Source organism: Glycine soja, chromosome 6, assembly GCF_004193775.1.
Source record: "Glycine soja cultivar W05 chromosome 6, ASM419377v2, whole genome shotgun sequence".
In the NCBI taxonomy this organism is placed as follows: Eukaryota; Viridiplantae; Streptophyta; class Magnoliopsida; order Fabales; family Fabaceae; genus Glycine; species Glycine soja.
In genome coordinates this window covers 14879880-15001775 of record NC_041007.1, presented here as the reverse complement: position 1 = coordinate 15001775, position 121896 = coordinate 14879880, and the positions used below count along the sequence as shown (strand labels likewise).

Here is a 121896-nt window from a genome sequence, read left to right as displayed (position 1 = left end):
TCGCAACTACGGGTGACCAAAGTTTTTACGACCGACATCAACATAAGTTGTTTTTCACTAACGTTAGCCGAAGTTTTTTTGATCAAAATTTTTTTGTATGATGTCAACCAAAGCTATTTTTTGTCGTTATCGGTTAAGATTTTTTTTAGATGATGTTGGTTAGGGTTATTTTCTCACTGACGTCAGTCATGTAAATTTTTTCCTAACGTTGGCCAAGGATTTTTTTGCCGTTGTCATCCAGGTTTTTTCAGTTGATGTTGACCAATAATTTTTTTGACTGACATTGACTAGATTTTTTCTACTGACATCGGTCATGACTAACTTTTGAGTAGACACCTGCTAGGGATTTTCAGCCGACGTTAGCTAGGTTTTTCCAGCCAACATCAGCCGACATCAGCTATGGTTATTTTTCAGTCGATGTTAGCTAGGGTGTTTTGGCTGATGCCAACTAGATTTTCTTAGCCGACGTCGGTTAGGATTTTTTTTGCTGACATCGACTAGGATTTTCTGGCTTACATCAACCATAGCTATTTCTTAACCACATTAGCTAGGTTTTTTGGTTGATGTTGGCTAGGGTTTTTTCTACCAACACCATCTAGGTATTTTTGACCAACATCGAGCATGACTATTTTTAGTCGACATCGACTAGGTTCTTACAGTCGACATCCACTAGGTTCTTATAGTCAACATCAGCCAAGGCTATTTTATAGCCGATGTTGGGTGTTTTTTGTCTGACATTGGTTAGGACTATTTTTTAGCCAACTTTGACTAGGGACTTTTCGGCCAACATTGACTAATGATGTTTTTCGTCCGACATCGGGTAGGTTCTATTGATCAGCATCGACCAAGTTATTTTTTAGCTGATATTGGGTAGATTTTTTTGTCAACGCTTGCTAGGATTTTTTAGGCTGACGTTGGCTAAAAATAGCCTTGATCAATGTCATTCGAAAAGATCCTAGCCGGTGTTGGCCAAAGAAACCCTAGCAGACGGTAAAAAACCTAGCCAGCATCGGCTGAAAAATAGACTCAATCAATATTAACCAAAAAATAGCCCCAGTTGACGTCAACTGACAAATATTCTCGGCATACTTTGACAAAAAAACCCTATTTGATGTCGACCGAAAAATAGTCTGGGTTGATGTCGATTTAAAAACATCATTGGTTGTGGTTAAACAAAACAACCCTAGTTAAAATTATCAATATTTTATATTTTTAAATTATTAAAAATTGAAAAATATTTTTTAATTAATATTTCAAAATTAGATTGTGTTTTTTTTTATAAAGTTTAATATTAAAATTTCATCTATTTAAAATATAAAATTAAAATTTTACATATGGAGGAAATTGAATTGCCCTATCCAAACAAAAAATTTAAAATTGAGGAAATTTAAATTGATTTATCCAAACAAAACATTTAAAAAATGAAAGAAATTAAAATAAAAAATTTCAAATTCCCTGAAATTCCTATAATAAATTTGTAATTGAATTGAATTGAAATTGACCAAGTCTTAAACAATAAGTGCAATAATGACGTCAAGGGTTCGACCTTTCACTAGATCCACCTCTCCCCCTCTCCTACCCATGCGTGTACCTTTAATAAAGGATATGCAATATAGACACATTGGCTAGTTAAAAAAAAAAAAAAAAGATAAGTTTTTTTCCACCTCACCCCCTCCCTTCCCCAATACTTACATCCTATGATACTAATATCCCATCCCCCTAGCTAGACTTTTACAGTTTCATGATGTTACATGTCAAATATGCATTCCTTCATTATTATTCCTTAATTTAAGTTTTCAGTCATTACATATTTCTATTTTTAAAGACATTAGAAGAATAGAAGGCTAAAGCAAAACACGTTAAGCAAACATGCAGTTTTAGTACCAAAAAGTAATTGAGTGGCAAACTGTAAAAAGCTAAGTCACTTGTTATGAATTTAATTGAAAGTTAAAATAGATTGCAGTCAAACATGCAACAGTTTTAGTACCAAAAAGTAATAAGTAAAAATAACAGTAATAATATGTAAGAGCCATCTCCCATGGTCACGATCACTGAAAAGGTTTTCAAGGAATATTTGTCAAGCAATGAAGCAAAGTTGTGTAACAATTTTACTAGATCAATCACAATCCAGACGCAAAACAAGTATAAGTAGTGCTGCATGTTGCATCGTTGCCTCTCTCAAAACGAAGAGGAAGGAACATGTTAAGCACAAATTGGTTGATTCATGAACAGTACCAACTCAATTTAAGTTATTCCAACTTTAAATACAAACTTCCCTGTAGGTAGGACTAGAACAAGATGATAGGTACTATTTCAAACATTAGTGAAAAAATAATAGGTAATTTTACAAACGTGAAGACATCCTGTCATACAAATTAACTTGGGGGAGTAAAATCCATCTCTGTACTTTTCATTCTGTCAGTTCCAACAAGTGATATCCTGTCATCATAGACATCAATGTATCCAAATGCATCCGTACCAGGAGGGCATTCCAAAGCAGCTTCAAAAACTCTATGGTGTATCCCATGAGAATCAATAGAGTATCCGCCTTTATGATCATGCCCTGCAAGACAGACCTTAACGCAATTGTATCTGTGTATCAAATTCATTACTTCATCGTAATTCCACAACAGTGTCTCTTCAGTTGCCGCACCAGGATGTAGAGGCAGATGGCAGCAGACAACCACCTTCTGTTTCAAGTTTGTTGACTCCAAGAGAACACCATCTAACCATTCGACCTGTTCCTTTCCAACAGCTCCATTAAACATTACAAACCTTCGTTCAGGACCCTCCAAATTTGTTGGACTGTTCTTATCTTCATTTGGATTCTTCTCCCTTAGGATTTTCAAGGCCTCCAGTGTTTTTGGATGATCTTGAGGCCAACCAATGGCACTGATGTCATAGGCATCCAGAACAACAAATCTATATTCAGGCACTGGCGAGAAATCATAGTATGCGCGGCCATCAAGAGTATGGATCTTCAGTAATGAAAGTAACTTGCTGCGAGGAAGATTGTATAGGCAGTGATTGCCAATCATATGATACACAGGTCCTCCTGTGAACATCTCAAATTCATCAACAACTTTCTTTACAGTATCAAGAGATTGATCTTTGGGACAAAACCCATCAACAATATCTCCAAAATTAATCACAAACTTGTGCCTCTGATGAGAGTTCCATTCTTTAACTGCTCTCTGCAATATGAGAAGACTGTGTCTATAATACCGTGGAACACCAAGGAATGAACGGCCATCAGGAATGTCAGCATATTGGACATCAGAAATCAATCCAAAAGAAAAAAGTGGCTGACTCGTAGCTAGTCCATTAGAAGAGACCATGATGTCTCTCTCTCTCTATGTGCCCCTATCATACATTCAACATTTATAAAGTCATCAAAGTAATACTTTCCAAGAGCAATCTGAGGTAAAATTACACAATCAAGAAACAGTCATCGCATTCTCAAATCCCAACCTCAGAAACAATTCAGAGAATCTGATAGCAGAGGCTACTACTAATTCTAATGCAGGAATAAAAGTAAAGCTAATTTTGGATAGAAATTGTCTGCCTCATTTCATTCCATGATTCATATTTATAGTGGATACAAGAATGGTAATCTGTTCTTATCCAGCTACGGGCTCATAAATACAAAATAACAGAATTGGTGAATAGGTTATAACAGAATTTGTTAGCAGGATCTGTAGAATATTCTGGTTCTTGGCCTTTTCTGACACTGTCCCCTTATGCATAGTCACTGAGGTATGTTGGTCTCCTTGTGGTCTTTCGTGGTCTGGTATCAGACATAGCAGTATTGCTATCATAATCAGGAGGGAGAGAAACCACCCATTAAATACATTTTATGTGCTTTCTATTCAAGTTCATTCGAAGTATATTTAAGTGGCAAATTGAACTTTTGAACTCTGATTATTAGGAACTCAACTGTGGCTAAGTCTTATACTCTGGAGTATTAAAAAGAACCTCAATTTATTGGGCATCATATCAAAGACAAGTGAGTACTTTATAATTGGAAGAACATAACCTATTGGACTAGGCTTGTTTAGAAAACCTTTCTGATCCTATCAAATTCAACTCGTGTCAGGGTTCTGGGCAGAGTTGTAAAATGCGAATGTTACCATATGACAGTATCTATCTTAATTAGAACCTCAATTTATTTGGCATCACATCACAAATTCAGTTTTCCAAAAAACCAAAATTGGATAGAACCCTGAATTGTATTTTAAAAAAAAATTGTGGCTTTCTTGCTGAAACGTGAAATCATCTCAAAGGCATATATAGATACTAAAAAGGTAGGCAAAATCAGAAACCCGTTGACCTTGCAATGGCGAAAAGGAAAGAGAATAGAAGCATCAAGAAACAAATGGTTTCAGTTCAGAATAGCATAAAGAGAATCATCTTTGAAAAAAGGGGAGAGAGAGGTTAGAAGGACGTACCGGTGTTAAGTAGTGATTTGAAACGGCGAAATGTGTTGTTGTGAACGTTTGTTGAAAACAGAGACACATCAAAATGAATGGAATTGGCCTCGTCAAGGTTAGGACTTAGGAAGAAGCCAAAGAAGGTACTCCCTTCCATCTCATAATCATATTCATTGACCTTTTAACATTAAAAATAAAAAAATAAAAATTTCTCTGGTGCCTGTATATTTTAAAGGATATTGATATTTTTTTTAAGTAAATCAATAAAGATTTGCCCATTCTTAGTTCTTTTTTTATCAGTCAGAAAGGAAACAAAAACAGCTAACTCCCATGGCATCACCAAAACAAGGGCAAGAATCCCAAAGAAATACAGAATCAGAGATCGATGACCTTATACTCCTTTAAAGATTTAAAAAATCAATAATAATTCAATTACTTTTTTTTTATCAATAAATATTAATTTATTAATTTTATTAAAAATATGAATAAAAAGAGGACCTCTCTCCCCTTTTCTCCTTTCTCCTTTGCTTAACCATTAAATCTAACTTATATATCTCATAAATTTAATTATATTCATGATGATATAAATTTTATTTTTAATCCTTATAATTAAAAAACATCAATTTTAATTTTTACACATACTATTTTAATGTCTTGTAGTCGCTATATAAATATATAGTATAACATTTTTAATCATTTTTAGTCCCTTTTGTTAAAACTCATAAAAACTAAAGAGAATTAAAAATAATATATAAAGAATAAAATAGATAATTTATATAACCATAAGGGAACATTTGGCAACGGCGGAAGTTTTATTTTTCCATGAAGAAGATACTCAATTTGACACTTTTTTAAGACATTTTCTCTATCTGATTAGATAAAATATATTAGCAAATTACTAATTTTTTTAGAATAGGATAAGAAAAAAAATAGTTTTTCTTGTGATAGGAATAAGAAAAAAAATAGTAAATAAATAAAAAAATTAATTGGATAAAATGGGGAAATAAAGAAAATATAATTATAATAAATGAAATTTTTATTATAGTGTAATAAAAAAATTGATAATCCAAATTGTTAAATTATAATTTTTTTAAAATTAAATAAATTTATAGCTAATTATTTATAAATTTTTACCACATTTTTTTGATAAATTTAAGTTATAAGACAATATTATTTTGGGCTAACATTTGAGGGATTCTCCAAATATATATATCCATAAAACAATTCAGTTGTCAAATAAGAATCAAATTATATGCCCATAAAACACTAAATAGAGACTAAAAAAATATCAAATAACGACCTCACAAAATCATGGAGAGCAAGAAAGGACATACAATGTGGTTCCAACAAAAATGACAATAGTAGTGTTGGAGAAGCATGATATACAAGGGTAAAACACAAATGCAATAAGGTATGCTTTCATTCTCTATTTTCTACACTTCTCAACTCTTTGACTCTTTCTCATATTGTCTTTAGTGTCAAAATTTTTGTAGGTGACACAACACTTATTAAGATCCAAAGTCAGGTAAGAGTATCTTTAACGGAGGTTCTTATGAGAGTTCAATCTAAGAACCCGTTTATGCGCTCAATTTTTCCATTGGAGATGAGTGCGCTGGTTGCCACAGTGGAGAACTGTTTCTTACCGAAGAACCTACAAGAACTAGGCGTGCATGCTGTGACAGAGACAAGAAAAAGAAAAAGTAAAGGAGAAAGAAAAACTAAGAACCTTAAATTGAGATTTAACAGTGGGCACCTCATATTTCTTTGTCTCTCCTGTTAGTTAGAGATTAGCATATGAGGTGTCCTTGAAATATTTTCCATTCTTGAATGGTTGAATATCAAATAATGTGTGGGGAAATTTATTAAAAAAACAGATCTGTAATTTGACCGTTGATACTTATTAATTATAGCATTTAATTTCCATTCCGTTGTGCTTGATAGTTCAACTTACAGATATGTTTTATACCTTTTGTTTAAACCATTCAAGGCCGATTATATCTATGGGATGAATTCAAGAACATAAAAAGAGTTGAGCCACTTCAGATGAATTAAGTTGAAAGTTGAAGTAGAATGCAGTCAAACATTTGTCAAACAATGAAGCAAAGCTACGTAAAGATCAATCATTATCCACATGCAAATCACGTTTAAGTAATGCTGCATGTTGCATCATTCCCTCTCTCAAAAGGAAGGAACATGTTGAGCACAAACTGGTTTATTCCTGCAAATTACCAGTACAAACTCAAGTTCTTCCAACTTTAAATAGAAACTTCCCAGTAGGTAGACTAGATCAATATCATAGGTACTCAATCAACGATTAATTAAAAAATAGCACTAGTTGGTACCCCTTGGTTATAGGTACTCTATCAATGATTAATTAAAAAATATTACTATTAGGTATTCTTCTAATAGTAATGTTTATTTTCCTACAAATCATACTACTAAAATAAATGCATTTGACGTCTTGAAAATATTAAATACATTCGATACTTACCATATAAAAAAGTAGGAAGACGAGTATGAGGATATTGGATAAGGATTTAGAAATATTCTTCTTCCAAACATCAACACATCCAGTCATACAAATTAACTTGGGGGAGTAAAATGCATCTCTGTACTTTTCATTCTGTCAGTTCCAACAAGTGATATCCTGTCATCATAGACATCAATGTATCCAAATGCATCCGTACCAGGAGGACATTCCAAAGCAGCTTCAAGAACTCTATGGTGTATCCCATGAGAATCAATGGAGTATCCACCTCTATGATAATGTCCAGCAAGACATACCTTAACACAATTATATTTGTGTATCAAATTCATTACTTCATCATAATTCCACAACAGTCCCTTCTCACTTGCCGCGCCAGGATCTAGAGGCAGATGGCAACAAATAACCACTTTCTGTTTCAATTTTGTTGCCTCCAGGAGAACATCATCCAACCATTTCATCTGTTCCTTTCCAATGGCTCCATTAAACATGAGAAACCTTCTTTCAAGCCCCTCCATATTTATTGGACTGTTCTTATTTTCATTTGGATTCTTCTCCCTTAAGATTTTCAAGGCCTCCAATGTTTTTGGATGATCTTTTGGCCAACCAATGGCACTGATATCATAGCCATCAAGAACTACGAATCTATATTCAGGCACTGGTGAGAAATCATAGTAAGCACGGCCATCAAGTGTTTTGATCTTCAATAATGGAAGTAACTCGCTGCGAGGAAGATTGTATAGGCAATGATTGCCAATAATATGATGCACAGGTCCTCCCCTGAACATCTCAAATTCGTCCACTAGTTTCTTTATAGTACCAAGAGATTGATCTTTGGGACAAAACCCATCAACAATATCTCCAAAATTAATAGCAAACTTATGCTTCTGATGAGTGTTCCATTCTTTAACCGCTCTCCGCAACACAAGAATACTATGCTTATAATACCGTGGAACACCAAGGAATGAGCGACCATCAGGAATGTCAGCATATTGAACATCAGAAATCAATCCAAAAGAAAAAAGAGGTTGTGTAGTAGCTAGTCCATTAGAAGAAACCATGATGTCTCCCTCTCTTTGTGCCTCTGTCATACATTCAATTTTTATTAAGTCATCAAAGTAGTACATTCCAAGAACAATCTTATCTAAAATAACACATACAGGAACCAGTTATCTCATTCTCGAGCTCAGCAATTATGCAGAGAATTAGAAGGGAGAAAATACACAGCACAAACAAAAAACAAGCATATTGTTGGGTTGCTAACTTGGCCCGTTTCAAATTATCTGACTCCTAACTAACATTTTCTTATTAAAAGTAGTACGAGTATCCCCTCCCCCATGCATAGGGCAATCTGGAGCTCAGAGATATTCAAATAAAAGACTTAAATGAATAAAGGCCAAAGCAGTAGCTATTAGAGATGAGCAAGCTCTCTTCTCTTTCTTTTCAACTTGGAAAATAACATTGTTTGCGTTGCTGCAAAGTTGAGGATGAATAGAAGGGGAGTTTCAGAAATTTGCATTTTGGGAGGCTGAAAGAAGGTTAATGGCTAGAGAATACGATGAAGAAAACATACATATGTTTCAATTCAAAGAATTAGGCTTCATCGCCATATAATTCATGAGAAAGTGCCGTAGAAAGACAGTAACTTGGATTCTGCATCTTCTGTTTCATCATAACATTTTTGTTCTAAGAACCGTTGATGTCTAAATCTGATATATACTTTCATAAGTTTAGAATTTTAATAGTAATTATAAATATAATAACTACCTGACATTTAGACATTGTTAATAGATTAGAGTAACTCAGTTAATTTAAATTATATTATTTTTATCCTCTAAGGCTCTAACTAAAACTTGTAAATTCTCTACATCAAAAGATCACAGCTACACAATTTAAAATAGAGAAAAATAGTTATACATTGATAATGTAAAAAGTTTTACAGAGTCATTCAATCACAATCCATCATGTATGGTAAGTTTGTTGATTTTTAAAATAATTATCTTAAAGTAATCTAATTAATGATATGTGATAGGACAACTCTGTAAAATTGTTTTACATTGCATAACCATTAAACTCTTTAAAATATGTCATCAGTCACAACCACAATTTTGTCTTATTTGCAGCTTCGTAACTCTTGAAAGCATTTTTAAAATAATTAAATGTTAAGCACAATTCACTTAGGACAAAAAACCAGCTGATGAGCAAACCAGAATTTATTGGTAAAGACTGTAAAGTAGAAGCCTAGAAGGACTTCAAGTTCAAGTACCTATAATATATTGCCTTAAGCATAAGGACCTATCACCAAAAAAAAAAAAAAAGTAAAAAGGGACCTATAAGGTTTTTGCTTTTGACATAATGTTAGATACATTTTTGTGCTTTCTATTCAAATTTATTAGAATTATGTTTATGTTGAAATTTGGACTCCTGAACTCTGATTGTCTCTGGGTTATGCTCCGCTTGGGACAGATTATTAGCAATTCACATGTGGGTAAGGTAAGTCTTAAAAAAAAGGTGAATGCTTTTATAGTTGAAAGAACATAACGTATTGGACTGGATTTGTTTAGAAAAACCGTTCTGGTCCCATGGCATTCAGCTTATGTCAGATTTCTGGGATTAGTCGTGAATGTTGCCATATGACTATATATCAATCTCAATTAGATCCTAAATTTATTTGGCATCACATCACAAATTCAGTTTTCCAAAAGGCCCAAATTGGATAGAACCCTGAGATTAGAGAGACGTACCGGGGATAAATAGTGATTTGAAACGGCAATGTAGGTTGTTGTCGTTTGTTGAAAACAGAGAAGCGGCAAAATGAAAGTGCGCTAGTACTAGGCAGCGAGTCCGGTTTGCGACCTGCGTATTGCGAGACGCTAATGCTAATGAAATTGAGTCGTTAAGGCTTAGTTGTGTTGTCGGAGACACAGGACTGTCGGTAATAATAGAACCAAAAGTCAAAATCACTAGTAAAGAGATCTAATTTTGAGGTCATGGAGACCGTAAGTGCAGACAAATGAATATTTTTCTGATAAGATTTATTCAATACCAAGGATCAATTAAGATTTAGATCCTGGATTTACTTAGTCAAGGAACACATACTCTTAATGTTAACCGTTGTTGGTTGTTGAATTGTATATGATATCAATGAACATGTGTATGCTTGCTTTGATGTCCAAACCTTAGTTGCACAGGCACGAGGCACCTAAACGGATAAGTTTCTAAGGAGATACTTTGGTTAACCTAGGTTGGGTATATCTCTAACATTATCTTCAAATATGTTGTTTCTTCTGCATAAAGTCATAAGATAATAAAGAGAGAATTGTGCAAAATAGTTGAGATACGATGGTAGTTGGATCCATACATTTTTACATTAAAAATATTAAAAAATTAAATGTTGGCATTTATCTCTTAGTTTAAAATTATTGAAAAGATTTGAAAGATTGGCTACACTCAATTTATAATGTCTATTCTTAAATGTTTATTTCTTTCAATCTAGTACTATTTTTATCTCTATCTCTAAATTAAAATTTAATATTTTTTTTCTTGTCATAAATAGAGCTAGAGTCCCAAAAAATGGCATTATTAAAAGTCTCGAGGAAATGAAATAGAAGTAGAAGCTACATCAGCTAACACAACTAAAGAAATGAAATCTAACATACGATTAAAATTTTTGTCCTCCCTTTGCATTGTGAGGCCAAACTTGACAAGTGCATTAGTCACCTAATTGCCTTCTGTGTACATATGTCTCCAAGAATAAATTCCTCCCAAGACAATAAAATCTTTTATTGCCTTGACTAATTGGAAGTAATTTTTGGTCTTCGATCCTTTAAAGCGCTTAATAAAGCTTCCATCTTGTCTCTTACACGGAAATTTGCATTTTCGTCAAATCATTGGGCTGAGATGCTTTGAGCTAGAGTCCTTTAAGATGGAGGGCATGTTCGAAATTACGTAAAGTCATCTTTGTGGTAAGAAATGAAACACTTCTAGGGCACCATGAGTTCTGACACCATGTGGGTGATTGGCAATGGGCAAAATATTGATTTCTGGTCCCATAGGAGAACTTCACAAACTTTGGTTTTGGCGGTGCAAATTCCTTCTCATTTTCAGGTGAATCTAAAGGCTAAGGTTGCATATTTTATTCATCTTGGTCATTGAAGGCTCCCTGATTGATTTCAACAGTTAGCTCCTAACATTGCCAACGAGATTGAAAACAGAATCATTCCTTTATTTGAGGAAGAAGACCGTTCAGTGTGGCAAGGTACATCCACAAGAACCTTTTATCTGAAGGAGGCGTATTCTTTCTTGAATGGACCATCTCATGACATCTCTTGGCCAAGATGATTTAGAGGAATTGCATTCCGTTGGCTAAAACATTAGTGCTTTGGAAATTTATGCAAAAGAAATTGCCTACGAATGATATGTTGCAATCAAGGGGCTACTACATTGTTTCTCGATGTGATCTTTGCTATTGCTTTATTGAAAATGTTGATCACCTTATGCTTCAATGTAGTTTTGCTTCGAAAGTTTGGGACTACTTAAAGATCTAATTGCAGCACAAGTTGGACAAAAGTTCTATGTTAAGCATATTGGTTTTTTTTATAAAAAAAAAAAATTGAGTGTTCTCCTCAATTGCATGATGTGAGATTGATGACCATTACCTGTGCAGTTTGGAGTATATGGGATTATTGCAATAAGAGCAAATTCCAAAATCAAAAGCCTAATTTCTTAAGAGCATCAATGGCCATCGAAGCTAGCACAAGGCTAGTTTGGGATTTGACTTCAAGTTCAATGCCCCCTTCTATTTATGAATTTTCAAAGCTCAAAGCTTTTAATGTTTGTTGTCACCCGAGGAAATTGCAGGTCATCAAGCAAGTAAGGTGGCATCCCCCTTTAGCAGAATATATCAAATGTAATACGAACGAAGCTACTAAAGGATCCCTAGGTGTAGCAAGTTGTCCTGGTATCTTTCGGAATCACCACACAAGTATAGTGGGTTGTTTCACATCTTTTTTAGGCATTAAACATGCATTGTTTGGGGAAATTTCTACTGCGATTACAACAATAAAAATTGTTCATGAGAAGGGTTGGAGAAATCTGTGGTTGGAATGTGATTTGCTGATGGTGGTGCAAGCTTTTAAAAAGGTGAATCTTGTGCCATGGTCCTTGAGAAATAGATGGAGGAATGCTGTAATTAGGACTAGAGATATGAACTTCATTGTTGGGCACATATACCGGGAGGGTAATACTTGTGTAGATAAGTTAGTCTCTTATAGGACGGATATACAAGATTTTTGTTGGTGGGACTTTGTTCCTACCTTTATATTTGAGATTTTTTTAAAAGGACAAACAAGGTTTTCCTTGCTACAGTTTTAGATAGTCCTTGTTTTGATCTGCCTGTGTTAGGCTTTTGATGTACCCTTATGGCTTCCTATTTTATTTTATTTGTTTATTTAAAGAATCAAGTATTGCTATTAAAAGGCAATTGATTGTAGAGGTCTTAACCTACTTGAGATCATAACAACCATCCCTTAGCATTCCCCTCATTTTATATAAAAAAAAAGTTACAAGTAATTATGAGTGTTATTGCAAGCTCCATCAATAAGACAAATAGCACACCTCAAATAAGAAAAACTTTAATGTTTTTTTGAAAGGGAATACTAATAATTAAATCAGCAGTTATTTATATTTTGAATAAAATAAGCAATTATTTATTTATTTTGGTGTGTTTATTTAAATTATTTATGCTTTAAAAAGTATTTTTTTTGTTTATTTTCAAATTTTATCTACTTTTTAAAAATACTTATTTTAAAAAGTTTCATAATTTTTTTAAGTTTAAACAAAGTGATCCATAATTTTATATCATAAATCGTTAAACTATTCATTATAAATCTAAAATCTAATTTATATATTGAAATATACTTATTTATTATACAAACTAAAATACTAATATATATATATATATATATATATATATATATTAATTGCTCTTTTTTTTTATTTGTCACTCACTCATGCCTTTATTAAAAGTTAATGCTACACTTACGTATGCAACATTAAATAAATTCATAACTTGTGTAGCTCCTAGAACGTTTTCCTTTTTTATCTCCACGTGTCATCATATTATTATAAAAAAATTATATATAATTTTATTTTAATGGTAAAAAACTCAAAAAAAATTTCAAAAAATTCACCATTTTATATTTTTTTAATTTTTAAGAAACTCTTTCCGTTACAAAAATTTGTACTAATGAAAAATAAATTATAAGAAATAATTTATTCGCATAAAAAATTCTTCAATAAATCCCATTAGAAATACTCTAATAATATTACTTTTTTTTATTAAAAAAAGGTTAATAATGTGAATATACTTTTTTTAAAGGTAATAATGTGAATATACTAATCCAAAGGTATTGTATTTAATAATAAGAATTGAGAAAGGGTATTTATTTTTTCGATTTTATCTCCTCTATAGTAGATAATTAGGTATAAAGTTAATATTCACAATTATTGATAAAAACAGTAATTAATATTCTAACTCATTCTATAGTATATATACGTAATTAATATCAATGATTGAAACGACATCCTTTATACTTATCACTTAAAAGTTAAAACATTTTATAAGACCTCTATAATCTGTTTGGCGGCCAAGTGTTTATCATTAAGACTTAAGACCAGCTTAATTTTAAGTGACTGTTTAAGATAGATATGGGTGAAATGCAATTTTGGCATACTGTATACAATAATCATTAATGTTACTTAAGTTATACGACACTTGAGTTGATAATATAAAAAAATTATAAACAAAACAAATTTGATTAAGAAAATTATACATTTCAAGTAATATTATTAAAATTTAATGTGACGTAGACAAAAATGATAGTAGCACTTTTCTACTTAAGGAATAAAAATAAAATGAATAGATTTGTGATTGAAAAACCATAACTTGCAGTGATAGTGATAGGGTGATGAATAATAAAAGAAGACGCAGTGAGATACGAGAGAGCGCGAATGAAAGCTGGACTTGTGCAATAAACGAACAACAAACAGAGACACTGGTTCTCACTTTACGCGCAAGCGAATCAATCACGCCACGCCAAGCCAAGCCAAAGCCACAATTTCACCTATCCAATTATTCACGACATGTAACAAAACGACAATCACTTTCTTCTCCACTTTCGTCGTTCGCCAAATTCGATTTCAGAGTTCGGCCATGGCGCTCCGAAACGACGGCAGAAAAATTTCCTTCGAGGTTCTCAGCGTCGAGGGCCAATCGGATCCAACGGAACGCAATCACAAGAAGCGCAGGCACCGCGCTTCGAAGAAGAAGAAGAAACTTCTCGATCGCGCCGGCGATTCCTTTGATCCGCATTCGGTGCCGTTGGAGAACGGAGGAGCATGTAACGGATTCGAGCTCGACGCTAGCAGGTACTGCTGCGGCGGCGGCGGAGGAAGCTTCGTCGTGTGCGAGGAGGTGCGCGAGGCGGAGAGTGTGTGCGCGGTTGCGGAGGCGCGTGAGGCGGAGAGTGAGGAAGCGACCGCCGTGCGCGGTGGCATGGAGGGGTTTAATTTTGGGGAATTGAGGCAGAGGAACGTGAATTGTGGGAGTTCGGAGGATATAGCGGCTTACGTGGTGGTGCGCGATGAGAAGGAGGATGGCGGTGTGAATGCGAGTCCGGTGGAGAAGCCGACGAACGAGCCTGATAGGAATGTGGTTAAGAAATTGGAGACTGTGGAATCGTTGGACTGGAAGCGTATCATGGCGGAAGATCCGAACTGTGAGTGCTACAATGGTCCTTTCCTTGCTCTGCATGCATCCATCACATTGCATCTCATAGTTATTTTTTGTAATCATAATGATTATTCAGAAACTATTACAATTCAATGGATGCCACTCTGTTTAGTGGCAGGGGTTTGAATGGTTTGCATGCTGCCCTAGATTCAATTTCCATTACTTCTATTGTATACCAATTTTTTTTATAATTAAATAGATGTTCAAAATGCAACTAAATATTTACAGCAAAATTATGCATCGGCTTCTATGGGGAAATGGCTGGAAAAATGGTCCTTGGGTTGGTTCTGTGTCCCCACGTGTGATGGGATTGGTGGCATGGCAAATTGGCTTCTACAAACAATTGACTGAATAATGCATGGCATCAAGGTTTTGAATTACAGTTTTGTTGTAAAACTTGATATTGCAGAAAATTGCGGACAAATGCGGCCGCGATTATAGTTGCAGAGACCTTAAAAACTTCAATAATACAGAGAATTGCAGACAAATGTGGCTGCAATTACAGTTGCAGAGATCCTAAATCATTAATGTAGCAGCTGAAATTGCAGTGATGAACTGTTTCCTAAAACCTTGCATGATAGTGAAAAATGATGGGCGTTTTAGACAGGAATGAAAGTTTTTTGCCTGCTTTCTTATTATGCTTCAGCTGCTCATTTATGAATGGAAACTAGTTAAATGGTCCGTGTGTGGTCCTCTTTGCCCAAAGTGATTTGTTGCCTGATTTTCTTACCCTGTTATATTTATTTAACCAGGGGCATTTATTCTTCTTTTCTGCCGAATTTACCTTATGTTGGTGTGTTTTGATGTCAGTTGTGTATTCAGTGGAGAAGTCCCCTGTATCATACTTTTTGGAGGAAATGCACAATGGAAATTCTTTACGCAGCACAACAACTCTTGGGAATGAGAAAGAACGAGAGAGAGTTTACGACACTATCTTCCGCCTGCCATGGAGATGTGAATTGGTATACTTCCTCTTCTTGATTTAAAAGGAAAAAGAAATAGAAAAGAACTCTTGTTATAGTTTTGTGATGTTAAGGCATTCTACATTTTATGTTATATCTTAAACGTGAAATGCAATTGCAGCTTATAGATGTTGGCTTCTTTGTCTGCTTCGATTCATTTCTTTCGTTGTTAACTGTTATGCCAGCGAGGATCATGATGACTATTTGGAGGCTTCTAAAGACAAGGTTTGCCACTTTTCCTGAATCCCCCTCCCCCTTGTAATAAATTGTTAGTTAGGCATGCATGTGAGGAATAAGGTGATAGATTAAGCCTACAATATCTGTTTCCTTAATTTCAATGTGACATAAGCAGTGTCCATCTAGTACTACAATCTTAAAGTGCTTCAGGTATCGTCATAAATATTTGAATGAGAATGACAGAAGAAAGTGTTTTTTCATGAACCAAATAATTCCAATTTAGCAGTATGTTCAATTAGACATTCTCTCTTATGATATAGGTCTTAGTGTTTCTATCTGGATTCTATTAGTCTTTGATTCTTGGTTAGCTAAATAAATTAGACCAATCTCTCCCTAATACAGAATCTACATGTTCTTGAGCTTTGACTTTGTATTCTCTATTTTAGTTCAACCCATGTTCTGCTTTTAATTTGTGCTAGTCTATCACGGTTTCCAGTATTACTATATAGCCTAATTATGCTCATGACAGGCAGTTCAAGAGGCTGTCTACAATGGAAGTTTCAGATTTTGGCTGTTTTCTTATTTTGAGTAGTGGAGTTGTTCTTTTGCAGCAAACAGGTAAAGTGGTTCTCTGCTTCCATGAGTATATGCTATATCATTTTTTTTTTTTGCTTTGTTCAAGTTTAATATTATGCTAATTTTATTTTATTTATCCTTTCAAATGTGCTGCGACAGATATCAGCTTAATATATCATATGATCCGTGGTCAAGGAACAATAAAATTATATGTGGTATACAATGTTTTAGAGGTGAGCATAAATTTATTAGTCTGGATTATGGTGAATAATTAGCTCTCCACACTGCCAAATATCAATCAAAGTGAATATTTATGAGTTATTTGAGTTAAGTTTTGATACATTGTTTGGATAGATTTTTACACTATCAACTAATTAAAAATACCCTAGATATGACTTTTAAAGTAATTATTACAAAAATCAACAATCTTACCAAGTATAGCAATCCTTCAATCGATGAAAGTGTAAAAATCTCAGTGCATTCTAATTAAGTTCTATTTATAGTATATTATATTGGGTTTATGCAAGCGAGATCTTGTGGTGATAAAGTAAGGGAATTTCACAGAATATGGAATAATAAAATTTTTCTTTGTAATTAATTTGTAAACCATGAAACTCTGACATCAGATGAGATAAAATGTTTCTGTATTTGGAAATAATCAATATGCTATCTCCTTTAAATAGCAGAGTTGTATTGGCCTACGTGAGATTTGGGACAGCCCAAAATGAAAATATGAAAAAGGAGCAGAATGGATTTTGTTGTGTAAATGATTTTGAATACTTGTTTGAAACATCATATGGGGTATTCAGTGGCCTTCTGGCATTTAAATGGTTCAGTTCATAAGTACTGAAAATTTTAATCCCAGCGGTTATTGCTTTTACTCTTTAGTTGCCTCTTTGATTGCATAGGTGTTGTGAATCATAATGCTCCAAAATGTAACTTATACTGTAATTTGTAATGGATCTTTCTACTTCTTGCAGATATTTGATAAATTATGTCAAAATTTTAATGGGGATGTGTTGCAAACATTATTTCTTTCTGCTGAAGGACTTGCAAATTGCCCCCCAGAAAGCATGAGATTCTGGATTTGGAGATTTGCTTCTGACCAAGCTTTAGCGGTGGCTGCTTCAAATATCCTTCATCTTTGTTTTTTTTTTCAGTTGTTTGGTTAACTATTTTTTTTTTGTGAAGAAATAACAGTCATTGGTTTGGTTCCTTGACTAATCGTACTTGTTCATTCTTTTATCTTATTAGCTCAGGCAATCACTTTATCAACCTGTATAGTTGCTCACAACAACGCATTGTTGGCTTTGCTGGTGTCAAATAATTTTGCTGAGATCAAAAGCAATGTGTTTAAGCGATACAGCGAGGATAATGTTCACAGTTTAGTTTACTTTGGTAAGTTATCTTGCTTACAATGGTTTCTTTCTTGAGATCAGCTTATTTGGTACACTGTTCTGTTACTTCTGTACTTCTCCTTTCAAACATTGAAGCCCTAATATAATTGACTAAATTACATGGACGCCCCCCCCTCTCCTGAGGTTTTCTCTTATTACACTCAATATCCCTCCATTTTTTTACATTACTTTGAGCCCTCCTAAGAGGGATCGGTGTAACAAAAGCCCAAAAATTAAGGGGGGTTTTGTAGGATTAAAAAACGGAGGGATATCAGATGTAATAAGGGCAAACCTCAGGGGAGGTCCTTGTAATTTACTCTATAATTTTTTGTGCCCTCATTTTAAGAATATCATTTAAGCTAGTTTTGTCAATAGTTGATTTGTTTAGGGTTGTTGAAAATCAGATTCAAATATTTTGTATTTATTTTATATTTGATTTATAGGCAACTCATATTTGATTTAAAGGAGCAAAATCTCCTCTAATTATGTGTATTTATTGTAATAAGCCTATATAAATCAAACTCTGTGTGTCTTTCAAACACACAGTTTCAGCATCTCTTGCATCTATCCTAGCATTTGGGCTTAAGGCCTAACTCAACTCCACAAAACCGACTTATAGCGCTTGGGTAGTCCTCACCTTATAAGCCGATCTCCTAAGCCCAAATGTTAAGATTGATTGTTGGCTGAATGCACCATTGCTGTTAAGTTAACTAATCCAATTCGCATCACAACTTTTAGCAATATTATTGAAAAGGAAAATGTTGGAGAAGGTCAAACATGTAGCATAGGTAATGGCATATACATTGACCCAAACTATTGCTCATAGCATTTGTGTTTGGTCCATATTTCTCAGGGTGCCAACTGTGTGTGTGTGTGTGTGTCTTCATATGAACTTGTTAGGCAAGATTGCATTGAAGCAAGGAGTACATATTGCTCTATAATCAAAATAATAAGATGAAGGCCATCTCTGTAGTTCCATTCCTTCTACTTGTTCTTTCCATTGGGATTGACAATGAAGGGTCAATGAAAGTGACAAGCAAAATTTTGAGAGAATTGTATGACTACTGTGAAAGTGATAACTACATTGATTTCCCTAAGAAATATGGATCAAATGCAAATACTATGTGCAACATTTTGGGTCAGTGGATATGCTATTGCCCATGCTAAGTGTTTGATCTTCTCCAATGTTGTCCTTATGAATAATATTGCTAAAATAAAATTCTGTAGTGAATTAGGTTAGTTTATGTAACAACAATGGTGGATTCAGCCAAAAAAAAAAACTTAGCATTTGGGCTTAGGGCCTAACTCAAGCCTACAAAACTGACATGTATGGTAAGGATTGCTTAAGCTTTATAATCTCTATTTAAGCCACATCTCTAGTCAATCTAGGACTAAACAACCATCCTTGAGGCTGCAATTAAGACAACCCCCAAAGAGGCCATAACTAAAGCGGGCTAGGGGTGAGTGCAATTAACGTTACTTTCCAACACTCTCCCTCACTTATAGGGCTACCGGTCTGGAGTGTGGCAAACGTAGGTGGCCAAACAATGGATCTAAGATAGGCTTTGATACCATCTTAGTATTTGGGCTTAGAGCTTAACTCAATTCCACAAAACCTGCTTGTAAGGTAAGGACTGTCCAAGCTTTATAAGCTCTATTTAAGTCATATCTCTAGTTGATGTGGGACTAAACTCCCACCCTTGAGGCTGCAGTTAAGTTAGCTGCCAAAGAGGTTGCAATAAAGGTGGGCTAGGAGTGACCCAATTAAAGAAGCTTTCCAACAAGGGTTATATCATATATGCCTCACTTTATAATGTCAACCATGTAAAATGGTTGTAATGTTTGAACTTTAATGCAAGGGTGTTTGTTATTTTGAATGCTCTTATTTCAATCTAGAATAAAGGGCGTAACATTTTTAGCCTCTTTGGCACCTTATCCCTGTGCCACATAAATATGATCAGTAGAAAGCTTTAGCTTTTAATTGTTTGACTCAACAGATATGAATATTTTAATACACAAAACGAGAATGCAATGTCTTTGAATTAAAATGAAAAAATTGTACACGTAGGAATGAAATTTTATTTTGCTCCATATAATTTATAAATGTGGTACATGGAAACATTAGTTAATTCCTGGCTGCTAGAGAATTATGGACATGTCTTTTAAGTCTTTTGCACAATCAAGAGTTGAAATAGAGTTTGTCATTCCCCTGCACCATACATGGTGTGTGTATAAACTTGGTTGTCTTATGAATTCTTTTTAGTTTGAATTTAGACATGGATTAAAATGTGATGTGATGTGATGTGATATAATATTAAAATTCATAACTTTAAGGCATCCTAGTGGTTACTTAAAATTCTAAGCTATAGTTATAAAAAATCTTGTCCCTGTAATTGCTGCTTGTCAGCCTCAATTTTTATTTCTGGTCATGTTTTTCTTCACAATTTTATGCGAAAGCAATGACAATGATTTGGATTTTTTTTTGTTATTTTCTGGGGGATATGCTCAAGTTTATATTAAAAGTAAAATGCATTTTCTTGATCCCATATTCATATTATTTGCATGTAGGTTTTGCAATTTATTTTATTGTTGGACTGGGAGAGGAGGGGAAAGTGATTTTGATGAAAACCTGTGTTTGGTACTTGGATTCAGAAGTTTGGAGCGAGGGGAATTTAAAATGAAAGGGAAAATTCATCTCCACCGTATTGTTTTTGCCTCCCAATGTCAGGAGGATTTTATTTTCCCACACTTCCCCATCCCCTTTTGAACCAAATAGCTCATTAGTAAAATAATTTTGCAAAAGTTTTTTGGTGTAAACTTCTATACAATGCATGCATATCTATCTTTTTTCTCATTTTTTCTTCTAACCTTTTTAATATATTTTATTTCTCCCCCTTTACTTTTGGTGACAAGCAGATTCTGTAGAGAGATTCCACATTTCATCTTTTATCTTATTCGTTTTGGCTCAAAATATTCTAGAGGCAGAGGGTCCCTGGTTTGAAAGTTTTCTCATTGTAAGATTTGGAAATATTTTAGCTCTTAATATTAATGAAAGAAAATTTGTTTATCCTGTTCCTGACACATTTTGGATGGTGCAGAATATCCTCTTGGTTTATGTATCTGAAATGATTATTGATATTATCAAGCATTCATTCATTGCTAAATTCAATAACATTAAGCCCATCGCATACTCCGAGTTCCTTGAAGATCTATGCAAACAGGTATTATCATCTGATTTCATGTTTGTGGGTTTTATTTATACAGTATTATTTACTACTAAAAAGGTGTAGACGGATAACTGGAACCCACTTAAACAAGAAATTGTTATGTTTTCATTCAAATCTCAACTTAAAGTTGAAAATCCGAGTGAATTTTTGAGCTACACACCTAAATGCACCAAAACTTTCCATGATTCAAAACCACAAGTACCTTTTGAAATCCTTTCCTGGAATATGCTTTAACGGGAAAAGGGTTATACGCTATTTTGTTACAGTAATATAGTTCAATTTCTCTTCAAAACAAATTTGGTCATTTTTCTTTTCAATTCTTTAATTGATTTCATTTTTTAATGTTATTTGTTTGCCTTTATAGTTTGATTCCAAAGTGAATTCATTTTAAGTATGATTCAGTTTCTTCTGCATTTGAGCATGGTAGTGTAGTTTGTGTCAGAAAGCATATCGTATTTAACTGATACTTGAGAAAGCTTATTATTACTTTGAAAAGAATGATGTATAATTCTGAATCTTAATATTATGACAATCAATCGCATTAACATTTTGTTCCATTTCTTTGATGGAACTTTCTAAAAAAAATATACGCCTAACATTTGACTGTTCCATTCTGTAGACTCTAAATATGCAAACTAAGAGTGCAAAGAAAAACCTGACTTTTGTCCCCCTTGCTCCAGCATGTGTGGTGAGCATATAAGATTTTACATGTCCATTTGGTTTTTCTGTTTTTTTTTTTTTATTGCCGATTGAACACGTGCTCCTTTTCCTTTTATAACTCGTTCTTAGGTTATTCGAGTTTTCACTCCAGTATATGCTGCAAACCTTCCTCCCAATCCCCTTCCATGGAGGCTTTTCTGGATTCTGCTTTTTTCAGCAATGACCTATGTCATGCTCACAAGCCTCAAGGTTCTCATTGGCATGGGACTACAGAAGCATGCCACATGGTATGTCAATCGTTGCAAAAAGAGGAAACATCATTTTCATGAAGATTAGTTTGGAAGGGCAAAATACTGCTTTCTTGACATAATATAATCTGTTTGCCCAAGGATTCCTCCACTCGATAATTCAGGAACACTTGACTCCTGAATTACCATCGGTGCCTGGCACATGCGGGAACAACTTTTGGTTTATAACTTGAAGGTGAACCTATAGATGGCTTCCCCTTCCAATTTTGACAGCAATATATAATTTGATTATTACAGAATAATAATAGAATGTTGTAGGCCTCCATAATTGCAAAGAATTGCAATCACGTCTCTTCCCCTTCCCCTCTACTCAAATATGGTCAACTCTATAAAAACAATAACACATTTTTGACATCTTTTGAAGTTTAATATCTGAACTAGTAACAAAAACATGAGTAAACTATCATTTTGGATCCAGAAAATGTGTATAATGGGGACAAAAAAATAGTTCATAATGTTTTCATAGAAAAAAGTGTTGTAAGTTTTTACAAAATACATAATCTTATCATAAAAAAGAATTAAAATTCCTAGATTTTTATAAATTACAACTACCTTTTACACATCAATGAATTTTTTCTTTTATCTTTTATAACTTTTTACCTTCATTTTAAAAAAATAATTGTCTTGTGGGGCAACACTTAATTTTTTTTTTTTTTTATTACAGATGTCTAAGTAAAAAAAAATTTGCTTGTAGAGGCAATTGTCCTCATACAGTTGTGCGTACATCCGTCAGTGCTTCTTGAAAGTGTATAATGTCACATTAGTTATTGAAACTAAAGAAACTTGAATAAGTCCGTGAAAGGGCAATTTGTCAATCATATTATTAGTCCAGTGATAATATTAACACATGTTTAGTGATTTAAATAATAGTAAGTGATTAAGTTTAGAAGCTTAGATGAAATAATTAAAAATTACTTTAGATACAAGTTTTATAGTAATTATTATAAAATTCAATAATTTTATCACATATAACAATATAATTAAATAACAGTATAAAATATTTATAATATATATTTCATTCAGGAACGGATCAGAAGTTAATCATAAGGGACTGAAAAAAATATTAATTAAATTTTAAAAATACTTAAAACATGTTTAAATTAAATACCATATAAACAAGCACTAACTAATTTTCAAACTAAGGTTTGCAAGTTTAAACACTAAACAAAATCATCTACAAGAGCACAAGATCGTATAACAAAAAATCATCAATATATTATTCTGAATATAAAACAAATCTATAATAATTTATAAACTAATATCATCTTAATAAATGTAATTAGTCTCTAAAAAGATACTGGAGAAATAAAATTACAGTATCTTGTTATTCTCTGGATAAAGATAAACGCACATAGATTACAACAAATAGTAATGAATAATGGTAGATACCAGAAATTAAATGGCCATCGGATACTACTAAGCTTGGACAGATTAAGCCAAAATCTAACTATATATCTAAGAATGATTTTTATTTTTTTTTGATAAATGTAATGTGAAATCTAAAACGGGGAAAAAAAAGTTTCAAAGCTTTGAAATGTTACGGTAAAGAAACAACAAAGCAAGGAGGAGCAAACAAAAGTAACATATCATGTGTTAGTTTCTCTTGCATTATACAATATTTTAATAGATATATATATATATATATATATATATATATATTATTTTGAGAAAGAGGAGTCACAAATCTGCACGTTAAGTACTGTCCGGTGAGTCCCTGTACATGCTACTATAATAGATATTACACTTAATTATACTGCATATTATATTGTAATATTAATATAAATTATATAATACTATATTTATTGGTTTTGGAAGCAGGGAGGGGGGCTGAAGTCTATGTTTGCCCCCCTTAAATTCGTTCCTCATTTCAATTAAATTCATAAAATAATATCGTGGGATGTAGTTGGTTGAATAACATGTATGAATTGTAACTTGCTAAATTGTAAATATTTAATTTTTTATACGTGAATTCATTTCTTACAATAAAAAAATTAAATAATTAATAAATTCAATGACTCATTTAAAATTTTCTTAGTTTCAGACATTAATGTAACAACCTGTAAGAGACCAAATTGTGGTTTATTCAATATACACATATCGGCACTTCTCCACATTCTTTCTCAAGTTGTGTTGGTTCTGAGTAACATTGCTAGTGCTCAACGGGTTCCAATGAAGAAAGAGAATTGCAGGAAAAATGAATAATAGAATTGGAAAGTGGTTTGATTTTCTATACGCTGATAACAGTGCAGTGGGGATGGGAGAGAAGACGACTTGTCTTTCCACTATGATCGAGGAGGCAAAGAATGAGTCTAGAAAAAATGTCTCAGTTTCAAAATTTGTTGCCGCCGTTATAAGAGAGAAAAAAAACAACAACAACAACAAAAAACACTGAAGGTTGAATATTAGACTTTTGCTTGCAACTTAGACTTGTGTGTACATTTCCTTTTCCCCATTAAGTGATTAGAAAGGAGGTTGTTAATTAAAGTATTTCGAGGGGCCAACTTATTTAGCTTGTAATAAACACGGATTAGGTTTAATTTTGATAAAGTCAACTCAGTTTAAAAATTTGGTTGCCAACATCCCTTTTTATTGTAATAAGGCTATAATATATCGTTGTGTCAACAATCAAGACTTATCCTTAGTTGATAATGATACAGAAAAATATCACGATGCTAGAGCCTAGTCATGACTTCGGGCACTCCGATAACCAAATCAATTGCCGACACTCCAATAACTAAATAAGGCAATACTATATCTTTGTCTTGGAGCATTGGTTATTATAGGCATAACACATTGGTTTTATAGATGGAGATTATTTACTTTCCCTATGCATTATTCGTCATTTTGTGTATCTTTTCTTATTTGGTGATTAGTGACAAATTCGTTCTTTCGTAGCAAACTATTGGCACGAAATAGCACAACTCAAGTAAATATGTATCACCAAACTAATGACTAATCCATTATTAGTAGGTTAATATCATTTATTTTTTTGTTGGAGCATAGAGAGACTATTATGTATTATATATATATATATATATATATAAGAAGCAAGCAAGAAAGATTAATATATGCATATATGGACAAGCAATAAAGCTATGTTCGGGGATATGGCAAAATCATTTTAATAATGGAACTACTAAGAGGCACAGGGCATCATCTTCATGGAAGGAAAAACAAGCCAAAACTCAGTGGAGCACTTTGAAAGGTTTGAAAAATTAGTATAGTGAAGATCCAGAGTGAAAAACAATTAAAATTAATGGATCCATGACTTAAAGCATTCATTCATTGAGTGGCAATGGTCTCTAAACCCCCTTCACATTGAATTAATTTGCTCATGCGGTAGGAGATAAATCTCAATTATAGAGAAATTGTTTGGGATGTCGACCTATATGGTCTTATCTCTATGATTTTGGGAAGCAATCACAAGTTGGAGGAATTGGCCAAATAATTATAAATAAAAAAACAAAGATTTCAATTGTTAATTTCTAAATTGTCAAGGATTTTTGAATGTGATACTGATCAGGATGGAGCCTCCCAAACGTGTGAATTCGGGAAGTGTAACTTGGCAGTTCTTCTTACATGATTTTGGATTACCATATATGGACCCTATGCCTTATTAATTACTACTTAATACAGTACTAGTATATTATGTTGATGGGATTTTATTATTATGTCACTAACAAATCATGCTTTGGTTCCATCAATCCGTGTTATTATCGGGGATTCAAAAGTCCACTTGATGTGCATCGGTTTCACCACTAGCTGACTCTCTAGCACTTGTGCCATGCATTAAGGACAAACGTTCCTATGATGCTATAATAATCGACCTCTCTAAGGGCCCACCTCAATGCAAATCATAAAATCTCTCGCTATCTTTCTCACTCTATTCCTCTCATATTTCCATAATTTGGGGCAGGGGGGAGCCATTCTGTTTTTATTGTATGATTACACTTGCTTGTATATACAATTGCTAAAGAGCTATAATCTTGACTAGAAAGACAAACAAAAAAATAATAATAAAAAAGCAAAAAGAGAGAGCTTTATTTAATGCGCAGATAATTAATTTGATAAAAAAAGGTCAGTCTTTTTTTAGATTATATATTTTTATGAAACCAGACAATAAAATCGTCAAGTTAAATAGGATATCACTATGCATTCAGTAGTATAAACAGTACGTCAGTCTTGTGAGTGACTTGAAATTAAGTTTTATTTTAATTATGTGAGTGGAATTACCATGCTCTAACGGCCAACTTCTTTCATACTACATCAGATGACCTCTCTTCCAGCCCTACAAGTAGAAGTTGCGGCTCAGTGATAAAATAAAATGGCTACCTACAATAGGAACATGGACAGAAGGCTCATTATTGTAATCGAATGGAGTGGTGATAATGTGTTCATAGGCAATATTCATGCGCTGCTCTGCTCTATTAATAATGTTTAGTCACTGGTACTACACAGTTACTCTATTGTTGGTCAAATTTGAATTTTCCACTGATGTTGTTCAAATAATTATAGATATTCTACTCTCGTGAGCATGGCTGCATGAGCTCCTAGCTAGCTAACAACCTATCACCAAAGAGAAGCTACCTATCTTACAATTAATACAACTCTCTTTTCCTTATGCAATTAATTTGTTTTCCCAAAAGTAACAAAAGCTTAGGCTTGATACAATTACTTTTAGTAAACATAGGAGAACCAGGTAGCTGAGGAGGGAGGTTTATTACAATCTTAATGGAAAGGAATATCATAAAATGTTGATAATTAGCAATGCTTCAATCTATACATAAGGTGCACCATCATGACAGCCTCAGCAGCATGCATGTAGGTTTAGCTTTTTAATTATTTCCATGGAAAATCCAGCAATTTTTTGTTTCATGTCATGGGCCTGGCTATTTTTTAATTATTTTCTTTGTTAGCATTGGTTATTATAGGCATAACACATTGGGTTTATAGATGGAGAAATCCTAGTTGCAATGGCAAACTCCCTCCAGGTTCAATGGGCCGGCGGGTTTCCCCCTTGTGGGTGAGACCCTTCAATTTTTCTCCCCTAACACCAATTCTGGAATTCCTCCTTTCATCAAGCAGAGAATGAAAAGGTATATATAAGTATTTTTTTATTCTCAACTTAATTAGAAACATTCCTCTAGCGATGTAAACTTACATATGATCAAACTACATATTCAAATATTTAACAATGTTCGATGTTCTTTTTTTGCTAAGTGATTCATTTGTCACTGACTTATGTAATACAAATACACTAACTTTTCAAGGTGGCTCCACTTCCTTTATTGCTCCTAAAACAAAGCCATAGCAACCCTTGAGCCCTAACTATTAAGTGGAACCACCTTCTACAAGACATACACAACCCCTAAGCCCTAACTATTAAGTGGAACCAACCCACCAATCGAAGTTAATTTCTAGATTCAAAGCAAAAACACTTAACATTTCATCATAGCATGTTACAGGCTAGGAGATTCATAAACTTACCGGTACAATGACCTAAGGCGCAAAGACCACGGGCAAACGAGTCACAGCAACTACACTTCTTGGAGATGCCACACAGGTCACGGCACGGGCGACCTCACTATGCATACTCACGGCACGAGCTCCACTGCACACAATGGACGTTGTCGAGAGAGCGAGGTTTCGAGGGAGTTTCAGGTGTATGGTGTTTAAGATAGGGAGAGATGGGTTTGAGGGAGAGCGAGGTTTGAGGGAGACCTAGGGAGAGACCTCGATGTTTGACGCAACAGAGCTTCAGGGAGAGAGGGGTTAGACCTAGGGCACAACAATGGTGGAGCTACATAAGTGTTTGGTTCAAGAGTTTAATTCCAAAGGTCTCGAAGCGTGTATGGGCCAAGCCGGTGAGGAACAAAGACTGGTTTATCGTATGATCGTCGTTGTCTTACATTAAGGTAACATTTTAAGACGGTTATTTGTAACCGCCTTAGAATGTGCGACTTAAAAAACAGAATTTCTCCCCCTAATTACAAAAATATCACCGTGCCTTATACTAAAATGGTTCTTCAGAACTGTCGTAGATGTCGCGTCTTAAAAAACTACTTTTGTAGTAGTGAAGGAGCTAGAAAAAAATTAATAAAGAAGCACGATAAAGGCAAAAGGACTCTTTACAAATCCAGAAGAAGGTATCAAAGGGCAATAATTATCATTTATATGGGAAATCTGGACACTTCCATAAGGATTACCCAAAGCGTAAGTCTTGGTTTGAAAAGAAAGGTGAGTTTAATGCTCATGTATGTTTTGAATCAAACTTAACTGAAGTTCCTTATAATACATGGTGGATTGATTATGGATGTATGACTCATGTTTCTAATATTATGCAGAGATTCCTTACAATCCAAACTATAAGTCCAAATGAGAAGTTCATCTTCATGGAGAATAGAGTGAAAGCTCCAGTGAAAGCAGTCAGAACTTATCATTTAAAACTCGACAATAGAAATCATTTAGATTTACTAGAAACTCTTTATGTACCTAATTTATCTAAAAATTTAGTTTCATTATCTAAACCCGATATTACTAGATACTCTTTTAATTTTGGTAATGAATGTTTCAGTTTATTTAAGCATAATCATTTCATTGGTATCGGTGTTCTTTGCGATGGTTTATATAAATTGAAATTAGATGGTTGGTATGTTGAAATTGTTTTAACTATGCATCATAATGCTGACACTAAATATAGTTTAGTGAATAAACGATCTGTTTTCTTGTGGCATAAATGTTTAGGTCACATTTTTAGAGAAAAGATTAATAAAGAATGAAATTCTTCCTGATCTAGATTTTAGGGATCTAAATATTTGTATGGATTATATTAAGGGAAAATAAACAAAACATACAAAAAAAATGAGTTACAAGAAATACTCAGCTTCTTAAAATTGTGTATAATTGCAACCACACAATGATGCTTTTCTAGAATTTGAGAACACGCTTCAAAATTTTATTAATATCTGCCACAGCTCAACAAATTATACACAAAAATGAAAGTGAAACAGCATATTCAAAAGACAAACTAATTACAAGAGAACGAAAATAACAATATATTGAGACGAATAATTAACTTGTTTGGAACCTCACTCATTACTCCATAAACACACATCCTAGCTTGTTAACACTCCAGGTTGTATAGCTTTTACGTACATCCAATACTAAATTGAAGTACTTATATACTTTTTAGAGGTATTTCAAAACATGCAAATTGTGACATGATCAGGGTATATGTGGTTCTGGTTCAAGATGAAGTGGTATTTTTTTGGAGACAGTGAGTCCATTGGTCTCATTCATGTCAATGTTGTGCATCAACATACCAGACTCGGACATATTCCAATTGAACCAATACAAAAGATTAGCAAGAACATACTCAGTTGAAGCAAGCCCAAATGACATAGCAGGACATCCCCTTCTCCCACTACCAAATGGAATTAATTGAAAATCTTGTCCATTAAGATCAATTTGGCTAGTTTCAAATCTTTCAGGAATAAATTCTTCAGGATCATCCCATAATTCAGGATCCCTCTGGATTGCCCATGCATTGATAAATACCATTGTTTTGGCGGGAATATCGTACCCTCTTAGTTTTACACTTGATGATGTCTCTCGAGCAACCAAAAGAGGAACAGGTGAATGTAATCTCAAAGTTTCTTTGACTACACATTTCAAGTAGTTCATTTGATTCACACAATTTTCATCTAATACTACTCTAGAATTGATTCCCACCACTCTTCTTATCTCTTCTTGAGCTTTCTTCATAGTATTTGGCTTCCTAAGGAGCTCTGCAAAAGCCCATTCTAGAGTTGTTGAAGTGGTGTCGCTCCCACCTATTATCATGTCCTGAAATTAATATACTAGTTAAAGTTAGGTATCCATGCACCTTTAGTTTATAAATTAATTCTATACACGTGATTGATATGCAACTAACTTATTATTTGTGTTGAATAATAGACTTATTAAATAATATATCATATACCACATAATACACGATGATACCCAATTATTTACGTTGTTGACTTGTGTAAAAAAAGTCCGAATTTTAAGTTATCATTTTTTGCCATATAAATAAATTTTGATTTCTTTTTAATAGAATTTTCAATACCTTAATCATTAATTAAAAAATTTAAACAAATAGATTATGTATTTATATTATAAATGATTTTACAAAATCATCTAATTACAATTTATCATATATAATTAATCTATTGATTTTTATAATAATAACTTCAAAAATTATATTAATAACTTATATTGTCAGCATATCATTATTAAACTCTTTAAATTTATTAAAAATAACAAAATAGTGAATACATCATTAAATACTTTTTTACCAATTTTAATTTATGGGGGAGAACCTAATTGGGTTTGATTTTTATAGAATATATTCTTGAAAAGGGTGATAAACTTCAAATATAATTAAATTTCAAATGAACAATTAGTCTTATAATTAATTTAAAGAACTAAAATTTTATAAAAATATCTCAAGATCTCACGGAAAAGGTGAAGGCTGTAATTATAGTGGTTAAAAATTTAAAAAAAAATTATGTTATTAGTATTTATTTCCGGTGCATAATATAGATAGGTAGATAGATAAAGAGGAAAACCATTAGGATTGCTTTGAGGTTATCTCGGCTGAGCTGAAAGTCAAGCCTCCCACACTCTTGAAGTTGAAGGAGAATTCCCATGAAAGAGTGATCATTCTTCCTGTTACTGCTCTCGCGTTCTGCAATTACCTCGTCAAGGAAAGCATCAACTGCAAGAAACGTGGCCTTCATTTCCGGAATAAGGCCAGTCAGATAGTCAACCCAACCCAACGAAGGGAAGAAATCACCGACGCAGAAAGCCGAGAATAGTCTCATAATCTTTCTTCCCAGTTCTCCAAAGCTGCAATTCACGCTATCACCCACTGTAGCATCACACTTCCGTCCAATTACACATCTTGAAACAATGTTGTTGGAAGCTGCAATCAGCATCTCACTCAGATTCACACATGGTCGATTTTCTCTTTCACTACCACCACATGCTTCACGTACAGCTTCAACCAACTCCGAAACAACCTCTTCTCGGATAGAACGAAACGACCGCACCTTTCTCTGGCTCAGAAGCTCAACCACACATGTCTTCTTCGTCTGTCTCCACTCTTCGCCGTAGGGCGCAAAACCAACATCCTTGCAATTATAGAGAAAGATTTTAGCAGCCGTAGGTTGTGGTCGGTTGGAGAAAACAACATCATGCGTCTTGATTATTTCTCTGGCCACGTCAGCTGATGAGACCACTAGGGTTGGAGTTTGGCCTAATTGCAGCATCATTAGAGGGCCATACTTGCGAGAGAGTGCTTGGAAGGAGCGGTGTGGCAGTGTGCCTAGCTGATGAAGATTGCCAATTATTGGTAACTTTGGTGGTGATGGAGGAAAATTGGACTTGTTTCTTCTTGTTAGCTTAAGCATAAGCAGGAGGCTTACGAAGCAGAAGAAAGCTGTAAGGTAATGGGTTGAACTTGGTTCATACGCCAATTGCTTAAGAACTGATGATAGAAAAGCCATTTTTACTTTGGAGTGGTTAGTACTCTTGTCTTATATTTATGTAACAATTTGTTTTTCTCAAGTTAATTATTTTAATTCCTTTTCATGGCCAGCTTTTGGGCATCATGTGCTAATTAAGTTTGACTATTAAAAATTACATGTTTCACATATTATTTAATTAGTCTTTTATAATTTTTAATAAATTCTAATTAATAGTAAAGTGTGTTAAGAAGAGCATGAATGTTACTAACACTCTCCTTTGTTATTGTTAATAATTTGTGTTCCTTATAAAAGAGAGTTAGTTATTTTGTTATATATTTTTTTGTTCTTTTTTTTTAATGGGTGTTGATGAGTTAGATTGATTCTCATTCAGAGTAAAATTAAAATCGAATCAATAATATCTTGTTTGATTGGTTTTGTTTAGGTTTTTTAAAAAAGATTTCGGTCAATCTGAATCAAAATCAGTCTGATTAGTTTATTGCTTCGGTCATTTGGGTCATCGGATTGTGATACCAAAATATTCTATTTTTTCAAGTTTTTGTCTCCACTCATTGTGCATTATTATAAAGATTTAATTTAATATTATTGTATGAAAAGATATTATTCTTTAATAACTAATTATTGTTTTGTTTAAGTGGAAAACTGTTTTACAGAGAAAAATCAATCACATTTTTTTAGCTATTTTATCACATCACGTAAATTGTTTTAATTAAATAAAAAAACTTAACCGCAACTTCTGTTATGTTGCACCACGTTCATGGACGTTCCTGCGTTGTACCTTCTCGAATTACGCTGTTGCCTCTTCTATTATGAATAAAATAGCGGGTTGTTGAAGGTGTAGGTGAGAGAATGGATATTGCACCAAGCACGTGTGGAAAGGAGCAAAAGGAAAGATGAACAATTGTAATGGTCTCAGAATGAAGATCGTGCGAGATAAAGATCGAGTCTGTGGAAGAAATATATAATGAAGTGGTGGAGGCAATTACATCTTCACGGCCGCATGCTCAACTCCGGCACGGCGTCGCCACTTTGCTGTCGGTCAACCTTGAAATAAATTAATCGAATTAATGCCACGATGGTGGATTAATTGTAACCACGGCACACAAACATTTACATAAAAAAATATGAATTAATATAAAATTTCTATTTTATTTTAAATTTAGAATCTTTTAAAATACTTATTGTTTTAATAGTTTCAATATGAGTTTTTTTTTTAATTCATTTTTGGCTTAAGTTCTTTAGAATTCTTTCACTTTTTTCGTTTCTATTTTTTTTTTATATTTTTCAATATAAAATCCCCATATAGTACAAATAATTTACATATCCCTGCATTACACACGTGTCAAATAAAATGTAATGATTGTTGTATTGTTTTTTCTTTCAATCTTTTGTTTATTTGACTAAATTGCAAGTTGTAGTTGTTGCTTACAAGAATTGACAATTACATTATATATTCTTTATTTCATTTTTCCGCATTCTTGGCACGTAGACATGACCCCACTTGTACTATTTAAGCTCAGCAACGGAAAGTGACCCCTGATCTAAAATATATAATTAGATAGGTGAATTTTTCATATATATATTCTTGTGATTATAATATTTTTTTGTTAAAAAATAGGTTAATATTATGATTTATTTGATGATATTTTAAATCAATTAATAATGTAATTAATTGTATACGAGTCATGACTTTAGACACCTAATTCTTATTAGTGAGTCTAACCACGGATCTATGATCCATAATGGAAGGTATTTAGAGTTAATAAATAACAAGGCTAAGTCTCTTTTGTTGTCATGTTATCAATTATTCTATAAAATTTATTCCATTAAAAGTTCTACAATAAAAAGAGTGTAGTCAAACAAATAAAAACTTAGACTTCTAAATTTTACATATCCCACTACTCAAACAATTCTTTCCTTGATCATATCTTTAATAAATGTTATATTGATATTTTAAACTCATATAAATTCATTCTTGATAAATTTATTTATCTTACAAAACAATCAAGTTGATAATAAATAATTATAACTGAAATATATTATTTCCAAATCATAATAAGATATCTTCGAAAATAAATGAGAGATGAAAAGTAGACATGACAATGCGATCGGACGGGGACGGGTATTGTCTTCCCGATTCCGACTCTTCAACATGTCCCCATACCTGTACCCGATATCGGACAAATTAAAATTTATTATCTCATCCTCATACTCGTCAGGTATCGGGTATCACCGGCCCGTCTCGTACCTGATTCAAATTAGAAAAATATTTTTTTAAAAGAAAATATTAAAAATTTGATTTTAGAAAAAATAAATTGATTGTTAAACATTTATTTTTAACTACTTATATGTCAATAAATTTATTATAGCGCATGTGTCTACAAAAATCGTTAAGAAAATAATATTAAATTATGTAAAAATTCTAAAATAAGGTTAACATGTAATAAAAATTCTAGGCTTTTTGATTAAATTATGCAAAAATTCTAAAAAATTTAAGTGGTGCGGCAAGTCCGGGTTCGGGGTCGAGACGGATATAGTAATCTGATACTTGTACCCGTACCCGACTTTTGGTTATCGGGAAAAACCCGAACCCGAACCTGTACCCGATCAACTCAGGTATTATCTGTCAAAGTCGAGATGGATTCGGACGGATACCCACAAGTACAGATTTTTTTGTCATGTCTAATGAAAAGAAAAACAGTTTAGGCATCCCTATCTCCAAGGGTGGTGGGGGGACAAAAAGAAAGATCTTTTTGAAGGGGTAAAAGATTCAAAGTTCATGGAATAATCTTTGTATATATAATCAGTGTTTTTTTTTTAATTACAAAATCAGAATTTTGTCATACATGAGATGATTTTAGGAGATTCAAGTCCTCTCAATTTATTTTTTCTAAAATAAAATTTTTCTTCCAATTGCAATCACACAATGATATGATTTTCTAGAATATACGTATGCACCACTAGATTTTATTAATATATTCCACAAGACAACAAATTATAAGAAAATGAAAATGCACAACAAATTTATGAGACAAACAAATTAATTTTAATGGAATAAAAATTAATGAAAATATTCAAACCCTTTTAAAAATATGGCAATATTCAAGAGATGCACACCATCATGTTATATATGATTCTTATTTAAAATGAAATGGTACTTTTTAACTGACAGAGAATCCATTCATTTCACTCGATCATGTTAATGTTGTGCATCATTACGCAAGACTTGGGCATCTTCCAATTGAACCGATAAAAAGATTTGCAAGAACACATTTAGTTGAAGCAAGCTCAAATGAAATTATGCAATTTCAAAGATGGTGCTTACAAAAGCACCGTCTTTGATTTACGTAAGCACCGTCTTTGTTTGCGTAATTTCAAAAACGGTGCTTACGTAAACATCGTCTTTGAAAGTATATCCCTTTCTAAGACGTTGGATTTTGATTCGTCATTGAAAAGTTTTACTTTCCACAACGTTGGATATAACGACGGTCGTCCACCGTTGTTGTATCCTGTTTTCCACCGTCTTAGAAACGCTTTTTTATAGTAGTTTGCGGGACATGCCCTTCTCCCGCCACCAAACAGGATTAATTGAAAATCTTATCCATTAAGATCAACTTGACTAATTTCAAATCTTTCAAGAATAAACTCTTCAGGTTGCCCCATAATTTAGGATAGCCCATGCATTGATAAATATCCTTGTTTTGGCAGGAATATCATAATCTTAGTTTCACATTGGATGTTGTCTCTCGAGCAATCAAAAGAGGAATAAGTGTATGTAATCTCATTGTTTCTTTGATTACACATTTTAAGTAGTTCATTTGATTCACACATTTTTCATCCACTAATCTTGAATTGATTCCCATGGCTTTTCTTACCTCTTCTTAAGCTTTGTTCATGGTATTTGGTTTCCTAAAGAGGTCCACAAAAGCCCATTCTAGATTCGTTGAAGTAGTGTCACTTCCGCCTACTATCATGTCCTGAAATTAATACACAAATTAGCTTGTTATTCACTATTCACACACCATTTTCCTATGAATCAATTTTAATACACAAACAGTTTTCCTGTAGCATATATAGACTGAGAGAGAATGAAAGAGAGAGACCATTAAGATTCCTTTGAGGTTATCTCGGGTGAGTTTGAAATCAAGTCTTCTACACTCTTGAAGGTGAAGCAGTATCCCCAAGAAATCCTTAACATCGGAGTGGTCATTTTTCATGTTTTTGCTCTCATGTTCTACAATGACTTCCTCGTCAAAGAAGCATCTATTGCAACAGAAGTGGACTTCATTTAGGGAATTAGGCCAGTCAGAGAATCAACCCAACATAACGAAGGGAAGAAATCACCCACGCAGAAAGCGGATAATAATCTCATAACCTTTCTTCCCAGAACTCCAAAGCTGCAACTACTACTACGAGCACAACCCATTTTATCATCATACTTCCGTCCAAGAACACATCTAGACACAATGTTGTTGGAAGCCGCAATCAGCATCTCACTCAGATTCACACATGGTCTTTCTCTTTGACTAGCACATGCTTCACCAAGCTCGGTCCAACATATTTAAAGACCTATAACAAATTTTAAGAAAGGTTTTTTTAATCTAATAATTTTTTTTAACAAAAATTAATATTTTTATTAAAAAATTATTTTTCATTAGTTACATTGTTAACTTGCTCATTAATTAATATTTATTTTTTTATTTTTATTTTCATCAATTTCTATATTATTTATTTAACAAGAAATTACTTATATTTTCAAATTTATTTTTATCTGTTTTGATAAATCTATTTGGAGTTCCTTTTTAGTGATCCCGCAATACTGGAAAAAACAAAGAACTCACACGTCGGCACGCTGGGATTCTCCGTGGCCACCACCCGAACCCACGACGCGATCAGCTTCCGGCATCGGCGTCCACGGAGTCACGATTCTCAGCGGCGAGAACCCGCGGGTTAACGCATAGATTCTTCCTAGACGAGAGGCCGAGGGCGAGGATCTTGGCAGCGGGGCCGAGGTGGCGAAGCTGGTAATCATGGAGAAGATGGATCGAAGCTCGACGAGCGTCTTCTCCATCTCGTGGACGGTGCGGGTGCAGTAGAGGAGCTTGAGCGGGGAATGGGGCTTCGAAAGGACGTAGCTTATGATCAATGAGAGGAGTGCGATGGTTTTCCCTGTTCCGGTGGACATTTCCAGGAGAAGGTGAAGAGAGGACAACAAGAAGACAGTGAGTGAGAGAAGTGAGGAACAACCGCACATTCCAATTTAAAATTGTCCAAATATACAAACATTGCCTTAAAAGTTATAAAAAGGAGTTTTTTTTATTAGTGTCGACATAATAATCTGTAGATAATTTTTCAAATTATTCATGGAAAAATTCATGGAAAGTTACCCATGGAATAATTCATCTATACTTGCCCACAAGATAATCTGTCTGTACATATAATTACTAACTAACAGATTATTTTATGGATAATTTCCCATGAATTTGGTATTTTGGTGGTAAATTTTTCAGACTAGGTTACTTTTAGAAACTAATTCTCAAAAAGGGGTTGTTTTGAAACTTTTTCTAGGGGTGGTCCGTTTTTGAAGGGGACTCGCCAGTGGGGCTGACGAGTTGGACACGTGGCGGCGCCTGGGGGACTCACCAGTGGAGTTGGCGAGTTGTTGTCCACGTGGCGGATCCCGCCACTCGTACTGGCAAAATGCTTTTTTACGGGAAAAAAATTTTTAACTTCAAACGGGTATAACTTTTGATAGGAATGTCCGTTTGAGGCACATAATATGTCAAAATGCTCGAAATTGAATGAAGAATCCCTTGGCAAATACCCATAGGGGATTTGGTCAACTCATTTTCCCAAAAAATGGATTTAAGATTCAACCACCCATTTTTTTAATCTTAAATCCTATTTTTAAGCTACTTAGAGGCATTTTTTGGGAAAATGAGTTGACCAGATCCACTATGGGTATTTGCCAAGGGATTCTTCATTCAATTTCGAGCATTTTGACATATTATGGGCCTCAAACGGACATTCTTATCAAAAGTTATACCCGTTTGAAGTTAAAAAAAAAATTTCCGTAAAAAAGCATTTCGCCAGTACGAGTGGCGAGACCTGCCACGTGGACAACAACTCGCCAACTCCACTGGCGAGTCCACCAGGCGCCGCCACGTGTCCAACTCGCCAGCCCCACTGGCGAGTCCCCTTCAAAAACGGACCCCCCCGAAAAAAGTTTCAAAACAACCCATTTTTGAGAATTAGTTTCTAAAAGTAACCTAGTTTGAGAAATTTGCCTAATATTTGTTGATAAAATTACCTATCGGCATATTTTCATTGGGTTTTCTTCTGTGATAAATCCACTGGTAAAATTGAATTACCTATATATGGATTTTTGGTGTTAATCACCGATTTTATCGGTTGGTAATAACAAAAAATTCTAATTTCAATGCTTTATTAGCAAATTTCGATACTTGTCAAAACTAACAGTAAGGATTGCTATTTGATTTGGTTTCATAAATCGAATCTAACACCTTGTACTCTAATTAAAGTATTGATTATATTCCTCTTAGGAAAAAATAAAGATGTCTCCTATGTATCTTATGGAAGTTGCAAGGTAATTTCAAATTGAACATGAGGTCTTAACTTGTCTCTGTACCTTAAGTTGAAAACAAAGGTTGCTAGTTCAAATGAAAAAAATTCACAAGTAATATGTTTTGTCTTGCATATATAAAATATATTTGTTGATTAGAATTAATGTCAAGAATCACTCATTTAAGATACTTTAATTTTTAAATAAATTTTTACCATCAACACCTGTCAATGAAAATGAATTACAATATACCATTCACTCTGTTTAGAGGTGGATTGACAAGTTAACCCTCAAAAAAACATAATATCATGTTCGTAGGTTATGAAATGGTGGGTTTAACTGTCAAAATCCAAACAATATAATATAAAATAGTAAAATATGGTAAAAGAAATATCAATTGGTTTATTTTTAATGTCATTAATTAGATTCAATTGCAATCACACAATTTGGCTTTCTAGAATTTAAGAACACACCACAAATTTTTACTAACGCCTTCCACAACATACCAACAAACCATACAAAAATAAATGTGAAACAACTATTCAAAAGATTAACAAACTGCAAGAAAACAAATATAACAATGTTCAAGAGACGAGTAATTAGACTCTTTGGAACCTCACTCGTTACTCCATAAATGCTCATATCCTAGCTTGTTAGCACTTCTTATTGTATAGCTTTTACATCCATTACTAAATTGAAGTACTTCCAGATCTATACTCTTTATAGGTGTTGCCAAACATGCATAATGTGAAATGATCATGTTTTATATGGTTCTGGTTCAAGATGAAGTGGTACTTTCTTACTGACAGTGAGTCCATTTGTCTCACTCATGTCAATGTTGTGCATCAATATACGTCCAGACTCGGACATATTCCAATTGAACCAATACAAAAGATTAGCAAGAACATACTCAGTTGAAGCAAGTCCAAATGACATTGCAGGGCATCCCCTTCTCCCAATACCGAACGGAATTAATTGAAAATCTTGTCCATTAAGATCAACTTGGCTAGTTTCAAATCTTTCGGGAATAAATTCTTCAGGATCATCCCATAATTCAGGATCCCTCTGGATCGCCCATGCATTGATAAATACCATTGTTTTTGCGGGAATATCGTACCCTCTTAGTTTTACACTTGATGATGTCTCTCGAGCAATCAAAAGAGGAAGGGGTGGATGTAATCTCAAAGTTTCTTTGACTACACATTTCAAGTAGTTCATTTGATTCACACAATTTTCATCCAGTACTGCTTTGGAATTGATTCCCACCACTCTTCTTACCTCTTCTTGAGCTTTCTTCATGGTATTTGGATTTCTAAGGAACTCCGCAAAAGTCCATTCTAGAGTTGTTGAAGTAGTGTCACTCCCACCTATTATCATGTCCTGAAATCAATATACAAAAGTTGAAAATAGGTAATCATGCATCTTCTCAATTAGGTAATCATGTCCGGATATGCAATGGATTTATTATCTATGTTGTATGATAGATTAATTAATTAATGAGTGAATTACACTAATACCCCCATGTGCTTTACTCATTGCATTCTCATTCCTCCTATTTTAGACTTTAGCTTGACCTTTACCTCCCTTGGGTTAATTAATGAGTGAATTACACTAATACCCCCATGTGCTTTACTCATATTGCATTCTCAATTAGTGCTTTACACTAATGCCTCTATTGCTTTCGGTCAAGCGTTTGGGTTGTGATACATTGGTATCCAGTTGTTCCTACTGTTCATGGAGGTGGGGGCGGTGCAAAACAGATGTATTGTTTGCCTCTTTTAAGCCAATTTGCACAACTTGTGTCAAATTGTATTATAAATAATATATATTTTTCTTATAATTAAAAAATGAATATTTCATCAGGCAAAACAATGTATCCATGCGTAAAAGACGGTCAGGATGTTTGATTTTGGTGCAAATGGAATTTTTACTCGTACTTGCTATTGCAAATTACGTCAAAATGCAAACAATGAAATTGATGCTGCATAATTTTTCATGACTTTATGGTCATTGATTTGACTATCAAAACGTGTTTCTTTTTCTAAAGATATTGTGTGGAATGTTCTAGCTATGAGTTAGTTAATATGAATTTATCTAATACAATAATATATTGGTGGCTTGAACGAAAATTTTACCCTGTTGCTGCAAAAAAATAAAACTCAACATCTTTTTTGAGTTGAGAGGAAGGAGATGAGGAGGATATTTTGGAGAGATAATTTTATTAAAAGTCATGTATTTGGTCTCTGTTAATGAAATTTAGGGTATTTAGGAGAAAGGGAGTACTAGTGTACAAAAGCTTAAAATTTAGGGGGATTTAATTATGTAGGGAGAGAAAAATGAAGGAGGGTCAAGGTAATTAAGAAAAATCACATGGAGTATAGTGTAAGTAACTCTTAATTAATTATACTGTCACACATAACACAACACATGGTGTATATATATAATATAAACATATAGAGATAAGATAAAGATAAATATATAAATAAAAAAATTGATGGATATGGATGGATAGATAAAGAGGGAAACCACTAGGATTGCTTTGAGGTTATCTCGGTCGAGCTGAAAGTCAAGCCTCCCACATTCTTGAAGTTGAAGAAGTATCCCCAAGAAGTCATCATTCTTCTTGTTACTGCTCTCGTGTTCTGCAATTACCTCATCAAGGAAAGCATCTACTGCGAGAAACGTGGTTTTCATCTCTGGAATTAAGCCAGTCAGATAGTCAACCCAACCCAACGAAGGGAAGAAATCACCCACGCTGAAAGCCGATAATAGTCTCATAATCTTTCTTCCCAACGCTGCAAAGCTGCTACTGCCACTACCACCACATGCATCATCACACTTCCGTCCAAGAACACATCTAGACACAATGTCGTTCGATGCTGCCATCAGCATCTCAGTCAGATTCACACATGGTCTTTCACTACCACACGCTTCACCTATAGCTTCAACCAACTCTGTAACAACTTCTTGTCTAATGGAATGAAACAACCGCACCTTCTTCAGACTCATAAGCTCAACCTTACATGTCTTTATCTTTTGTCTCCACTCTTCGCCGTAGTACACGAAAGCCACATCCTTGCATCCATAACCAAAGATTTTAGCAGCTGTAGGTTGTCGGCGGTTGGAGAAAACAACATCATGCGTTTTGATTATTTCTCTGGCCACGTCAGCTGATGAGACCACTAGGGTTGGAATTTGACCCAATTGCAACATCATGAGAGGGCCATATTTGTGTGAGAGTGCATGAAAGGAGCGGTGTGGCAGTGTGCCTAGCTGGTGAAGATTGCCGATTATGGGTATCTTTGGTGGGGATGGTGGCAGATTGTATTTGTTTCTTCTTATTAGCTGAAGAAGTATAAGGAAGATGCAGAAGAAAACTGTTAGGTAATGGGTTGAACTTAGCTCATGCGGCAATTGCTTTAGGACTGATGATAGTAGAGCCATTTTTTCCTTTGGCCACCGCTTAGAATTTACGTGACTGTAGAATATTATTGTTATCTATCTATAGATCGGACAAAACAGAAATAAAATATAATGGAAAGTTTCACAGTGTCATACTGTCATGAAACCCACAACCACACAAAAGCTATCCGGTGCTTTCTATATTTATCCACCAAATATGCTTTAATCAAGAAATTAAAATCACACATCCATTAGTTAATATTATTATTTAACCTCTGATTTTTAAAATAATAACAGAAAAATTAAAAAAAATTAACTAGTTAAAATATAAATTATGAACTAAAATAATATAAACGACAATTCCCCTACAAGGAAAATGATGTGTACTTAAAAAAAAAACTATCACTAGAATTCCAAAATTCCTAAATAGATATATATAGAACTTTGTCATAGGCGTGTTTTAGGTATCAATTTTAAGGAGATATACAACTAATAATTTATTATCATAGGCTTTACCTATGGATATATTTTTATCTATCGTTAAATTTTACTATCACTATAGGTAACACTTACAAGTTTAAATGTGTAGGTAAAAGATAATAATATATATCTATAATTTCTAACTGTAGGCAAAAGTCATTTACTTGTACCTACGATTTTCTATAGGTAAATGTCATATAATAATAATAAAAAAGTTTCTAATTACTCTCTTTGTTGATTATAATTTTTAATTAAATATATTTTATTTTTTCTTTTAAAAAATATAATTGAAAGAAAGATTATTGAAATTTGAAATAGAAGGAACCACCAACAATTTATACACTTAAAAGTTGAAACTTAAAATATTACTTCCTATATCTTTTGTTTAAATTTCTTGTGTACTTGAATTTCACAAATCAATGGGTAAAGACAATCATATGTACAATTTAGAATTTAATTAACCTCCACTCAAGAGATCTAGAATATCAATGTCTTTCCCATCAAAGCATTCTTACATCTTTATCACCATCTAAATCATTTTCCTGATATAACAATATCACTTATTAAGAATAACATCACTAATATCATAAACCAATGCTCAACAAAATATAAGAGTATATAAATGTGACAAAATGTTCAATACATATATACTAAAATATAACCAAATATTTAAATAGAACAAATAAAAATAAATCAAAGGAAGTTTGCATCACTCTCATCATCATCTATATAATTATCATCCTTATCATGTGATAAAATGTTCTCCATAGTTATTGTAACACAAACCAAAAGGAAAAAAGCACCAGAATAGGTATTTATCCGTAATGAAATTGTTCGTAGATACAGCAACACAAGACGCCAAACAGCAAAGGGGAATGGATATTTATCCGTAGTGGTGGATACAGCAACACAAGACACCAAACAGAAGGAACAAGAAATGACAGTTGGTGATACTAGAAACTAGCAAAGCACAACCCATGTCACTTTCTCCACTTCCATACACTTTTTCCAAATCAAGAAAGCTATTTCACAGTAGCTCCAGTCACCAACTTGCAACCTCTCTTTCTATCTCTTTGCGTTATGTTATCTTCATCCAATAACGCTCACGTTGGCATTAGGAAGTCTGCATCACTCTCATCATCATCTATATAATTATCATCCTTATCATGTGATAAAATGTTCTCCATAGGTATTGTAACACAAACCAAAGGGAAAATAGCACCAGAATAGGTATTTATCCGTAGTGGAATTGTCCGCAGATACATCAACACAAGACACCAAACAGCAAAGGGGAATGGATATTTATCCGTAGTGGTGGATACAGCAACACAAGACACCAGAACAAGAAATGACAGTTGGTGATGCTAGAAACTAGCAAAGCACAACCCATGTCACTTTCTCCACTTCCATACACTTTTTCCAAATCAAGAAAGCTATTCCACAGTAGCTCCAGTCACCAACTTGCAACCTCTCTTTCTATCTCTTTGCGTTATGTTATCTTCATCCAATAACGCTCACGTTGGCACTAGGAAGTCTGCATCACTCTCATCATCATCTATATAATTATCATCCTTATCATGTGATAAAATGTTCTCCATAGGTATTGTAACACAAACCAAAGGGAAAAAAGCACAAGAATAGGTATTTATCCGTAGTGGAATTGTCCATAGATACAGCAACACAAGACACCAAACAGAAAAGGGGAATGAATATTTATCCGTAGTGGTGGATACAGCAACACAAGACACCAAACAGAAGGAACAAGAAATGACAGCTGGTGATGCTAGAAACTAGCAAAGCATAACTCATGCCACTTTCTCCACTTCCATACACTTTTTCCAAATCAAGAAAGCTATTCCACATTAGCTCCAATCACTAACTTGCAACCTCTCTTTCTATCTCTTTGTGTTATGTTACAGATATTCCAGTAGTCTTAGTCTTCAATGCAAACAAATACCATTATCCCATAATAACTTTCCAATACTTACCACTATGCAAATTGTAGCCTCTTGTCTAAAACCAAAACAACAACTTTTCTACTAAGCCAAATGTGGTCCATATAAACCAGAAAGTTCTATTCTGGACGATTTCACGTAATAGTATATAAAAATTTGCTTAATTATTTGAATAACTTTTTCGTATCTTCTTCAAAGTAATATTTTAAGCACAAAATAAACTAATCACATGATGCACATAAACCAAGTAAACCCCACTTTATAGGATACCTTAATTTCCTATATTTTAACCTCTTAATTTCAAATAAAAAAATAAAATAAAAACCACATGTAATCTGAACAAAAAATAATTCAAAACTCATAAAAATCAATAATTAGACAATTTAAAATTCAAAGTTAAGATAATTAATTAAACTAAATTAACGCAGCTTAAATAATAAAACTTAAATAAATAAAGTCATTTAATTCATCATTGAGTAATAATAAGACTAAAATAACAAGAAAAGGAATGAATGAAAGTTTATTAAACTCAGGATCAAGCAAGTTTTACGTGAGTGAAGTCATAACAAGTATAACTAAATCATATAAAAAGAATAAGTATAAAAAGAAACCAACGAATAACGCACTAAGCATGACACACCAAAAATATAAATCATTGTTTTTCCATTTAGAACTAGAGTTAAATAAGCTAACAGCAGCATTACAACTAAAATAACTCAATAACTGAACAAAAATCCCCATAATTAATACTGAAAATCATTTAATTAATGTCTCGATACTAATACGTTTTATACATTGATTTTCAGCAGACAAGCCTAAGCTGATTCATTTAATTGGTGGGAATTCCCAAGCAATGCGAAGGAAAGTGCTTTGTGGTGGGGTCTTCCCAATTCCTGATCCCAATATATAAAAATTGTACTACATTTTGCACTGGCCCATTCCATTGTATGATTCCACCCATTTAACTGTTGGGTGCTTTTAGGGTTCTGCTCTCTCTGCCCTATAATAGGATATACTAGTGGACACTATTACGTGTGTAGCGTGTACACTTACCATGACCCACTCACTCAGCCTTTAAACTTTCATATAAATATATGTACCTAGTTATTCTATGAGCTTCTAAATATTTTTTCCCTCATGCCAATGACAAACACATGGCTCACACAAAGTGTGAAATTATCCTAAAAATAACAACCAAATTAGTAGTTCTAAAGAGAATTGTGATATTTAGGTTTTTGTACCAAGTAAAGTAAATTATGAAATACCCTCTTTCTATTTTATTTTCATTTTCTTTAGCCTGAAAGCCTCAAATAAAATTAACAGGAAGTAAAGTGCATAAGGAGCTTGTCACTACTAGCCAACAGGAAATTCAGGACTATCAAAGCAAAATAACTAAGAGGCCGGATTAGATTGCATTTATTGAATATAAAGTAAAATCTGTTATAATTTTGGAAGTTTGGTGAGTCGATCTGAACGGAATCAACATTAAAAAAACCCTCTATACATAATCTCAGAATAATAAAATAATGACAGATCTTGCTCTTCCAAAACAGCCTAAGACAACACCATTAAACGTGAATTCCAAAAGAAAGCAGAGATCCTACAGTAACGAAAGAAGAAGCACGAAATCAAACTAAATAAGATTACGCCAAACTAAGATGTTGCAAAGAAGGAAACGCAAATACAAAATTAAGGCTTCACCGACACAACATGAGAGCGCGTAAAGCACGAAATTCGGATTTGAGGAAGCAAAGACAAACCTAAATCGAGTCCAGAAAGAGCATTCACGATATTACCAACACCAATTAATGCTAGATATATGTTTTTTAAATTTTACCAACACTGAATTCTAAGTTTTACATACATCAAATAAGAGTAAATACAAATCTTTGAATTTTATCTATGATAAATAATTATAGGTATAAATATTTTTTTTACTTTTACCTACAATAATTTATGTTTGTGGACAAAAGTCTCCCTAGAAATATATCATTTTGCTTATAGTATTTGATCAAGTTGATATCAATTAGATTTACAAACTAAATGTCTAAATCAAATAAATATTTTGTATATAAGTATTTAAACTTGTTCAAGATAACAAATTTAAATTTAGCTTTTTATTCTTGATAATCAAGATCTTAATATAAGTAGTCGACTAAGAATACCAACATCATCCTCAGCATCATATTTACTTCCGAATGTAAACCTACACACTATGTTGTTTGCGGGTTTGTTTATTTAAAAAGTTAATTATTAATATTGTTAATTTTTGTTAAAAGAGGAAATTGAACTCATGATTTTTTTTATTTTTTTAATCTTTAATCATCCAATAATTTTATATCAGCACGAAGTTCTCGAGGCTGTTACTAGCATCTCACTAAGGTTGATCACAGAGCAAGCTTTACGTATGTAACTAACCAATGCCTCCACTTCCTCTTCTCTAATGAACTGAACCGATCTTACCCTTTTCATGCTCAGCAATTCATTCACACAGAGTTTCCTTTTCTCTCTCCATGTCTCGCCGTTGGATGAATGCCCAACGTCCTTGCATTCGTAGAGTAAGATTTCTGTGGCTGGGAGATGTGGCCTACTCGCCAAAACTGGGTCGTGGGTTTGCATAACTTCTCTGGCTAAGTTTGCTGAGGAAACCACCCAAACGGGAAGCTGACCCAACTGCAACATCAATAGAGGATTGTGTTTTTGTGAGAGGGTTTGAAAAAGAACGATGGGGAAGTTTTCTTAACTGATGGTAGTTGCCTATTATTTGTAGTCTTGGTGGGGATGAAGGTAGATTCAATTTGCTTCTTCTTCTTCTTCTTGTGAGCTTAAAAGCCACCAGCATGCTGATGAAGGAAAGTAGCAAGAAAAGGGTTGCATAATTTAGGTCAAATATTTGTACTTGCTTCATAAATGATGGTAGATGTAGAGCCATTCTTCCATTCATTTGATGCAGCACTATTGCACTGTACCTACACGCTATATATGTTTATACTTAATTAGGCGGTTAAAACCTTGATTAATGATTTATAATACACGAGAATTAACATTCTATTTTTATGTGTTTTTTTTTGTGTGTCGGCAATGTCGTGTTTGTTTATGTTGTTGCTTCCTCTTGCGTACTTAATTGAGCACACAGAACGCAGCGGCAGGAATGAACAGTTATATACGATAAAAAAAAAAAAAAAAAAAAAAAGCTAATTTGTACAATGTTTTATAATAAAGCAGTTGCTAGAGCTAAGACAATGGATATGGGGAATGTACACATGTTGGGAGGTTTAATTTGCGTTTCCCACTGTAGTTAGCAACATGTTTATATTAACTTTTTAACCGGTTTGTTTTTGCTTTAAATTGGGCTATTTATCCCAGTGAAGTATTTTTTTGGTATATATAGATGGTCATCGTGTAATTGTATCAAATTAACATATTTGCTGTTGCTGGACACATGGTGATAAAATACAGTCTTTTATCAGTGAATGGGGTCTAACCTAACCGACAATAAAAGGCAGGATGTTAGTTCATAATAAGAGGAGAGAGAGATAAAAATAAATGAGAAATATTGATAGAATGATTAAGATAAAAGATATTTTATATATCATTAAGTTGAATGAATAAGAAAAGAAAGATACAATCATGACTATTAAATAATAATAATTATAATCCACACAATTATTAGCCGAAAATCCACTAATTCCTCCACTCTTTTTTAATTTTCAAAATTTTGAAATGTTTTATGTAATTTTTAAAATTTAAGATAATATTAATTACTTTCATTAATTATATTATTAATTTTCAATTAATCTTAATTATTTATACATATATATTTATTGTAAAGTAAAAAAAAAATCATCATTATTTTATTAAGATCAAAAATATTTTTTCATTTCTTATATTTAAATAAAAGTATCCTTTCAAAAAAAAATCTTATAAGACATATAAATGAAAAACGGAGGGACTATATATAGAGTGTATGATCTAAGCTCGTTAACTTTCAAAAGAATTTGACTTTTGAAATGTGATTGTTGTAACTTGTAAGTTTTCCCTAAGAATTTATTATCAGAAATACGCATGATAATGATCGATTTCTAATTTGTCTTGTATGGTCCCTTAATTAAGGCGTTTCATAAATTTTTACTTATTGATCATGTAAAAATAAATAATTATTATTGAAATTATATTATTATTTATTTTAAAATCATTAAATTTTGAACTAAAAAGTAATTCAAATAGCCTATTCATTAATTTTAAAAGGTTTAATTTAATTATATTTTTAATCCCTATCTGTTGCAATAACCTTTTTAGACTTTATAGCTTAAAAAATTCCATTCTGACTATATAGTAACAATTTTTTAACCTTTTTCATTATCGTTGTCTAAACTCATTTATTGTTATTACATCTAAATCCTTTAACTATCAATTTTTTTAAAAAACAAAAAACAAAGTTTATTTATTCTTATTATTTTTTTCCTTCTTCTCCTTGTCACCAAGGATTTTCATTTCCTTTTATATAGCTTCAAAATTTTGGTTGTTCCAGACGCCCTTCGTGCTTGTGAAGATCGCAACCTCCTTCGACTGCGTAAGCCTAAGTGCAACATTGTTGATGTGTTTGTTCGTGGTGGGAGGCACTTCGGCCACTGCAAGCTAGAGACTATGGTGTTGCTCCGATGGGGGAAGCGCTTCAAGCACAGTCATCACAAGGTTTGTTCCAACACGAATAAGGCTCTCGACTCGTTTATGAAAGTCATCGAGAGTGGCTTTGCCCTAAACATGGTAGACGCTGGCCTCATTTACTGGAAAATGGAAAGAAGGTGGAAAATGATGATAAAATTTTATAAAATCCTAAAACCAAGAAATAAGATAAAAAATGATATTTTTATAGTTATTAATAACAATGTAGTAAAAAAAATAACAATATATAAGTTTAAACCGAAAATATAAAATAAATCAAACAACATAAAATTTGCTTTTAAAAAGAACCGAAGAAAGGAGGGAGTAGTAATGGTTATTTTCAATAAATTAATATTTATGGGATCACCAAAAAATATAGATAAGGTCACCAAATAAAAACCCACGTTGTTTATTCATTGCCAAAAGAGAAGCTGCCACATGTAGCCTCTCCTTGGCTGCACACTTTAAGTAACCTACTTACACAATACATTTAAATAGTTGCTGATTCTTACTATAGTTCAAACGAATTTTAACAATTTAATCAATCGTAAGTAGTTGATGTTTGATGTTTAAAGCGAAGAAATTCATTAACCCAACTCATTAGACAGCAACGTTCAAAGCATGGGTATTCGTAGTGTTGTTTCAAGTGTTTTCCTTACTGAATTTGAAATAATGTAAATAGGATTAATCTTGAACGAGGAGCCCATGCTGCATATTTGTAGATAATTCCACCAATTTCGACTTAAAATTCCTACATTAATTCTGCACGAGTTGTAATATCGGGGTTTGTTTCCACCGGACATCAGATTAGTAAAAGAACATCTACAATTATTTTATTTTTTTTAAGAAAACGTTTGAGATACAGGCTTTGAGGTGTAACTGCTGCTGAATAACCATCCTCACTTGCTTTAGTTTAGCCCAAGATATTCAAATATTTATTTACATGGCACATAGGCTTCCTTACAGCCATATTTGCCCTCGAATGATCTTTAAACTTAAAAACAGACCAATCGTTTACAAATACATGAAAATCATCTCCTAAGTTGATCTCTAGTAAAGAAGGAATGCCTCAAAGCATCCCTAGCTGTAAGTCTTTCAAAGGGGTCATATCTAAGTAGCCCCTGCAAAAGATGTATAAGATCTCCAGCTGAATGATCAACATGCTGCATTATAATGTTCTGCAATTATTAAAGAAAAATTACGTTAAGTGAAGTCAACATTGCTTCATTTAGTAAAATCAGAAAGCATTCAAAATCATAATAAATATTTTCCATGACAGATTTGAGAACAAACCTGTAGTCGGGGAAGCTTCATTACAGCTTTAATACTCTCTCGTGAGGCTGCACCCTCTGGCCAGTCCAATCTACCCCTTCGGACATACTTCTCTGCATGTCGGCTACATGAGCAGGGTAAAAGATACACTCGGTTATGTTCAAGTTCAATCAATTGATAATATGATAATGGTAGAAAGTTAAAACAAGGTAAATCACTTACTCAACTCTCTTTAACATCTGCTGTGGTATAGGACCAAGCACCCTCTCCATCATGGCCAGATGCTCTAAATTTTCATGAGTCTGAAACAAAGCTTCACCCTGCAATAGAAACTCATAAGCTGATTTAAACAACAAAAACTGGATAATATTAACCTCAAAAGTATCCAGAGAGCCAAACTTACAGTGCATAATTCAACCAGTATACAACCCACACTCCATATATCACATGGATAGCTCCACCCAAGTCCTACAAAACCATTGCCAATATCAAGTATTCAGTTGGCATCATAAACACCATGTTTTGGAAGTATAACAGCATATGTACCCAATTAAAAACTCGTAGCATTTTTACTGAATATTTATGTACCGAGGATAACTTCAGGTGCCCTATAATGACGTGTTGACACAATGTATGTCTGATCTTCTCGTTCATATGTAGTGCTGCCAAAATCAATAACTTTTATAGCACTTGACTTGGGCACTCTCTTGAAAAAGGAACTTGGTGATCTGGTTGTACTCTGTTAAATATAAACAATCAGCAATGGATGTCAGTGATCTCATTTCTGTATCTGACCTAATAGCATAGCAATTTCAGCCACTTGGTGTTCTTACTTTCCTTAAAAGCCCATTTCTTTGTTTAAAATTCAGTCTAAACAAAAGCCAAAGTGATCAATTTAAAAGTAATCATTCCTCATATATTTACAAAGAAAAACTTCTGTATAAAATAATTTTTTTCTCTTCCACACCAGCATTTTTTTCTCTTCCACACCAGCATTGCAGATGCCTCATATAGTGCGATCAACTCTGAAGTAGCTAAGGCAGTATCATAAAAAATATAGTCACATAAACAACAAGAGTACCTTGTAATCTGGAATTTTAAGATACTCTGGTGAAACTAGAAGTATGTTTTCCGGCTTCAGGTCAGTATGGATCATGTGTAAGTCATGCATAACTGCAATTTTATAACACACAAAAAAACATTAGAAAGCCAACCTCAATGACAAAAAAAAGTAGAATGATAATGACAATATTTTACATGTACAACTATACAAATAATATGAATTTCTACAATGATCTGTTAAAAACAGTATTGTACATAATGATATGCACAAAATAGGAATGGAAATAGATGAAATAAATCAAAAAGAAACTTGTTCAAGTAAATACTACACACATGCTACACATTCCAATAGTTGCCAGCCAATCTCACGGACAAGATCAATGGGAAATGAACGATAACTGTTTTTCCGAAGAAAATCGTATAAGCTTGGTCCAAGTTTCTCAAACACCTGTTGCAACCATTTGAATTCACCCTTAACCCCCATTATGTATATTGGGGAAATCAATCCATCACAAATCAATCAAATACTTACAATACAGATATGATTACGATAGTCAAACCAGTTCCGTATTTGCACACAACTGCAAGGAATAAACCCATTTAACCAATGCACTGGAATCAAAGATGGTATGTCGTACTGGCATGTATAACAAGAAAAGTTTCAGGTAAAAATACTTACCGATTGCTACCTTTATCGTGTTTCCCAAGCTGTTGCAGTACCTCAATTTCTACCATGGCTGCCTCTCGATATTTCTTTATCCCACGAACAATTTTTATGGCGACCATTTCCTTCCTTTCTCTGTCCCAGCACTCCAAGACCTGCCCAAAAGTTCCTTCGCCCATTTTGCCATGAATCTTATCTGTAATCACATCAACGGAGTGTAAATAATGCAAGCCTAGCCAATGAAACCAACCACAAGATCCATTTTAGAGCATCCAATCCCCAAAATGATTCTACATCAAATAACATGTACAACATCATTACTAAATTGCTTGCTGAAGCTGAAACAGTATTATTTAAGGTGTTTGCAAATGGACAATACTTAAAATTAAGTCCTTGTTTGAAAGTAAAGGTTGAGGTAATGCATATTGTGTAGGAATTCAAATGGTGAAATTTTCAAATAAATCACAATTTCAACTAAAAGAAAAATTAAACTACAACTTGGCCATGACATATGAATGTAAACTTCTTAATGATGGTAAAGTGTATTTACAGCGAGAAGTTAAATTATCTCCAAGCTCAAACATGTAATGGCCATCTTTGTCATCGTCTCGCCATGGGGGAGAACCATTTCGAGCAACTCCCTTAAACAGAGAACTAGGGGGATGTTCTGAAGGAGCAAAGCTTGAAATATTCTCAACCTCTTGTCCACAAAACAATCCTACCTGAGCCTACACACAGTCACCCATACATGCACCACTTAAAGTTAAAAGGAAAATAACCTATGCACTTGCCCCAATCATAAATCATCACAGAAAAATAACAAGGGCTAAGATAAGAAGAATTCTAGTACACTAAACCAAACATCAAATCATCACACCAGGCATAAAATATAAAATATAACCATAATATAACAGCAAAATCTTTATCGGGATAAACAGGTATTATTAATTATTAATTATAAAAAAATCTGCACCAGGAACAAAAATTACAGAAAAATCGTTAGAAAAAAAACGGATAAAAAATTAACAAAAAAAAAAATCAATAACCTAACAGATCAATTAATTAAACAAAAATTGATTAGAAAAAACCTGAAACCTGTATCTGCATAAGAGACAAAAAAGAAGCAAGGTTACCTGAACCAAACAAACCTAAAATACACAAAATCCACCAGATCTACAACAAGAGACATAAAACAACCTCAAAAAAACACGAGATCTGACATTTTAGGATGGAGATTGTTTACCTTGGGGACCTCAGCGATGTCCCAGCCCAAACGCGCTCTCTTTCTCGGGGGTCGATCCATGTATGTGTGAGGGAATTCAACGATGCGCTCCATCTCCATGATTTTGCAGAATCAGAACGAAAACCGAAAGCAATTTGAGAAAATTGGGAACAAAAGCAAGTTTCAGGTGAAAAGATAAGGTTTGCTTTGCAGATAGAGAACCCTAATTCTAACCACCCTTCAATCTGATGAGAGGAAATATGGCCGTACACGTGTCCTCTTAGCGTCGCTCCTTGTTTGATATGATTGTTGTGTTAACCGTGGGATATGGTTAGGGATGGTCCAACCTCTAACCATGGTTTGAATATGATAGGTTGAGGAATTGGTGGGATAGACTTAAAATAATTCGAATATTCCATATGCTGTTGTTTATAAAGCCATTGCTTCCTGCAGCTCATGCATTTATAGCTGCACCTCCCTACTTTTAATTTTTAATATCTCCAAATTACCCTTTCTCACTTACCTTTCTTCTTTCTCTACGGAGGAAGCACTATAGTTGCCTCCTATGTGTTCATCATTTTAGCTCCTATGTGTTCATCACTTTAATTTTTAACTTCATAAAAACCTCATTTTAGTACTTGATACTTTCGCCTTGCTTAATTGTATTGGAAATTGAGATTTTTCTGGTTGTCATATTAAATGTTTTCTCCATTTGCTTGTAAGCTTGGTTGTGTGATGCTTATATTTAGAAAAAGCTAGTTGTATGTGATGCTTATTTTTGTAGCTCAGTGATGATTATCTTTTGCTTTATCGAATGAGAAACTTTCAAAGCTTGTGTATTTAAACGCTTGTTGTAACACTTAAAAGTTGTTAGTAAATATTTGTTTTATAATTAAAAATTTATAAATATATATTATTTATATTAATTCTATTTTATGAAATAAAATATTTATTTTAGAATCTGTTACGTAAAATTAAATTTTTTATTTTTTCTTAGATTTTGTTTTAATGGGTCAATGTAATTTGGTATATTCGTTTTGATACCTGTAACTTAGTTTTCAACTGTCATATTTGGTTTCCAATAGTTATATTTTTGTTGTTGCATAAGAGGATCTATGCTTATATCTCTCTTCTCCTCTCTAGCAAATACAAGCAGAACAACAATCTGGTTCCTTTCTTCCTAACATTTTCTCTTCCTTCTCTTATAAAAATTTATTTTTGAAAGCAAAAGCATTGGTGTTCTCAAGGTTCAGGGATCCTTTCACCGCATATGATCGAAACCAACAGGTTGTCGTATCTTGGGAGCGCAATCAAATTTTTCGATCGGAACCAACAAGTTGTCGTATCTTGAGAGAGGAGCGCAATCAAATTTTCCTACCAGTGCAATGAGGGTTTTTCTTTCTAAGGATAGCGTTTGTGCGCTTCAACTCAGACTAACAAAATTTCTCCCTTGAATTATTTTCTTTGTGTTTATTGTATGATATAGTGCATTGTTGATTCATGTTCTGTCAATTAAAGTTATTTTGCTACTGTTATTTTGATATTTAATTCAAGGCTTTGCATTTTCTTCTCATTTATTTCTTTTATTTTATTTTAATTCTCTAACCGTCTTAGAGAGAAAAATCACTTTCTTCTTGCATAGTCTTTTCTATAGTACCATTCTATTTTATAAAAAAAATGTGTGTCATGAATATGATTGAGTTCCTTTCTAGTAAGCATGAAAAATTAATGGATGAAAACACAATGTATTATGCTCTATTAAAAATATTTTTATTATATTATTTTATTTCTTTAAATTTTAAATTAGTGGGTGATTGTTGAAAAATATTTTTTTATAATTTAAAATTAAAGTATATTTTCTTTATCAATTATGTTTTGTAAAGATAAAATATTTTTAGAATTAGTCTATGTGAAAAACTGAAAGCATCCCGCTACTTCCATTCTTATCTTAGGAAGTTATCTTTTACCTGGTCAAATTCTATTGTGAACGTTACAAGTATTTAAAATTAGGAAATTTGTTGTTTGGTTTTTATTTTATGTTGTTTAACATTATTGCTGCAAGTATTTTGTTGCTACACGTTGGTGACTGGTTGTCTCTATATATGTAGCCTCTTGCTAAAAAAAATAAAAATAAACATGTGAAAATACAACACACAAAGTAATAAAATGAACATTTGGATGAAGCTTTATATTCTGCATGTCGTATTTTTAATATGATACCTTATAGAAATTTTGAAAAAATCCCTTAAGAGCTATGGAGAAAAATAGAACCAAATCTAAAATATTTTAAAGTGTGGGGGTGTCTAGCAAAGGTTAACATCCCTATTAATAAGAAAAGGAAAATTGGACCAAAAACTGTTAATTATGTTTTTGTTGGATATTCTTTGCATAGTACTACTTATAGATTATTGGTTGTTAAATCTTGATATGGTTTGAAACAAGCTCTAAAGCAATGGTACAAAAAGTTTGATCAAGTTGTTCTTTCGTATGATTTTCAAATCAATAATAGTGATAAATGTGTGTATGTGAAACAATTTGATGATAGTGGGTGTGTCATTTTATGTTTGTATGTGGATAACATATTGATATTTGGTAGTAATATGCATTTCATAAATGATGTGAAGTCTTTCTTGTCTAATAATTTTGATATGAAGGACTTTGGTCTTATAGATGTGATTTTGGATATTAAGCTTATAAAGAAAAATGATAGCATTCATTATACATGTTTTCCTACAGTAATTGAGGGGTTTAGTGATGCAAATTGAATTTCTGATTCTGATGAAACAAAATCGACAAGTGTTTATATCTTTACTTTAGCTAGTGGTGCAGTATCATAAAAATCTGCTAAACAAACTATTATTTCACATTTTACCATGAAAACAGAAATTATTGATTTAGATACTACTTCTAAGTTTCTTAAAAATTTGTTATGTGATTTGCCATTGTTGAATAAGCATATACTTCGAATCCCAATTCATTGTGATAGTCAAGTTGTTATATCTAAAGTTACTAGCAAAAATTTTAATGAAAAAAGAAGACACTTAAGAGTGAGACATGAGTCTATTAGAAATTTGATTTCTCATGGTGTCGTTTCTCTTGACTTTGTCAGGTCAAAAAATAATATTATGGGTCTGCTTACTTGACGCGTCAACAAGTACTTGAGTCGTCGAGGGGAATAGGACTAGAGCCCATTATTTAATTACAACAATGGACACATATCTTTGTGTGATTGGTGATTCCATTAATGGAGTTCAACGGGTAACAACGAAATTGCTTGTTGACCAAAGTATCCCAAAAAAATATTTTGCGGAGTTGTTTCGTTTCTCATTCCTATGACGAGGTGTATTATAAATTGTGACTATATTAAGGTTGAGGTATTTATATATGTGTATTTTTTGGTTAAAAAAATACCTCTTAATGAATCCGATGACAATTATTATAGGGGTGGGGTCACAAATCACTTTTTGAGGATTCACCTAGTAAGTGTGGTGGTGGGGGCGCCACTGTGAGATATGGGCTAATCTCTAAGTAATATTCACGAAACAAGATACATGCACAAGGTCATGTAACGCGCTACCACTGATTAGAACCTAATTGAATGCCAATATTGTAGGGGTTGTGTACTAAAGTCCGATTAAAGGATGTGTAGTTCAAGACAATTAAGTTGCTACATTTTTCTTGAGTGAAAGTTCATATCAAACCCGGAAGATTCCTTATATCGAAATACAATATCACATGCTCTTTCTCTTACGTTTCTATGCAAATTATTTTAAAAAAATAGTTTAAAATTTTAAATTACTTGGGGGAATGTTAGTAAATATTTGTTTTATAATTTAAAAATTATAAATATATATTACTTATATTAATTCTATTTTATAAAATAAAATATCTATTTTAGAATCTGTTAAGTAAAATTAGATTTTCTATCTTTTTAAGATTTTGTTTTAATGTGTCAATGCAATTTTTTACGTTTGTTTTGATACATTGATTTCCAACCGTCATATTTTTTTGTTGTTGTATAAGGGAATCTAGGCCTATATATATATATATCTTTCCTCCTCTCTAGCAAATACAAGAACAACAATTTGATTTCTTTCTCCCTAAAATTTTTTTTTCCTTCTCTTATAAAAAAAAAACTTATTTTTGAGAGTAAGAGCATTGGTGTTTAGAAGGTTCAGGGATCATTTCGTTGTACACGATCAGAACCAACGGATTGTCGTATCTTGGGAGAGGAGCGTAATTAAATTTTCCTACCAGTGCAGTGGGAGCGTTTTCTCTCTAAGGATAGCGTTTGCGCGCTTCAGCCCAAACTAACAAAACTTCTCCCTTAGATTATTTTTTTATGTTTATTGTATGATATAGTGCATTGTTGATTCATGTTATGTCAATTAAAATTATTTTGCTATTGTTATTTTATTATTTAATTCAAGGCTTTGTATTTTCTTCTCATTTATTTTATTTTATTTTTCTAATAAAAATGTGTATGGAAACACTGAAATAAAACATATCATTTTTTTCTCCTCCCCTTCCGATTGTGCTTGCTCGGTTTAGTAATACGATTTTTTTGTTCTGTTTTCTAACAAATTGACTAATGACAACCCTTTTGTGTTAGTGCAGGACACTGCAGGAACTGATACAACCTTCATAACTCTAGACTGGACAATGACAGAGCTACTAATGAATCCACAGGTTATGGAAAAAGCACAAAAGGAAGTACGAAGCATCTTGGGAGAAAGAAGAATTGTCACAGAGAGTGATCTACATCAATTGGAGTACATGAGAGCTGTTATCAAAGAGATATTTTGGTTGCATCCTCCTGTTCCAGTATTAGTCCCAAGAGAATCCATGGAAGATGTTGTGATAGAGGGGTATAGAGCTCCAGCTAAAACAAGAGTTTTTGTCAATGCTTGGGCAATAGGTAGGGACCCAGAAAGTTGGGAAGATCCGAATGCATTTAACCCAGAAAGTTGGGAAGATCCAAAATTTATAATTGATTTTTTTTTTTTATAATTGATCATATCAATTTTTTCAATGGTTTATACGATACATTCTCACTAAACTGAAAAGCAAGAATACATCCTGTAGTGCTTAGAGAATCTTACTTCACTACTACTTAAGCTTTAACGTTTATCTCTTGTTGCAAATATCTTCTTTTCAGAATTGATCATCTAACTTTAAAGACAACATAAATTTCAAAAGAATGAATGAAGAAATGCTAAATGGATACAAACGTACACAAACACACAGTACATTAATAAACAGTCACTGTGGCCAGAAGGCTTCTGCAGCAATGTAACCAGGATTCAGAATTAATCTAGTTAGTATATCATACAATGCATGGCCAGTTACAATACATACACATAACCATAACAGTAACATTAATGGAGCAGTAATATGACACTATTGAATTTTTTGTTATGGAAACTTCAAAGAAAAAACACAAGCATTTTGGCCAAACAAGGTATTAGTACATAGCTACATGGAAGAAACCTACATTAAAATGGCTGCCTAACTATTTGCAATTATAATCCAGTAGTGAAATAAGATGGGGCAATTATGACAATCTCGGAAAGCCTCTGCCAAGGGTCAGCTTCCAAAATTGAGTTCCTTAGCCTGCTGTCTGTATATGCTTATCCGCAAGGAATATTGTCTCCATGAGGATTAACCGAAAACTTACCTCAATGGGTCCTGATATCCTGAAGATAGCGCCCAATTTGCTGAGCACCAATATATAGTGCATCAACAACGAGAATGAGTCCAATCTACGCCACAAATGTCAAACTTGTGAATGTCAAGGTTAAGAAATAAGGTTTACAATTGAAGGGCTACAGCAGATAGATTACCAGGCGTGCAGAAAACACTAATCTATATCCCCAACCTTCCTTGGCTGCAGCTGCTCTTTGTTGATCAGTCCAACTGGAAATAATTATGAAGTCAGAAATTTGCAACCATGTCCTAAATTTTTAGAATTTATAAAATCGCATTTGAAGGCTGCAAATTGTTGTCAATATGATATAAAATTATCAAGCAATTATGCCCATGTAATTGATTATGTACAACAGACAACGAACATTCTGCTACATATAAGTTGTCATCAACTAGAGAATACATCATAATCAAATCTGTATATACTCTTGATGTTAAAATATTTATTTTGTGATGAAACCAGGAAATTAGGTTATCCAAATTTGTTTTACCATTGCCAGCAAACATAGACAGAATCGTTTATCATGAATTCTTGGCAATCTGGAAATACAAAACACATTTCCCCTTATCTCTTTAGTTTTCTGCACCAACGATGAAGGGAAGTTATTAAACTTGTGAGAAAATGTTTTCAATTTTAGCTTAAAGTTTTTTTTTTATATTAAAAATGATTATCATCAGAGAGAATTTGTTAGTTTCATCTTACAGTGTTGCTCAGTTTTTGCAAAGATTATACATTATCTGTTTTTCATTGTGTTTGAAAAAGATTTTGAAAACGCAATTCAACCCCCTTCTTGTGCTTTCTCTGTCTTTACACATATATTGACACCCAATTTGCAAACTGATAGGGTGATTTTGAACAAAGATTTTGTGCTATTATTTCCAACCAATCATAAATGTGTAAGAAGTATAACATTTTAATGTGGCATGAATTCATTGTAAAAACATGGCAAAAGTATAGATTATAAAATAACTTATCTTATCCAATAGAGATAACTTCAAATTGACAAGACCAAATAGATTTCATCAACGATATTATATAGAATGCATTAGAAGGACAGAAAAAGGTGAGGTTAAATAGTCACCCAAGGAATTCTGAAACGCCACCAATTCCAGCAAACTTGAGAGGCATTGGGCCCTCTACAATGAGATCCTGAAAAAGGAATGAGCTCACCAGATAAGCCAATTTTCTTTTCCCACATTTGATCAAAGTAATTCAGAATAGAAATTCCTGAAAATTTAATTTGGAAAACACGCCTCTTCTTCAGCAGCTTCATATCCTCCTTGAACCCAAAACAGATTTTTATAGCCAGCATTATACAGCAGTTCACAGGCAGCAAGTGATCTAGCCAGAAAATGAGGTTAAAAAAATTACACAAGAACTACATTGTTTATTTGACACTAGTGAAATGATCAGATGATTTCTTTCCTCCACCAGAATTTGATGAATCAATGATTGAAAAACTGAAATATTGTTTAAAAAGGCAGAGGAAGTATCAAATGCATTTTAAGTTACAGAAAATTAGAATCAGAAACAACTCCATTGAGTGTGCAATCAACCAACTGAATGCATAAATCTCACCTCAGTCCCTTCTGGCATACAACAATTAATTCAGCATCTTTGGGGAACTTCTCCTCAACTTTGGCTAAGAACTGACTGTTGAAGAAAGGAAAGAAAGGAATAATAAAATTCATGCACACAGAGAACAAATCAAAAGAGCAAATGATAGTTTGTGATACCTGTCATAAGACAGTGTAGGCATGCCACTCCACCAACCTCCTGTTCAACACAACATCAAGTCATACGTTGTAGATTTCTAATGAAATGTATCAGTTTATTTTATAAATTTAGAAAGACTATCATGAGAATTAATGATGAAAGAGTCAGCAAGAATATTTTTAATACCCATAACAAAGCTTGTGACTTTTCTGGGAATGGTTCCAAAATCTAGCTTATTATCAACATCAAATATTGGAATCCAGGTTGAAGCTCTCACCCATGCCTTCAAAACACATAAAAAGAGCGAGCAAAGATCACAACAATGAAGCGAAAGTAAAGGCAAAAGAGTCAGATTACTTATTGGCAATAAGAAATGGAATAGTATTCCAAAAGTTGGATAAAATAAAATTCACAGGAAAATGCATCTGATGCTTTCTTTACAGCTACCAAGATCAATTAGCATCATGATAACTAACTGCATTAATGTCTGACCACAACAATAGCATGTTTATATTGTCAAATTGCTTTACTCAAATCCTCCAACTACATGGTAAGAAACTAAATTATGTGCACAATGTAGGTAAAGTGGTAAACAAAAGCGACAGCTCCATCGAAGAGAAACCTTTTTGTGTTCATTTGAGGGACGGACATCAAGAAGGGGCTTGTTTGAAAGCTGAACTGCATACCCAGCTTCCCTAGGAGTAAGAACTTTAATTTTTCCATCTCTTATCTACAAAATAAGCAAGCACAGCAGCATGAAAAATCCTTATGTCCACTGTCCGCATGTGAATCAACATCATGGTCTAAAAGGGGGTTAATCATACAAGAAGAGGATATCTTATCATACTGTTACCTATTGAGAAATCCCAAACAATGTATACCACTAATAAATACCTCAATTCATTAGAAGAAGGAAAGAAAATTATGAAAATTCAATTCAACTGTAAACTCCTCATTGGTCACTAGGCATTTTGCTTATAAGGCCTTAAATACTGCTGCTACTATTGAAAAATACTGCTACTAAAGGAGTAAATTGATGGAAATTCAATACTTATAGGAACTATTTATATAATTTCATTACTTCAAGGGCTATTATTTTTAAGAGAGATAGTAATGCTTGAGGGTCCAAAATGATGGTTCACTTTGCAGCTGCAATTGCAGAGAACCAAAAATCTTGACTTCAGCCACAATTGAGGTGTCAAGAATGTTACTTTATAAAAAAAAATGAAATGAAATTGAAAATATACCAGAGCTTCCCATCTCTTTCTGGCAGCAGCCATGTCCCTCATTTGCTTCAATTCAAAATCCTCATTCTCGGCTTGGACTCGAACCGCGCTTTTCCTCTGCAAAAAAAAAAAAAAAAAAGCTATCATCTTTCCTTTTGCTCAAACGCAAGACCCAGATAAGAAAGAAGGCAGAAAACAAAACCCATTAATAATAAGGGGAAGAAAGATTGAATACCAGAGTGAGGGGTCTGGTTGGGAGAGAAGGATTGAGTTGTAAGGAAGAAGAGAGTGAGGCATAATTGGAAGAAGCACTCAGATAAATGTGTTGTTTGGCAGAGGAATTGGTGAGAGTGTTTATGGGAAGGGATAGTGCTTCCATTAGAGCTCAGAACAGAACGAGGAAACAAGCAAGCTCGGATTGTTGTTCAAATTCAAAATTCCCAATCCTCTGCAATCTGCACCCTACCCTACCTTCTCGTTACACACTCACCTCATCATCATCCAAAGTACAAGCGGTGAACGAGATGTTAGTTCTTACTTTCGTTTAACGGTAATTTCTTTCTTTAGTTTGCAGGTCTCTGATTTTAACACTTTCATAAAGTTTTCTTCTAAGACTTTTCTTAAAAATCAAAGTCTTTTTTAATTATTACTTGGAGCTTGATAGTGATTTGGGTGTTGTTTGAAATTGAAATAATCATATTTATACCACCTCTCATAGGGACGGATGGGTATAAAAATAGCTAATTAGTTTTAATCTCCTCCATTTAAACGTGGATCAACAAGTCAACAAACTAAATAAACATATATTCTCACTTATTTATATAGTCATTAAGTGTACTAAGTCACTTAATATCATACATATTCACCTCACTTTTGTTATCATTAGGGGATGAGAAGAGGTTGGACTACCATAAAGACCTATGGCTCGGTCTGTTTAAAGTATGATCTTTTTAATAAAAAGATTATATTTTGACTTTTTAAAAATAGACTATGCTTGAACTTATAAAAAAACTTATTAAGCTTGATAATTAGATTTGTTTATTCATTTAAATATTATATTTTTTTGTGAATGATTATACTTTTATATTTAATATCCTAATAAATTAATGATTTTACATCATAAATAAAATAAATATTTGAGATAAAAAAGACTTTTAAATAAGTTAATAAATCAAGCCAGACTTTGAAAAAAGTCAAGTCAAGCCTAAAAAGAATACCTCTATAGGCTAAAAGGTCAAGTTAGACTTTAATTTTTTTCTTTTTTATAACAAATCAGATCTATTTAAGCAAAATTGACTTGACTTATTTCCATCCATGACTATCATTTTCTACCTACAATCCAACAAAATCACCTCTCTTTTTCACCATCTTCTTCAGTGGCTATTGCAAAGCCAATGAAGTCTTAGATGTGGTGTTGTGGGAGCTAAAGCATCATGGTTCAAAATAAAACCACACAAACATTACACATTACACAATTTCACTTATGAAATAGGAGAATAAGTTAAACTCACCTCAATCCACTCGACACACTTGTCACTTGTCAAACCCCAAAAATTGCCAATAGGATTGTTCTATGGCCAAGAATATCCTATAAATAATCATGTTTGATTTTGGTCATGTTGGGTCATTTGTGCCTAGATTTGACTATTAATTGATGTCTTTTTTACTCCATTTTTAAAATTCAGTGACGAGTGCACAAAATGAAAATTAGTGTAGAATGATGTCTCTTAAGACTTTATTATTATTTTGCATAATTTCAAACTTCTCTTTATTCTCTTCCACCCCATTCAATTTAAGACTTTCCAGGGAATATTTGTTATACAAAATCTTTTCTCATCTCTAAAAAATGGAAACCATGTTTCCTAATAATGTCATAAATATGTTTGGTATGTCTAAGATATTTTCACAAATGAGAGATATAATTATAAGAAGTACATTTTCTCTTCATGGGAATCTTGAATTCTCACCCCTTCCATAGAAAAGTTTTAGTGAAAAACTTAATTAAAAAACTATGCCTATGAATGTTAGATTTCTGATAACAATTTTTAAAATATTCATATCAAGCACAAGAATTAAATATTCCCAACCTAAGATTTATTTTTCATTTGGAATTATTCACTACCTTTTTATTTTATTTTATTTTGAAAGTCATGTAGCATTTATTTTTATCATACATAAGAGCAATAAAGTATTTTGAATAAAACATGATTTAGTAGAGTAATCACTTGTTTATAGTGCCTAAGGAGAAAATTTACTATTGTTTAATGTTGTAGCTTGTGGATCATATACATATCTTGTAAGTCAAAGAGTTTTATTATATTATATATTAAATATTAAATATTATTTTGTTAATAAGTTGTTGGTCTGAGTGATATTAAATTTAGTCTTCTTAGACGAGGTCTTGGGTTGAAGTTTCATGAATTAAAAGAATATGATCGAGAGGGAAGAACCCCAAAGGTGATAAGCCAAGTTTCATGACGCAAATTAGTTATTGCCTTATTGCAAAGCTGATAAATATTTTGTACTAATAATATAATAACAAAAAATATTAAATATTATTTCAACATTGTTTCTTCATGAAAAGTTATTCCAATTCATTATTTCTTTTATTCTCTTATAAATTGACTTTTATAATAGACATTGTTTATTCCTTTGTTAAACATCATGATGAGTTACAAGTTAGATAAAATTGTACATTTGTTACATATTGATGAGCTTGGAATTTTTTTTTATCGGCAAATATTAATTTGTTAATTTTTGTTATAGATGCCAATGGTAGGATTTAAGTTTGTGATCTCTTATCCTTCATTTCTCTTTTCACTTTTAAGTCCTTTCTTTTCAATCACTAGGCCAATTTTATATCTTCTGATGAGCTTGAAATTATAAAAAGGACAAACCAAATTGATAATTTGCAACAAATTGGAGATACTCATTGAGGCTCACATTTCTTTTCTATTTATAGCTTAATAAATATAAATGGTGCAATTAGTTTTGATTTTAAAAAAAAATCATTTGTTGATGGATCAATTTATTCTTAATGTGGAGATTCTATAGTGCTTACACTAACTTGATCTTATTTGAGTTTAAATTGATCTTGCATTTGATGAAAAAGTCATGGTTGTTTTACATTCTTAAACCAAACTTCACTGTTACCTTTGATTTTATACATGACTTTGTATTTACATTCTAACTTAAATTTTAGATATGTTACCTCTGATTTTATATATAACTTTGTATTTACATTCTAACTTACATTTTAGATATACTATTGTAATATAATATTACATATTCAATTTATAAATTAAATCCTTAATTTCTTATTTTTGCGCGAAAATTTAAAGTTAATTGAAATATGTTTCATCTAATCTTGCTTTAACACAATCCCAAATGATGATGAAGCAATTTGTGCAAAAAAAAGGAGAATTTGGTTCTTGAGTATTATTAGTAAAGGTCGCTATAAATGATGGACGGTAAACAAAAGCAATAAATGTAAGGGGCCAGGTAAAGGAAATTTGTAAAGAAAAGTGATAAATTGAATGCTAGATGAAATATGTTTATGTTTTGGATTGATCAATTACCCTTTTCAAAATTAAGTTCAAGGCTCTTTATTGACTAAAAATTCAGATCCTCTAGTGAACTATGTTTTTTTTTTACTTGCTAACTGCATCGAACATAATATAAGAGTCATTAAGCTAATTTTACACTAATTGATCGAACTAACACTATAATTAACCAATTTTTATTTATTTATCTAACACTGAAAGTAGCCAAAGTGACTTTACTCACTTTCAACTAATCTTCATGTTTAACTAATACTAAAAAATAATTCGTTACACATTCGTGATTCAATCATATTATTTATTCTCATTTAGTTAACATTAAAATTAGTTATATTTTTGAATTCAACTAATAAAAGTAGCCAAATTAATTGTATCCACTTTGATGGAAGCTTGCTTGTGAAGCTTCTATGGAGGTTGGATCTTTGAGCTTCGATGAGGTCCTTCAATGGTGATTTTCCACCATGGAGATGCAACGAAAGATAAAGGAGAAGAGGTGAGAGGAGACGTCATTCACTAGGGAATAAGCCATGGAAGAAGGAGCTTCGCCACCAAGAATGTACCTAGGATAAGAAGCTTGAAGAGGATGCTTCTGTTAAACATGTGGCCTAAAAAATCTTAAGGGATGAATTAATTTCCTACTAACAAACTTTTAACCCTCTTCTAAAAGAAGAGATAGGCTCAGAATGCAAAAGAAGCAACAATCAATTTAATAATGTTCTTTAACACATGCAAGACAAAATTGATTGCAATAAAATGAATGAGATAAGGGAAGAGAGAATGCAAACACAGTTTTTATACTGGTTAGACAAAGTCTGTGCCTACGTTCAGTACTCAAGCAACCTACTTGAAATTTTTCACTCCCTTTGTAAAAATTTATTTACAAAGTATGAATCACACAAAGACAACTCATCCCTTGTGTTCAGGAATCCTTACAACTTAAGAGACTCTCAATCCCTTAATCAATCTCTTTGAATGAGAAGAAAGAAAGAAGAATTCTCTCTTGAAGATAAGAATATTACAATTGAAGTCTATGGAGAACCTCTTAATGGATTTGCAAGTGTTTGCCCAAGAGTTTCTTTTGAGAGAGCATTTGACAATGAAGTTCTCTTGGAATCTCTCTCATTTCCTTTTGAGAGGATAAAACATTTTGAACAAATAAAACTTTCTTACATTTGTGTCCCAAGTCACCTATTTATAGGCATTTGATGATCATTCAAAAAACTCTTGAATAGATGCGACTCTTAGGAGTTATTTTCTGAAGAGTTGTGACTCTTAGGAGTTATTTTCTGAATTCTTGACTTGGATCAAACTTGAGAAACGCTTATCTTTGACATCATCAAAATCATGTTCATTGGAGGAAAAGAAAGAGAGAGAAAGAGAGAGGGGGAACACGAAATTGAAGGAGGAAAAGGGGTAGAGAAGTTGAACTTTGAGTTGTGTCTCACAAGACTCTCATTCATCAAATTTACCACAAGTGTTACACATACTTTTATTTATAGCCTAGGTAGTTTCCTTGAGAAACTTTCTTGAGAAACTTCCTTGAGAAGTTAGAGCTTAGCTACACACATCCTCTAATAACTAAGCTCACCTCCTTGAGAAGATTCCTAGAGAAGCTAGAGCTTAGCTACACACACCTCTCTAATAGCTAAGCTCATATCTTTGAGAAACTTCCTTGAGAAGTTGAAGCTTAGTTACACACACCCCTATAATAACTAAGCCCACCTCCTTGAGAAACTTCATTGAGAAGAATCCTAGAGAAGCTAGAGCTTAGCTACGCACACTTCTCTAATAGCTAAGCTCACCTCCTTGAGATGAGAAACTAGAGTTTAGCTACACCCCCCTATAATAGCTAAGCTCATCCTATGACAAAATACATGAAAATATAAAAAAAGTCCCTAAACTACTCAAAATGCCATCAAATATAAGGCTAAAACCCTATATTACTAGAATGACCAAAATACAATGCCCAAAAGAAGGAAAAACCTATTCTAATATTTACAAAGAAGAGTGGATCCAACCTTAACCCATGAACTCAGAAATCTATCCTGAGGTTCATGAGAACCCCAGGACTTTCTTTAATAGCTCTAACCCAATTCTCTTGAAGTCTTCTATCCAATATCCTTGGGGGTAGAATTACATCATCTGCTAACTTTCTTGTTCAACTAAATAACAGATGCACGTTCAACTGAATTGATCTTATCCTCGTTCAATTGACACTAAAATTAGTCGAACTCCAAATTCTGGTGAGGATCTGTTGAATGCTGTGCACTTGAATTTAATCTATTGTAGCATAATTTGGGTGCCAACTGCCAACACTTATCCAATTTTTACGCCTAAACAACCCTCCTTCTTCGAAAGTTACTGATGATTAATAAAAAATAATCAGAACAAAAAATAAATATTAAAAAAAAGAAGATTGAAAAGCGACGAAAGAAAAAACTAAATATATGTATAGGTATAGGATATAGCATCACCACGGCAACAATAATATGTCAATGGATGAGCTGTTGGTGAACAGAATAACCATGCACTCAGACTTAGTGACACCGACCACAATGGCTCAATCATAGTTCCCATGATACTTAAACACGACAAATAAAAAACAATTAATCAATTTCGCCCATGGTATGCACTAGCCACCCATAAATAAATGAATAAAGTTTCACGATGTTACGGCTTTCTAATATAGTCAACTAATTTTGCATTCCAATCAACTCACGTGATCTCTTAATTTTTTTCTTCAGTTTATTTTTTACTTTTAAGGGAATTTTAACAAGTTCTCTTAAGAGAAAGAAGGGAGTTTTAACAAGTAATAATTTATAAAAAATAGTTCCACAAGTGCACGAAACGAATACAATATTTAACAAAAAAAATGAAGCTCATACAATAATCCATCGCATAAAGAAAGGCTGGTAAACTTTTCTGGGTATTGTTACCGTGGAAAACAAATGATATCATTAACACGAGATAACGTAAAGCAAATGGCATATATAGGAAGTGCTTTATAGTTTATATTTTGGATCAAATTTTGTGAATAACAAAATGTGATGACTTTTTTGTTTTTCTAAATTGGAAATTTTTTCTTCTTTCATTTTTAATCGTCAATTTTAGTCATTTTTTTAGACATTGGTCTCTATTTTAAGAATCCAATTTTTTTTAATTTAATCTTTAATTTTGCATATGTTAATTTTTTGATTAATTAAATTATTTTTTATGATATCTTAAGTGAATATGTTAAATATAGAATTCAATTGAACTAAAATAAAATAAATAAAATATATAAAGAATTAATAATTAGATCAAAATTGTAAACATTTTAAACTAAAAGACTAAAATTATGAATTAGGAATCAAACGGAGATCAAAATTAAAGTTTAATAGCTATACACTAAAATTAACTTGTTTTAAAGTATATTTTTTTACCATGAGTAAATAATTTATTCTCTCAATTTATAAAACTAAAATTAAATTTTAATAGACTAAAATTAAATTATATTTGTTAAGATAATTATTTTAAAAATTAAAAAATTTATCATATAATTTTTTATTAGAAATAAACTTGTTTTATACCATGAGTACATAATTTATTCTCTCAATTTATAAAACTAAATAAATAAAATTAGTTTTATATAATGCTGTATATATTGTTAATTTTTAATGTTAGACATAAATCATAATTGATACAATTTTTTAAGACAATTTTACAAAACTCAACTAACTTATGACAGTGCGAGTTCATAATCCTTTTCTTTAAAAGAGTATTAGCTATTTGAAAAAAAAAAACTTTCAGTTACTTATTTCTATGCTTTATTTTCTCTCACCAAATATTCTATAAATCTAACAGGGACATACCAATATACCATCAAGCACCGAGTCCTTGTGATCTATTATTTAAACCCAACACGAGAGATATAGTCTTCAAACAAATGATTCGCGAGTCCTTGTGAGGTCTTATTATTTAAATCCAACACCAGATAAAGTAACTGTTCTTTTAGAAGAACACAAGGATAACAAAGTTATCTTCTTTCAAAAAGTTGATTTTAATTTTAAGCAACTTATTCTCATATCTAAACTTTTCAATAATGTGACTTTTCAATAATATGATCATTAATGATAACTCAATTTCAAATTAATTAAAAATTAAACTGATAAACTCATTACCAACCACCTCATTAAGCAACGTCGTTTGTCACTTTGGAGAGGTAGGACAACCTTGCACCAAACAGTTTATGTTTTGCCTAAAGTGGGTGAATTGACAAGGAAAAGTGAAAGAGAGAGAAACTTCGAGGAAACGACCTTCACCGTTCATCAACCTCAATTGAACAACAACATCATCATCATCAAAACATCCAATTCTTATTCTTAGCATTTCTCAATCACTGCCACACTGATACTACTGACACGCCCACCTTCCATCTTATTGCTCTTCAACTCCCACTACTGCCTCTCTCTCTCTCTCTCTCAGCCCCTTCAAGGTATCATTTTTCTTTCCAATTTCTCATGTGGGGTGTTGTTAACTTTGCAAAGTAGGGATCTTTTTTGAAGTTAGCATGATTTAAAGAAACTTAAAACAGAAAGAATAATGGGTAAAGTAGCAGATTTGAAACCAATGTATGTGGATTAAGATGCAGATTAGAACTGTATATTAACTATTAATTATTATTGTCAAGAATTTGACTTTAACTTGGAAAAATATCAGTTCTTGAGATTTGGTTTGAATGCTGAATGGGTTTGCTGGGTTTCTTTAGGATAACGAATTTATGGGTGGATCAATTTCAAAACGGAGGCGTTCTAGGCAACGTTCGGCCTCAAATTTTCTTCCTCGGTATCAACAACCTCATTTCCCACAAAGCCAAGATAATGGGTCTGTGGGGCATTATGGGTATTCATCTCAGAGCTATAGTGGTGGTCGTGCTCCAGAACAAGTAAAGAGCTTGGATAGGAAGTATTTAAGGATAGGTGATGATTATAAGAGCTTGAAGCAGGTAACTTTTTTATGCCCCCTTATTCTCAATGTATGAAATGGCTTAAATGGAGAATGATTTGGGTCTTGTGCGTGCATGTTCTCTTTAGAGTCTGTTCCAGGGTTATACTGAATGCATGCAATGCAACTGTCCTTGTATTTTGAATCTAAGCTATTAGGTTTGAGAAACAAGAGCCTAATTTCAGTTTAGGTCTTGAATCATTTAGAACAAGTTGAAACTAGTTTTATAGTTGTTATCTTGACATTGTCGTTGTAAAGATGGTAATGAATTTGCTTGCTTAAATAAATGATTTCCTTTTTATTTTTGTCTATTTGCTGCCGGTTTTCTGTGTCTTTTGATCCATGAATCATCTATTTTAGCTAATGTTTGTATCTAGTTATTAGTTTCATACTTTCATGTCATTGCTCTATCTGGAGGATGTAAATGTTAGATTACTTTGCGAACATTTGGTACTACACCAGCAATCATTTTAAATTCTTGTGTTTATGTGACATTCTGAAGTAATTTTACATATTGGAAGGTAACTGATGCTCTGGCAAAAGCTGGCCTAGAGTCTTCAAATCTCATTGTTGGGTTTGATTTTACGAAGAGCAATGAGTGGACAGGTTTTGCTTTGTTTGACTGATCACCTTCATTTCTTCTCCTTTGTAATTGTGTTAACACGAATAACTTGCCTCTGTATTAGGTGCAAGGTCATTTCAAAGGAGGTGCCTGCATCACATTGGTCATGAACAAAATCCATATGAACAAGCTATATCTATCATTGGGAAAACATTGTCTTCCTTTGATGAGGATAACTTAATTCCCTGTTTTGGTTTTGGAGATGGTAACTGAGAAACATTTTTATGAATTACATTCATCAATCTAATCTATTGTCCTGGTAAATTATATTGTGTGTGGGTTTTCATATTGGCAGCATCAACACATGACCAGGAAGTTTTTTGTTTCTATCCTGATGAGAGATTTTGTCATGGATTTGAAGAAGTGTTGGAACGGTACAGGGAATTGGTCCCTCAATTAAAACTGGCAGGTATTTGGAACATTGGTCTAAGTTCATTTCCTTTTCTGTTCCTGTATTTGTTATCAGCTCTTTTCTTATGCTATTTTTACCTGACTCATGGCAGGACCAACATCATTTGCCCCAGTCATTGAGATGGCAATCACCATAGTTGAGCAAAGTGGAGGCCAATACCATGTGTTAGTGATTATAGCAGATGGGCAGGTTGAGGATTATTTGAATTGAATTTGGAAGTTATTTTTATTATTATTATTTAATGAGTGCATCTTGAGATCAAATAATCAAATTTTACACCAAATAGTGTGCACACTTGCACAGGAATTTTTTATGGGGGGGGGGGGGGGGGGGTAGGCTGTAGGGGATTGGGGTTGTCAGTGTCAAAAATCATGACCTTTCTTAAATACTACTCCCTCCGGTCTCGAATATAACTAATAAGCGACAAAAGCTCCTTATTTTTTGGTCTCAAATATAAGCAAATCTCAATTACTTATGTCTTATTTAATGAGACTCTTTTCAAAATACCCTTCATTTAATAAAGCCAAAGATTTTTTTTATGCTTGATATCAAGTTCCAATGAAGGATAGTTTAGGAAAAGTGTTCATTTTTAATTAAAAATAACACATTTAATGAAGTTAACTAATTTTCTTAATAAGTGTGAAGCATGTCCTTTTTTGCTTATAATCAAGACCGGAGGGAGTACAATACCTTGATACTTCTTTATATTCAAGTAACCAAGTGAATGCAACATCTGTTGTAGTCAATGGTGTAGCTAGAGAATTTTATTTTAGGGGGCTAAACAGAAACAATAATTTGTTAAGGGAACCAACAAAAGGAATTACACATAACTTTGTTTTTATCCAAAAAAGGAAATAACTAATATCCCAACAAGCAATATATATTTCGAAACAAGGTTAGATTATGGGCTAATTGGATGCTTTTATCTCTTAAGCCCTGTTTTATATTAACTCTTCAAGGTCTATGATTTAGTTGTCAAATTTGGTTGTTAATTGCTAAACAAAATTGAAATTAAAGTAAGAATCAGCTGTAGTTTTCATATTGAACTATTAAGAATCTTAGAGATAATATTTAGCTTATCAACATACTGGCATGGTGTGATCATGCTTGCCATTGGCTATCATCTAGTAGCAGGAGACTAGGTATGATAAATGAATTGATGTTGAATACTGTCAACTTGTCACAGGTGACGAGAAGTGTTGACACTGAGCATGGGCAGTTGAGTGCACAAGAAAAGAAAACTGTAGAAGCTATTGTGAAAGCTAGGTAATTAATTAATTATCTGTCTGTGTTGCTTTATTCCTTATCTTGGTTGTGTTTATTGTCATCATAAAAAATGTGTTTATTACCAGTGAGTATCCCTTATCAATCGTATTAGTTGGAGTTGGAGATGGACCATGGGATATGATGAAAAAATTTGATGATAACATCCCTGCCCGAGCATTTGATAATTTCCAGGCATGTATCTTCTGTTAAAAAATTGTCAGTTAGTTGTGCTGAGCATGGACTATATATGCTCCCAATAATGATAAACTTGACTTTTCTATTATTTTTTCGTCTTCTGTAGTTTGTGAATTTCACAGAAATAATGTCAAAGAACATGGATCAGTCCAGAAAGGAAACGGAGTTTGCACTTTCTGCCTTGATGGAAATACCCTCCCAGTACAAGGCAACACTAGAGCTTAATATATTGGGGTAACTAATGTTGAATTCTCTTCTTCACAGGCTTTGCTGCATTGAATACATTATCTGTTTATATATGAAGCCCTCTAATAAGGTATATACTTTTCAAACAGTGCCCGTAGAGGGAAAGATATAGACCGGACTCCTCTACCACCGCCTCTATATGGTGCTGCATCTTTCAATTCCCCCAAAACTTCCCGTCAAAACAGTTTTCGTCCCAGTGCACCATCTAGCAGACATGATGTTAGCACGAACCCTCCTGCAACTTCTGCTTCTGATAATCAGGTACATTTACTCTTTTTGATTTCTCTCGCTATTGGTTTTTCCTTCTTTAGTTTGTGGTCACTGCTGTAGCATGTTTACTTCTCCTTGGCATTACCCTCAATCCTCGTATTGGAAGTGTATTTTTGGTTGGCACTCAAAAGTAAATTTTCATATACTTGATTTAATGAAAATTCCAACCCTCTAAAATATAAACCATTTTGTTATGTAACCCTTGCAGGTTTGTCCCATTTGCCTCACGGATCCTAAGGATATGGCCTTTGGTTGCGGGCATCAGGTAAGGAATCTAGGCTTTACATTGTAGATGATTGAATGCCTATTAGTATTTGTTATTATATAAGCCATTTTTATTAATTTGCAGACATGCTGTGAGTGCGGACAAGATCTTGAGTTATGCCCCATTTGCAGGAGTACCATTGATACTAGAATAAAACTTTATTAGATGATCTCTTGAAACTTGTCCATGACTTTTCATGATGAGGTATGACACCGACGAATTTCTTTGTGATGAGGGAGGGACGAGAATGAAGGGTTGAAAAGAGTTTCGCATTGTACATATTTTTTATTTTTGATATTTATTTATTCAAGTCTATGCTTTGAGCGCATTTTATACTAGAGTTGGATTTGTGTTGTTATTATATTAATTTTGTGGCAAGTCATCAATATAATGTTCCATACTTCTAGATTCCGTGGCTTGTTTCATGGGTTATGTATCTCTTCATTCTCTTGTTTGTTCACATAGGTAGGACATACGAGTTAATTTCTCACACCGTTGAAATTTTCATGTTATTGTGTTAGTGTTGGGAACGTGAACGAAGGTACGGGATTAGTTAGACAAGTTGGTAGTCTTTTGGCACGTCTTTGTCCCTCTTAACTTTCTGCGCATTTAGTAAATAAAAAATGCCCTTGCTTTTGGGACTGATTATGTAAATATGTAAATTACAAAGTTCCCTTGCTTTGTGGGCCGATTGATTAAATAACTGCCTAATGAGGTGATTAGGCTTCAATAAATTTAATACCTCTCAATCAACCAACTAATCGCATCTTTCTTCAAGTATACTATTGTGGACACGTGTCAATGGTAGAGTAATACAACTATTTATTTAATTTTTTAAGTGAAATATATAGTAGACTCCACTATTTACCAAAGAAGTTTAGTTTAATTGGTTCAACATAATGAGTGAATTGTTATAAATTTTTAGTATTTATCTTTGATTTTTCAGATAAAAAACACACATCATTATCTATTTTGAAAGTGAAAAAATATGACATTCTTAAAAAAGTAAGAACTTTAGTTGTATAATATCCATCCTGAAAAATAAAATAAAACTTCGAAGCTACCCTTTCTTAAACATATATTTTATACTAAAAGAACGATTTTCTCTCAAAAATCAAAAAAGAGTATCACATTAAAAGATTGTGATGTGGAACAAAAGAAACACATAACTTGTATTATTATTATAAGCTGAATGCAATCTTGCATGAGTCCGATACAATTGGATCTCACACAACATTGAAATGTCATTCTATGATCCACCAAACTTTTGCCAAAATGATTGCACTGTTTCAAGTGCATGAGTGCTAGTAAGTAGGCTCCAAGCAAAATGTCGTGCTACAAAAAGGACTCTCCTTTGAATCAAATAACCATCACCCTCAACATGTTAATCTTCCTGTCTTGTAGTAAAATCATGATCACTATCCTATTTTTCTTGGTTTGTTTTGAATTCAGCAATGGTGTGAATGTGAGATCCTCTGAAGGGAGGAAAGGGCAGTGGCAACTGCTCCTCAACAACACTGGTGTGGTTGGCATGCATGTGGCTTTAACCTACAAAGACACAGTCATAATGTTTGATCAAACTGGAGCTGGCCAATCCGGTTACCGACTTCGCCGACGCTTCAACGGAAGTCGGTGCACAATAAACCACCATGATTTGTTGGACTCAACATGTTATGCTCATTCTGTGGAGTATGACATCAGTGCCAACAAAGTGAGACCTCTGAGGCTTGACACCGATCCTTGGTGCTCCTCTGCCTCATTCCTAAGCAATGGTACACTTTTGCAAACAGGTGGATTTGAAAAAGGTGCCAAAAGGGTCAGATTCTATAGGCCTTGTGGGAATCACCAATGTGATTGGATTCAATCAAAGAAAACACTATCTGATGAGAGGTGGTATGCTTCAAGTCAGATACTACCAGAGCATAACAGGGTGGTGGTTGTTGGTGGAAGAAGAGTTTTCACATATGAATTTGTACCAAAAACTAGTCCTGGTGAAAAATCCTTTGACCTTCCATTCTTGCACCAAACCAATGACAGGGATGGAGGAGGGAACAACCTCTATCCCTTCCTCCACCTCTCATCTGACGGAAACTTGTTCGTTTTCGCCAACCGTGATTCGATCTTACTCAACCTGAGAAGGAACAGAGTGATCAAGACCTTCCCTCGGATTCCGGGGGAAGGGTCAAGAAACTACCCAAGCTCAGGTTCATCTGTGATGCTCCCATTAGACCACAGAGATAACTTCCAAAAAGTGGAAGTTATGGTGTGTGGAGGCTCATCCATTGGAGCACTTGAAGCTGCTAGAAAAGGCCGATTCTTAGAAGGTTTAAGATCATGTGGAAGAATGGTGATCACAGGGAACAACAACAAGTGGGAAATGGAGTACATGCCTAAGCCGCGTCTTCTTCATGACATGTTGATTCTCCCTACTGGTAACATTCTTATCATAAATGGGGCTAAACATGGTTGTGCAGGGTATGAAAATGCTAGAAACGCTTCACTTGAGCCTTACCTTTATAGCCCCAACAAAAAGCTAGGAAAAAGGTTCACAATGCTTAAATCCACTAAGATAGCTAGAATGTATCACTCATCGGCAACTCTTCTTTCTGATGGGAGGGTTTTGGTTGCGGGTGGTAACCCTCATGGGAGGTACATTTTTCACAATGTGGCATACCCAACTGAATTGAGACTTCAAGCATTTGTTCCACACTACATGGAAAGTAGGTACCATAATTGGAGGCCAAGTAACATGACGATATATGGCGGTGGTGGAAGCCATGCAATTGGGTATGGGAAAGAGTTTAGAGTTGAGTTCTTCCTTGAGAAGAGGATGCAAAACAATGAGGTGGGGTTCAGCGCCTATGCGCCGCCGTTCACCACGCATTCGTTCGCCATGAATCAGAGGATGCTGAAGCTGAGGTGCAAGAGCTTGGATAGAAAAGGTGGTGGGTGGGTTGTTGCAGTGTTGGAAGCACCACCATCGCCCAATGTTGCACCTTCTGGTTATTACTTGCTCACTGTTGTGAATGGTGGGATTCCAAGCATGTCTCAATGGGTTCAGTTTGCACACGCCTAGGATTGTCTTTGTTCAATACTTCAGTTCCAACATACTAAATACTATCTTACTATAATTTGTTTCTTATAATAAGGAACATAGGAGGTAGTACTAGTTAATGAAGAAATTTTCTTATAGGAAGAAACATGACTGGAACGCTAATTTATGTAGGAGCAAAATGATATAGTTAATTCTGCATGAATTAGAAACTCAAATTGTAAGCCAACAAAATAATTTGAAGTGTATTCAGAGTGGGTATGGTAGTTTCTTTTTTTCACACATTGTTTGAGAAGGTTATACATAGATTTCTACTTGAATGAAACTTGTTTTAAATGAATGTTTTCTTTTGGTCTTTAACACAAAACTTCTTACTATATGCTATCACATATTCACTTATTAATATAAAGGATGTTTTTTTTTTGCTGTTTAATATAAAGGATGTTTAATTCAGTTGATTGAACAAGTATACTAGTTGTGATATTATCTTTGATTCTTATAGATAAAAAAAATATTCATAGACTGCGTATGTTGTTAATGCCAATAATAGTTACAAAATAGCTTGAGAATAGAAATTTAATTTTGAAACACTATTATTGTTAATCCTAACGATGTAAGACGAACACGTTTTTTGCCTCTCTCAGTTGAATAATGAATTGTGTGTCATCAACATCATATGAAAGGATCCAAAGGTTGGTTTTCTGGTTCCATGTTTTGTTAAGGTTCAATTTAGTTTTTTTGTTTTTTCAAGCTCAAAGATCTAACCTACGTCTGTTACTATAATGGTATGTTTGGTTAAGACAAAGAAGTGAAAGGAAAGAAGGTGAATGAAAACAAAGATAACTTTGTAAATTGTTTGATAGGAAAAATGAAAGAAAAGAAAGTTAAGAATGTAGATAATATATATCTAATAAAGAAAAAAGTATAAAAAAAAGTTTTTTTTTACACTTTCATCTTAAATTGGGTAGAAAGACTTTTTAGGTGAACTAAGTAACTTCCCTTCCATTCTTACATGAAGATGGTGGACATTTATTTCTCTTCATTTTCTTCACATTTTTTCTACTTCTTTTGTTTTGATTGATACCAAACATAACGGGAATTATTGTTTTTATGAAAATGTGGGAATGCCAATATAGAATGAACTCAACGACCACTAGAGATTTATGTAACCTCGTGTATATGATACATGTAGGCTTACTGCTTAAATACATTAAATAAAGGTGTGATTCTTATTTTTTGATCAGTAAGAAAATAAAGACAAACTAGCTACGGAGAAACGAAACATACGAAGCATCCGCAAGGAGGTTTAGAGACAACCCTACAGGAGCTAAGTCGTCCCAAGAAATAAAATCTACATAAGAAGATGAACCAAGCTTGGCCAGCCAAAACACAATGATTAGCTTCCCTAAGGACATGCTGCAATGTTAAATTTCATTGTCTCCCTTGAAGCTGATGGATCTTGTTCATGATAACTGTGTATAGATGACAATGGTTGAAGTTATCCTCTGAAGCTATGTGTGATGCTTATTTGTAAGCACGGTCGTGTAAGATGCAAGGCAAATTAGGCATCAGCCCAAGGTCCAAAAAAAAAATAATTTTTAGGTTCCTAAATTTTTTTTATTATTAATTATTAACAAATTTTAACTCATCAAAATAAAATAATTTAGAATCTCTCTCTTTCCTAAAAATTAGTCAATCAATATCATATTTTTAAAAATTAACCAATATCACAATTAATGTCATTTAAAGTATTTTATTTATCCAAAAAAAAAGTAAATCCTTATTAACTTTCCTTTAACCCATCCTAATTCCCTAACTAACGTATCTCACTCTCCAGACTTCTTCATTCTTTACGTTTTTTCATCTCCTCATATTTTGTTCATAAAAAAAATCTATTATTCTCCTTTCCTTGAATGAAACCTATTGTCTATTGATCAAATTTTGTCTCCGTGACTCAACCTCTCTGGATTTGACATCGTTTGAATTCTGAACGCCTATAAACCGCATACATCCTGGCGTCCCGCGTACGAAGCCTTCATCTCCATCCCGGTGGATTGGTGGAACGATTCATTTCACGGACATGACTCTGGGTACGCAGCAATACAACATGTATCACGTAGCACTCTTGCGTCTGACACAACATCAAAACAACAAAATCTCTGTCTGTTTCCAACTCCAGATTCTATTGTTCTGTTCATCGATCATCATTTTCTATATTTATTTTAGAGTTTAGTTTATTTAGATTTCTTTAATATTTAGTTAATTTTTTTATTTTGATTATTTACATAAGAAAATGTCAAATAGAAAGTATGAATCTGGTTATAAAAAATTGAAGAAAAAATGAAAAGTTGAAAAGCTAATTGAATCTCAACGTGGTGCCCTTGATAAATTTGTTATTATTCATAAAAATGACGCAGAAGCAAGTTCAATAGGTGAAAATGTGATAGAACAACCATTGATAGATCATACTGACAACGAGGAAAATGTTATAGAACAACCACCTATAAATAATACTGACAACGATGTAGAACAACCACCTAGAGATGATACTGACAATGGTGAAAACGTGATAGAACAACCACCTATAAATAATACTGACAACACAAATAGTCATAATTTCAATCAAGAACTAGAAGACAATATTTTAGAAATAGGAGTAGAAGGGAATGTTGAGCATAATAACACTTCTAGTGAAGACAATATAAAAATTGATATTTTATATAATATACTAAGTCTCTTTAAAATTCTTGTAAAAAAAGACTCCTTTAACATTTTCGCCTTAAGCCCCAAAATGTCTGTACACGGTCCTGTTTGTAAGCAAACCATGTATCCCTTCTAATAAAAACAAACCATGTATCCGATTATGGAACGTAAATAAATTATACATTTATACGCACGCATTCATGTGTGATCATGGGTAACCACTAAGGTTGCCCTAGTGGTGGGAATTGGAATAATATGCATGAGATCCTAGGTTTAAAGAAATGTGTGTGATCATGGATAGTGGTGAATTTTTTTTAGTGGGAACAAAGAAATACTTTATAATATTTTTTATAGACAAAAAATATTACAAGTTGTTACAAAATATATGATCTCATAACAAATGATAAATGTTATGCATACGTCATTTGTATACTGAAATCACATAACAATTATTTCATCTTCTTATCTTTTATTATTTTTTTGTGTTAAAACAACATGAACTTAGCTTCTGTTGAGTTTTTATCTAGAAGAAGCTAAAGTTAATTATTTTACGATAATTTTGGTTGTATTTTGTGTAGAGATATAATAGAGGCATGAAAGAGGATTGAAGAACTGAAATGCCGCGTTCAACGCGAAATCCTTGCTTAGCGAGCTCAGTCCAAGCAAGCATGCTTAACACAAGAAGCAACATTGGAAGACAACTGTCACGAGCAAGCGCACATTATGCAGCTTAGCGCACATCCTACAACTTAGCGTATGACCACTTGATCCAGCTAGACATGTGCACTCAGCGTGAGTGTCGTACTAAGCGCACAAGAAAGTTCTGATTGACCAATCAATTGGTGAAATATTTAAAAGGAAGAAAACTTTCAGAAACTTAACAACGAAGAAAGATAACAAAAACAAAGGAACAAAGAAGCAAGGAAACAAATAAGCCATTGGTGAAGGAAATGCGTTTCTAGTCTAACCTGTCTGTTTCCCTCCATTTCTCTTCCATTTTCTTTTGTTTCATCCCATCTTTTTTTAATTTGTAAGTCTCTTACGACAATATATGAGAGGCCAAAACCACTCGTTGTTATGAGTTCTGCAAACTAAACTCTCTTTGATGTAATGATTATAAACTATCTATTAATATGATGTTGATATTATTGTTCTTTCCTGTGCTCATTCACATTTTTGTGGTCTGATCATCCATTTTCATGAGCTGTTTTAGGATTTAAGAATTGAGAAATGTTTATATGCTAAGAACTTTTAAAGAACACCTAGGTAATCCATGTTTAGGGATAAAGTGATATTGTCTAGCCTATCTATGCATCTTTGCTTGTAATCCAAATTATTTAATATAACTCTTAAGGGATTAGGAGCGATATTAGGTGTTTTAGGCTTTCTCACTTGAGAGATCATGATTAAAGTATGTTAGAAGGTGCGGGTAATAATCATATTCATGTTAAAAAGAGAAAAATCTATTAAGATTACATCAAGAGTAGTTCTGACATGTGGAACCCCCAACTCATTCCTTAACTCATCACAACACCATCTCACAATTTCGAGCGTTTGTTTTCTTACCCTTTCATGTTCCTTGTTTTGTAGTTAATTCACTTTAGTTTATACTTGTATTTAATTAATGAACAAGATTCAATTTGAGTCACAAAATGCTTAAACATTACATATATATGTATATGACTCTGAGTACTTGTGAAATTGATACTCCATCTTATCGATTTATTACTACTTATACAATTTGATACACTTACTAATGAGTTAACAACAAACAAAAAACAAAAAGACCTAAGTTTCAATAAAATACAATTGTCCTCCACATTTTCATACTTTGAAAATGTTATACAATTTTTTTATTGTCAATACTATAAAAAAATCTCTTTATATATATATATATATATATAACAAAAACACTCATGATTGTGTATTTTATTTTTCACAAAATTTATTAAAAAATATTTTTAAAAAATATTTTTTAACTGTTGCATTTGTCACATACAACCAAAATGCTAATTAATGATCAAGCATTATGACCATTGTAAGTAACTTTTTCTTTATATTATGGCAAAACAAACTTCAGAAACCATTATCCACATCTATGATGTCAAAACACCATTGAGTTGCCATATTTTATGCAACATTTCCCTCGTAATAATTTTGTAACACACATTCTCCCCAGCAATCTGACAAAAGCATTCTACCATGACCTACACAACTCCGTGAAAGCATTTTCTTCATGATAGACTTTATTGTTACCATTCTCTTGTCCCACTTTCACAAGGTTCTACACAATTAAATCCATTTTTTCTCTCACAAAAAGAACTTATTTATTGCCTAATACTTTAACTCGAAAGGCTGTAATTTCCTTTTTTGTATTGTAACTTGAAGTAAAGCCTCCATCCGATGGTTTATTCGGTGTTAGTTGCATTGATGATACCCTAACGGAGAAAGCATAACAATCCATTTCAGTCGAAATCCTAAATGATGATAGGGGTGTAATCTAACATGTTTAGATGTATATCATATTATAATCATTATGGTGATAATAAATTCATGAAGAAAAAAATATATAATAAAAACTAAGACTAATCATATTTATAAAATATTTAATCATGTTTTTAGTTTTTGAAATTTGAGATAAATCCAATTTTATCCTCAAATTGAAAAAGAAATATCTGAATCCTTCAAATTAAAAAAAAAAATGTTTTTAACTCCTGAAGTCAAACGACGTTAACGGTACAAACTTTAAAGTGATACTCAAGTGCAGTAGAGCTACATCACCACCACTTTTGATTACTTTTGTTAATGTCAAATGACTTTAGAGATTAAAAACATTTTTTAAAGTTTAAGAGATTAAAATATTTTTTTAGTTAAGAAAAAAATAAATTTATTTCAAATTTCAATGTCATATAAAATAGGATGAATAAGTAATTAGTACCTCTGTTTATATTTTCAAGATTAAATTACTTAATTTATTAAAAAAATAATTAATTTAATTGATAACAATAAATTTATATATTTTTTCAAAAGACTATTGTCATTGATCGTTCTTTCTTTCCTAAATACATGTTAATATAATATCTCTCTTATTTAATTAAAAATATTTTTATTTTTTAGTCTAAAAATGATAATTAATGCATGATATAATATGAACTATAATCTTACATAAATAAACAAATAAATTTAAAAAATTGAAACTTATAAACGGATGTAGTGTTTTTTTAAAACAAGCTGATTGATGAGGCACCACGATGGTAAAGGCTGAGTTGTTCGTTTTTCGTGTTTAAGCAAATGTAACCAATTAAAATTACCAAACCACTTGCTGCTGGTGTGATTAGCTAGCATTACTCAATCAAGAGATCACATCATCAGCTAACATTTATTCTCCAATATATATGTGATTGATTAGCATTGATGAGTAGAAAATTATATTTCAAATAAGCCAAATATTTCTCATATTTTTTTTAGTATCAATTCCATAATTGTATTTGATTGTATACCTATATATATATTGGCTGCATCTTAATCAATAATATTCACTGCAATATTCAATCATATTCTCTGTTTTCTATAAAAAATTTGTGTCAAATTCCAACAGGGAAAAAAGGAAAACACTATTCAACATTCACAATCTGGTAATGCCTGTTGCTGTTCCTATCCGCAACAGAACATGCCTGTAATGGATAAAATTTCAACGCCCTTCCTATAAAAAAACACCATCACTGCGCAACTTGTTCTGTTTCACGTTCAGCAACTAACTATAAATTGTTACCAAAACCTTGCTACTTGAAACTCCTACCTGATTCTACCTCCACCCTTATCCACGTTCTGTTACTTCAGCTATATATCTTTTCTGTTCCATCTTCAACTCCACTTTAACCTTCAGCTTCAAGTATGACGATCACCGCGGCGCCGACGGTGAAGGACAGGTGCCTTGAGGTGAGGGGCAAGGTGATTTTGACCCATGTCACCGGAAACATTGTTGTTTCTCCGGTGGTTGGAACAGAGTCTGCTTTCTTGGGTGCAACTTCAACCGTTTCAAGTTCACGTCATGTTTTTGATCTTGGAATACTCCAGTGAGTCTATGATATCATTCTCCTTTCTCTACCACCTGTATATAAAAATAAAACGACTTTGAATATGTTGGCAGTATTCTTGGACCTTGTTAAGTGTTAACAAATTTTATACTTTTATAAACATCAAATTTAAGGGAAATCTATATTTTTTATCAAAAAAGAGGAACATATAACCTATCGTATTAAAATTTTGAAAATATGTTCATCAGTTCATATATCAAAATAAAATTTTGTTTACCAGTATGATATGGTATCAAGCAAATGGTCAGGAGTTCGATTCTGAATCCATAAGAATAATAAAAACATGGCTAGAGAAATTAGCCGATTAAATGAATCTCAGGTTGTAGTGTATGCTCTCGGCCAGATACCCGGGTTCATCCAAAAATTTAACTTTTTCTTTCATTTATTTAATTATTTTTGCTAATTCTGATTTATATTAATTAATTCGGATAGATTCTGACTGTGTATTAATTAATTTTGATAGATTCTGCTTGTATATTAATTAACTCTGATAGTTTCTGGTTGTATCTTTTGTATTTTAGCTTTATCTACTAGCAACATAAAACATCTGCAATCTGCGTGGAACTCAATGAGAATTGTTCACTGAAACTTATTTTGGAAAACAAAAATGCAGGGGATATAAGTTGCTATCTTTGTTCAGAGTCAAAATCTGGTGGATGATACCACCTGTAGGGAGATCTGCAAGTGATGTTCCAATGGAAACTCAATTGCTGCTCCTGAAGAAAGAGAAGAGTCTGCGCTTGAGGATGAGTTTTCTTCTGACTCTGAAGAGCCAACTACAGAGAACACTTGCTACATTCTCCTTTTGCCTGTTTTGGATGGACAGTTTCGCACAACTTTGCAGGGAACTCAATCAAATGAGCTCCAGCTCTGCATTGAAAGTGGGTAGTTAGTTCACTCTTTCACTTTTTGTTTTGCTTGTTGTGCAAAAGAAAAAAAAAGATAACTCATTATTATCATTCTCAGCTCACCTGTTTGATTTTTATTTTTTTTATAGTTATATGACTTTAGATTTTTGAATGCTTCAGGAGATGCTTATGTTCAAGCTTCCCAATCACTAGAAGCAGCATTTGTGAATTCAGGGGACAATCCATTTGAGTTGATCGGGGACTCTATCAAGTATGTTTCTTGTTCTGGAATGTCATTATTCTATGAAAAATGATTCTTGCTCACCCTCTTAGTTGTCTACACCTTGAGAGATATAGGAAGAGAGGAAAAATAGGAAAATGTTTTGTAAACATTCAATATGTTATTCAACACCTGGAGAGAGTAAAAAGATATAAAATATATGTGTGATATGATATTTTCTTAGAGGATAGTATAAGTTCTATTAAAAAGTATTAAAAAATTAAAAATAATAAAAATTAGAAGGATAAAGTAAATAAAATCAGTATCAATTTTTTTAATTTTTTACATTCATTTTTTAAAAATAATTTTTTAATGAGGACAACACCTACTTTTTTTTATGAGACAACATAATATTTAATTAATATATTCAAGTAAAAGAAAATACTTAGTGAGGATAGTTACCCTCACATTTGTACATATGCTATGATAGAGTTTATGATGTATTAGGAGAGAGAAATAATGATAGTTGTTGGCGAAATGTTTAAAATTATTGGTGGTTTATATATCACTCACTACCCTCGAAAGATAAGTGATTGATAATGTAATGTGATAACAAGAAAGAGATAGAGAAAAAATGAGAGGTGTAGACGGGGTGTTTGAAATTTATGGGTGTCCAAATATAAACACTCTCTTCCATGTTGCTACTCATGATTCATTACATTTTCCATTTATGATGACATAGAATATTGGAGAAACACAAAGGGACTTTCTGTCATCTTGAAAACAAGAGGATTCCTGCACATCTTGACTGGTTTGGATGGAGCACTTGGGATGCTTTTTACACTGAAGTGAGTCCACAAGGAATAAAAGAGGGCCTTCAGAGGTACACTAGTAACACTATATATACTATATTATCAACTAACTTCACCTATGTGATAGATAGCCTGCAAATTTTTTGAAGATGTCAATACTCAATAACAAATGATGATTTTGCCTTTTGTTAAACAGTTTCTTAAATGAAGGTTGTTCGCCAAAGTTCATCATCATTGATGATGGATGGCAAGAGACCCTCAACACGTTTCGCAAAGAAGGTGAATCAGTGATTGAGGGAACCCAGTAAGTCTCTCTTTTCAACTGAGATCACATATTTTTTCTTCCATTTCTTAGTCATCATGCTCACATCTTCCTTGAACTGCTAGGTTTGCAACCAGACTGATAGACATTAAAGAAAACAAAAAGTTCACCAATGCAGGCTCCGAAAATTCTTGTAACAATCTCCACGATTTTGTTGATTCCATCAAACAGAATATGAATGTAAAGTAAGTCATCTGATCCCATAAAGATACCATTACCATGACTCCATTGTAACTTAAGAACTGACAATGAGTATAATTCTGCAGATACGTTTACATGTGGCATACTTTAACTGGTTACTGGGGAGGTGTACTCCCATCATCAGATGCATTGAAAAAATATAATCCAAAGATTTTATATCCAATTCAGTCACCTGGAACCACAGGGAACCTTAGAGATGTAGCCATGGACAGCTTGGAAAAATATGGAGTGGGAATCATTGACCCAGAAAAACTATATGACTTTTACAATGATTCCCACAGTTACCTTGCAAGCTGTGGTGTAGATGGAGTCAAAGTAGATGTCCAAATTTGATAGAAACGTTGGGTTCTGAGTACGGTGGACGTGTTTCGTTGACCAAACGGTTTCAAGAAGCACTAGAGCAATCTGTAACAAGGAACTTCAAGGACAACAATCTCATTTCTTGCATGTGTCACAACTCTGATTCAATTTACAGGTTTGCAATCTATCTAATTAGAGGCGAGTACAATCTAAAATTTTGTTTTATCCCTTCTCTGACTAGTTGTTTCTTTTACATTCTCAATTTTCAGTTCAAGAATAGTGCAGCAGCAAGAGCATCTGAGGATTTCATGCCAAGAGAACCAACATTTCAAACCTTACACATCGCCTCTGTCGCATTTAACAGTCTTCTTCTTCTGGGAGAGGTATTTGTGCCAGACTTGGACATGTTCCATGCAATATTCCTTTCTCATTACTTTGTCCAAATGTTTCTATGAACATGTTAATGAGTTACTTGATATGATTCTTAAATCATAAATGATTCTACTTCAGAGCAAGCACGAGACAGCCGAGTCCCATGCTGCAGCAAGATCAATAGGTGGTTGTGCAGTATATGTTAGGTAAGGCACCAAAGCAGATAGAAGTCTTGATCTTGCTGGTTTACCTTTTTAAAAATCACTTTCTTAATAACATAAAAATTGGAAAAAAAGAAGAAGATATTTATCAAATTTGATACATTACAGTGACAAGCCTGGAAATCATGATTTTAAAATCCTGAAGAAGCTAGTGCTGCCTGATGGATCAGTCTTGAGAGCAAGATATGCCGGCCACCCTACTCGAGATTGTTTATTTGAAGATCCTGTAATGGATGGTAAAAGGTAAGTTAAAATGTTACTATCTGTCTCTAAGAATAACCAGAATTTTCTGAATAGTTTTCATTCTTTACTGAAAATCATATTATTATTGACTATTTTGCAGTCTGCTGAAAATTTGTAATTTAAATGTTCTGACTGGGGTGGTAGGCGTCTTCAATTGCCAAGGAGCAGGAAGCTGGTCACTGAAATCATTGGAAGCCGCACCCTCGTGCATAACCATCTCAGGGAAAGTAAGACCCCTTGATGTTGAATTTCTTGAAGAGGCTGCAGGTGAAAATTGGAATGGAGACTGCATAGTATATGCCTTCAAGGCAGGTTCAAATTATACTTCATCAATGCATCACATTTTATTCTATGCTTTCCTTTTAGAACCTAAAAGTCTAAAACACATCCATTTCTCTAGAATTACCAAAACTAACTACTTCACAATACTTCAGGCTTGCTTTCCAAGGTGTCTTGCAGAGGAAAACTTGAAGTATCCCTGGAAACTCTCCAATGTGAAATATATACAGTATCTCCAATAAGGGTCAGTATGCTAACATTGCAATCTACATTTTGTGAAAAACAATCTATACAAAGTCTCTAATGTGAAAAAATGTTAATGTATGTCTGAACAGGTGTTTGGTCATGATGTGCAATTTGCACCAATAGGATTGCTTGACATGTACAATTCAGGAGGAGCAATAGAAGCCTTGGACTGCACCATGGATGTTGCACAGTGCGTAGTAAAAATCAAAGGCAGAGGATGTGGCCGTTTTGGAGCCTACTCCAACGTTAGACCGAAAAGTTGTGTAGTGGACATGAAGGAGGAGGAGTTCTCCTACATCCCTGAAGATGGATTATTGACTATTACACTTGGTTGTGAAGGCAATTCAAGGGACATGGAATTTGTATACTGAGGTGGCTCTGTTAAGTCAAAGTGAATGTATTCCAATTCTTCTTCAGTGCCATTTTTTTTATTTACTTACCTAACCCCGGATGTAAGCATATGTTAGAATTTTGTTGTAGTAAGAAAAGAAAAGAGTGGTTTAATTGGTGATGCAGTACTGTAAATATTTTTGTATCGTCTGTATACCAGTGATGAGACACCGTCTTATTCTTTGTAAGTAATTTGTAAAGATATAAGAAAATTTAAGGGGATTTATTTAATAGAAATTTTTAAATAATAAAAATAATTCTTCTTGTATTCAATTAAGATAATTATGATTTTTTAAGGAATTTAATAAAATTTGTTGGTATTCAGTTAAATTTTTTTATAATTTTAAAAAAATCTTCTAACATTAAAAAGTATATAAATTTTGATGAATTTTTTTTGGATGGATTTTAATAGATTTCTTTTCTTGAGACTTTTTAATGAAAAAAGTACACATCAAACTATGTCACTCAACTCTTTAAGATTTCATAATACTTTTTTTTTCTTCCTTTTACTCCCAATTGACATGAATTTCTTTTCAAATTCACTAATTGATTTATGTTAATTCCAAAAATACAATTAGTTTTGATCTCAAACAATATTTTTATGTATGTAAAATTATAATAAACAATATTTTTATGTACATAAAATTGTAATATATAGTTAGAAGTATGACAAGAGGCTGGGGTTCAATCCATGATTCGTGTGTAACAAAATATCTATGAAAAAAATAATCTCTTAAATGAATTTTTGTATGTTGAGAAGGATTAGTAATTGAGTCTTGGCTAAAAATTATTATAATTTCAGAGGCTAAATTTGAAGTCAACTCAACAGCAAAGAGTCTTAGTTAGTTGATTTAATAGATGTGTGGATGTTATAAAATATCAATTTTTAGGCATAAAAAAGAAAAAAACTAAATCCTGAGAAGAGTGTCCGGAAGCCCATATTGAGAAGCCCATATGTGTATGATATTTTTGGCAGCAAAAGGCGTCCCCTGGTCTTATCCACACTCTTGTTTTAAACCCTTCACTCACTCACTCACTCACTCACTCACTCCTGTTCGTAAATGTCTATCACTTCCCTCACCATGGCCGAGTCCTGCCTCCTCTCTTCTCCCTCCTCACTCTTCCACGCCAAAACCAAACCCTCTCTCTTTACACCCCCCTCCAAACCCCTCACACTCCAATTTTCATGCCTCAACTCCTCCGTCTCTCTCTCCCTCGCCGCACCAACTCACCGTTCTCCCCTTGTAACTTTCGTGGCCCAAACTTCCGATTGGGCCCAACAAGAAGAAGAACAGAGCCTCGCTGAAACCGAAGCGGGCCTGGAAAGTTGGGAGCCCAACGGCGAAGACGCCGGCGATGAGAGCTTCGTCGAACCGCCGGAAGAGGCCAAGCTCTTCGTTGGGAACTTGCCTTACGACGTTGATAGCCAGAAATTGGCCATGCTTTTCGAACAGGCCGGAACCGTTGAAATCGCTGAGGTCAGAAACAAAGAGAGAGAGGCTCTTTACCTTCTCGTGTTTCAATTTGAATTTATGTTAATGTTATTGTGTTGGGGTTGAAAACTTGAAATGAGCGTGCGGTGTGGTTCTTTCTTTTTTTGTTATTTTAGGTTATTTATAACAGGGAAACTGACCAGAGTCGCGGGTTTGGGTTTGTGACGATGAGTACTGTTGAAGAAGCTGAAAGCGCTGTGGAGAAATTCAACCGCTATGTAAGTTGATATATAACTTGTTTTGTTTTCAAATGTGAATTTGGGGGGAGGGGTTGAAAAATTCGGTTTGATTTTCGTATTGAATTTATGTGTGGTTATGAATTAACCAGTGAGGATAGGAACTAGCTGTGCAGTGAATCCTTGTTATGTGTTTGTGACAGTTGAGAAGGGATGAAAGTATGTTGAAATGTTTGCACTAGTAAATGTGTCTCGTTTAAAATGAACAAAAGGATAATGGTAAGTGTTATCAGTTGGTGTTTGCCTAATTGTCTATGGTTGTAACAGGGTGTAAATAAATATGTACAGGGTTGTCAAATGCTGACTCTTAAGTTGCATGCTGGTTGTACACACGACAAGGATTTGGCTAGGATGCACATGTGAAATCCATAAATAGTAACATCATAACATAAAATCCCATATTAAAACGAAGAAATCAATGTTCAACAGTCCAGGAGGTTTCCACCTAGTAGGATTTGGGGAGGATAGGTGTTTGCAGCCTTACCCCCCTTAACCGAAGAGGCTGTCTGGAGGATTTGAACCTATACTGTTATTTGTCCAACTATTGTAGCATTCCATCCATATTGTTAGAAAACTATGATATGACCATTTTAAAGTGCCTATACTTCCTCTTCTGCATCTCTGGATCTGCAACATGTGTCTCGGTCTATCCCATTAAGAGGAATGATGGCATTTCAGTTAATGTGAATTTGTGTTGGCTGCATAACTTGTACGATAAAGATGAGGTGGTTTATGGCTATGATTATTTAATACCTTATAAAATATATAGTTACATCTTAAAGTTGTGTTGTGAGTACCAACCCATTCAACTATTTGTTATATTTTTGTTTGTAAGCCACTGAATGAAATACAACAAACCTTTATTAGTTTGGCCTTTTTAAATTTCTTGTTGCTATGGAAGCTTTTTTGCTTGTGCAAAGGAATTTTGAGTGACTCTTTTAGTACACGTGAAATGCATCTTACATGTCATTCACATTCAAAAGCTTGAGTGTATCCTCATTAATGTTTCTTACTAATTGCTTTTATTGTGTTCTGTTTGTTCTTTTTGAACTTATTCATATTATTCCTGACAGGATATCGATGGAAGACTGCTGACTGTTAATAAGGCTTCTCCAAGAGGAACTCGGCCCGAACGCCCACCACCTCGTCGTTCCTTTGAGTCTTCCTTATCAATCTATGTTGGTAATTTGCCATGGGATGTTGACAATACCCGGCTGAAGCAAATTTTCAGTAAACACGGTAATGTTGTGAATGCTCGGGTAGTCTATGACAGGGAGTCAGGTCGATCACGTGGCTTTGGCTTTGTCACAATGTCTGATGAGACAGAAATGAATGATGCCGTTGCTGCTCTTGATGGCGAGGTATTACTCAAGTTCTTTGTAAAATTTTCAATGTTACCTGCATTAATAATTAAATATGCTGAAAGCTGGAAGGGAACTGGAATGTCATGGGCTATGCTCTAGGTAAGTGGTTTGAGATTGGAAATCACAGCTTTTGAAATTGCCTCTAGTGTGTGCTTTGAGGGCAGGGTGAAACAATATATCAAATTGACTACTTTTACTGTTTATTTTTTTTTATCATTCTGATTTTTTTTTTTTTTTTCAGAGTTTGGACGGAAGGGCAATTAAGGTGAGTGTTGCTGAGGACAGGCCAAGGCGTGGCTCCTTTTGAGCGTTAGCATATGTAGTTCCCCATGTCAGCTGCTGGAGTTCTCTTGCATTTTTTTAATAGCTGAGGATATACTATAGTGTCAATTTTTGTTTAAAGGAAAATCCTTTCTTGGGGCGCCAATTTCAGATTAGATTTAAGTATTTCGTTGTTATTAATTTAATGTCCAGATGAAAGTTAAGTTGTAATTCCTGACTCCGGAGATTGGAGATAAGTAATACTTTGTTGTTGCCTTTTTCTTTTGGGTTATTTGCTATTATTTATGCAATGAAAATAGGGAAGGGGAGTTCTGTCGCGAGTATTGTAGAACTGGTTTTTCTCGATTTTACTATTCAATTCAGGCCGTTCAAAAAAAAAAAAATGATTCAATTCTGCAATTGTTTACTTTTGGGTGAAGACCGCTAATGATCTTGATGTGAGTTCCTGGTACGATTCAGCGCTGTTTCTTTATGCTTTCTTAATAAAATGCTTTTATGATTGAAAAATGTCTAAAATATTTCAAAGTAAATCGTAACAAAAAAGGTAAATGGATTAGTAGTTTTTTTAAGAAAAGTTTATAAAACTAGCCTAACAGATTGAATTTAATATGTATTGTTAGTGTAAGTTTTTACACTGTAATTAAAAAAAAAATCATATTTGATATGACTTTAAAGAATTTTAAAAAGTGAATAAATTAAATGAAAGTGTAAAAGATATTTACATAATATGCACACGAATTAATTCACTATGCAGAACATGAACTTCATACTATACTCTACCAGGAATGGATCTTGTAACTGTAAACATTAACCTTACAAAATTCAGGAAACTTTATCTATACAAATTCTAACGGCATGTGTACACTGGCATCTGAAGCATTATTCGCCTTCCAAAATTCAGGATTTTGGTTCTATTTTAGTAACCTCGCAGTTGAGCATTATCCACCACCTTTGAAAAATGTTTCCAACAGGACTCAACATTCTTCCTCCAGGCTTCAACTGGTCAATAAGTGGTTGGGGAATTTCTGGTGCTGCTGCTCCAACGTGAATGGCATCATAAGGTGCAAACTCTGGCCAACCTTGCCTTCCATCTGTCAACACAACAATTATCAATATGCTAATCCAGAGTTCCAACTATGGATTCATTTAACCGTTCAATAATCATGCAGCTATCCATTAGATTCAATTGTGATGTATACAATATCACACAGATTGAAAGATTTCAGATGACCATAACAAGAAAAATACTTGTGGATCAACTCTACTTTCAGATTTAGTGGACTCAATAACCTCAAACAAATTGCAAATCTTGACAAACAGGTTATGTTTTCACCATTCAACAGAATAAAAAGTATTCAACCTCTCACATTATGTTATCCCCTATGCCTGAAACAAGGACTAAATTTAACTATTGTGCTAAAATGAAAAGCTTCAATGTTTCGGATTTAATTCAACAGAAAATTTAAGAAACCATACCACCAGCATGGACAGAAAGGGAACCCTCTTTCAATTGGCAGCTGCAGCACTTTTCTGAATATTCTCTATTGAAAAAGAAACCAATTCAGGAATATGCTCCACACCAACAGCACGGCCATGGGGTCCAACCATTAAGGCAAAGCAGCAGTCAGGTACCCCGTTCCTGCAAATAGGTCCAAATGTTGAAATTGTGAACTACACCAAATAAAGATAACAATGTGAAAAGCCTGAAAACTACCGTAAAACAGAACACTAGTGGGTCCATTTAGCAGCACATCTTAGAACCTTCAAAATATCCACCTTGAATTGGGATTACACAAATCAATAGGAAGAACCTAATTCTAATTGGCTTTCAACAAATATACATCTTGCTACGCCTATACAACTTCTCCAAGGAAGGAGGGTGATGTAGAACTTAGAAACTGTCAAAACTACTCTTCATCCACATTGTTCAAGCAATAATATCCAGCCTTTTCAATTCAGCCTTATTATTAGTACAACTTACAAACAACTTTTATAACAAGTTCTATTTTACCATCTATATTAATAATCAGCCTCATTAACACAGTACTGTAACTTAAATCACTTTACCAAGGGAATTATATGCCACATCAAGAACAAATCAAATACACAACACAAATTGTAATGGAATACACAGAAAAAACTGGATTCACTAACTAACAACCTCCCACTTCACTTGAACGCAGTCCAATACAAATTAGACAAACAATAATCTTCTAATTTGATTATAATACGAGGTTGATGGAGCATATACCATAGCCAACGTCCAAAGCATGCATCCCAGGCTGCAAATTTTCCTCCAGCATATGCGGCGCAGATATAGTGGCATTGTACCCTATGGCCATGGGGCTGTCATCATAAGGTGCAGCTCCATCTGGTACAAACAAGGCTTTATCAACTGTCTCCATCACTTCAGCCTCCTTACTTGATGTGATCACTCCATAGCGCTGCAACCTCTCCACCAGTGCTTTGTTATTACTCATGCCACTCAATGAGCAAAATCGCTGCATTTTTTTTATTTAATTTTTTTTAATAATTTTGGATTCAATAATTGTTTAACATTAGAAAAAAATACAAATGACATGATTAAGGCTAAATTAACAACAATACTGCACTAAATTAATAACAAATTGATGCAATCGCCAATTCGCCATATGTGAATTTAAACAATTATATTTCAATGATTTTTGCTTAATTTAAAAAAAAAACAGAAACTTAAAATTGCAAAAAGAAAAAAGAAATACAGTAGAAACTCTTTAAATTAATACTCGGTAAATTAATAAACTCTCTAAAATAATAAATTTGTCCGATCCCGACTTGGACCAATGTAAAAAATTGAAAAACTCGATAAAATAATAAGATGATAATTTTTCGTGAAATCTCTTTATAATTTTCGGTCTCAAGAAAATTATAAATTAATAATTCATAGAAACTGAAAAAAAATATTACACTCTATTGAAATATGATTCAATAGTTGTCTGTTTTCCTTTAAAGTTTAAGTCTATTTGGAGCTCATCTCTAACTTTTCTTATTGCATCCAATAGTTCAGGTGTTGTATTTTTATATTGTATCATAAAGTTGTGAATAATGTTCGACGTCATAAGTGCTTCCTTTCGCGTAACAGGCTCCAAAGACACCGTATCATCTTCGCCGTCATCCTCTGCATTGTTCTCAATGATAGTACCCACAATATCTTCTAAACTCTGAACCTCCGAGCATGCTTCATTTTCACCTGGATAGTTCATTAGATTGTCGATATCCATCTTATTATGATAGCCACATTGATTGATCATAGTCTCGAGGTCTTGAGTTTCTTCATCAAAAGTGGATTCATCCAAATTTCTTGCAACGTCACTAGCTGAACGAATTTTACAATGTCGAAAGCAATTCACTATTGTTTCCTTTCGAACATCTATCGTCCAAGCTGGGATTGCCAAATTGATAGCATCAAGGACATTTATCTTCCCTGGATCAGATTGTTTCACCTCATAACCTTCCAATATTTTGCGATAAAACCTTCTACGGTAATGCATCTTGAAAGCTCTTATTATCCCAACATCGCAAGGTTGAATCTTTGATGTCATGTTGGGTGGCAAGAAGAGCAACTCAACGTTTCTTAGTCCTTCAATATTTCTTGGATGTGTTGGACAATTATCCACCACAAGTAGAACTCTTCTACCATGCATCATTTGGTCAAATGAACGAACATATTCATCAAAAAACACACTAGTCATCCATGCTTTTTTGTTAGCTCGATATTGACAATCCAAGCTATTCATGTTGACATTCTTGAAGCAACGAGGCTTTGCATATTTTCCAATAATCCATAGAGGAATTTTTTCAGAGCCATCTTCATTACAACAAATAACTACCGTCAGCCTTTCTTTATCTTGTTTTCTTCCTTCAAGTTGTTTTGTTGCCAGTGAATGATCAACTTGTAGCCTATAAAACAACCCAGTTTCATCCATATTGAAAACATCTTTCATAGGGAGCTGATCAATTTTCTCCCGAATCGATACCAATTTCGGCTCCATGTCTTGTACATCAACAGACCCATTCTCGCCAAAACGACGAAATGACTTTATGTCATGTCGGTGCTTGAATTTCCCAAGTCATCCTATTGAGAAGTTAAAATCTGAATCATCATGAGGGTATACGGGTTTCATTGTATCTTTTGCCTTCTGCAAAATTAATTCTCCTGTTATATTCACACGTTCTTGATGCTGGAGAAACCACTCATAAACAACCTTCTCCATGTCAGGATATTTTGCTGGTTTGTGTCTTTTAATCTCTGCTTTTTCCTTTTCTATTTCAGCAGAGAGATAGTCATCTGACCGCTTAAGTGTGTTTGATATTGTTCTTTGACTAAATTTCAACTCAATTTTTCCCTTAAGCCATCTCTGCAAGTCTTTTTGTGTGCTTGCAGGATTATCTCTCTTGTACTCACACAACTCTTTACTTATTTGATCTGACATAGTTGATTTTGCAACACCTTTTAGATGAGAAGTCGTCTTGTGAGATATGGTTTGAATACTCTAACACATTCGTGTAATTTATATATGCCAAACTTGCTTAAGAATACATTGAACACATTTGTTCCTCTTGTTTATATTTATTGTACTTCAAAGTCAAAAGTCATTATTGATTTCCAATGCATATGAACACAGTAGTTACTAATTTACGTTGAGTCCAAGGTTCGTTGCAACATAATTCTAAGAGACATAGACTAATTTGTCTTTTTGTTTGGTATGTACAGTATAATTACTTAAAAACTTTTTAAATTAATAATTATTAATTTATCGATAAATTAATAGCTCTCTAAATTAATAAATTTCTCCAGTCTTAACATTATTAATTTATAGAGTTTTAACTGTAGATTACATGTTTTAATTAAATAATAATTACCTGCATCCTAAGGAAGAGAGCATTCCCCGTGAGGAAATTAGGGTTTGGAAGAAGAGGTTGGTGATGATTGAGATGGTGGAAGAGTGAGGTTGAGAGAGAGAAACGCGACGGTGCTTGGAGAGGGCTAGAGAGAGTGAGTGAGTAGCTGCAACAACCATACGCCAACGCAGGAAAAGGGTAGCAGTGGTACTGCACCCTCATTTTCTTCTTTTCTCGCTCTTTCTTTTCTTTTCAGCCTTTTTTTCCTTCACACGCTCTCATCATCATATATTACCCACACGTGTCAACCCATTCATCTGCCTCGGCCCATACGTGGGCTTGCAAAACACTCTTTGTTTACTATGATGCACATTCAGAATGAATAACCACTATTTTTTTTCTTTCATTTTTTTAATTATCCAATTAATCTTAGATTTTTATTTTTACTTATTTTATAAATAAATAAAAGGTTATTTAAAAAAGAAAATAATTACAACCACTATTATTTCACAAAATGAAGAGCAGAATATACTTTGCCTATCATTAGTGGCACCACTACGTAACAAATAAATAAAGAGAATATCTGTGCACTTTTTAAATCAAGAGTATTCATTCACTAATCTTGCAAGTAAGCTTTCCAAAAAAAAAAAATCAAATTACTTCTTTATCTTATCATAGTGACATGTTGTTTCCCTTCTTCAATCAAACAATGTTGAGAAGAAACATAGCTAACGGCTCAAGGTTCTTTTGTTTTTCCTTCATCATGCAATGATTCCGTTGAATTCGTATGTGAAGATGATATTAAAGACTTGTTTGTGTAGACGTTGGATCTCGTTGGCACATATTCCAAAGCAACATTTTGTGAGAAGAATTTCTTGTTTCTGCTTGAACGCTGGTTTGAAAGCTAAGGAATGGAGAAACAAACATGTTGTAACAAATGGGTAGGATATATTTTTGGATGTTAGGGTGCTTTATGTGGTTATTCTTTAAGCACATTGGTGAACATGCAAAGAGTCTTGTTTTTGGACATCCCTTGTGCTCAAAGCAAGCTTGTTTTCATTCTTAATAAAATATGTTGCTCATATATATATATAATGAATCCTAAACTTAACAATTAGGGTCAGATAAGGATGGTTGTAATTTTTTTGTTTTTGATTTTCAAGACAAAGCATATATGACAAAAATGAAGTTGAAATTATTTTTACTCATTTTTAAAATATTTTTACATTCATTTTTAAAATCAAACACCACTATATACATCGTTATAATTGTCGTCGTTGTCTCTACTACAATTTATTATCGTCATGACCAACACATTTATTGTCACAACTACTAGCATAGGCATCATGACCATCATAACTAGTCTATCTATCACTACTACCACCATGTGATCGTCACCATCACCATCATATAAAAAATGAATATTTTAAAATTAAAAATCAGAGAGAGAGAGAGAGAAAAATTAAAACTAACCACATTTAAAAAATTGGTTTTAAAATTTTTCAAAACTAAAACTAAATTTGTTTTTAAAATTTTTAAAACTCAACTAAAAACTATCCCAAACCAAACGAGACCTTAGTTAATTGCATGCTTATTTGCTTTTAATTTTTTGACGCAATTATCTGTATCCAATCAAAATAGATTCTAGTAGCATTTGAGTAAGATTTTTAAAGTGGATGTGATAAAAGATAAAAGATGTGCGTAAATAACATCAAAGAAAACACATTAAAAATATTTTTGAAATTACTTGTGCTTAATTTTCTTTATTTGCCATACATGAGCACTTCAACTAGTGTTAAAGAATTTAAAAATAATTGAGATTACTTATGATTGATCACAACAATAATCTACCATCACTATCATTTACCTTTATAACAACACCATAAGTAATTCCTAAAATGTTTAACTTCCTCTATTGTGAAAGACAGATAAGCAAAACTTACTGTCATGTATAATTTTGTAGTGTTTAACTTGTAAGAAATTATTGAGAATAAAGAATAAATATGCCATTTATTATAAATTGATTTGATAGAATCTGATTTAGAGAAAATTTAATCTCTTCTAATTATGTATAACTATTACAATTCGTTTATATAAATGAACATTCCGCCATTATATACTTTTACACAATTTTCACTCAATTTTCCTCTATTTCTTTTATTTTACATGTATTAAAGTTAGGTTGAGGGAATAATAAAAATCGGAGAGACGTTCCCGATGGACCTTAACATTGTAGTACTTATTCCGATGACCCTTTTTCCTTTTTCGACGTATTTTTTACCCGCCGCCGCCGCCGCCCTCGGCTGGAGCTCCAATGCCTTTCTGCCCGATGACTCAACCACCAACATCGTTGTCCACGATCTACGGTGGTAACTACTTATACGGAATTATAGGTTCTTGTGCAGTTTATATGATCGGATATAGCAAAGTGGGGGAAATTGATTAAACCAAAAACATTTTTAATATTTTCATTTTCAGAAAATAAAAAAATAACCAGTATTTTCTAAATTTTGAAAATGTGAAAATAAAAAATATTTTCTCAAATCAAGTGTCATTCTAATTCTATCTCCATATTTCCGAAAACATGATAACATTTCGTGAAATAAATATTTCCTAATATTTCTTTGCAAAATATACATGCATCCGGAAAGAAACATACAATTAAATTCTTCTAGTACATATTCATGTGTCCGTACTGTTTTGAAAACATTGCCTTTATTCGACAAATATGAACTAAATGAAGAAAATTGGTACATGGAGTCAATAAATGAGGTTTATTTGAGTATTAACACTATAATTTGGTTTGTGGACTAATATGAACTAGGGTTGCCGTGGATGAAGGTGCGAGTGTCAATTCAGTCTGAAGCCAATTCGAGTCAAGTCAATTTTGCTGTCATGGGTTAGGCCGAACGCGAACTCGCTAATGATAATTAAATCATGTATAATTTTGTCTCATAAATTAAAATTATTTACTTAAACCAGTCATATGTGGAATTGTTTACTATCCTTTTTCTTTACTTATTTCAGTTATTTACATATAACTAAAGTATAAAAGTAATAATTTTATATAATTTATTTAATTAGTTTGTGTTAAAACTTGCATTAATTTGCATTTTTTTTAAAATTGATTATTTAAAATAGATTAAATATTTTGAATTAAATTTTAAATAAATTAAGTTAATTTTTTTTTATTAATATCTCGATGGTTTGAGGGACACTAAGTTTGAATTGCTCTTAAATTTGAATCTTATGAATAAAAGAATATAATAATTAATTATCACGTTTCATGCTTGCATGGCATTGGCACTTGGATCTATTTCGAGTCAATCTGCGTCAGATTGGGCAAAATATGCAAATCGAGTTAAAATATTTAGGATTTAGCTTTATTAAAGGGAGGAGGCATACTTTACAGAATAATAAAGTGTGCTTATAATTACTGACTAGGAAATTAATGATTAAGCAAAATCAAAAGTTAATTTTAACACACCATCTATTTTATTAAACTCTTAGTTTTTATTTTAATTTTTTAGCATTTTTATTTAATTTTTTGAAAACAAAAATCTAAAGAATTAAAATTTTATGATTAAATAAGTTATTTTGAGTAACTTTTGAAAAAAATGTGAAATTATAACGAATTTTAAAATCAAAGGTGCTTTATTTTTGCAACAAAAAATAATTTCTAACTTACATGATTTTTTTAAAATAAAATATTTATTATACAATCTTCAAATATTTTTAAAAAATTAAACTAACAAATTATTGTATATAATTTTATTATTTAACCTGTTTTAATTCTTTTAGTTGAAGGCAACATGGGTAAAACTAAGTGGCTTCCTAATTGCTATTTAACTTTTGTTCATCAAGATAATAATTTAAAAAGTCATCATGGATAAAGGTAATTTCTATATATAAAAAAATTTAAAAAACAGTAAATTCATATAAACTGCCCCTTTGAGAGAGGGAGACTTTCTTATAATTATGTTTAGATAAATGAAAAGAATAAAACAGGGTAAAGTGAGTTGAAATAAAATAATATAAGTTTCATTAATTAATAAATTGTTTAAAATATATTTTAATGAAATAAAATCTGATTTTTTTCATTTCTTTTCTTTCAATTTGAAGACATAGAATGCAAGCACCTTTTTTCTGTTCTCTTGAAACTATAAAATGATTATTTTATTTTTATTCATTATTAAATATCCAAGCATAGTACACACATGAAATAAAATAAAAATAAAACAAAATATAAAAGAAGTGTTAGTAACACTCTTTAGCACATTTTTTTCCAACATATTTTTTTATTAATATTAATTAAAATTTATTAAGAAATACAAAATTATGAATGAAGCTCATTAATTAATTAAGAAGTGAGATATATAAAATTTTGTGATTTTTAATAAATTTTAGTTAATAATAAAGATTGTATTCAAAAGAATGAGTTAGCTAGAAATTATGTTACTAACATTTGTCAAAAATAAAATAGTTTATTCAACCATCCTTAAACAAAGGATTTTGGTTCCCACAAAAAAAAAAAAAAGGATTTTGGTATAAATGAATTTTCTACAGCCGAATCTAATCCAATTTGATGTAATTCAATAGCTAGGTTGGCTTTGCATAACTTCGTCATTTTTTTTTTCAATTTTATTCATCATTAAGTTAAGATAATGTGGACCATATGACTTATACTACATGATTAATTCTTTGGTTTTGTGTTACATAAGTGCAGAGATTCGATCTTGAGTTGTATTTAGCTCTGTATTGTTGAGCTTCAACCTTGCGTGTTAATTTCCACGGCATGCCATCTTTCTTTTGGTGTAAGAATTCATTCATTGAGTGTGTACAATGAGATGTGCTTGTTGGCTATAAATTATTAGGCTTAATTGTAAAAGTAGATCTCTTATCTATCTCAATTCATTAAATCTGTCCACATACATTTTATTTTATTATTAGAGTTCTTTTTTTAATTAACTATTTGAATCCTCGAAACTAAAATTAGATGTTGATAGTTAAAAAAAAACATTAACTGATCATGTTTTATTATGTAATTTTGATTATCACACGTCATTAATTAGATAATGATACGATCAATGTTTTTCGTTAGTTATCAATGTTTAATGTTTAATTTTTGCTCTTAGGATATAAATAGTTAATTTAGAAGAAAAAAAGGATTGTGAATTAAAATATAGGAGAGTAAGGTGAAAAAAAATAGAGGAATATTTTTTAAGTAAGCCAAATTAATATTTGACACTGCTTCATCGTTTTCATTCATTCTCACTGCCTTCGAAACAAAGTTTTCTTGGATTCGCTAGTACAATTTCTTAATTTGAAAATTATCATCATTGCATTTGCATGCAGAGGTTGTGGTTGTATATATAATATATCTAGAACTAGAAAGAATCATATATTAAAAATAATCTCTATTCCTTTAAAAAAATCTCTATTATTTTATATATAATTTTATAAATTAATTGAAGTAATAATGAATAAAATTTTGCATCTTAATTCTAGGTCTATTTATTTTGGTAACCCACATCTATATATTGTAAATCATCAAAGGACAGTTTAGTCAAGTTTGATTTCATGTTAAAAAAATATTATAATTGATTTTGTCTTCTGGCAATTGTTTTAGTAAAAATATAGATATTTGGTTTATTGTTAGATAAAACTAAGTTTACCTCTAAATTTTAGTTTGATTATAAGTAATAAAAAATAAATTTTAGGTTAAAAAAATACACTAAGTTTTATAATAAATTTGCTTTCAGGATAAAAATATTTAAATATAAATAACCTTAATTTCATAATTGATTTTGATAAAAATTAGTTTAGTAAACATACACCCAAACACACATTTAACAAATGTGTTCAATGACTAATTTCTTTAATAGGTAGAGACCATTGAAGTAGATTTTATCTCTCACAATAAATTAGTCTTCGTTAATCACTTGATTAGGAATCAAATTTTTTATAACATACTTAAAAAATTAATTATTTAATTATTAATTGATGAAGTGTTATCAGAAGTGACATCCTTGACCAAACAGACAAGCAACCCTAATATCATATACTTATTTATGATATTTTTCTTAAAAGAAAAATAACCCAGTTTCATTTTTGTATGAGTTCCTCTAACATACTGTCTTTATCAATACTAAATCGGATTTAGGATGTGTAAATTCAAAGGTAACACCTTTATTGCTGATACAAAAGGAAAATAGAAATGGTACTTTAAAATAGAAAATATAAGTAGTTTGTTATTCATGTAATCGTGTCGCCGATAAAAGTATAAATGTGCAAGATTCTAGTTGTATGCGATTTAAAAAACACACATAATACAAAACCGTACAAAGAGATGGCGATATGAATTCTAATTAGCCATAATTTTCTTTTCATTTTTAAGCTCCTTGCTGCCCTCAGTAAGATCTGGTTTCTAATAATCATCCTAATGGTCCTCCTCTTCCCCAGATATATACATAAAGAAAATGATTCTGAATACCTTTTAGATGTATACATCTTGAGAGAAATTGAAACAAAAGAGAGATAAGTAATTGATAAAATAAATGATATAGTATGATAGAAAAAAATAAAGAAAAATGAAAAATTTAATAGAATTTTTATACATGAAAATTGAACTTCAGATAAATTCAATTTTAATTAGTTATAAACAAATAAAAATTTTAAGTCTTTTTTGTTATTAGTATAAATTCAAGACAAGTATAAAAAATTAATTTTTAAAGTCTTAGAATTAAATTAAAAGTTTAAATAAATAAATAAAAACCTCACAAGCAATTGTAGGTGCAATAATTATTTTGGTTGTAAAAATTCCTAGAAAGAACAAAGATACCTGATTTATTAATTTATTGTTTTTATTTTTTTATCTATAAATTTAAAAAATAAATATCAAAATATTTATAATAATTTACATAGATTAATCAATTGAGTTAGATATATCGGTCTTAAATTACTAATATGTAAGCTTTAACACTGAATTGTTTCGCATTGGATAAAATCCCTTAAAAAATTTAACTGATGAAGTACTGAACCTTTGGCCTATTTGACTAATTTTAATCCCTCCACCCCTAGCTCACTCACAAAATTCTTTTCCCTTTGATTTTACCTGATCAACTTTAATTTTGGGGAATAGAACATATCCTTGGTAGGTAGACAGGATGTGATTGGAATGAGAGTATCTTAAAGAGAGATGTATTATGTATCCTATAATACTTACTCATCCATAGAAAAACTATACAAAAAGTGATGATTGAAATTAATCAAATTACTGAGGGAAGCCTGGTGACGTGGCTTCTGTGATGTCACAAAAGTGCCAGTTCTCACTTTTTTCACTGGCATATTAAACCAATGTCTATGAATTATATATGCTATCGTTATTATGAAATGTTCACTTTGTCTATTTATGGCTCCATGCATATTATGAGAAATTATTAGGTAGTGTTGAATTACTACTTATCTATGATCAAGACGAATGTGTAAATGACATGTATCTAATTTTTTAAATTTAAAAGAAAAAATTAACAATACCTAATTAGTGTTAGGTGTAAAGAGTGGTCAAAATCATGAATTAGGTAATAATACAAGATTACCTAATAATTTTTCCTAGATTATAGGACATGGGCCACCACAACTAATTAAATGACATGTATTCTTATCCTAACAAATAGGACCATAGCTTTAGCTTTTGTCTAATACTCTCTTGCAAGCAAGGTACTTGTTCAATAAAGCTTTATTCCGCTTCATTGCTATATATATGTTACTATACCCACGTATATATACTCGAACCAAACATTGATTTCCCTCATACTGAGTAGTGTTCTGAATTGTGCTTTTTGATATCTTAAGCCATTTCAGCAACATGAGTAACCACACTCGCGCGCTACCACCAGCAGCTACCCCTAAGATGCAGCAAAGGAAGGAGCGACAAAGGTTCTCCACTTCTGATGACAGTGCCATGACCAAGCAAGTTCAGGCCACTCATGCCCCTGATGGTCGTGAAATTGATGTCAAACCCATTCTCCAAATTGTGGATGAAATCTTGGTTCGGTTCATCGCTCGCACTGTTGAGGGTTACGAAGTAAGATTACATTTATATATGTAATTAATCACATTTAATGATTATAGTTTTAATTAAGTTTTTTATATATGTAATATAGATTTTTTCAGATTATTATTTAACTTTTATTTTTTTTCCAACTAAATATCTGAAAAAAAATTCAGTTTCATTTTATAATATATCGTTAGTTATCTTCTGTTAAATAATAACGTGACAAACAGAGTATTACGTCATCATGTCTCATCACAGATACTTTATTGTTATTTCATCACCTTCAATAACGTGACACTGATATGTCAATGATTGAACGTGATTACGAAATATTTTGTTTGTCACGCCATTACTTGACGGGAGATTACTAACAAAAGGTACAAAAAATAATTTTTTAAGTAGTAATCTAAAAGCGACATATTTTTTAAGTATGAAAAACTTATTTAATATATGACATGAATAACTTATTTAAATCATATGTAACTGGTGTTTTGCCGTCTATGATCAATGTACATATGTAACATGATATATCTTTTTTCACTCTTCCTTCCAAATTCTTTGAACCCAAATATATATATATATCTCACTATTTGATTTTGTTAAGTTCTCTTTTAGGTTTGTCCAGATATTAAATATGCGTATTGTACGTCTTTAATTTCACCTTTAATACTATCTTATTAATCTAGTTCAGTTGATTAAACATGATAAATTGATAGGTGAGTTATTGTAAATTTCAAATAGCATTTTTTTATTCTTATCAATAAAAAATATCTTATTAATTTAATATATTTCTTATTTTGAATGAGGAATTATCTTTAAAAAATAAATAGGATAAATTTTCTTAAATTTATATAAAAGTAAATTACATATATGTTCATCAAGTTATTTTAATTAATTTTTAGTTTTTTGACAAATTTATAAATATTTGATTAAATAAAAGTGTTTGAGAAATGATTTTTTCTTATTGACTTATAAAATTTGCTTTTAAACATAACATAAATTTGCGATCACTATTTTTATTTTTATTTTCAATAAAATAATAAAATTTATCATTTATCATCTTATCTGAAATTAAATTATTTATTTTAATAAAACTCCTTTGTTAACTAAAAAATTATTTTTCATATTGGTTTAAATAAAATTTTCATATTTGAAAAAATAAATCATTTTCAAATTGTTACCTAAAAATTTATCTTTTGTCAAATATTAATCTGAAACTTTTCTTAGTATCATTTTATCACTGTCGTTAATTCTCTTTTGTTAAGTGATGATATAACTGACAGAGTATCGCGTCATCATCCCTACTCACTAACATGTTATTGGAGGTGATAATATAATAACGAGGCAACATATTTTTTAAAAAATAAATATTAAATAATAATTTGAAAACGATATATATTCGAGACATGGAAAATTTAATTAAGCGATGATTATATATGTAGTATCATTTATAGTATTAACTAATAACATATTGTTGTATGATGTATACTCTCGTATTTATATGTACTCTTGTTCTAACTCTTTGCATGCATGAGCCGAATATTTGACTAATTATTATTTATTTTTTGTATTAGTATTAATTATTATGCTATGTGATCCATTTGGCAGGTAAAGCGAGATCAAGATGCATTGGAGATGACAGCTGCTCTGGCTGAATTTGACATGCTTGACTCGCTGGCTTATATCATAAACAAAATTTCGTGCGAGGTTGTTTTCATATGAAAATCTCAACTTTTATAAAAGTTAGTGGTTTTTACTGTTATCAAGGATAAAATGTATTTCCTTATTTCCTATTATACTAAATCTGGCGCGGTTGAAAAGAGCGATTCCTTTCCTTATTTTAATTCTGCATAGAATATACTTTCTTGATTCTTATGACATTGAATTAATATATCAAACTTATTAGTTTACACCTCATTTTTACATCATCGAGTCATCTTTTTATCTCTTTTTCTTACATTTTTATCGTATCACATTTATTATTTATTATATGGATTATATAAATATATACTTACTTTTTTATTTCATTTTTACATTATTTTCTTCTTATTTCCAATCAGATTGCTTATCATATTTATCACTTTCTATCTCTATTTTTTCTTTTTCCTTCCTATCTTTCTTCCTACCAAGAAAATGAGGTAGACGGTTGATATTTTTCCTTTCTATCTCGGATAGTTATATTCATATATTTATTTTTCTCTTTCATTTTCTTCTTTTTATTTGTTATTTTTTCACCACATCATTTATCATTATCATTCTTTCTTTTTGCCTTTTCTTTTTCTTCTCTTCATTGCCAAAATTCATCCTCTAATCGGTGGATGTTCATATTTTTCCTTTTAATCCCTTTCTTTATTTTCTCTATTCCAATCAAAGGTGTGCAATGAACATTTTTTAAGGGAAAAGTTTGGTAGACAACAAAATCTATTTAACACCTAAAGAGGAAAAGAGAAAGAAGTGAAAGTATGATTGGTAATATAATATGATAGGAATAGAGAGAGATAAAGAAAAATAACATGCATATATGAAATATATGATATTTAGAAGTGTTTATATATTATCACTCTTTTATGTATATCGTGTGCACAAAATGAAAAAAAAAATTAATTAACCTTATGGGAATTAATGCATTAATAAAAGAAAGAATAATGATTCTTGGATACCTATGTGACTGTAGACTCCCAAAGAGAGAAAAACATACAAGAGGGAGTAGTATAGATGTGATGAGAAATTCTATGGTACTCAGAAATTTGATTTTTAATATTGTTATTAAAAAATTCTCTCTTATTCTCTCTCAATGAGTCCGAACTCATTTAACTATTGGTCTAAAAAAAATAATTATCTCTTAGAGTTATTTGGGTATCATATGATAAGAAAAAAAATAAAACAAGTGTAATTGGGTATATATACTATGCGAATGTCCTATATATTATTACTCTAAAAGAAAATACACTTAGATAGGTAGCTTTCATATGCATTTAGTTGCAAGTATTTATAATTAAAGCCTTTGGTTGTCTTTTGGAATTCTTTGGACTATTTATCTCATCGAGTAATTCTTGAATATGTTAAAGTATTTCCTTGTTGATTTCAATCAAAATTTCCCTTCTCTGAAGTCTAAAATGAAGGGATCTAGATAAGTCATTAAAGAGCAGTTCCTGACTATATTGGCAGCTATCATGCAAGTGCTCGGGAGGTGGAGATGCACATTCCTCAACAATGGTGTTACTGAATTACATCTCTAGCTATGCATGGCATGCGAAAGTTGTGCTAACCTTAGCAGCCTTTGCCGTTATTTTTGGAGAGTTTTGGCTTGTTGCTCAGTTGAGTGCTGAAAACACGCTTGCCAAGTCTGTGGCCCTCCTTAAGCAACTGCCTGACATTGCTGAGAATTTCATGTCCATGAAACCTCATTTTGAAGCACTCATTAGGCTCGTGAAGGCGGCGATGGATGTAACCATGTGCATTGTTGAATTCAAGGAGCTACCATCTGAATACATCTCTGAGGATACTCCTCCTATGTCTGTTGCAAGTACTCACATTCCTATTGCTTCCTATTGGGTCATCAGAAGTATTGTGGCTTGTTCCTCACAAATTTCTAGTTTCATAGGCATGAGAAATGAGTAAGCATAGTGTATAGTTCCATCACTTACATCAACTCAATTGTTTTTTGAAATAGTAGTGACCACATTTTGTTGATTTTTGCAGGTCCATTTCATCAACCACAGAGGCATGGGAATTATCTAGTCTGGCTCACAAAGTTAGTAGTATATATGAGCACCTCAAGAACCAACTGGTTCTTTGCTACCAATATATAGGTGTGTATGCCACTGAAAATTATAATTAGTAACATAATTAATTTGGATAGAAATCTGTAACCTGAAATCAAGATTCTTCATATATTCAGCAATATTGGACTAATTTAAAGGGTTTTGAATTAATGTGATGTTTGAGAGTTCTAGTAAGTGTTAGGATAAAATTTTATCTAGAATGAAGCATATTTGACAATTGCATATACTTAACCTGGTGCAGATGACAAGAGGCATATAGAGGCCTTCCATAATCTGATACGTCTTTTCGAGACAGTCCATGTAGACAACATGAAAATTCTCAGAGCACTGATATATGCAAAGGATGATGTTCTTCCACTTGTAGATGGAACTGCAAAATCAAGGGTTTGATTTTAGTAACATGTAGTCCTTATGAAAATACACCTTATTTGTACCATAGTTTCATGACATTGACTTATATTTTGATATAACAGGTTAGTCTCGAGGTACTAAGGAGGAAACATGTGTTGCTGCTAATATCAGATCTTGATCTTTCACAAGAAGAGATCCTGGTACTTGACAATTTGTACAAGGATGCGCGAGCAAGGGGCGACACGCAATACGAGATGGTATGGATCCCAATTGTGGACAAAGCAACCTGGAATGACATGAGCAAACAGAAGTTTGAGTATTTGCAATCATTGATGGCATGGTACAGTGTCTATGATCCTTTCATCATTGAACCATCAGCAGTTAAGTACATCAAAGAAGTGTGGAATTTCTCAAAGAAAGCTATTCTAGTGGCCCTTGATCCACAAGGCAGATTGTCCTCCCCTAATGCTGTGCACATGATATGGATTTGGGGAAATTTGGCCTTCCCCTTCACAAGTGAGAAAGAAGAATCCTTGTGGAAGCAAGAGATTTGGAGCCTTGAGCTGCTTGTTGATGGCATTGATCCTACAGTTTTAGAATGGGTAACAAAATTCTCTGTCCGTCTTATTTATTTGTCACTTCTGCAATAATCCTCAATCTCAAATTATTGATACTTAAGAATATCAAGAAAGCATGAAATTACTTTTTCCAATAATATTATCAAAAAATAAACTCACTAGTAGAGGACTAGAGGTATAGTTATAACTATACAGTATATAAACAATAAGAATATTTTAGTCAGATAAAATTATTTTATCATACAAAGTTAGAAACTGATATTATCAATTGTTTTCTTAACATGTAAGAAATAGTAGTTACATGTCCAAATAAAAACAAAATATTTCTTTGGAAAGTGACCAAGAATTTTCAATGCAGCTAAGCTTTCAAACAAAGTGAAAACATATTCAGATACTTCCGAATCTTACCAGAAGCACAAAGACTCTAATTACAGTAGCTATAAAAAAGAAATATATCCAAATTAGAAACAACTCCTACTACTCTAGTCCCTAAAATTATAATCAAAGAGACACATTAGTCCCTCACTTTAATTCCAAATTAATCTCACTTGTAATTTTGGTTTTCTATTGACAAAAAAGTGTTGTTGTACGTGTACAGATGACAGAAGGCAAACTGATATGCCTGTATGGAGGAGAAGACCTGGAATGGATTGAAAAATTCACAGCCACTGCAATAAGCGTTGCAAAAGCAGGCAAGTTCGAGCTAGAGATGGCGTACGCGGGGAAGAGCAACGCGAAGGAGCGTATGCAGAAGATGATCAAGACATTCACCACAAGAAAGTTCAGCTACTTCTGGCCAAACGTGACATCGATATGGTTCTTCTGGACGAGGCTGGAGAGCATGCTGTACTCGAAGCTGCTGCACGGGAGGACGGTGGAGAAGGACGAGATCATGAGCGAAGTCATGACGGTCCTAAGCTTTGACGGCAGCGACCGAGGGTGGGCGATCTTCTGCAGAGGCGCCACCGAGATGGCCAGAGCCAAGGGTGACAGTGCTCTCAGATGCTTGCAGGATTTTGATAAGTGGAAGGGAAGAATTGAGGAAGACGGTGTGGTGCATGCAATCAATGATTATCTCAACAAAAACAAACCACCGCATCACTGCAATCGCTTGATACTTCCCGGGAGCACTGGTGGCATACCACAGAAGGTTGTTTGTGCTGAGTGTGGACGCCAAATGGAGAAGTACTTCATGTATCGTTGTTGTGTGGAGTAAGACTAAGAGAAGGAATTCAACTTCATGCAGCGTACTATTGTTATGTTACGCACTATTATTATATTATTATTGTTTTGTTTGATGTTGGTTTTATGTTTTTTAGTGTCATAACTCATAGTAATGTCTTTGTGTGATATGTAATGTAGTGACATTTTGACTTGTGGATAAGATAATGTTTGTGTGTACTAGCCAGTGGCTAGCTCTTGAGGTCTCAGAAACACCATCTGTTTGGGCAGCTGAGACCCTTGCAAATAAAGTGTCTTGTAGAACTTTGATGTTACCATAGTGTTTAAGTCATGATACAAATTGTAAACATTTATTTTCTTTGATTTTGTTGTCACTTGTTAATTGATTAATTTTTATGAAAAAAAATCTAATTAGTCTCTTATAGGTTTTTTTTCTTATTCACAAAATTTAATATTTAAGAGATATAAAAAAAAATCTAATTATTTTTGTCAGATAGGGTGGGCCTTCCTTTTCATTTCCTCCTAAAATGAAAACAGTGGAAGTCACAATCAGAAAGGAAAAGGGAGGGGCAAGAGTGGGGGTATGAGTAATGAATGGGGACAGAGAGAGTAATGGAGGAGAAATTTTCAAAATAAATCAAAAGGGATATATTGCTCTTGTCCCCATTCTGAAACACACCAATCTGACCAAGTCGTTTTGACTGAGATTAGAAAATCTAATATAATACGTTTAAACCATAGAAGACTTGGCTCGTTTATTAGGTTGCCACTTGTCAATTATGCCCAAAACATACGTCGAAGAAATTACACAATTCCGACCATTGACTTCCAACAACCATCTATTCATTAATTTTATAAATAATTCAATCAGAAGACAATAATAGCTAAAAGTTACTTACATTATTTATATTGATAGCTAAAAGTTATAAAACTAAATTTTATTAAACATAGAGATTATTAAAATAAATTTTAATTTTTTAACAAATTTTTTTATATGCACGATCAGTTTAAACTAATAATTTATATTTAAAGATATTTATCAGATGCTAAAATATATAGTAACTAATAATAAGAAAAAGACTATAGTGGTAATGAAGTATATAGAGTGAATTATTCCAAAAAATTTAAAGTTTAATAAATTACATTTTACCATTCAATAGATTTACGCTTTTCACAAAACTAGTATTTGAATTTATATATGTATTGAAAATATAATTATTTATTTTTATAAAATTAAAACTTATAGCCATAAAGTTCAATATTATGTTAATGAAAAGAAAAGGTTAAAATAAACTTTTTCCTTTAGTTATTTTACTAGGTAAAAATTTAAGAGGAAGAGATGATACTTCATATTGAGGCAAAAAAAAAAAGCTTTGAGTTAAAAAAAAAAACTTATAGAAAATATTTAGGTTATAAAAAAAATTTAAAAAAATTAAGCTTTATCAACCAACAAAAAATTATTTGTTATTAGTTTTTTAAAACAAAAAAATCATATATTTTAAAAAAATACCTAACATATAAATCTTATTTAAAGTATAAAACAAAATTTCACAATATTTACTTTAAGTCTCACTTTATTAGTTAAGGTTGGATCTAGTAGGAGCTAATTTCCCACAACATAGCTAAACAAAATTGAATTTCTATGAAGAAAATATTTTGAACATAATTACTTTAATTTTGAAGGAGAATACTTATATGAAAATAAATGAATTAAACTTTAAAAATATCAAATTTAATTGAAACAAAAAATAAAAATAAGATTTTTCTTACATGCGCGCAGAAAAGGAAGCTAGGAACATATCAAAATATAAGCATGTAAGGCGAAACCGAGAGGTCATTTTGTGAGTTGTGAAAGGGCACTAAGTGAGAAACCACGTCAATAATTAAGAAGCCATGCTTTAAAATGAATAAGATACTACCCAAAAAAAAAAAATGTACTATTCAAATAGGGAATTGAATACACTTGTATTAAAGCTAAAAGCACACAAAAATTATTGACACGACTGATTTTATACTTTGATCCCCAATTAAGGATTGAAGTTCAATCTTCGTCTTAGAATAAAGTTGTAACCGGAAATTTATCACAAAATGAGTTGATTCAATAGAAATTCTAGATATTTCCTAATTAAAAAAAGTTAAAACAATAAAATAAAAGAAAGTTGAAAAAGGAAAAGAAATATAGTATGTTAATAAGAGTTCCATTCATAATTCTCCTAAAAACAAAAGAGTTCAATTCATAATTGTGTGTTTCAAAATGTTTTATAGACAAAATTTATTTTTATAATCTCTATACTTTAAAAAATATTTTGAAAAATATATTGTAGTTACGAGAAGCATAATAAAGTAACCCGTAAGGTGATATCAGGGTATCATTGAATCGGATATCAATGGCTAGTCTCTCGAAAAACTATATTTGTTTAAGAGTCTGGCCTTTCTCAATTTAAAAGAAATAGAAAACTTAAAAAATATTAATAGAGGAAAATAAATAAAAAAATAAAGTATTGAGTTGATGCTTGCTCAATTTCTTTTTTCAGTAGTGACTTTTATCTCTAATTTTACGCATAAAATAAATAAAAGATATTTTTGTGAAACTTGTTATTTATTAAAAGTTAGATACTTAAATAATTCTGTAAAAAAAAAAAACAGTCTCTCCTTTTATACATTAATATTTAAACATCACATTAGACATTCAAATAATTTCAGTTAAGTAAGACCATAAATTTTTTAATAATATTAAAAACAATTACTGACCAACTAATTTATGTTTTAAGTGATAAGAATTCATTCATAAATTAGGAAAACTTGCTAGGCTGCTAGTTAGTATATATTATCCCCACAGACGTAATTAAATTGAGTAACCATATGACATATTTGGAAATCATGCTTTCAAATTACATAACTTTTGAAGTAAAAAGAAAATTTTATGTAAAACATATTAATTTTAACATTATATATATATATATATATATATAATGTTAAAATCACTTAATGGAACTTCCACTAAAATAGTCTTTAAAGATTTAAGTGCAAAATTTTAGAATTACAAAAACCTAGTAATTTAAATACATGCATTTATTTCATGCCATCAGTCATCAGGTGTATGTTTTATTAACATCTGCAGTAACCGTCGTGGTTATTGGTTACAAAAGAAAAAATATGCAGAAACCGTTTACTGAGTTTTTGGTTTCATGAATAGTTGTCATTCACTCATTTGTTGTCAAGCCAAGCTGGCAGCCGTAGCAATAACGAAATGATAAATGTAAAAATCCCATTATACGACCACTCAGACCTAGCAGATTATTCTATCACTTGCTGAAACAAGAATTCAAGATAAATAAAATGAATATGACAGTCAACTAAAGGAGAGAAATAAAATAAATAATCAATAAGTCTAAATTATACTAGACTTGGTTCTCGGCGTTAGTAAAGTTGAATATCAGAGATGAAAAAAAATAGTTAAAAGAAAAATAAAACTCGTAAAAAATATCAATCAAATTTGTTATGTTAATTAATTACAAATAAAATTGAAGACTATTTTGCATTAATAATATAATAAGAAAAAAATAACTTAATTAAATAAAAACCAATCAAAAATAGAAGTGTAGAAGAAAATTCAAAGAAATTGACTATGTGGAAAGTTTTCCACACGGTTTGGCGCTACAAGAGTTAACGAAAACGAAACAGAGGTGAATGCGAAGCACAATTGAGCGATCCCCAGAGTGTAACAATGGCTGGGAAAACTCAAACTCACTACTTTCTTCTCTTGTTTCTCTTCTTAATCTCCATCAACGCCAAACTTGATCTCTACCCTTCAGACTACAAGGCACTCCTAACTCTGCAGAAGGACCTCGGAGTCAACGGTCAAGTCTCCGCAACTCTGGCTTGCGAAACAGAGGGCGTGTTCTGCGAGCGGAGGAAGCTCTCCGGCAAGGAAACCTACGCCCTCCGAATCACCAGACTCGTCTTCAAATCCAACAACCTCAACGGTGTTCTGTCCCCTTCCATTGGACGCCTCACGGAGCTCAAAGAACTCTCTCTCTCCGACAACAACCTCTTTGGCCGACTCCCTCCCCAAATCTTTGACTGCAGAAAGCTCCAAATCCTCGACCTCGCCAACAACCTCTTCTCCGGCCCAGTCCCCCCAGAGCTCTCCTCCCTCACGCGCCTCCGCGTGCTGGACATCTCCACCAACAGGCTCTCCGGCAACCTCAATTTCCTCAAATACTTTCCCAATTTGGAAACTCTCTCCGTCGCCGACAACCTCTTCACCGGAAGAGTCCCTCCCTCCGTCCGCTCCTTCCGTAACCTCCGCCAATTCAACTTCTCCGGTAACCGCTTCCTCGAGCCCTCTCTACAATCATCCTCACCAGAAACAATTCTCTCCAGACGTTTTCTGTTAGACGGCGACGGTGATGTTCCTGCTCCTGCTCCTGCACCTGCACCTAATAACTCAAACAAGAAGAAAAAATCCAATGCTTCTTCTGGTGCTGCTGCTGCACCAGGTCCCGCACCGAACAACCACAAGCACAAGAAAAGTAGGAGAAAACTCTTAGGGTGGATTCTGGGGTTTGTGGCAGGGGCAGTGGCGGGAATCTTAGCAGGATTCGTGTTTTCTCTAATGTTCAAGCTGGCTCTGGCGTTGATAAAAGGAAGAGGAAGGAAAGCGGGGCCTGATATCTACAGTCCATTGATAAAGAAAGCAGAGGATTTGGCCTTCTTGGAGAAAGAAGAAGGAATGGCATCGTTGGAAATCATCGGGCGAGGTGGCTGCGGAGAGGTTTACAAGGCCGAGTTACCGGGAAGCAACGGGAAAATGATCGCTATAAAGAAAATAATTCAGCCTCCCAAAGAGGGTGCTGAGTTAGCAGAAGAGGACAGCAAGGTTCTGAACAAGAAAATGAGGCAAATTCGATCTGAGATCACTACAGTGGGACAAATCAGGCACCGAAACCTTCTTCCTTTGCTGGCCCACGTGTCTAGGCCGGGATGCCACTACCTTGTTTACGAGTTCATGAAGAATGGCAGCTTGCATGACACCCTGAGCAAGGTTGAGGTGGGCGAGTTCGAGTTGGATTGGTTGTCAAGGCACAAGATCGCTCTCGGTGTGGCCGCTGGACTCGAATACCTTCACTTGAATCACAACCCTCGGATCATTCATAGGGATCTCAAGCCTGCTAACATTCTTCTTGATGATGACATGGAGGCCCGAATTGCTGATTTCGGCCTCGCCAAGGCCATGCCTGATTACAAGACTCACATTACAACCTCCAATGTGGCTGGAACTGTGGGCTATATTGCTCCTGAGTATCATCAGATACTCAAGTTCACTGATAAGTGTGATATTTACAGCTTTGGCGTCATACTTGGGGTGTTGGTCATTGGGAAGCTTCCTTCTCATGAGTTTTTTCAGCACACTGAAGAGATGAGTTTGGTCAAGTGGATGAGGAAGATTTTGAGTTCCGAGAATCCCAAGGAGGCTATTGATACAAAGCTGCTGGGGAATGGGTATGAGGACCAGATGCTTCTTGTTTTGAAGATTGCATGCTTTTGCACTATGGATGATCCAAAGGAAAGGCCTAACAGTAAGGATGTTTGGTGCATGCTGTCACAGATTAAGCACTGACTCTGTTGGATTACTAATGTGTACCATATTTGTGCCAAAGTGTGTTTGTTTAAGAATATAATCTTGCTTCATAAGGTAAATTATGAACCGATGCAATATTGTTTCCTTCATCATACCTTGCTGAATTTCCTTGGAAAATAGAAAGAAAATTTCAGCAATGCAATGATCTATCTATAATCTAGTCTGTCACAACTAGTTTGCACTTTATATGTTTATGCATTCACCCTGCAAATAAAATAGTTTTATGTTGTTACCATTGCTCTTATTTGAGTACTGCTGTTGTTGAAGATGGATGAGAACAAAAAAATCATCCTTCCTCTGTCTGCTATATCTTCGTCAATTCAGCACTAAAAGTTTTACATTATATCTGATCCTGCAATAAATTAAACGGCTGGGAGGGGGCAACAAATTAAATTATAAAAGAAAGCAATTAGTATCTTTTCTAACTTTGGACAAATAGTTGGAGAGTGAAGTCACTCAAGCAATACAATCATAATGAGTAAATCATGAAATGATATTAGAGTCTATATTAGTCTATTAAAAAAAGATTATCTATCATATTATTCATACCTAAATCAAAAAAGTGTTGGACGTGAAGTGTGTAGGGAAAAAAAATAAAAACAAATCTCACATATAGTTTTAAGATAAAATATATTAATCAAAAGTAATTTTTATTTTACAAATTAATTTTATAGGTTAAATTAGGTTAAAATCCAAAAGTAACTTCTACGTGACTAATACATTCTGCCCCTGCAAGACCGCAATAGCATCGCAAGACTGAACAGTTTCTGCGTCAACCGTCAAGAAGATATGTATATGCAAGTCAACGCATTCATGGTCTCTAAGGTGGCGCTCTCATAGTCCTTGGAGATATGTGGCTAGGTGGGTCTGAATTTTTTTTTAAGAATTAATGTGTGATAAGAGAGGTATGTGATTTATATAAAGATTAATAAATAAATAATTAATAATTAAAGATTAAATTATAATTATAATTAGGTTAAATTGAAAAAATTTATAAAAATAAATACTATTATGGGAGTAATGACTTAAAAGGAGTTAATCAAATTAGCGTGAAATAAGATCTCCTTTATAATTCTCTCAAAATTGTCATCAACCATCTAGAGAAATTAGGTTATCAAAATCTTGTTTCTCTTTTCTGTCAAGGAATCAAAGCGTATCAGAAATAAGTTTTATTATGGAAAAAGATACACATTACTTATCTATTACGTGTGAGAATCATATATTTCAACATCCTACTTATTATTATTGGGAACCCTTAAGATTTATGTGGTATGAGAGCATCTCTTATGAAATTTATGATTTTTTAAGAATGATTTATTTTCTCCTAATTATGAAATTTAAATATTTTATTTTTTCAACTGTATGATATTTTGATTTTGGCTGCAAAGTATGGACCGTGTGCCAAAATTTTATGATTGTTGAAATTGTTTTTTTTTTCTGAAACAATTTTGCACCGTGTGGACAAAGAAAGAAATCCCAAACCCTCTCTCTGTGTGCGTGCTAACTCTTAGAACGTGTTTTCTTTCTTTTGATTAATTTAACTGTGGCCGCGTTGTTGAGTTATGCGGATTTGAAAAATACTGGTTAAGGTGGTGGTTGATTAATGATTTGTGTGTTATTCTACAAAGGTTGTTGTGTCTGCAACGACACTAACAATGATTACTATTTATATTGAATAAGACGAAGACGGGTGGAAAGTTCATATTATAAATTAGTAATTTATTGTGTTTTGTTACGTTTGGGAAATAAGCTCCATCTGTGATCTTTGCTGTGATTTTTCAGACATGTTTGTTACGTTTGGCTAATGCATTATGATTGAAAGTTTGTGGCCTCAAATGAAATTAATGAGAATGTTATGAATTGTTGGTAAAAGTAACTATGTGTAGGTTATACATTGTTTAAAATTAAGTGTATCATGGATTTTTTTGTTAGTAACTAAAGTAGTCAAATTTATAAGGTTATTTAATTTTAAATTAGTGATATTTTTCTTTAATTACTCATAGAATAATGAATGCTAAATTATATGATTATTGGTTTATGTGTACATTGAAATTTATTGTTATAAGGCATTTATGAATCACCCAAAAGTTGATTAGTTGTTCTTATAATCAACGAATATAAATGTAGGTAATTTGTGTGTATCATTAGTTTATTTATATACCCAAAGGTAATAGATACTACTAATTGATGCATATTTAATTGTCAAATAATGTCAAGAGTTTTATTAGCATCATCATGTTTGTATGTTGATCGTTGGTGTATCACTCAAAGGAGAACATCAATATACATCGATTGTTATTCGAATGAATTATATGTATGACATGTGTTTTATGTCTCAAAACACTTATGTGAATTTTATTTTGTAGTACATGTTCCCAATTCACTGAATTCTTATATATCATTTATGTCAATTTTTAATAAGTTTAACTTCTCTAATTGGAATCAACAAGTCCAATTTCATCTTGGTGTTTTGGATCTTGATCTTGTTATATAGGAAGACAAGTCTGCTACTATTACTGATGCTAGTAGCAATGAAGAGAAAGCCTATTATAAAGTCTAGGAAAGATCGAACAGACTCAGTCTAATGTTCATGAGAATGACTGTTGCAAACGATATTAAGATAACTCTTCCTAAGATCGATAGTGCTAAAGAGTTTATGAGGTTAGTGGGAGAGTACTCTCAAATAGCTAATAAGTCTCTTGTTGGGACATTAATGAGAATACTAATCACCATGAAGTTTGATGGTTCACGTATTATGCATGAGCATGTAATTAAGATGACAAATATTATAGTAAGACTTAAGACCTTAAGAATGACTATGAATGAGTACTTCCTTGTTTAATTTATTTTGAAAGCATTACCGTCTAAATATGACCCGTTCCAAATAAGCTATAATACCATTAAAGATAAATAAAATGTGCATGAATTGCACAGTAAGTTAATTCAGGAAGAAACGGGGCTTAAGAATCAAGGAAGTCACTCAGTCTATTATGTAAGTCACCGAGGGAATCAAGGAACTAGAAAGAAATTTGTGAAGAAGCATGATAAAGGCAGAGGGCCATTAAAGATCAATGATGGCTCTATGCAACTCCAGAAGAAGACATCAAAGAGTAATAATTGCCATTTATGTGGGAAATCTAAACATTTTCAGAAGGATTGTCAAAAGCGTAAGTCTTGGTTCGAAAAGAAATGTGAGTTTAATGTCCATGTATGTTTTGAATCAAACTTAACTAAAGTTCTCCATAATACATATATGGTGGATTGATTATGGATGTATGACTCATGTTTCTAATACTATGTAGGGATTCCTTACCATCAAAACCATAAGCCCAAATGAAAAGTTTGTCTTTGTGGGGAATAAAGTGAAAGCTCTAGTGGAAGTAGTTGGGACTTATCATTTAAAAATTGACACTGGACATCATTTAGATTTACTAGAAACTCTTTATGCAACTAATTTATCTAAGAATTCACTTTCATTATCTAAATTTGATGTTACTGGATACTCTTTTAATTTTGGTAATGGATGTTTCAATTTATTTAAGCATAATCATCTCATTGATATTGGTGTTCTTTGTGATGGTTTATATAAATTGAAATTAGATGGTTTGTATGTTGAAACCATTTTAACTCTTATCATAATGTTGGCATTAAATATAGTTTAGTGAATGAACGATCTGCTTTCTTGTGTCATAAACGTTTAGGTCACATTTCTAGAGAAAAGATAGAAAGATTAATAAAGACTGAAATTCTTCCTGATCTAGATTTTATGGATCTGAATATTTTTGTGGATTGTATTAAGGGAAGACAAACAAAACATACAAACAAATGAGCTACAAGAAGCACTCAACTTCTTGAAATTGTGCATACTGATATTTGTGGGCCTTTTAATGTTTATTCCTTTGGAAAGGAAATACATTTTATCACCTTTATTGACGACTATTCAAGTTCCGATTATGTCTACTTATTGCATGAGAAATCTCAGGCAATGGATGCCTTAGAAATATACTTGAGTGAAGTAGAAAGATAATTAGACAAAAATGTGAGAGTTTTTAGGTTTGGTAGAGGTGGTGAGTATTACGAAAGATACGATGAAACTGGGCAACACCCAAGTCCATTTGCTAAACTCCTTAAAAAAACATGCATTTGTGTGCAATACACAATGCTTGGTACACCATAGCAAAATAGTCTATCAGAAAGGCATAATAAAACTTCAATGGATATGATTAGGAGTATGTTAAGGAATTCAACTTTACCCGTATCTTTGTGGATGTATTCCTTGAAAATTGTCATATATTTGTTGAATAGGGTTCCTAGTAAGGCAATTCCAAAGACACATTTTGAACCGTGGACGAATAAGACACCTAGTATAAGACACATGCATGTTTGAGGTTGCCATGAAGAAATAAGAATTTATAATCAACAAGAAAGAAAATTGGACGCAAGAACAATCAGTGGACATTTCATTGGTTATCAAGAAAAGTCAAAAGGGTATATGTTTTACTGTCCTAATCATAGTATGAGAATTGTCGTAATTGGAAATACAAGGTTCATTGAAAATGGTGAAATCAATGGAAGTATAGTTCCACGAGATATGGAAATTAAAAAAGTTAGAATACAAGTCCCTTTAACTTTTGCCTCTAGTAGTAAGGTGATTGCTCCTTCAATTGTTGTTCCAAACAACAATGAAGAAGAGCAACACAATAATGAGCCCATGATACATAATGAACCTATTATGAAAGAATCACAAGAAGTATCATTAAGGAGGCCGCAAATAGAAAGAAGACCAACTATTTCGAATGGCTATGTGGTATACCTACATGAAATAAAAACAAACTTAAGCATTAATGATAATGATCGAGTTTTGTTTTCACAAGTTCTAAGCTGTAATAATTCTAAGAAGTGACTAGATGCCATGAAAGAAGAGCTAAATTCCATGGAATATAATGGTGTTTAGGACCTCATAGAATTGCCAAAAGGTTGTAAGAGAATTGGTTGTAAGTGGGTCTTCAAGACTAAACTTGACTCTTATGGCAACCTTAAACGTTACAAGGCTAGACTTGTTTCTAAGGGATTTTCTAAAAATGATGGCATTGATTATAAAGAGAATTTTTACCGGTCTCACGAAAGGATTCTTTTTGTATTATCATGGCACTGGTAGCCCATTATGACTTGGAGTTAGATCAGATGGATGTGAAAACTGTCTTTCTTAATGGAGATATAGAGGAGAATGTTTATATGGACCGACTAATGGGGTTCTCAATTGAAGAAAAGGAACACATGGTGTGCAAATTAAAGAAATCAATATATGGTCTTAAGCAAACTTCTCACCAATGGTATTTGAGGTTTAATGATATCATTGTTTCCTTTGGATTTAAGAAAAATACTATTGATCGATGTATATATCTAAAGGTCAGTGTGAATAAGGTTATTTTTTTAATTTTGTATGTTGATGATATCTTGTTTACAACTAATGATCTTGGTCTTCTTCATGAGACTAAGAAATTTCTCTCAAGCAACTTTGAAATGAAAGATATGGGTAAGACAAGCTATGTGATAGGGATAGAAATATTCCAAAATAGATCACAAGGAATGTTAGGCTTGTCTCAGAAAGCATATATCAGTAAAGCACTAAAGAGATTCAAGATGAAAAAGTGTTCAGCATCACCCATTCCAATTTAGAAAGAAGACAAATTTAGTCTTGCAAATGTCCTAAAAATGATTTGAAACGAAAACATGGAAACAATTTTGTATGCATCATTTGTTGGGAGTTTTATGTATGTTCAGATCTGTACTCGACCAGACTTAAACTTTGCAACTGGAATGTTAGGAAAATATCAAAGTAACCTGAGAATGGAACATTGGAAAGCTAGAAAGAAGGTTTTGATACTTACAGGGAACAAAAGATCACATGATTACATATAGAAAGTCTTATCACCTTAAAGTAATTGGGTATTCAGACTTAGACTTTGCTGGATGTGTGGATATGAGAAAATACAATTTTGGCTATGTATTTCTCTTAGTCAGGGGAGCAGTATCATGGAAGAGTACAAAACAATTAGTTGTTGCTACATCTACCATGGAAACTAAATTTGTAGCATATTTTAAGGCTACAATTCAAGCTAATTGGCTATAGAAATTTATTTCGAGGCTTGAAATTGTTGACAATATTGCTAGGCCGCTGAAAATGTATTGTGATAACTCCGCAATAGTGTTTTTTTTCTAAGAATGATAAGTACTCTAAAGGTGTCAAGCATATGAAATTGAAGTACTTTGTTGTAAAGGAAGAAGTTCAAAAACAAAGAGTGTCAATAGAACATATTAGTACAAACCTTTTGATAGTTAACCCTTTGACAAAGGGGTTATCGCCCAAGACATTTATAAAACATGTTGAAAATATGAACAATATTGTTATTGTTGATCATTA

General features: G+C 32.8%; 14 protein-coding genes and 3 pseudogenes across 18 annotated transcripts; 8 read left to right on the top strand and 9 right to left on the bottom strand.

Moving 5' to 3' along the window:
- Positions 1–2085: 2085 nt before the first annotated feature.
- LOC114416400 (manganese-dependent ADP-ribose/CDP-alcohol diphosphatase-like) lies at positions 2086–4610 on the bottom strand. Its single transcript, XM_028381256.1, has 2 exons — positions 4449–4610; positions 2086–3363 (listed from the first exon to the last, which is right to left on the bottom strand). The coding sequence occupies exon 2, from the start codon at positions 3336–3338 to the stop codon at positions 2376–2378; it is 963 nt and encodes a 320-aa protein (XP_028237057.1). The 5' UTR covers positions 3339–3363; positions 4449–4610; the 3' UTR covers positions 2086–2375.
- A 2134-nt stretch (positions 4611–6744) lies between these two features.
- Positions 6745–10192, bottom strand: LOC114416398 (manganese-dependent ADP-ribose/CDP-alcohol diphosphatase-like). 2 transcript variants are annotated; one of them, XM_028381254.1, is made up of 3 exons: positions 10015–10192; positions 9660–9844; positions 6745–7999 (listed from the first exon to the last, which is right to left on the bottom strand). In XM_028381254.1, the coding sequence occupies exon 3, from the start codon at positions 7974–7976 to the stop codon at positions 7014–7016; it is 963 nt and encodes a 320-aa protein (XP_028237055.1). In that variant the 5' UTR covers positions 7977–7999; positions 9660–9844; positions 10015–10192; the 3' UTR covers positions 6745–7013. The 2 variants fall into 2 exon arrangements, with proteins under 2 accessions (XP_028237055.1, XP_028237056.1); XM_028381255.1 differs by lacking the exon at positions 10015–10192 and having other exon boundaries at positions 9660–10003.
- Positions 10193–13860: 3668 nt separating this feature from the next.
- Positions 13861–22303, top strand: LOC114416397 (protein POLLEN DEFECTIVE IN GUIDANCE 1-like). Its single transcript, XM_028381253.1, has 11 exons — positions 13861–14693; positions 15518–15669; positions 15791–15894; positions 16376–16464; positions 16582–16655; positions 17403–17553; positions 17653–17820; positions 20736–20833; positions 20918–21040; positions 21666–21734; positions 21836–22303. The coding sequence occupies exons 1-11, from the start codon at positions 14129–14131 to the stop codon at positions 22040–22042; spliced, it is 1800 nt and encodes a 599-aa protein (XP_028237054.1). The 5' UTR covers positions 13861–14128; the 3' UTR covers positions 22043–22303.
- Positions 22304–28942: 6639 nt separating this feature from the next.
- Positions 28943–31596, bottom strand: LOC114416395 (cytochrome P450 71A1-like). The gene is made up of 2 exons (XM_028381251.1): positions 30624–31596; positions 28943–29859 (listed from the first exon to the last, which is right to left on the bottom strand). The coding sequence occupies exons 1-2, from the start codon at positions 31560–31562 to the stop codon at positions 29239–29241; spliced, it is 1560 nt and encodes a 519-aa protein (XP_028237052.1). The 5' UTR covers positions 31563–31596; the 3' UTR covers positions 28943–29238.
- Positions 31597–34678: 3082 nt separating this feature from the next.
- Positions 34679–36099, bottom strand: LOC114415851 (annotated as a pseudogene).
- A 2485-nt stretch (positions 36100–38584) lies between these two features.
- On the bottom strand, positions 38585–41656 carry LOC114416386 (cytochrome P450 71A1-like). Its single transcript, XM_028381245.1, has 2 exons — positions 40651–41656; positions 38585–39504 (listed from the first exon to the last, which is right to left on the bottom strand). Exons 1-2 carry the CDS (start codon positions 41566–41568, stop codon positions 38881–38883), a joined length of 1542 nt encoding a protein of 513 aa, XP_028237046.1. The 5' UTR covers positions 41569–41656; the 3' UTR covers positions 38585–38880.
- A 7777-nt stretch (positions 41657–49433) lies between these two features.
- On the bottom strand, positions 49434–53119 carry LOC114416380 (serine/threonine-protein kinase AFC2-like). 3 transcript variants are annotated; one of them, XM_028381236.1, is made up of 11 exons: positions 52868–53119; positions 52175–52352; positions 51640–51820; positions 51493–51541; positions 51294–51408; positions 50980–51071; positions 50487–50637; positions 50302–50366; positions 50121–50218; positions 49920–50022; positions 49434–49804 (listed from the first exon to the last, which is right to left on the bottom strand). In XM_028381236.1, exons 1-11 carry the CDS (start codon positions 52964–52966, stop codon positions 49658–49660), a joined length of 1278 nt encoding a protein of 425 aa, XP_028237037.1. In that variant the 5' UTR covers positions 52967–53119; the 3' UTR covers positions 49434–49657. The 3 variants fall into 3 exon arrangements, with proteins under 3 accessions (XP_028237037.1, XP_028237039.1, XP_028237040.1); XM_028381238.1 differs by lacking the exon at positions 52175–52352 and having other exon boundaries at positions 52868–53118; XM_028381239.1 differs by lacking the exons at positions 51294–51408; positions 51493–51541 and having other exon boundaries at positions 52868–53117.
- A 4959-nt stretch (positions 53120–58078) lies between these two features.
- Positions 58079–62072, bottom strand: LOC114416369 (rhodanese-like domain-containing protein 11, chloroplastic). Its single transcript, XM_028381227.1, has 10 exons — positions 61731–62072; positions 61517–61612; positions 60892–60999; positions 60456–60552; positions 60290–60329; positions 60132–60206; positions 59807–59894; positions 59635–59702; positions 58690–58762; positions 58079–58608 (listed from the first exon to the last, which is right to left on the bottom strand). The coding sequence occupies exons 1-10, from the start codon at positions 61872–61874 to the stop codon at positions 58525–58527; spliced, it is 873 nt and encodes a 290-aa protein (XP_028237028.1). The 5' UTR covers positions 61875–62072; the 3' UTR covers positions 58079–58524.
- Positions 62073–69247: 7175 nt separating this feature from the next.
- Positions 69248–73732, top strand: LOC114416358 (E3 ubiquitin-protein ligase RGLG2-like). 2 transcript variants are annotated; one of them, XM_028381221.1, is made up of 12 exons: positions 69248–69529; positions 69803–70039; positions 70560–70644; positions 70725–70865; positions 70956–71069; positions 71164–71261; positions 72259–72338; positions 72425–72530; positions 72640–72767; positions 72869–73040; positions 73258–73314; positions 73399–73479. In XM_028381221.1, the coding sequence occupies exons 2-12, from the start codon at positions 69815–69817 to the stop codon at positions 73477–73479; spliced, it is 1287 nt and encodes a 428-aa protein (XP_028237022.1). In that variant the 5' UTR covers positions 69248–69529; positions 69803–69814. The 2 variants fall into 2 exon arrangements, with proteins under 2 accessions (XP_028237022.1, XP_028237021.1); XM_028381220.1 differs by lacking the exon at positions 69248–69529 and having other exon boundaries at positions 69815–70039; positions 73399–73732.
- A 969-nt stretch (positions 73733–74701) lies between these two features.
- On the top strand, positions 74702–76619 carry LOC114414142 (aldehyde oxidase GLOX-like). Its single transcript, XM_028378481.1, has one exon. It carries the CDS (start codon positions 74726–74728, stop codon positions 76388–76390), a length of 1665 nt encoding a protein of 554 aa, XP_028234282.1. The 5' UTR covers positions 74702–74725; the 3' UTR covers positions 76391–76619.
- A 6344-nt stretch (positions 76620–82963) lies between these two features.
- LOC114415850 (probable galactinol--sucrose galactosyltransferase 2) lies at positions 82964–85927 on the top strand. The gene is made up of 7 exons (XM_028380710.1): positions 82964–83145; positions 83854–84047; positions 84195–84285; positions 84977–85117; positions 85243–85350; positions 85434–85553; positions 85635–85927. The coding sequence occupies exons 1-7, from the start codon at positions 82964–82966 to the stop codon at positions 85900–85902; spliced, it is 1104 nt and encodes a 367-aa protein (XP_028236511.1). The 3' UTR covers positions 85903–85927.
- On the top strand, positions 85911–87851 carry LOC114416350 (probable galactinol--sucrose galactosyltransferase 2). The gene is made up of 7 exons (XM_028381214.1): positions 85911–86044; positions 86139–86252; positions 86380–86447; positions 86571–86705; positions 86806–87017; positions 87140–87228; positions 87320–87851. The coding sequence occupies exons 2-7, from the start codon at positions 86178–86180 to the stop codon at positions 87599–87601; spliced, it is 861 nt and encodes a 286-aa protein (XP_028237015.1). The 5' UTR covers positions 85911–86044; positions 86139–86177; the 3' UTR covers positions 87602–87851.
- A 758-nt stretch (positions 87852–88609) lies between these two features.
- Positions 88610–91318, top strand: LOC114416349 (28 kDa ribonucleoprotein, chloroplastic-like). The gene is made up of 4 exons (XM_028381213.1): positions 88610–89098; positions 89230–89331; positions 90423–90710; positions 90955–91318. The coding sequence occupies exons 1-4, from the start codon at positions 88682–88684 to the stop codon at positions 91018–91020; spliced, it is 873 nt and encodes a 290-aa protein (XP_028237014.1). The 5' UTR covers positions 88610–88681; the 3' UTR covers positions 91021–91318.
- A 405-nt stretch (positions 91319–91723) lies between these two features.
- Positions 91724–93475, bottom strand: LOC114415848 (annotated as a pseudogene).
- Positions 93476–93937: 462 nt separating this feature from the next.
- LOC114416348 lies at positions 93938–95517 on the bottom strand (annotated as a pseudogene).
- Positions 95518–103676: 8159 nt separating this feature from the next.
- Positions 103677–110191, top strand: LOC114416343 (protein SIEVE ELEMENT OCCLUSION B-like). Its single transcript, XM_028381209.1, has 7 exons — positions 103677–103962; positions 105541–105639; positions 107101–107549; positions 107635–107744; positions 107959–108101; positions 108191–108670; positions 109245–110191. Exons 1-7 carry the CDS (start codon positions 103744–103746, stop codon positions 109860–109862), a joined length of 2118 nt encoding a protein of 705 aa, XP_028237010.1. The 5' UTR covers positions 103677–103743; the 3' UTR covers positions 109863–110191.
- Positions 110192–113497: 3306 nt separating this feature from the next.
- LOC114416340 (leucine-rich repeat receptor-like serine/threonine/tyrosine-protein kinase SOBIR1) lies at positions 113498–115716 on the top strand. The gene has a single exon (XM_028381207.1). The coding sequence runs from the start codon at positions 113556–113558 to the stop codon at positions 115449–115451; it is 1896 nt and encodes a 631-aa protein (XP_028237008.1). The 5' UTR covers positions 113498–113555; the 3' UTR covers positions 115452–115716.
- The last annotated feature ends 6180 nt before the right edge of the window (positions 115717–121896 follow it).

Bases quoted from the DNA above. Each gene is read 5' to 3' on its own strand.
- LOC114416400 (XM_028381256.1), bottom strand. From the start codon at position 3,338: ATGGTCTCTTCTAATGGACTAGCTACGAGTCAGCCACTTTTTTCTTTT.
- LOC114416398 (XM_028381254.1), bottom strand. From the start codon at position 7,976: ATGGTTTCTTCTAATGGACTAGCTACTACACAACCTCTTTTTTCTTTT.
- LOC114416397 (XM_028381253.1), top strand. From the start codon at position 14,129: ATGGCGCTCCGAAACGACGGCAGAAAAATTTCCTTCGAGGTTCTCAGC. The intron at 15,670-15,790 runs GTATACTTCCTC...ATGCAATTGCAG, and splicing joins TGCCATGGAGATGTGAATTG to CTTATAGATGTTGGCTTCTT. The intron at 16,656-17,402 runs GTGAGCATAAAT...TACTTCTTGCAG, and splicing joins TGGTATACAATGTTTTAGAG to ATATTTGATAAATTATGTCA.
- LOC114416395 (XM_028381251.1), bottom strand. From the start codon at position 31,562: ATGGCTTTTCTATCATCAGTTCTTAAGCAATTGGCGTATGAACCAAGT. The intron at 29,860-30,623 runs GTTTTCCTCTTT...TATTAATTTCAG, and splicing joins ACCTCAAAGCAATCCTAATG to GACATGATAATAGGTGGGAG.
- LOC114416386 (XM_028381245.1), bottom strand. From the start codon at position 41,568: ATGGCTCTACTATCATCAGTCCTAAAGCAATTGCCGCATGAGCTAAGT. The intron at 39,505-40,650 runs GTTTCCCTCTTT...TATTGATTTCAG, and splicing joins ACCTCAAAGCAATCCTAGTG to GACATGATAATAGGTGGGAG.
- LOC114416380 (XM_028381236.1), bottom strand. From the start codon at position 52,966: ATGGAGATGGAGCGCATCGTTGAATTCCCTCACACATACATGGATCGA. The intron at 51,542-51,639 runs GTAAGTATTTTT...TATTCCTTGCAG, and splicing joins CACGATAAAGGTAGCAATCG to TTGTGTGCAAATACGGAACT. The intron at 50,023-50,120 runs GTAAGTGATTTA...CTGCTCATGTAG, and splicing joins CAGATGTTAAAGAGAGTTGA to CCGACATGCAGAGAAGTATG.
- LOC114416369 (XM_028381227.1), bottom strand. From the start codon at position 61,874: ATGGAAGCACTATCCCTTCCCATAAACACTCTCACCAATTCCTCTGCC. The intron at 61,613-61,730 runs GTATTCAATCTT...TTTTTTTTGCAG, and splicing joins CAACCAGACCCCTCACTCTG to AGGAAAAGCGCGGTTCGAGT. The intron at 58,609-58,689 runs GTAATCTATCTG...TTTGTGGCGTAG, and splicing joins TAGTGTTTTCTGCACGCCTG to ATTGGACTCATTCTCGTTGT.
- LOC114416358 (XM_028381220.1), top strand. From the start codon at position 69,815: ATGGGTGGATCAATTTCAAAACGGAGGCGTTCTAGGCAACGTTCGGCC. The intron at 70,040-70,559 runs GTAACTTTTTTA...ACATATTGGAAG, and splicing joins ATTATAAGAGCTTGAAGCAG to GTAACTGATGCTCTGGCAAA. The intron at 70,866-70,955 runs GTAACTGAGAAA...TCATATTGGCAG, and splicing joins CTGTTTTGGTTTTGGAGATG to CATCAACACATGACCAGGAA.
- LOC114414142 (XM_028378481.1), top strand. From the start codon at position 74,726: ATGATCACTATCCTATTTTTCTTGGTTTGTTTTGAATTCAGCAATGGT.
- LOC114415850 (XM_028380710.1), top strand. From the start codon at position 82,964: ATGACGATCACCGCGGCGCCGACGGTGAAGGACAGGTGCCTTGAGGTG. The intron at 83,146-83,853 runs GTGAGTCTATGA...GATCTGCAAGTG, and splicing joins TTTGATCTTGGAATACTCCA to ATGTTCCAATGGAAACTCAA. The intron at 85,554-85,634 runs GTAAGTCATCTG...ATAATTCTGCAG, and splicing joins AAACAGAATATGAATGTAAA to ATACGTTTACATGTGGCATA.
- LOC114416350 (XM_028381214.1), top strand. From the start codon at position 86,178: ATGCCAAGAGAACCAACATTTCAAACCTTACACATCGCCTCTGTCGCA. The intron at 86,448-86,570 runs GTAAGGCACCAA...GATACATTACAG, and splicing joins GGTTGTGCAGTATATGTTAG to TGACAAGCCTGGAAATCATG. The intron at 87,229-87,319 runs GTCAGTATGCTA...ATGTCTGAACAG, and splicing joins ATACAGTATCTCCAATAAGG to GTGTTTGGTCATGATGTGCA.
- LOC114416349 (XM_028381213.1), top strand. From the start codon at position 88,682: ATGTCTATCACTTCCCTCACCATGGCCGAGTCCTGCCTCCTCTCTTCT. The intron at 89,099-89,229 runs GTCAGAAACAAA...TTGTTATTTTAG, and splicing joins GAACCGTTGAAATCGCTGAG to GTTATTTATAACAGGGAAAC. The intron at 89,332-90,422 runs GTAAGTTGATAT...TATTCCTGACAG, and splicing joins TGGAGAAATTCAACCGCTAT to GATATCGATGGAAGACTGCT.
- LOC114416343 (XM_028381209.1), top strand. From the start codon at position 103,744: ATGAGTAACCACACTCGCGCGCTACCACCAGCAGCTACCCCTAAGATG. The intron at 107,745-107,958 runs GTGTGTATGCCA...AACCTGGTGCAG, and splicing joins TCTTTGCTACCAATATATAG to ATGACAAGAGGCATATAGAG. The intron at 108,102-108,190 runs GTTTGATTTTAG...TTGATATAACAG, and splicing joins ATGGAACTGCAAAATCAAGG to GTTAGTCTCGAGGTACTAAG.
- LOC114416340 (XM_028381207.1), top strand. From the start codon at position 113,556: ATGGCTGGGAAAACTCAAACTCACTACTTTCTTCTCTTGTTTCTCTTC.